This window comes from Malus domestica, chromosome 17 (genome assembly GCF_042453785.1).
Source record: "Malus domestica chromosome 17, GDT2T_hap1".
NCBI lineage: Eukaryota > Viridiplantae > Streptophyta > Magnoliopsida > Rosales > Rosaceae > Malus > Malus domestica.
The window spans coordinates 33,759,278-33,897,613 of record NC_091677.1 but is presented as its reverse complement, the minus strand read 5'-3'; the positions used below and the strand labels follow the sequence as shown (position 1 = coordinate 33,897,613).

The following is a 138,336-nucleotide window of genomic DNA, read 5'->3' as shown; positions in this document are numbered from 1 at the left end:
GTACCGCTTAAAGCGAAGCTGGTCGTTGGGGATATTGTTGATGAGATTGATATGATCGTAGAGAAAGAAGGTGCGCCTGAGATATGGGAGTGACTATTGGGTTGTGGGCTTCTTTCCGGAGGGTCCGGATGAGGTTTGGTAAGGCTCCGGCTGCTCTTGCTCTCAACCCCATTTTTTATTTCACTCTGTCTCTCTCTCTCTCTCCTTCTCTACATGTCTTTCTGTGTTGCTATGCTGCAAAATAACTCAGTTCATACCTTATTGCAATTATACAAAGAGAAGAAACAAGTGTGGAAGTCTTTGAAATGCTCCAACATTCAAACTACATTAGCTGGATTGTATGCATCGTTCACTGCTTTTCATTTCTACAGTCTCCGTTTCTTTCAAATAAGTTTATTTAAGTGACCTTCTGTAGAGTTCACTTCACATCCTAATTCGAGATCGAACTGTCCATTTTTAAGTCTTATTTCAAAGGTCATTCAAATCTGAAACCATTTGACCGTTGGATTAAATGGTAGTTGTATTAATGTTTTTTGAAAAATCTTATTCATCTATTTACTTCACTATAATTGAATGTCTTAATGGTTATAAGTTTACTTTTTTACAAGAATGATCTATGAATAATATACTAAAATATAGACGGCTTTGATTGTTGAAAAATGTTATAGTTACTTACATTTTGTAATTGCCTTTACCTTGTAAATTTATATTCAAAGCACGAAGGCGACGATTATTCATATATCAAATGTAGTCTTGAATCACCATATAATATTCTGACAACCAAGTTCAAACACCTTGTAGGCCTCATTTCGTGTTTAGGACTAGTATTGAATTGAAATGGATAACCTAACAGATACCCGTGACAAAAACTTACCCTATTCCAATTTCCAAACCCCAAAATGTGCAAGCAATAAGCAAACTCTTGGAATATCTTTAGAATGATCAACAAAATTTTACAACTATAAAGAGTGCAAACCTCAGTCATCGACTTCCCTTTCAATATCTCTTTGTAGCTCCTCCTTGTACTCCTCGAAATTCCCAAGGTAAGGGGTCACCGTGCCATTCTTAACATTCCAAATTTCACTCCTCTCTTCGTTTTCACACACGCGCGATATCAGCCTTGAATCATGACTCACCAGTACAACTCCACCTGTGAATTCATCAAGTGCATCGGCCAGTGCGTCAATACTCTGCATATCCAAATGATTCGTCGGTTCATCCAACAGCAAAATGTGGGGCCTTGACATGGATATGGATGTGAACACAACCCGGGCTTTCTGCCCTCCAGATAATTTTGCAATGGGAGTGAGATGGTTGTGGCTGGGGAGTCCATATTTTCCAAGCTTTGCACGAACAGCCTCTTGCTTGCTAAGGTCTGGGTGAAGCCGGAGAAGGTACTCAACTGGGGTCTCACTCATTGTCAGGATGTCCACAAAGTGCTGTGAATACCTACCGATCCTCAACTTCTGACTCCTCCGTACTTCACCCTCAGAAGGAACCAAATCACCTGCAAGAAGGTTGAGCAGAGTAGACTTTCCAGCTCCGTTAGGTCCAACTATGGCAACACGGGTCCCCATATCAATACTGACATCAACACCTGACAGCCTGAAATCCTCCCGATTTGGATAACTGAAGCTGACTTCGACAAGTTGCAGAAGTGGAGGAGTAAGCTCTGTAGGTTCAGGAAAGTGGAACTCCACGCTGTAAACTCTCCACTTCTGAGGAGCCTCAGCTGGTGCATCATCTCCATCAACTTTTCCCTTGGCCTTGTTCTTTGATGCTTCCTTAGCTGCTGCAGACTTTGCTTTATCCTTGACTTTCTCCTGTTGAACCCGATTTCCACTCCTTTTGGCAGCTTTCAGCTGCTTGTCATAAATTTCAAACTTTTTGTTCACCTCTTGCCGATGTTGCTCATAACCAGTTTCAAAATCATCAAAATTTCCTCGGTAGATGTGAAGCTTCAGATCATGCAGATGAATAATCTCACAGCAAACTGTGTTAAGGAAATCTCGATCATGCGAGACAACGACAAAAGTTTTTTTCCAGCGGCACAAGTATTCCTCCAACCAGAGAACAGCCCTCAAGTCGAGATGGTTGGTGGGTTCATCAAGCAACAAAAGAGTTGGCTGAACAAAAAGTGCCCTTGCCAATGAAATTCTCATCCTCCACCCACCACTGAAGGACTTAGTTGGACGGCCTTGCATATCCTGTGTGAACCCCAACCCAGCAAGAATTTTTGCAGCCTGAGCTTCAGCTGAATCTGATCCCATCAACTGCAATTTCTCATACAATTCAGAGAGCTTCTCTCCTGCATCATCATCAAAACCGTCCTTTCCATCAGCGGAAGCTGAATTCTGCAAATCTGCAACCTCTTTTCGGATTTTGACAAGTTCTTCATTTGCTGAAACAACTATTTCAATAGCAGTTTTGTCATCACCAACTACCTCCTGCTCAACCAAAAGCACATCAATATTTTTTGGTACTGGAATCTTCCTCCAAGCAAGAAGCTTCAGGAGAGTAGACTTGCCCATTCCATTGGGCCCAACCAAACCATATCTCTTCCCGTGTGTTATTTTCACTGATGCATTCCTTAGAAGTTCCTTTCCCCGAGCAGACACAGAGAAATTTTCTACTGTTATATCCTTAACATTAGCATCACCATCTTCCCCATCAATTACCGATGCCCGGCTTCCAATTACAACACTGAAAGCATCATGGTCGTCTTTAAGGGCCTGGTTCTGAATCACATTAATTTCTAGAATGGCTTCGTGGTTTAGTTTCATGATATCCTTCGTTTCTCTGCTTTCTCAAAACCCTGTATAAAGAGGAAATGAATAGCATACACTTCACAGTTCACACCAAGAGGAAATGATAGAAAGGTTATAATGGTTGTAAATGGATTAAAACAAGAAGCCAATGAAGCAATCAGAACTACAATATATGAATATATGAATATACATATAGCTTGCAGGTTCAGCTACATGCTCCTGTATTTTCAAGATGATATGCATCTTGGACGGAACAAAAGGAAATGTTTTGACTATAAATTGCAAATGAAGGCAAGTAACTACACTACACAATACAGAGGAAAACTTGATTGGTAAAATACCAAATCAAAATTATCTATTAGCAGTACAAATAGAAAACGAAAGAAAAAAGGATCCAGTTCAGTAACAGGAAAATGGGTAATTTCCAAAAGAGCCAAATTCACCTTAGCAACCAAGCAAAACTCCCTTTTAATCCTAAAGAAAACACAGTGTTTCACCAAAGCAAACCCTTTTCCATGGATGTCAGCCTGGTTCTGCCTATCGAATTTTTGAAAAAGTTCTTTCTTGATTTTAAAAAATAAATCCTATATACATGGCGTCCTTTTACAAGTTATACTGCAACCTTGTAAAGTGCATGGTAATGGTGAAGCAGGCGATGATAGACAAATAAAGCCATCAAATGGATGTAATTATTTACAAGGAAGTTGGATAATTGATTACAAAATCACATGTATCAAGCAAAACCCTAATTTATAATATGCAAAAAAAAATTCAAGAAGTTGCATTACCTTAAGATTGGAGTGGCGAAGTGAGCACTTAGCAGCTAGTGGTGGAGGACGATGGTGAGAGAAAGAAAACCAGTGGAGGACGTCGACGACGCGACTGGGAGTTTGGTGGTGGAGGACGCGACCGGAAGGGGATAACGATGGTATAGAAATTTACGGCTTAATTAAATTAATGTATTGTATAATTTGGTATATTAGTACGTAGATTCCTTGTTCTGCAAGGTAACAAAATACGACACAAAGAGATATCCTTCTTAACAAAGGACTCTAAACCGTCTCTGAAAGAGATGATGTCAAACTTTGAACATAAAATTTATATTTTGACAGCTTATGTGGTACTTTGACATTTTTAAAGTTTTGTTCTTCAACCGATATGTCAAATTAAATTATTATGTTATTATTTTATAAAATAAATTATTAAACTAATTAAAATTTAATAAATGACATTTAAAGTTTAATCAGTAATCTGTTTACTTTCCTTGATTGAAAAGAAGAAGAAAAGTAGGATAATTGCATCGATCAACTCAACATTAATTATAATAAATTATTAAATTAATTAAAAATTAATAAAATACATTTAATAATTAATAAAAACATTTGAAGCTGCTGTCAAATTTTGACAGCAACCTCTTTTGCTGCCAATTCATATCATCACCACATAGGATTTGGCACTTCAGTTGAAGAATATTAGTATGGTCTTTTTTTACTGTTATAACTGATGTGTACATTTTTGCATCTTCTTTGGATATGCTTTAATATTTGCACAATACTTACATTCCTATTTCCCTAAAAATTACTCACGCCAATACACTGACGACTTGGTGAGTGGTGACTGGTGAGAGACCGTTAGAGAGAGCTTGGGGTGGTGGAAGGAGAGGACGACCCGACTGGTTTTTAGGGTTTCGTTCGGCCTGTTATGTGATCTCATTGGTGTGATTGCCTTGGTCACAAAGAAAAGGATTAAATTGTAATGAAGGGTTCAATTGTAAGGGAATTTGGGGGGTTTAATTGTAATAGCATTAAATATTGGGTCATTTTAATAGGCTTTTGTCATATATTAAACAATTGCTCAATTGCTCTCTCTCTATCTCTACAACCGCCATTGTTGCAGGTCAAGGTTGAGCCGACGGTTGGGGCTAACACGGAGAAGAGAGACAAGAGGAGACTGAGAAGAGTGAGAGTGTTCGATGCACTCGAGAATGTGGGAGAGAAAAAGAGTGATCAGGTGTGGTAGAGTCCATGTATGTACTCGGCTACCACCAATTAAAGCCAGCCACGTGGTTTGTCGAATTTTAATAAATAAAAAGTTCGTTTCGGTTCGGTACCATATTTGGAAGTTGGAACCGATATCCAACCGTTTGTTTCACTCCAGTTTGGTTCTCTGTCTCGTACCGTTCTCCACCTATTAGAAATCGAACCAACCAATTTTTTCTGGTTCGGTCCAAGTTCATGGGGTCCATTTTTATTTTTATTTTCAGGAGCAAGGTTTACTATCATCAGCGGAAATATTTTTAAAGGTCAACACATTTCTGTTTCGTAAAAGGCCAAATATTTTGTACGTTCAAAACAAATGCAAGTGCCACTACAATTGCACTAATTCTTCCTAACAATAGAGATTCCAATCCTCGTAATTCAATTGAACTAAAATTCATAACGAACATATAAAACAACTTTAAATTCTTAGTTTAACAAAGAAGTTCAATTCCCACCTATCTTTCTGATTGATGCCGTCAGCATTGAGTTCTCTAATTTTCCCAATTAAGCTTTATGTACTAACTAATGTACATGTGATGTGTTGTGTTGTGTTGAGAATTATGTTGTTTTTTTGTGATGAAGGCCTAGTGCTATAGAATAATGGAGTTGGAGGTTCTGATCCTGAAGTGTAATTTCAAGGAAAGGGGACGGAAAAACACCGAGAGACGTATCCACTGGAACGAGAGAGGTGGGGGGCTTTATGAAATACATATGTTACAACCAGCACTGAATCACAAAGTCACAGAGAAACAGAAACCATGAACACAATTTCTCACAACCTTGTAACCACGGGACTTTATGAAATTACAAAGCAATCCAATCCAGCCAAAATGGTAACAATTTATTCTACTCTGAAAATTGTGCATGTAGATTCTAAGAAAAGACTTGAACTACTTGGATCTAACGGAAAACATGGTACAAAACCGAGCGTAGTAACGTTTTAGGATTCATATAGCCGACCTCACTTAGTGAAATAAAACTTTGTTGTTGTTGATGAAAACTATGCATATGCTAAAAAAACATTTTTACCAGTAAAAGGCTACTACATCTATATGAACAAACTTCTTTCGTTCGCGTTATATAGTCTCGGAATCAAACACTAGCAATCCATCAATTGGAAAACAATTTCCCATATTTTCCAGAAAATTGATCAATTATAAAGTCTTAAAACAACTAAAAACAAGTTAGAAACAAATTAATTAAATAATTATTCGATGTGAACTATGAAATTACACCATATCTGTCCTTAGAAAATTGCAATTTCCGGGAAAACCATCTCCTTAGAATCAAACAGAGATAAAATTACAATTTCTGATAGCAAACTCTCCCCTGATATAGTCAAACTCCTCTCAAATTCTATATTATCCTCACCGTCCCATTTACTTAAATTCATTGAGGAAACTTACTCTGTCTGTTAATTTCGAACATTCATGGAGCCAAGTGACTTGTACATTGCCGAAGAAATGTTTAGTCCATTTTTACCACATAAAAACGAAATAAAACCAATAATATTCTTGTATGACGATATGACAAATTTATTTTTACTGCAACTATATGTCGATTGATACTTTTAATTTCTTGTTTCAAATTTTATTTTGTATAACTATAAGCTAGGAAGGTTTGATAATAAAAAAAAAATTGGTGTAGGGTCTCAAAAGAAAATGATTGTGATTAGATCCTTCTAATCACAAGTTTAGCTGATGTTTGCTGATGTTGTTATTTACTAAATAAATAATTATGTTCTTTTTATACAAAACTTCATCTTAATCCTTAAAAAAGATGAGTTTTAGACTATAATCATGTCTAAAATTTAAAATCTAATTTTAGTCCCTAATACAGTTAACCATCTCATTTATTAATTATATTTTGATGTTGTATTTCTTTTTCTTTTTTTTCCTATTTTTACATTTAATTTTCATTTCATTTCATTCATCATAATATATTTTGATGTCTACATGTAAGTAAACTAATTTTTTTTTTGTATAATATGTTCCGATATAATTTGTATAATCTTTCATTTAGGTATGTTAATTCATTTGATATATTTAGGTATATCCATCGATACAAATATATAAGTACTTTAATTAAATATAATACATTTCGGTACATACACTATGATACGCAAATTTCAGTTCATTAATTCAATATAGTACATTCGGTACATATATTTCGGTATTGATATTTAGGTACATTAATTCAATATAATACATTTCGATACATACATTTAAGTTTATTATAATATATCTCGGTACAATCATTGTTGTACACTTATGTATTTACATATTTGTCACATCGCGGCCTGGACCCCCACCACATCCAGGGCTCGACTCCACCGTAGCACGACATTGTCCACTTTGGGCCCCGACCACCCCCTCACAGTTTTGTTTATGGGAACTCATACCAGAACTTCTCAGTGAGTCACCCATCCTGGGATTGCTCTCGCGCGAACTTGCTTAACTTCAGAGTTCCTACAAAACCCGAAGCCAGTGAGCTTCCAAAAGGCCTCGTGCTAGGTAGAGAGAATATACATATAAGGCTTATAAGATCTACTCCCCTGGAAGATGTGAGATGTTACAATCTACTGTACTTTACTTATGCTCTGATGTCATGTGTGAAATTGGTCCATACCCGCTCACCGCGCACTCGTGTACTTAGACACTTTTAGGATTAAATTTATTCACATTTTACATATCATCACACTTTATGGCTTCGTCACCTTCCAGATGTCGCCCAGTACAGCTCGATTTGTAGTCCTAATGGACATTCCGAGTCGGGATGTGTCATATTTGCGTGTCGCTTTTTTTATTTATAAATATTTTCTCATTTATATTCATTTATAATTGAAAGAATTAATATGTGTATATATTTTTTTGAATAAGAATACGGGCATATTAATAAAATTAAAATTTTAACAAAGATATAATATAAATTTTAATAAAAGTACACTTTAAAAGATTAAATTAGGAAAGATATCCTTTGGATCCCTTCCACCAAATTCACCAATCCGGGTCCTTGAAATTTGATCAAATGGCTAAAAACAGGGATCCTCTTTAAAAGTTATAATAACTTTAGCCGTTGGATCAAATTTTAAGGGTCCGAATTGGTAGATTTGGTGGAAGGAATCCGAAGAGGATCCCTTTCCATTAAATTAAATATGTAATCTAGCACCATATATTTTTTTTTATTTTTAAAATTCTAATATATTGCAAGGACTAATTTCAAAAACCCCTGTTTTTATCTTCTTATCTTATTTTACTAGTTAAATTCGTGTGAAGTCTGGTGGAACGAGGTAAGAAGGTTGACTTTGATCATTATGATCTCCTTTCCATTGCCATTTTCCTTTACCTTCCGTTCTTAAGATGTCTTTATCTCTCAACGAAGGCTTCCTAAATCTTCATTAACAAAAACTCTCCCATTTATATACATCTCTCTCTATATAAAATGGCCACCAGTACCCATAAAACCACAGCCTAAAATCTCAGCACAATGCCTACCAACCCAATCAATGGACGACCCAACAAATCTCGCTCCCAAAGCCTCAAACTTTACCCTTCCAACCACAGCGTTCCACCCCCCAAAGGCGCAGTCTTCCGCCCCCAGCTCCTCATTTCCCTCTCTTTTATCTCCTTCTGCAAAAATCTAATCTTGTTACCGCCTTTTTGGGCCGCCACTCCACCCGAGTCGTGGAAGTGTAGTGAGCTGCATGTGCAAAACTTAGGCACGGAGGGGCAAACTTATTAAAAAAAAAGGGTGAAAATACCTTTCGTTCAATCTACTGTCTGGTGACCAGGATCCTGGTCTGCTGAACTGGTCTTGGATCAATCTGGAGTGGGAGTTGGGGCGGCATAGTGGGTCAGACGCGCGGGCGCTAAGCGGGGTCGGCTTGGTCCGCCTAGCCTCGAGCTGGAGTTCGGCACGGGTTAGCGAGTTGGGCCTCCTGCCCGTGGGCTCGATGTGCTACGATGAGGTTGTTGTGGCAAAGTGGATTGCTAGCGCTTAGGCTTCGGTTTAAGCTGCTGCAGTGGCCCTTTGTTGGCTGCTGGGCTCCTTAGGTCGGCCATGCGGTGACTACTAGGCAATGGCCACTGTGATGGTGGTGCTCTGCGGCGGTGGGGCTCCTCTTGCCGTCGCGTTGAGCCTTGAGCACTGTTGACGAGGAGCTACGTCTTGGTCTCCGTTTTTCGGTCCATATCCTTGAACGTAGGGCGTTCCGGTTGTCGTGGTTTCAAAAATGTTTACCATTGTATCCACTCCAAGGACTAATTAAGGATTTTTTCTAGGAAAATTTTCAATGACTAGGAGTGTATGAGAAATTCAAGTAACATAAAATTCCAAAAAGTAATTGCCTGAGGCTTCTTCAAGTATTTGAATCAACCTCTCAATGAAAGCACCAATTTGTATGGTAGCAAAAATCTGCCATCTTGAATCTTGACGAATGTGTATCTACAAAATAATTAACACTTTTGTTCAAAAACCAAAGCCTCACGCGATCACAAGGTTTGAGAGGGGTTTAGCTAATGGATCTCCAATGCCTAAGTCAGTATCTCTGGAAAAAAAGTGAGTGTTTTGGGCTTGTATGCGTAGCAAAAGCTTACCAAAAATTTGGTGGTGATGAGGTATTTTATAGGGAGGAATGGCTAGCCATATGGTTAGGGTTTTGCTCTACACATAGTGCTATTGGTCAAGATGTGTCATCTGTTGGATGAATGAGGAAATAATATTTTCAAGATATCAATAAGGAGATATATCTTGGGATGATGATGGAAGCATCAATGATTGATTGTGATAAGGATTCCTTACTTGATGGAGATTTAGTAATTAATCCAATAGTTAGTGTCTTTGACTTTTCCACGCCACGAGCAGAAGAGCTTTGAGCAATCGTAGTCAACTACTTGGACCTCCAGGAATGATGAGCTGTGCGTGAAAATATTTATGTGCCCTACCCATTTAATGAGGGCGTTCTTGTTTTTTCCTAAGAAAAAGTTCATGTGTCGTCTCTATGATTTTTTGAATTATTTTTGCTCCATAAATAGTGTTTTTTTTAATCATTGAAAAGAGTGTTTTTTTTAATCATTGTAATTGGTAGAAAAAAAAAAGTGAAGATAGAATGGTCCTTGAGAAAGCAGAAGAAGAAATATACAAGATCAATGGTGTTCTTATTGCACATTATGAGGGCAAAGATTTAGATGGCTGGGTTTTGCAAGGGTTTGAGAGACGACAGAATGAGAGGAAGATATGTTAGATTTACCAAGACGCTCGCGTATGCATATTTGATCGTATTTGAAGTTTTTTTGAATGTCAAATGAAAAAGAACAAATTTATCTCTCAGTTAAGTTATAAAACATGTGTCAATAGCAAAGAGAACAATGGAGACCCAAAAAATGGAACAGCAAACCCGTAGCTCTCAATATGTAATCTCTAAAGTTTATGTAGTCTTCCTGGTAATTCATTGTTTCTCTTTGTTTGCTTAATAAAGTTTATATTCCATTTGTTGCGTACTCTGATGTGCAACACCAACACCCCATCGTTTCTTATCTGTATGAAATTTGCATATTAATTTGTTTTGGGTCTTAAACTAATGAGTCGCTCAAAAGACTAAATCAAGTTCCCATTTCCACGTCTTCCCCACCCACTCCTACCCCAAAGACCAGGGAGTGCATGGAGGTCCCCCACCCCCCTTCTACTCTAAAGACCAGGGAGTGCGTGGAGGTCATCTTCTGTTGTCTACTTGCAGAACTTGATGTTTCAATAATTAAGTCAAATAAGTCCACCGTAACCATTAAGTCAGTTTGTTTGAACATTTACTCACAGAAAACTGGTCCACATTATTGTTAATTTGTTATATATAGAAATAAAATACAAAAACATAATAGAGGAAGCTTCCACATTCTACGTCGCACAGCTTTGTACTAAGTTATGGAAGGTTGGAAAAGCTAGAACAGAACGCCAAGTTTCTCACCAATGTGCATACCCAATTAACGTTGGGTTGCTTGTATTTATAATACATTAGAGATTACATTTAGGGTTTGAAAACCCCATTTACAAGGAATATTTGAAATTCAAATATACACAGATAAGAGAGTTACGCAGCTACAAAACATATGAAAAAGTCATAAGCTTAACCAACTGTTTGAAGATAAGAATTAGAAGACAACTCAAACACTTGAAATGGTGTTGACTGTAACTGAGTGAGGATTTAGGGAGTATTCAATTGAGAATTTGAAACTTTAATGGATTTATAAATCCATGAATTTTTATGGAGTTTAATTGATTTGTAGAGATTCCATATAAAATTTTGATTCAATTCCCTCGAAATCGCATGGAGAGAAGTAAGATTTGTGGATACTTAAAATACATTACGAAATCTCTCCAATTCCCTCTAATTCCTCAACTTTCTCAAATTCTTTAAAATCAATTTCTAATTTAATACACATGAAATGTTATACACTTCTTTAAAATTACTAATTGAATACACCCATATTTGAAATTTTAATAAACTATCTTACAATTCTAATTGAATACTTGAATTTTAGAAAATTATTTAAAATTCTAATTAAATACCTTTAAATTCATTAAAAAAATTAAAATCTCTCAAAATTCCAATTGAATGCCCTCTTTGTCTAACAAGCTTATCAGTTGTGCTGCTGGAACTTGTCATTTTGACCATCCATTCAATTCCTGAAATTGGAGGAATTGGACTCCCTCGGCCTCCATGGGTGAGGTATTTGGATTCCGGGATGGTGAAGGAATCGGGAATGCATTTCTTCTTTCCTATTACGCCCTCTTCTCAAGAGACTTCGCAGATGCTTCGACAGACGCTTCGACACCGCCGGCTCATCCTCGTGTGACGTTGGTTTGACGATCGGGACCTCGAAGTTCGGGGCCAAATGGCTGCAATAATTGCTCAGCTCGATGCCTCTTCCACCTCCTACCGGTGTACTTATGATGTGTTCTTGAGTTACAGAGGCGAAGATACACGTAAGGGGTTTACTGATCACCTCTACAGGGAGCTGGAGCTGGCAGGAATTCACACCTTTAGAGATGATGATGGGATCGACAGAGGAGCAAACATAGCATCAGAGCTACAGAAAGCGATACAAGAATCACGAGCATCCATAATTGTCTTCTCCAAGGACTACGCTTCCTCAAGATGGTGCTTGGATGAGCTGGTGAAGATCATGAAACGTAGAAAAACTGATTGCAGACACATGGTTATGCCAGTTTTCTATGATGTGGATCCATCCCATGTTAGGAAACAGACTGGAACTTTTGCACAAGCATTTGCTAGACATGAAGAACGCTTCAAGGAGGAGATGGACAAGGTGATGGAGTGGAGAAGAGCTCTTAGAGATGTAGCAGATGTGGGAGGAATGGTTTTAGGAGATATGTAAGTTCATTCCCAAAAACTTTATATTCTCGACATGAACATTTCATTAAAACTTAAATGAATACCTAACGAAAACGCAGCAGAAAACAGCTACAAACATGAAAACAATATTCTAGGTGAAGTTTCATACATGCAGTTAATGTTGGACTTTGCTGTTTTCTTTGTTTATGTAATTGATTTAGCAGAACATTTTTATGAGAACTAGAAAGTTCATTTGTTCAATATTTATATGTCCACTCAATTTGCATTGGCACCACAGGATTTTCATTCATTCATTACAATTTGTAGGTATGAGTCACAGTTTATCCAAAATATTGTCGAAGAGATTGGAAATAAACTGGATCATTGTGCAACAGAAATGATTGCTCCCTATGTGGTTGGAATAGATAAGCGTGTGCAGGGCATAAACATGTGGCTGAAAGATCGATCAAATGACGTGAGTGTAGCTGTGATCTATGGGATGGGTGGAATTGGCAAGACCACCATTGCCAAAGCTGCTTATAACCAGAACTTCCACAGATTTCAAGGTTGCAGCTATCTTGCAGATGTTAGAGCAACTTCAGAACAGCCTAATGGTTTGGCTTTTTTGCAAAGAAAACTTCTTTCGGATATCCAAAAGGGGAAAAAGAAGAAAGTATACAGTATGGGTGAACGAATGAGCAAGATCAAGCATGCTGTGTGTTGCAAAACTGTTCTTATTGTTCTTGATGATGTGGACCAATCTGACCAATTCAATGCAATTCTTGGAAGGCGAGAATGGTTTCACCCAGGAAGTAAAATAATCGTTACAACTAGACATGAAAGTTTGTTGAATGATCATGAAGTTTATGCAATGTTTAAGGTTAGAGGATTGGGTGAGTATGAATCACTTGAGCTTTTTAGTTGGCATGCCTTCAAACAAGTGCGTCCTGTCAAAGATTACATCAAGCTAACAAGATCCGTAGTACAGCACTGTCAAGGGCTACCATTAGCACTTCAAGTTTTGGGATCTTCTCTTGTTGGAAGAAGTGTAGAAGTATGGGAAAGTGCGCTGCAGAAGTTAAACGTCATTCCTAATGAAAAAATTCAAAAAATACTTAGAATAAGCTTTGATTCTCTACAAGATGATCATGACAGAAGTTTATTCCTTCATATAGTCTCTTTCTTCGTGGGAAAGAAGATAGATTATACAATTACAGTACTGGACAATTTACACTTCTACACAAGGATTGGAATTCAAAATCTAGTTGATAGATGTCTAGTAGACATAGATGAAGACAACAAGTTGGTCATGCATCAATTACTTATAGACATGGGAAGGGGAATTATTCGTGAAGAGTCGCCCGAGGACCCTGGGAAACGTAGTATAGTGCTACAGAATGATGCCTCTGATATTTTGAGAAAATTAACTGTAAGAAATATGGTCTTATTAATGTTTTTATGTTTGTACTATTGTGATGTGCATGTGTACTAGTTACTAACCCAATGTTCGGATCTGGTAGCAGGGAACAAAAACCATTAAGGGCCTCATGCTCAATCTTCCTGGCAAGACAATGTTTAATACAAGTAACAAAAAGAGATACCATGTCGACGATTACCATGAAAAAGTCTCAAGGCGACGGCTTGGTTTCTTCTCTTGGAAATCTATTACCTTTCTGCCAACAAATTCTGCTTCTGAATCAAATGAGGTAGACTTCAAAACAGAGGCATTTACAAGGATGCACAATCTTGAACTTCTGTTGCTCAATAATGTAATCATCAGTGGAGGCTACAAAGATTTTCCAAAAAATTTAAAATGGATATCTTGGCGAGTATTCCCTTTAAAATCAATACCAGCAGATTTATATTTGGAAAATCTAGTGGGTCTTGACTTGCGGAATAGCAGGCTACATCATCTTTGGCAAGGACCCAGGGTATGATACAGATCTCTCTCTCTCTCAAACAAATCCATGCATACACAAATTTAGGGATCTTTATGATCACGTACTTACCCAAACTAAGTACCATCTGTTTGAAACAGGTTATTCCAAGACTGAAATTCCTTAATGTCAGTCATTCACATGGTCTTGTGAGAACCCCCAACTTTTCGGGAGTCCCTAACATTGAGAAATTAGTTCTTAAAGATTGCACAAATTTGGTTTTGGTTGATGAATCCATTGCAGACCTAGAGAAACTCATTGTCTTGAATCTAAAAGACTGCAAAAATCTCCCAAAGCTTCCAACAAGACTTAGCATGATGACATCTCTACAGGAACTGATTCTTTCTGGTTGCTCAAAGCTTGTGTTTCGCCCCAATGCTGCAGCTGGTGTTTGGAAGAAACTCAATATATCAACAGCTAAGCTATCGCAATCAATGTGGTTGTGGAGACTGTGGATATTACTCAGGAAACATCTTGTTACTGCCCGCAGTTTGTCAGCGGCAAATTGGCCAAATGGCTTAGTAAGCTTAAGTCTAGCTGACTGCAATCTTCCGGAGATTCCCAGTGGTCTTAGTATCCTATCTTCATTGAAGCATTTGAATCTAAGTAGAAACCCAATTTTGAGCCTACCAGAAAACTTGAATGATCTTATTACGCTTCAAACTCTTGTAATTGAAGGTTGCACAATGGTCCGAACTCTTCCAGAACTCCCACCAAGTTTAAGAAAATTGCATGCAAGTTATTGTACATCATTGGAAAAAATAACAAATTTACCAAACATGTTCAGATCATTGGATTCAAGTTTTTGGAAGTGCAAGAATTTAGTTGAAGTTCAAAGCTTGTTCAATATAAAACCATTGAGAAGGGTTGACATTGAAATGATCAGAGATATGGGCCTGTTCAATTTGGAATCCGTAGGAACAACTGAAGTTGAGATGACCAATTACTTGACACGTACAAGAAGGAAGGGTCCTATACAGGTTCTCTCTCTCTCTCTCTCTCTCTCTCTGATGCACGCACTGTTAGTAGTTTCTCTTTAATGATTATGATTTCTGTGATTTCCATCAAACAGGGATTGTATGAATGTGGCATATTTAGCGCTTTCCTTCACGGAAACAAGATTCCAGATAGGTTCCCTTACAGAAGCCTGGGTAACTCCACTTTGTCTATTATTGTACCTTCACATCTTAATCTCAAGGTCCGAGGCTTGAATGCTTGTGTTGTATATTCGCGATGTCCTTTTTGGTTTAGCAGTTCAAACTTCCTTAAAGTCAGTAATGAGACCAAGGGTCTTAAATGGACATATTGCCCAGTCAGAGCAGGTCTCCCGAGAAAGAACCATGATATGTTATGGCTAAGCCATTGGTTGTTTGGAAACGATGAACTGGAGGGCGGGGATGAAGTACGTTTTTCCATGAATGAAGAATATAGTTTCTGGACGAAGGAATTCGGTATCCAGCTTGTGTATGAGCAGGAAAATGAGGGGAAGGGTGTTCAATCAAAAAGTGAAGATATGACATTCCAACCAAATACAACTCTTTCTAGCCCGGTTTTTGTTGCTGGAAATGTATCTGCGTCAGCATCAAAGTATCAGTTGTGGACGGGCAAATTCTTTCTTTGCAATCATCGGAGTCGTATTCATCAACTTCATTTTAGGAGTCAGGAGAGACCAGATTATCTTGGTTTTTCATACTTATTTAAGGAAGATGTTCCTGCTAAGACGATGGTTCCATCTACTCCAATGAATGTTACACCGATTCCTTTTACGTGGACATAGAGGATTAGCCTCCATCCAACACCATTTCATGGTCTTTGGTACAAAAAAAACTCAGCTCTTGTGAGTCTGATTTCTGTTATATGTTCTTTATATCATTATATGTATGTCTTACACTAAAGTATCTGATTTATTACTCTTTTCCGTTGTGGAGGTAAATAAATATATACAAGTTTACGTTGTGCGAGAAACAGGAACTACTTCCCAATAACATTCCTAATTGCACTAGAACAAGCTACTGCTATCTATTTGAATCTAATTGGTAACACAATTCTGTGCGTACAAGAAAACATAAAGGCTGGAGACTATTTTGTTAGATCACTGCACGATGATTACTACCATGTGCAGATCCTTGGAATCACTTATTTGGAGTAGCGATCGGTTGGTTGAAGTTGAAAGCTTGTTGGATAAAAGCAAAACCCTTGAGAAGCGTTGACATAGAAATAAAAAATAAAAATAAAAAAAAGTATGTCCATGTTGCATCTGCAAAGGCTGCACTGATGTCGAAGTGATCAACCACTTAACAAGGAGTACAAGCAGAAAGGATTTCGTTCTATGGAAGTCTCTCTCACCGTCCAAGTCCGCTCTTTTCCTCTCATGCATAGTTGTTCTATATGATTTCTATAAGAGTATTGTTACACTTACCATCCACTTGTACCATCATTCTAATACTTTATTTGTTACACTGACTATCTGTTTATACGTATTCTGCGTTGATTAGCGCTTATGGGCGAAGTGGGTATTGTGAGGAGGCTACAAGAGTTCTTGAGTCAATGAAAGATTCGGGCTTGAAGCCGAATTTGGTTACTTAGAACGCGGTGATTGATGCGCATGGGAAAGGGGAGTGGGGTTTAAGAGGGTAGTGGAGATTTTCAATGAGATGCTGACAAATGGGGTACAGCCCGATCGAATTACTTATAATTCACTCCTTGCGGTTGGTAGTCGTGGGGGACTCTGGGAGGCAGCTCAAAATCTGTGTAGTGAGATGGTGGATAGAGGGATTGATCAGGATATTTATACGTCCAATACACTTCTAGATGCGATTTGTAAAGGTGGGCAGATGGATTTGGCATATCAGATGATGTCGGAAATGCCTTCGAAGAACATTTTGGCTAATGTGGTTACTTTTAGTACTATTATTGATGAATATGTCATATGCTAAGGCTGGTAGGTTAGAAAAGGCACTCAGTTTATTTAATGAAATGAAGTTTTTGGCCATCGGTGGACAGAGTTCTATATAACACATTGCTTTCACTTTATGGGAAGCTTGGTAGGTTTGAGGACGCTTTGAATGTTTGCAAGGAGATGGAGAGTGTTGGGATTGCAAAGGTTGTTGTGTCATATAACGCACTTCTTGGTGGGTTAAGAATGGTCAATGAGATGAAAGAAGAACGTGTATCACCAAACATATTAACGTATTCAACATTGATCGATGTGTTTTCAAAAGGTGGTTTGTATGCAGAGGCAATGAAGGTGTTTAAAGAGTTTAAGCACGCAGGGCTGAAGGCTGAAGGCTGAAGTTGTGCTTTATAGTGAACTTATCAATGCTTTGTGCAAAAATGGACTTGTGGTCTGCTCTTTCATTGCTTGATGAGATGACAAAGGAAGACATTTGACCTAACATTGTCACTTATAATTCAATAATTGATGCCTTTGGTCTGTCAGCAACAACAGAATGTGTAGTAGATGCTGCTCCGGAGGCATTGTGCTACAGACCGGATCTTCATCTTCAGTGGAGGGACGGTCTTTGAGATTCATGTGGGAGATAGGGAAGACAACAGATTTATGAAGATGTTTGGGCAACTTTCAGCTGAGAAAGCAGGTTATGCAATAAAAGATAGGAAGGTTAGACAAGAAATCTTGTGCATTTTGGGAGTCTTTCAGAAGATGCACGAGCTAGACATCAAACCGAATGTTGTCACATTTTCTGCCATTTTAAATGCGTGCAGGTACATCTCTTTATCTTTCGTACATGTTGCATTGGGGACTTATTTGCTTGAAGATCTGTTAAAGTCAGTTTTGAACTGTGCATTACTAGCTATTTATATTTATTTGTAGTTTCAGTTTCAGTTTCATAGATGTTTCAGTTTCAGTTTCAGTTTCTTATTGCGTATGGCTTACATACTGCATCATCCTTTGGTCACGCTTCTTAAAAGTTTGCTTTCATATTTCTCCGCGGAACAGTTGAGCTACGTGGGTTGTTATGCATATGAGGAACATGAGTGAACGTGGAACAGAATAAATACGGTTATGATACTGTTAAGAATTATATGCAGCATAGGGTTCTTAAATATATGCACAAAAATAGGCATAGTCTCAAACACAACAGTCATAGGTGCCTATTTTAAGGACTGTTTACTCATAGTAAGTTGTTAGTCCAAGAAGAAACAAATTAAGCAAAGGAAACCCTACCTACTTAACTTCATTTCAACTAGTGGAAGGTGAAAGACAACCACCTTTCACTGGAATGTCATTGAGGTTATCATGCTACAAATGCTTTGTTGGTTTGGTTAGGACATCTAATGTTAAATATGATGTGAATTCTTTAATCTCTGTTTCTTTCTCCTAACCTTATGCTTATCTATGGAAACGTAGTCCAATAGCCTCCCAGAATTTATGGTTAATCTCTGTTTCAAATTTCAATGGCCTTAAATGCAGCAGTTGTAATTCATTTGAAGATGCTTCAATGTTATTGGAGCAACTCCGGTTGTTTGGTAACCAAGTTTATGGGGTTGTCCACGGACTTCTTATGGACTTCTTACGGACTTCTTATGCCACCTTTTCAGGCGGACGTGTTTTTCCCTTACCCTAAACAATTTGATGTCCAAATTTCTTTTTCCACGTTGAAGAGTTTCATTTTGTCTCTGTGTATTTAAACTGAAACAAGGGGCGCAACTGATTGTGCATGAAGGGAAACGCCAAAACGTATGGGAGAGTGTGTGGTCTGATTCATGCTTAGATTTGCATTTAACGTCTTCTGGGGTTGCCCAGGCAATGGTCCATGTATGGTTGCTCAATATACGCGCTATAGTGTTTAAAGGCCAACAATTACCGAACCTGTTAAGGTTTGCGTTTTTTCTCATCAAACAAGTCACTGTTTGCATAATTTTTGTTCGGAATTTTGTGTTTATTTATCGATCCCTGCAGCATTCTAACAGGATGGGGGAAGCACAGCAAAGTAGTAGCTGACAGTACCCTAAGACGAGCTATTGAGGCGCTTCTTACTAGCATTGGTGCACCCTTTCACGTTGCCAAGTGTAACTTGGGTAGTTTTATATCAACGAGCTCTGTGGCTGCCGCCTGGTTAAAAGAATCTGGCACACTGGAGGTGCTCGTTCTTCACGATGACAGGACTTACACAAAAGGTGCACGTTTGGACCAAATCTCCAATTTTCGAGCGCTAGCCTTGTAGTTCGTAACATATGGAAATTTTTTGTATCCTTGTAAACATGTTGTAAAATGTAATATATATATATATATGTATGTATCATAAGTTCTAGCATAGCGTTTTAGACGGCGGTCTCTCTCATCGGCTATTTGGGACAAGGTTGAAGCTCCCTTTTTTCAATCCGAATTCGAACTTTGCGTGGTTTTTTGGCTTAACATTTGTTAACAACATTTTAATTAGTTCTAATGCAAGTTGGTGTTAGTTTCACTTCGTGGAAATTAAAGAATTGTTTGATTAACTGGAAAGGGAAAAGGAATTCAAGTCTTGGAAAAATAGGAAGATCATGAGATTTTCTTTTTCTTTTCCTTTTTTCTTTTAAAGAAGGGTGGGAGTTGGAAGTTTCTTAGGAGTTAGGTGCAACGGTGAATGCTAAAATGCTCTTGTTAAAATTTGGGAGAGCAACTTACATGGAGATTTACCGTCACGTAACGTCTCAATTCAATAATACAATGTCGTGTGAAAAGACTCACACGTAACATTTTATGCAGATCCTAAAACAGGGAACGGTTTGATTACTTTGTAATGAATATAAGACTAAATTAATGGATAAAAAGGTGGTGTTGTAGTTGCGGTATTAAATCAGTCACACACTGCTATGCTTTTAACTTTTTTCTTTTTAATGCTTTTTTGTAAACATGCTTAAGAAGCTAGAAACATTATGGCTTCACTAAGAAGATGTTCATGATGACGAGGTATTACATACCCACAAGCTCAAAGACTGGTAGAAACTCTAAAAATAAAAGATTGTCTCAAGCAATTATAAAGAAATATTTTAGTCCATCTTAAATTTTTATTTGTGACATTGCATATTTTTATACTTATTGACAATTTATTACCATATGAAGTCGACTTTCTTTAATATAGAACCTAGAAAAGTTATAACGTATTACAATGTGAAATTTATTACTATATATAATTGACCCAAATTGGGACCGAAACATTTATTTATTTTTCATAACCATAAGAAGATTATTCCTATACAGAGTATTACTCTAGAGAGGTTTTACCGTAGCGAAAAATAGAAGAGAAAAGTAGGGGCTTAGTATTATGGGTAACTTTCGTTTTGTACAAGTGTTCGTGGTTTTAACTTGGGAATCAAGCAAGATGCTCGAAAGCGTGATTAAGTTATACACGATGGAGGTCCCATACAATTATAAACTCGATTGTGTTCTTAAAATCAAAACGCTTGGAACTTCAAGACGAACGAAAACTTCGATAACGTCAACAAAACGTACTACGGTTACGGTTCTAATCGTGATTTGAAAACAATTAACATACATAATCTGTTGTTAAGATATGTAGGTTCATAACATACACACACATACCTGTTAAGAAATGTGAGACCCTTCAGGCTCCCCAACTCAATCCTACCCTTATCAATCATCCTGTATGTCACTAATTTTCGGAAAGTACCAAGATTTAATCATCTTAAATTTGAAGGCCAAAAATCTAGGTCATGAAGGACCTAAACCATGGTGGAAATACAAAATTTGTATCACAAAACCGTACCTGGCTACATGGCGCGAGGATAAATAAACCGAGTGCCTCTAATTTTCTAAAGCTTTTTTCCTAGGCTAAGATCATCTTCAACCTCCAAACAGCAAGGGCATATCCGATTCAATATTAGATATTACCCGAGGTGCATTTCTCTTAGGCACAAACAGATATTCAGTAAGTCTTCTTTCTCAAAACAGGCTTTCGTACTTCCTTCTTTGCAGTTGTCGTGAATCCAGGCGTTGGTATTCCCACCGTGGATTGGTATAAGTCCTTCAACCTTCAAGGCGAGGCATAATAAAAGTAGACAACAATTACAGCATGTTCATGAGCACAAAAAGGTCCAGAACCAGTAAGCAGCAGGTGCAGTTGGAGGAAAATAATATAACAAATACCTTGGAATAGTGGCAAACAGAGCAATCACTGAGACGCCGACTATAAGAGGAAAAACTGGTGCCGGAGTCAACTCCTGTAGGTCATGGAAGTGGATGAGGAAAAACAAAATGAATATTTCGTTAGCTTGACTATAAACTCGATTCATAGCCTCACATGCAGAAATTGAACAATTCTAAACAAGAGTAAGCACCGAAAGAGGAGATGTGCCGTTTCAGAAATTAACATGAATTAGAAGCATCTATGTGTATAATGGTCGAAGAAAATAAGAATTGGGGTATATAACTTTAAACCATTGCACGTTCACAAGATTGTCACAAAGCAATTGGACAGTGAAGTTGAACAAACAAACCTGTTTCTGCTGATTCTCTTCAAATGCATATCTGAGTGGGCCAACATGTATGCGTGTATTCTGCTCTAAATCAACCTCGATAACCTCGGATTTAAACTTATGACTGCTTGACGGTAGGCTATAACGAAGCTGCAGAAGGTGCTTACCCTTGGGTAAGTCCTTCACCTGGAAAAAGTTGGAAAGCGGAAGAGGGAAGACGGACTCAGTTATAGATAGATCACTAGATTTGATTTCCACTAGTAGATGTGGATGCAGTTCCTTTATTCTCTTTCCTTCAACATGGCAACTTAAAATAGTTGTGTCTGGTTGTTCAAAAACCAGAAAATCTAATCCTTTGATATCCTCGTGCCCAACCTACAAAATTACCAAAACGCTGAATAAATAAATAATTAAATATATACACATGGGAAGCAAAATTATCCAAGACTTTGTTGCAGTCTTCAATTTTTTTTTTCAGTTTCTAATACTAGACTGATCTTTCCACTCCAAGGAAGTTCGTTCTATTTGATAAAAACTTGCTAGTTGCTAACCGTGATAGGAACATATTCTGGTGATGCGCGCTCAATTTTAGCGCTACCCAAACCATCCCTTTTCACTACTTTGATTACATAGATTGCGTCAGGAAGAAGTCCTCTCAAACGATAACTTCCGGATGAATCAGTCACTGTTTCCTCATAATAGCCTTTTGATTCTGATCTGGCCTCAACCAACACACCTTCTTTTGGTTGGCCAGACAATAGAGTAACGACACCCATAGCACTGGAAAGAGTATAAACCAACTTAGCATCTCACAGAAAGAAACATATATTAATTTCAAATCTGTATGTTTCTACATGGTTACACGGATAAAAATTCTAGAGTACCATTATAAGTACAAATGGAACAGGTTTGGTTTTAAAGATTTCAAAACTTGGACCATGCATGCACAAAAAAAATATGCTGATGTACATAATATGGATTAAAGTCATTTTGGAAAAGAAAAAGAAAACTGATTAAAAGTTAAAATCACAGCAGCATAAACTCATTAGATGATTACCAAAAGCGAACAACAATGACTAAAAAGGGAAGGAAGCAAAATCAATCGGTCGAAGTTGTACTGCATAAGAATTGCATCAAGTTTCAAATCAATTTGATCAAATCTTGGCAAAGGAGAAATCCATGGATAAAATTGCTACAATCTAGAAATATTTTAATCCACAGATCCAACAAATTCCTAGTTCCAATATTTAAGTTCCAAATTGTAAAAAACATGTGGTTCAAAATTCTAAATATGAAAGAGAGAATGGTTTGTCGATGTTAATATGTGCAAGGGCAATAATAATTTTTTTTTTTTTTACATGATCGCATTGTTACAAAATATTTATGCAAACTAAATATAAGAGAAGACTAATGGAAAACCTGTAAGCCACTCGAGTAGCCAGGAAAATAGCTTCTTTAGACTCCCCAGAACCAAGATCTATTGCCAGTGCCGGAGGAGAAAAGGCAAACTCCTACAACATGTCAAGAACAAAAAAAAAAAGTTGCTTTTTAGGTGGAGTAATTAATTGTAGCCTTAGCTTTGGCATACAGATAAACCATTTAATCAAGGAGTTGTTAGGGGCCTGTCCGTAGTTCTTTGTATTATGATCAATCTTGGCAGACCTAGGATTTTATTTTTATGGGGACAAACTTACACTATAAGGGCTCATTTAATGTCTAGGAATGGGTTGGCTTGGATAATCCACTAGATTCAATGAATGTTGAATAGAAGTATGGATGTCAACTTGCATATTTTTGTCCAAGTGATCACAAAAGATGGAGGGTAGTCATGAAGAAAACTTGTCCCTCACAATCCTACCATTTTTGTGGGGATTAGGATGGATAAGTTTTCTTCATGATTTCTCCATTTTCTATCTTTACTTGGACACAATATGCAAGTTGGCATCCATATTTTCATTCAACAATCATTAAATTTAGTGAGTTGTCCAAGCCATGCCAATCCTAAATATCAAGCGAGTCCTAGCAGTACTAACATAATATGAGAAAAATAGAGTTAACTAGCGTGTAAATTATATAAACAAGACTCCAAATGTCAAAGGAAAAACAAGTTTACAAACCCATTGCATGTGGTACCCAAAAAACTGACTTTTGAAATAGAAATAATCAAGTGTTTTATTTCTCTTTTGAAAGCATCTTTCTTTTTTTAAAGTTATCTTTTATCTTTAAAAACAACGTAATTTTGTAAAGAGCCCAAAAAATTATGACACAAATACATAGGATGTATACAAGTCTTGCCAGCGTGTACTACAAAAACGTCATAGTCCTTAGAAATTATATGTCAGATATACATACATACACAATGTAGATGACTGTATTATATGTATTTATATATATAATACATATCCTACGGACTTTGCCTAAACTAGCTTTACAATCATTTCAATTCCAATGTTATTTTAGCAAGATACATGGTGGAACTCAGCTTTCTTACCATTTCTGAGCAAAGGTAAACAATGCAAGTGTTACTAGATTTGTGACCAACCACAAATATAAGATAAAAATAACATAAATGGTTTTTAGTAAAATGATTGATGATTGTTGAACAAGCCTTGTAACATCATAATGCATTCAAAATTATTTAACCTGTACATTCTGAAGATCCAAAACAAGGAGATTAAAGAAAGAGAGTGCAGAGTAGGAAGAAAAAGCGAATAATTAGCATGCATATCCAACAAGGATACCTTTAGCAGAGGACGGAGATAGAATGTCCCTGGAAATAAGTTGTTGAATAGGAATGCTCCACCAGCTCCAGATATTGAGTTGTTTCTGTAGCCATCATCACCACTCAAAGATAATAACACTGAAGGAATAGGCTCTTTAGCATCATCTTTAGAATGAATATTTACAGAAATTTGGCCAAGCTTCTGACAAGAAAAGGAATGAGGCCCAACTTGTTTTAAATGGTATCCAGGCTGCACAAAATGGATGGCATTAGGTTGATATCACGAATTGTAGTTTCATGTATTTCTTGTACTCAGCTCACAAGTGAAAATAATCTTAGTTCATTCCTCACTTATCATTAATATTACAGTTATAAAAGGTGTACAACCATTCGTTTATATTATCTATGTACTTTTAACTATCTTAAGCCATAACCAATTGCAGTGTACCAAGCCAGAAAGAGAGAATCTTTATGATGGAACAAAGATATCAACCTCTTCTTAGTTCTTCATTTAATTCATCCGTAATTGAGAAAAACAAAAAGATGTAAAAGTAAGCACAAATATGTCAAAAAGTTAAAAGGTTATTGAATCACAAGTTTATTAGGAAGGTTTATACTAACAATCTCAAGACACAAAGTGAAGGGCAAGGTCTCCAAGAATTGTACCATCTGAATTATATATCTCATAAATTGATGTACTAGATTTTCTTGGTCTCCTATGTAGCATGTTTTAATCCTTAAAAATTCCAAACTACCACCTAGAATCCAAAAAGTGCACAAAGTGCAAACACCAAATATCAAGTCATGAATATTCAAATACATCACCTTCAAGACAGTTAAAGAAATAAAGTACACCATGCCGGACACTTTATTGAAGAGAGTAAATTAAGGTTTTAGTAGATGTCCAAACCTTTGAAGCCTCGACACGGTATGTTATTTCATCATATAAAGGTCCCCCAACAAAAGAGCCATCCATTCCCGTAGTAGTTTCAAGTACTAGTTCACCATCCTTAAGTTGAGCAATCTGGCTATCCCCAGAGGCAAGAATCTTAATATGAACTTCAGAAAGAGGGGGAGAGACTGATCCCTTAATATATAAACCCAATCTACCAGAGAATGGAGGGATTGAAGCTTGACAGCCATCATTTGTAATTAAGACCTGAAGAAGAATTTTTTTTTTAGAATAATCTTTGATAGAAAATAATAGACTTCCATTTCTTTAGTTGGAAAATCCAAAACCAATCCATACATGATGTTGTCTAGGATAAAACAAGATCTTCCTCGTCTCATCAGTTCTGCACAACATCGCAGCTCAAGTCAGAAGCAAAAGATGGTGAGGTAATAGCAAACCAGTCAAAACAAATGCAGTACTAAACCAAGTTTTCTTTGCAAGAAAGAGGAAGTAAATCTTTAAAAGGATAGAGTAACAATTCAGTGCATAAGAAACCAACAAGAAGAGGATATACAAAGCTCAATATGTAGAAGACACATCTAAACATTTGAGATGTGCAAGAGCCATGACTGCTTAGTTATAAAGAGAAACAATTAACTATGAACCTTGGATCCCGAGGAACAAAGGTAAGTCTTTCTCCACGATTGGCCCATGCAGAATATTCATACACTACGGCACTTTGATCATTTCCCCTGGAAGACAGCCAAGCTGTGGTCTCATCTATAATACTACCCCCGGCATTCAGAATATCCACAATGAAATTCTCAGGTACCTCGCTGACACCCTCAAATGAGCTTGTTGAAACATTGATTTGTCCTTTAACAAGATGCTTTTCTCCTTTCAGATAAATAGGCTGCAAAAATATATAAAAGATGTGATGGGAAAAAGATTTTACGGCAGCAAGGTCACAAGAAATGAAAAACAAAAAACAAAAAAAAAGGAAGATAACACTGTACCAATGGGTTTGAAGTATCAATCTCAACTGATGAGCTCCCGAAGAAAATGCACGAGTTGACAAAATAAAGTTCATGCACTCCAGGGTATTCTATACATATATTCTGGGAACCTTTCTGCAATTCATAAAGAGGAGTAAAAAAATGAATTTCAGATGCCCGTGCATATGTGTCTTAAGTTTAGATCACCGGGGCTTATCATATAACAAAACAAACCTTAATTTTCAAATTAATGGAAGAACCATCTGGCTGAGTCATATAAGCATCTACATTGTGGGTGGAAATGACATTGACCCAGTAGCCTTTTTGAACAAATTCAATTCCTTTTACATCATCCACACCAACATCCACATCAATGGAACTTTTCTCCCAGCACCAATTATCTTCAACAGCTGTGGGTTCTTCTGAATGATGTTTGACCTAACGTAACAACATACATTCAAAGAAAACAAGCATATTAATGGCAATAATACCAAATGAATGCTAATTCTGACATGCACACTTTTTTTTAACGTTTCATAACAACGTTCTGCAGTGCATAATAGTCAAAATAATGTAATGGAAAAAGACGAAGAACTGTACCTCAAATCTGTATTTCCCTGGGATAACACTTTCGAAGTGAAATTCACTACTCTCATTGGTCAAACTAACCGTCCTCCTCTCTTCATTACGTTTACCAGCTAAACCAACCAGGGTAACAGAAACAGATGCACCACACTTCTCCTTGCAGGTTACAGTTCCACGTACATTGACCAATGCCTTAATTAATAACAAAAAGAGAGAAATGTCAGAACATAAAAAAAGTATTAAGAAATTGCACATCTAACATAAGCAAGCACACGTAGAAACGTTCAGAATTTATATGTGGATAAGAAGCAATTTTGGTGGTCATTTCATTTGCGCTAATAATTACTAGCCAAATGAATAACTAGACCAACCAAATAAAGCTGAATTTTGATGAAAAGGTTCTCTATTCATGGTGAAACGCAGCTTTTAGTGCCTACCTATTAAGTATGAGCAAGCATTGAAGACTCAAAGATAAAAAAAAAGAAAAGAAAGTCATTATATTTTATGGAAAAACAATTATCCATATCATTTAAGAAGTCTTACCTGAGAAAACTTGACGTTCAATAATGGATTTTTGACAGCAACATCAATATAAGACGGCAAAAACATTAGACCAGAAGCACTCTCAGGCGTAGCTGCTAAAGCAGATAAACGATATTCACCAGGTGTAACCTGGGCATAAAAGACAAAGATGTAAATTCAATAGGTAAAGGGGTTAACTTTGGATCCACAAATGCATAAGCCAATGAATGCATGGCTGAAAACCCACCCAAAATAGGCAAACCAAAAAAAATATACAGCACAAAATCAACTTACTAAATTGATAACTGCTGCTTGCACAAAAAAACCTAAGATTGGTTCTCATAAGTTGTACTTCTATACCTTATCAACTAACCTTCTTTTACAAATGACTAAATTGGTTCAACAACACTTTTCTTTATAGGGAGTTCTAAAGCGGTTCAAGCAATTCTATGCTTAGAATTGGATTCTAAAACAGGAAAATGTCAGTTCATGGATCAAACAACTTTGCAACACTTCATATAAGAAGTAAGTTCACACTTGCAATATCAGACACGTATAAAATAAATATAAAGGAGCAGAGAGTAATTGATTCTGGCTTCAATCATTGAGAACTGGACCAGTATTCCCTTTCTCTTCCATAACCTCAACCGTCTCAATATCAGACAAGACAGTACTTGTTTCTATACAGGCCCAGAAATAAAGAGCACATCCTTATTGCACATCAAGCTAACATACCTCAAAGCAGAAAATTCCACTTCCATCAGTCTGTTTCACTTGCGGTTTGACATTTTCAGGGCCATGAGTCAAAGCTACCTAAAATTTAAATATAGCAAGTATTAAGCCTGCATATAAGTATAACATAGAAAGAGGAACATAGGAAATGTGATATTTACCTTTGCCTTGTAACCAGCAGTAACCATATGAACCACACCACAGACATCATAGGAAACTGCTTTAATATCCATAATTGAAGCCATATTCGGTAATACCTGGATCAGCAAGCAAAGTAAGAACAAAATAACAAAGTGCAATTCATTATGATAAAAATCACCTAGTTAAACGCAGAATACTAACATTGTAGCTTCTAATAACACATAAGGATGGTAAACTTGTTATAGAATCAATGTACAAGTTTAGAAAGAGATTCCCATAAAATACTCTACCAAATAATCGTTCAAACTGCTGAACTTGTAATGCTCCTTTGTGGCTTCAATTGCATAGCGATTGGAAGTAACCTGCAACATTGAACAGCTAAGTAACCTAAATTCAATAGCAATAAAAATAACAATAGTATGTCATCTAGTTTGGATAAGGAGGTGTTCAAAGATAGAACCATCAAGGATGGACTTGTAAATCTTTTAAGGAGGTTGGATGCAACCCATCTGTTTCTATCCTGATCCTTTGTTTTGAAAGGATAAGATCAGTAGACCACCCAAGGTATGCATTCTATCCTAGACAATTGATCTTAGTAGGAGCATAACTAGCAATATGTTCAAAGAGGAAGACTTAATACGTGCCTTTCTTCCTGTTGGCGTATCATGTGTTTTACTGAAGCTGAACTATAGTTTGTTTCTGTCTGTGCAGAGGCTCAGGGAAAAATTGAATGGCCCACATCTCATATAATTGTTTAAGGAACAGCTAATGGTAAACACCAAGGCACTATTAGCCACTCCTTGAGCAATTGTACGAGGAAAAGAAGTGGAGAATGTTCATCTTTTTTCACTTGCCTAATTGCTCTTTCAATATGGCATACCATTCCTTTTTAATTTTTGAGAATGATTGTCCCTTAGGTGACACACAACCGAGCGCAATGGCGTTCTAGGATTCATATAGCCGGCCCCACTTAGTGGGAAAAGGCTTTGATGTTGTTGTTGTTGTTGTATTGTCCCTTAGGTGGAGGTAGAAAGGCCAAAATGTTGGGCATTTGATTTAAACTAAATGCCAGAAATTTGAACAAAAAAACAGCTATGCGCTTTTGGGCTTTTTCATTATTTCATTGTGTAACAAGAAAGCCAACAGGAAGGAAGAAAAGTAGATACATAATTATACCTGGTCAAGTTTGTAATACCCTTGTTTGTCAGTGATGGACCTTTCATGGCCATCAACTATAATTTTAACACCTTCAACGCCTTCATCATTTCCATCCACAACTCGGCCCCCAACAGAAAATCCAGTGACCTACGCAACAAGAATAAAAGATAAAGCTGTAAAATATATGCTAAAAATCACAACACAGCACAACATAAAAGTAACTAATGTCAGCATACACAAATAAATTAGATAACAATTTCAAAGGGATGGAGGAGCTTCCAATTGTCTATCTAATTGAAATCGGTGTGAATTACGTATTTGTATCATAACTTTATACAGCTATACATATTTGCAATATGACACTTTTACAATGATGAATGGGCAGCCAATCAATAGATTTAACCCAAACCACATGAGGCTAGATGACTTGTAAGAGTAATGTAAAGTTTAATCTTGTATACTTTGAAGGGGCCTGATTGGTCCGCAGAATGAGTTATTTGGGAATGGACTTCCATACATATTCCAAGAGGTTAGGAATGAAATGGTTCCAATCCTTTGTTTGAAAATTCTGGGAAATGGTAACAAGAAAATACATTTTATTTCCATTCCTATGTTTGGTTTGTGTAGTAAGAGGAATTAAAGTTTTTCCTATTTTCAAATAATACCCTTACAAAAGAAAAAGAAACACCAAAGAATATTTAAAGACAAAGTTGTAGTATGATTAGAATTCCCTCTTCATGGGAGTTTGAAACCCATGTGGTATGATTAGAACTCCCATGATTGAACTTGGCGAAAATGGGAACGGAATTCTATACCCATTCCAAGCTCATTAATAGAAAAATACCAAATGTCTGAATTTTGACCTCATAGGCCGCCATGCATCTTACCTGGAACATTCCAAGCTCAATAATAGAAAAACACCAAATGTCTAAATTTTGACCTCATAGGCCGCTATGCATCCTACCTGGAACTTCTGAGGAACTGTCACGTGTTGATGCTCAACAGTTACTGACATGACAGGAGGTGAAACATCAAACACTGTGTTTTCACCCTTGTAGTAAGGTATGAGCTCATATGTTCCTGCAAATGATTCAATGAGACTGAGCACTAAGTTCAATTTGAATAAGTTCAATTTGAAAGCAGTAATGTGTATGATGAGCATTTTCCAAGCAAGAGCGCTTCAAATCAGATGAATCTTGAAACTTCATTAACAGAATAAGGCAGCGCAATAACTAGGATTTCTGATGAAGGTAGCAAGACAGTGATTAGCAAAGAAAATCATATAAATATTAGTCTGAACATATATGTTCTGCTCTTTGTCTGCACCCACTACCCTTTCTTTTAACTTTTGGGGGGTAGGAGCTATCATTTTATCCACCCACAAGATTTTTCTAATAGGTTATCCAAGGAAAACTAAATTGTGGATTTCTACAAGAATTGCAAGCATCTATTCAGCTGACCTACACATTGATGTGTAAGATTGTTCACTTAGTTATAGAAGAAATGCTACATGCAGCTTCTATATAGTTTGTTGGCCACAAATTTGAAAATTATACAATCTTATATGATCTAACACGCACCGATCAGTTACACATCTCAATGGAATATTATAATATATATAGCATAAATAAGCAGAAGAGAACAAACAAAGCGGACACACATGGGGAAAAAGTGCAATGAAACTACCTAAAATAAAACAAATAAACAGAAAATATATATAATTACCACAAGGTACTGATTTAAAAATGAACATCCCATGAGCATCGGATACAGCATGGCAGAGTGCCTTCCTCATTCCAGAGGCAGTTCCAGAACCTTGGGGACAATCTACCTCTAAGACGTCATCTGAGTATAAATAAACGTGAACTCCCAGTATTGGATTTCCCTACCCCAAACAAGAAAGAAGGAAAAAAAATCAGTCTATGGTACAAGTAAATGAGCTAGAACTCCAATTTCACCTGACCACCACATTAGGAGGAACCAACATTAATTAGAAGAAAACATCTGTAAATAGATCAAGCTAACTCTTGTACTAATGGATAGATTTCTCAATTCATTAGATAGCAGATATGTAAGATAAGGACTTGTAGACAAAGCAAATTGTATGTTGAGCAATCATCTCTAAAGTAACATTTTTACCTGAGAAACAACAAATCCACGAACATCATACCCAGGGACAAAGAAAATGTCATCCACTACGTCATTTCCGAAACCCAAATTCACCTGCAAGAAGTATATTATTTCCACATGAGTGGCATATAAATTAATAAAGGCTTATCAGTGGAAATGTAATATAATCTTATGAAACTATGTAACTTTATAAAACAAAGTAACTAGATTTTATAAAACCAAGTAACTATTATAATCATAAAACCAAGTCACATGTTGTGATTTTATAAAACCAAGTAACTTAATATATGATCATATACTCTTATTTGCCAAGAAAGGCCTTGTGAATTCAATGGGAAAGAAATACAACACACGTCAAAAAGAAAAGTAAAACAATATGGCATAAGAAAGAATAAGAAATGAACCTTTGTTGAACCACTTATTTCAACTTTCAAGTCAGGGTGTGAAGCACGTAATTCATATTTTCCTGCACACAAGAAGGATATAGCAAAGTCATTCATTTGCTGAAACAATGGACTAAATGAGAGAGGTGAATACAAGGAAATCTTTCAGTAATAAAAAACGGTCCTAGAAACCTAATCACAATTAACAACCAATGCATGAAGAAAATTACAGTTTCACAAGGACACCAAATCATAACTGTCAAGTGTACAGGACATCGGAAAAATAATCAAATCACAATATCTGTTGACGAGTATGTCACATATCGGAAAACTTTACGAGTTGGGATATACACAAAGCCTCAAGTTTTGTACCTGGAATAATATTTTTGAACACGTAAACACCCCCTGCTGATGTTATAACAGAGGAAACAACATCACCAGTATCAGACAAAAGTTCAACTTCAATATTTGGAGGACCTCCATTTTGAACGGAGCAGCTCCATCCGCCAACGGCTCCCACTACTCTACCAGACAAGGAGAACCTACCCACATATACCACAAGGTAATTTATTCCAAAAGTCCGAAGCAAGGACAGAAATGCTTATAAGATCATGCAAACTCAAATAAGAGCAAAAGAACACACCCTGTAAACCGAAAGTTAATATCTTCACTGCCATTGCAGCCAGAGTCGTCAACAACAACAGGAACCTAGAAAAGACTACTGTTGTCAGATTTCAGGACAAGCGCAAATTTTGAGTCAACGTGTCACATATAGGAAATCAGGAATAGATAGAAATACAGAGAAAAGAAAAATTAATAAACCTTGTCTGGGTTCCATGACCATCCCTCTGGGCCATTGATTTTAATTACAAACGAACCCTGCATTTCAAAGAACAGCAATGAGAACCAATGAAGATATAATTAAAACGCGGAAGTTTCAGTCGAGTAAGCAACACCAAGTGTATGGCTCTTCGCGATCTCCTCCGATAATTGAACAGACAACACAACATCATCACTGAAGTATGAGAGCACGTGAAATGTAAAGATCCAGCGAAACCCGACACCGAAAAAGAATAAGAAATAATACCTTGTCATATACGGGAATGAAGTAGTAACCATTGGGAGCACATTGAGTGCTATCCTTCAACAACCCATCAACTGTCCGAAGCTCAACCTAAAATCCCACAATCAATTTGTTACTTGTTCGATATCCCGTATCCGGGTTTAGATCAGTGGCAAAAATGCAGTGAAATTTCAGGCAGTAATTCCAAATTTTTTTTTACCGTGATGTGAGAATAATCCAATTTAACACCGGTGGCCTTCCTGGTCTTGATCAGAGAAGAACTAGCCTGCAAGTTTACAGTGGCGATTACATACTCGATCAGGTAAAAGGGGTAAAACCCATTAACTCTAACAGTGAAAAAGATGAAGTCTTTTACCTCGACGAAGCCGCCGCAGCCGTGGATTGAATCGGCGAAAGTGGTAGAGAGGGAAGAGATTGCGAGGAAGAAGAAGAAGGCTGAGGCGTGGTCTTTGATGCCCATTTGGCCTCCCTCGTGTGTGTGTGTTTCGGGTTTGAGATATTGGCGAGGGCCGAGAAGAAGATGTGTTTCTCTGAAACAACGACGCAGATCTGGCTTCCCTAGTTTTTATGATCCATCACTTAAAACAAAAGAGAGAGAGCGCCGATGAATCAGTCCGAGTCCTGAGTGGAGTTTTCAGTCCAATGCCTTCTTTTACTTGGATACAGAAAGTGTTTAGTTTCAGCCGTTGAGATTGATCCAACGGTCAATTAAATTGCTCCAGGTATCAAATAGGCAGCCGCTTGATCGGGTACCTCTTTTCCCTCCTTTCTTTCTCCACTCTTCCGCTGCAAAATCTCTCCCTCTCCTCTCCCTCTCTCTCTCACCTGTTCTTCTTCTCCCAGTAGTCAGGTCGTCAGGTCTTCTGCTGCAAAATCTCTCTCTCTCCTCTCCCTCTCTCTCACCCGTTCTTCTTCTCCCAGTAGTCAGGTCGTCAGGTACTCTCTCTCTACTTGCAGATTGTAAAGTTTTATTCTTTATTTCTCAATATTTTCATTGAAATTAATTAACTTTACTTTTGCTGCTCGCTCTCGTTGGCTGATATATAATTTTGTGACGTCACCTGAAACACAAATCCGAAGCCATTCAGCTCCGATAATCTCGCAACCTCACAGAGTTTTCGGGTGAGTCTCCACTGCATCCTTGTTTTTATTTTTCTTATGTTTCTGTTTTTAAAATAATTGTTAGTATGAACTTGTGAGCATATCTGATGAGTTTGGATACACGAAACGCAACTGGTGATTGATGTGAGGAGTTTCTTATGTTAAATTCCCTCAGTGGCAGTGCCAAGTAATTGATTTTGTTGCTCACATTGCATTCAGAATTTCTATCTTATAGTTTTCTTTGTTTCAATCTTTATATATTTATCGGATACTGCAGTTGCTCATTTAGCTTTGTGTCTTTACATATTGGTTTTTGAAAGTTAAGTTGAAGTTGTTGTATCATTGATGTTAGTTAGATTGAATTTCGTATCTCATGTCTTCTATTGTTTCCAACTTTATATTTAATTGGAATCGGAACCACAGTTGCGATTGCTAAGCTTTGAAGAATCTTACAAATTGTTTTTGGACATTTCAGAGTAATAGACTAGTACTGCGAATAGAGACCGATGATGTCCGAAGAGTGAAGAGGCGATTATAATTTTGTGTGGCGGACTGGTATAATATCGTTCTTCATCTGAGGGGTTTAATTGTGTCTAATGGCTACCGATGGTTTCAGACGGCAACAGGTTTCATCAGCTCCGCCTCGAAAAATCAATGTCCAAAAGTTTGCAGAATCACGGGGTTCAGAGCTTGAGACACTCCATTCAATTGTATCTAACAGATTGAACAATGATTTCCGGTCTCGGAGAAGCAAGAGAAGAAGAACCACTGCTTACGACAATCAAGCCGCCAAAAAAAGATGTAGAAAGAAGCGAAAACTTGATCAGAGTAATGCTTTGACATTGCCTCCAGGGAAATATGACAAGAAGAATGTTCCTCGTCGCATTCGTCGGAGAGCTGAGCTTAAAATGAACCTTGAAAAGGGTTTCTGCACATCAGGGGATGGTACAAAGAGGCTTAGAACACATGTTTGGCATGCGAAGCGGTTCACAATGACAAAGCTTTGGGGTTACTACCTTCCCTTGGGTTTGCAGGGCAGGTAAAACGCATTATTAATTTACCAGTACTATTCCTTACTTTCCGCTTATTATTTGTTCTATTTCTTGATAAATAACTAATTCGCTTGTATATCTATTTTATCAAAAAAAAAAAAAAAACAATAAAATGTAGAGGAAGGGGTTCCAGAGCTGTCTTGAAGTGGTTCAGGGATGGAGTGCTTGTTCATGATGCAAGCTATCATGTAGCTATCCAATTGGAGGGGCCGGAGGCAGGCATTTACTTTCTATCTTATGAATTTATTCCTATGAAATTGTATACCTTTTAATTTATTTTTCTTCAAAAGGAAAACTGTTGCAATATGTTATTTTCTGCTACTAAATTATGATGTTACACCCTACTTCATATGCATCCAGGATTCGTTACTATCAGTGTTAGGCATGGTAATGGTGTCTCCTCCGTCAACTCGTTCTGAAACTGTTTCCCATTCTGTTATTTCTGGTGTCATATATGATAATGCTATGGTAAGTTGTCCTATTGCACTTTTCTTTGTGAATGTGGATGACTTGAGGTATTGACTTGATGACCCATTTTTCGCAGCTTCATCATTTGGGAGCACCTCTTTCAAAACCAATTGCTCCTGTGAACTGTATGTGGCGGCCTTCTGGCCAACCAAATAGAGATAATAATGCAGCTGACTGTGAAGGCGATGAATTTAATGGGCTAGAGGGTACAAAGCACTCTTCTACTGATCGCCAGCTTTGGGTGTGGATACATGCTTCTGCTCTCACTGAAGCTTATGACACTATGAAATTAGCTTGCCAAAAAGAGGTACCCATTCTTTCTTTTTGTTCACACATACATCAATAGCTAGTGTATAGAGGCTTAATCTCATCTGACTTCACGTCGGAAGGAAGGAAATGATGATTTATAGATCTTAAGATAGAATGCAACAGTCCTGGTTTGGTATTTAATTCTTTGAGTGAATGATGATTTAGGGGAATACTGAAACTCGTCTACTTCTATGCTTTGTACTTGATTCTCTGATAAGCCAACATTTTTTTCAAATGCTACTCTCAAGTGGTTTTTGTGCTGTGCTGATGTGTCAAAGTTCGCCTCTAGTCTAGACTTGGTAGATGTCAGAATAAAGAACTCATTACTGTTAGATGATACTACATGTTCTCGGTAGATTATTTACTGTTATTCATATAATGCTTTATTATCTTAGATGGAGGGCAGGGGCATCGTGATTAATTGTTCCTCACTTGAGGGTCAACTTGCAAAATTAGAATTAGTGGGATCAAAAGCATTTCAACTCCTTCAAAGGACATTAATCCCTGCTACCAGGTGAGTTACGGAGAGGATTTCATTGACTTAACCAAGTAATTAGGTTAAAGATGGCTAATTTTGTTGTCTGGCTGAATAGGACTAGAGATACTTCTTGGAAGTTGATGAGACATTCAGCTGCCGAGGCAGATGTGGATTCCCGATCTACAATTCATCTTAAAAACGAGGAGGAAATTCCTTCTCATGCAATTTTGTCCCTTAATGTCAAGGATCCTCGCACATTAACAGAGAAGGGAAACACTGCAGATGCTGAAGATTTAGGTTCAGCTAGTATACTAGGTGATGTACTAGGAACTGAAGACAACGAGCATATTATCTGTGGACAATTTTCAGACAAACCTGCAGGTAGTGGCAAGATCAGAGCAAACAATTTGTGGGATGTTAGCAGTGGAGTAAGCCCTCCAGTGGAAGAGGCTGTTCTTTGCAATGAAAGACATGACCAGAAGAGGAATTTCTTCTGCCTCGATGATTCAAGTTCAGGGGCACTAAATACTTCCTCCACGTCACAGGGCTCATGGTCTTGCCCGATTATGCTTTTGAAGAATAGTAACGGAAGAGGCTTGCATGTTGGGTAAACTCCTTTTTTTCCTGGTTTATTCTTCTATTAAGGGTTATGTGGATTAAGTTAATTGCTGCATATTTGATGTTCTTGTATTAATGCTTATATGTGGGTTCAGTGGACACCATTTCTTCTGAGATGTATGTTCGTACTGTTTATAAAATGTTAATATATTTTGTTTCTCATAAGATATATTATAGAGTTCTCTGTCTTTTTTACCCCACTGACTCTTCGTGCAATAATTGTTAACGTGATCTTCGAAATTCTGAATTTCATGAACAGCAGAATGTGACAATCTGTTCTTTTCTGACTCGCCTTAAAATTGCATCACAAACTTTATCATCTGTTCAATTGACTTTCATATTTGTAAAGTTACCTTAGAAGTCTATCTCTTATTGCCTTACAGATGGTCTGTTATACTCCCCTTAAGCTGGGTCAAGGCATTTTGGATTTCTCTTGTCTCTAAGGGGGCTCATGCATTGGGTTTGAGAGAGAAGCGCTGGATTTCAAGTGAAGTAAGCATTCAAACTTATTAGGTATAATATTTAATATAAGGTTATGGAACGTTGCATCTAAGTCCCTTTTATTTTCTAGGTGGGGTTGCCATATTTTCCTTCAGATTTTCCTGATTGCAATGCATATTTATGCCTCAAGGAAACCGAAGCTGCTGCCTCTAATCTTAAAGATGAACTGCGTCCTCCAGCCATAAGACCTTTGAAGGTTCCCATTTTATCCCCATGGAATAGTATCCGAGTTGCTTTAAAAGAAGAATCTGTTGCAGTTGGAGATGCTGAAAGTTTTTGGCAACAACATGGTGTCAGAAGCGATTCATCATCTAATTCAGAGTGTGGAAACTCTGATGCTACATTAGCTGGCTGTCATGGAGATTCATTTGATGGTTTTGTAGCACGGACGAAATTTTCACTGACAAATTTCTTGAATGAAATTCAAGGCTGTCATTTGCGTATGTATCCTTATGTGGCTGATAAGGAGACAAGTTTTACGAAGTCTATGAGGGGTGAAATAAAGCTTGAACCGGGCCAAGATCAGCTTGCTAGATTTAAGTACAATCGTAAATTATGTTATGTTAGAGTATTGCTCCATGCTTACAAGGAAGGTTTTCTTGAAGAGGGAGCAGTAATTTGTGCGCCTCGACTGACGGACATCTCACTGTGGACCAGGTAGTCATATTTTCTTTGGACTTAATTATGATTTGAAATTAAGTCGACTTTTATTTACTAGTAGACTTGTTGTCGTAATGATTAATGATTTTATTTAATGTGTCTGCTCTAATGTGCCTGGACCAGGATGAAGGCTTGTTTGAGAGATAATGTGATCTATTTACATTACGCCTCATTATTCAGAACTTGCTTTGCTGAAATTTTTATGAAATTTAATGTAACCATTGAAAATATTAATCTTGGGAGTGACTTGAAAGTTTGTGGTTATTTTTTAAAGACGTTTGTACGTATTTCAGAGCAATTTTCGTGATGCAGATCAATAACTTTGAAAAATAAGCTTCATGTGTGTCTTGCAGGTCAGATAGTTTCGATGGAGGACTTCAGATGCCTCAGTCTGCTGTGGCATCATACTTCGCAGAGCAATCTTATGGTAAGTGGGAAGTCCAAATACCAGAGGACGCTGTTCTTAGAGAAACTCATCGTTCGCCAATAGGCTTCGTCACCACTGGTTTTGTTAGAGGGAGGTTAGTTCACAGCATCCTGCCACTTTACAACCACCATCTTTTCTTTCTATTTGCTATGCATTCATAATTTGCCGCATGCTAAGTTGCATTTTATTTTATGTGCAGCAAGAAGCCAGTAGCAGAAGCTTTTTGCGAGGCAGTTGTACTCGCTCGTCTCAGAGAGGAACAATGGGATTCGGTGCCAGCTAAGCAAAGACGAAAGGAAATATATGTTCTAGTCAGGAATTTGAGATCTTCAGCTTATAGACTTGCTCTTGCCACCATTGTTCTGGAGCATCAGGAAGAAGATGTCGAATTCTTGTGAGCAGCCGCAGAATATGTGGTTGGCTTGCGTAGCACAACAAAACAATGTTGTTCTAAATTTACTTTTTACTAAACCAAATAGTTATAGGAAGCTTCATGTTTTTCGTGTCTCGGCAACATCACAGTCATTAGTCACATAATACATATAACCTTTCATCTTTACAAACACTTAACCTTAGTTTGCGGTTTCTTGATTTCAAAGTAGCGGTAGTTGGCGATATTCTTGTGATCGTTGCCATAAACAGAAAAATCTATGCCTGCATACTTACGTGTTGATACAATACCGATTGCATCAATCTGAAAATACTGAAAGCTCGAAAGATCCAACGCTAAAGATTCCCTTTATACAAGTTCAAGAACCGAAAAATGTGTTGGAAGTTCTAGGGGGCTGCTCTAAGCAATCAATTCACTCGGAAACCTTTTCAAGTAAATTCTCAAGCTCAAGCTCGGGGCTGATTTCAATATGCTCTTCCTTTAATCTCTGACGCATCGCAGGATCCGATTTTCCAGCAGCTATGTAAGTCTTAAGCAACAAACAATACTCATTGCAACTGAGACAACCTAGACGCTTCAGAATCTTGCAAAATTTCTCAGCACCATCAACATCTTTCTCGTCCTCAAAATACTTGAGAAATGCAATTCTGGTATCTGGGGATGGATGCCATTCGCCATCCTTGCTTTCTGAAACAGCAGCTCCCAAATGGCTATCAGCCAAATCCACCTTACGGGTGTTCAAGGCGTGAACCATGAGCATTTCCCGAGCCCCGAGGAAAGACCCTTTACCTTTAGTCTTCTTACAGGCATTTGACAAGATCAATTCTGCTTCTTCGTGCATGCCCTGACTGAGGTACCCGCGTATAGCAACATTTGCCAAACTCATATCATATTTGGAGCAAATGGACTCCCATCCCATTCCTCAAACATTTCTTTCAATCCCTCAATGTCATTTAGCTTACAAAGGGCCTGAAGCATTACAAGATAGCTTTCATTGTTTTTTGTGGGGAAAGATTTCCTGAGTGTTTTCCATACCTTTTTGACTCCACTTAGATTAGAAGTGCAGGCATAGAGGCTAATTAAAAAATAGTAATGCTTACGCCGCTTCAGGGGTTTCACCAGTTTCTCTACCGTCTTAAGGACTTCATCTGCCTTGTCAAAAAGCTCCGCCTTTACATAGATATCAGCCAGGTTACTATAGGCTGACCAACTGCCTTTTTTTCCGTCTTGTGTTTTCATTTCGTCCAGGACTCTTCCTAGTGCTTCAAAATCTTCTAAGGCGGCGTAGCTCTGCATCCATGTTTTATAAGTACGTTTGTCCAGAGGGATGTTTCTCTTCTTCATTTCTTGCACTAAAGGATCCACTTTCTCTGAGTTCTGCTTTCTCATATGCAGAGACATGAGACTGTTAAAGATAAAAGTAGACGAAGCACATCCCAACTCATCCATCGTCGCAAAAAGCGCCAGTGCCTTTTCTTCCATCAGTTCCTTGCAGTACCAGCGCATAAGTGCACTGTAAGTGAATAGGTCCTTTGAAGATTCCGGTAGGCCACTGACATAATCCTCAGCAGCTTCTATCCCTTTGACTTTGGCTGTAATATCCACGCGTATTGCATAGTCTGATTTCGAGTACTCCATTTTCCTAAAATCCATCCATTCCATTATCTGCACAAGCAACCGAATCAACAACAGAACATATTACTACTTACTTTCTTGAAATCTATGAACCATTAAGCAATGCAATACAAATATTAGATCAAATTGAACTCGAAGCACCAAAGCCCCGTTTGATATAACTTGTATAAAAAATAGAAACAATTATGTAGAAATGTCAAACTGTGACTTGTTTATAAAGAGGGAATACTATACAAATTGAGGATATTTTGATGTCGATGCTAACATTGTCACCTGTAATTATTAGTCACGTGTTGTACTATGGGTGATTCGCATAGTTGATATGTGCATTGCGATTCGCCCACTTAGATGTAAGGAGCCATGTGTGTTTGTTAATTGGGTACCATGTGTGTTTGTTAATTGGGTAGATGATGCCCATAAGTGAGTGTTATGTATGTGCTTAGTGCTCAATTGGCAGGTAAGAATATTGAGATCCTTGTTTCCACCGTTGCTGCTAGACCTTTATAGGTTGCTGATAGCACCTTTACAAGGTGGAAAAGTAGCTGCCATGGCCCATCATGGTTGCAAGGGTAACTGCAATTACTTGTCAATGGCTCATGGGTCCTTACACAGTAAATTCTGTCGACTTACCAGACGGGGACCTCATGGACTGGAGTAGTGGGGTGAGCGAGTTCAGTTCGCCGTTCTTCGTTTACATTTTTATTTTTAAGGTCAGGTTCATGGTCGCGATAAACATAATGAATGGGAGGGTTCACCATTGATGCAGGTGTTTGTACAGAAATGCAAGTACTTAGAAGAAAGCAAATGCATCGGTATATGTCTGAATACTTGTAAGCTTCCCACTCAGGTTAGTAACTCTTTTGAGTAATACTCGACCGTCGGAATAGACATTAATGAAAGATTAGACAGTGCAAGGGAATAACATAAAGAACACGCACAAGGTTTTTGTTTGAAACTTTGGATAATCTTCATTGATCTCAGTATCTTCTATTTATACAGTCTTACAGAGGGTTTTACAGGCTTTGACAATTTGCATAAGGAAAGATTCTACAAATCAATATTTACATGAAATCAGGGATCTTAATAAGGCAAATGAGTATGATCACGAAATAATCTATTGGACAGATGATTTCGTGGCCTGATGAGCATGATTGTCTCCATCTTGTCTATCACACCCCCGCAAGCTGACAGGGCGAAAGAGCACTGGAAGCTTGGACAAAAGATAGCGAAAGCGAGTAACAGACAGACCTTTGGTGAAGATGTCAGCAATCTGATCATGTGTCGAAAGATAAAGAACTTGTAGCTCGTTACGAACAACCTTTTCACGAACATAGTGATAATCTACCTCAACATGACGAGTGCGGGCATGAAATACAGGATTGGAGGCTAAAGATATTGCGCTAATGTTATCACAAAGGACTTTTGGACAGTACAGGGGAAGTCGAAGATCATGAAAAAGTTTACGAAACCAGGAGATCGCAGCGGCAGTGTAGGCAAGTTGGCGGTACTTCGCTTCAGTACTAGAACGAGAAACACCACCCTGTTTCTTAGAACTCCAAGAGACAAGGTTAGAACCAATATAAATGCAATATCCACCAGTGGATCGTCGATCATCAGGATCACCGGCATAGTCGGCATCAAAATAGGCAGTGAGAAGAATGGAGCTAGGTTTGTATGTAAGACCGTGAGAAGGAGTACCAACTAGATAGCGTAGGATACGTTTGACAGCTAACCAATGGTGAGAGGTAGGTTGATGCATAAATTGGCAGACTTGATTGACTGCAAACGCAATGTCAGGACGGGTGAGAGTGAGATATTGGAAAGCACCGACAACACTTCTGTATTCCATGGGATCTGGAAGAGGGTCGCCATCTTGAAGGCTGAGTCTTTGACCGCTGACAGCGGGGGTATGAACAGGTTTAGCTGCTGCCATTTTCGTACGTGATAGAAGATCCTGCACATATTTATGTTGAGAAAGAGATAAGCCATATGAGGTTCGAACAATCTCCATGCCAAGAAAATAATGAGCGGGGCCTAAGTCCTTCATAGAGAATCGACGGCCTAAGTCGGCAATCAACTGCGTAATGTGAGACATGTCATTTCCTATGATCAAAATATCATCGACATAGATAAGCAAATAAATGCGTATGGATCCAAGAAGATAAATGAAAAGAGATGTGTCGGCCTGGGAAGGAGTGAAACCCAAATCCTCCAAGTGAGAAGAGAAACATTGAAACCATGCCCGAGGGGCTTGTTTAAGACCATAGAGAGACCGCTGAAGTTTACAAACATGATCAGGGAATTGAGAATCCACGAAACCACTGGGCTGGCGCATATAGACGTCTTCAGATAAAAAACCATGGAGAAATGCATTGTGAACATCAAGCTGACGAACAGGCCATCGAAACTGAACAGAAAGAGCAAGGATGAGACGAATGGTGGAATGGTTGACCACGGGGCTAAAAGTTTCGCCGTAGTCGAGTCCAGGTTGTTGATGGAACCCATTTGCAACAAGGCGGGCTTTGAATCGTTGGATGGAGCCATCAGAGTTCCTCTTGATACGGAAGACCCATTTATTTGGCAAAATGTTCATGGAACTAGTACGGGGAACAAGAACCCAAGTGCCAGCTCGTTGAAGAGCATTGAATTCATCTGCCATTGCTTGACGCCACTCAGGAAATGTATTGGCTTGGCTGAAACAAGTAGGCTCAAAGAGAACATTAGGAGATACAGAAGCATTCGCATAATGAGCATATTTGGAATGTGACTTAAGACCAGCAGATTTACTCCGAGTCACCATAGAATGAGCATTCATTTCTCTTACCGAAGACGTGGCGGGGACATGTGGGTGTGTTGAAGAAGTTGGCAAAATAGGTGCAGAGGCTGGAGGGCGAGAATGTTTACGGTGATAAACGTGTAAGGGGGCAGGTGTAGGTTGTTGCGGGACGGTAGGCGATGAGGGAACAAAAGGTGCAGGTTGAGCGGTAGTGGATGAGGTGGGCATCGAGGCGGGGGGAATAGGGAGGGGTGGGGTAGGATGTATGATGTTGGATTGCACGGGTTGGATGGTGGGAAGGTGCACCGCTTGGGAAGAGATTGGCATCTGGGGAATGGGTTGAGTAAGGAGTGACGTGGGCTGGGATGTGGGTGTGGGGAGGGGTCCAATAATTTCAAGCGCGGGATCCGGGGACGAAGATGTCTTGTTGGAGGCAAGAGTAGAGGATAGCTCAGAAAATGGAAAATTTAACTCATCAAAAAGAACATGGCATGACAAAAAAATTCGGTTGGTGGAAATATCTAAACATCTATACCCTTGATAATTCAAAGAGTACCCTAAGAACACACATTTGGTAGAACGATAACGTAGCTTATTATTATTATAGGGACGCAAGTATGGAAAACATGCACAACCAAATGTTTTTAAAAAGGTATAATCGGGTTCTTTGCCAAACAGTTTGTGAAAAGGAGTATCATAATCTAAAACTTTGGAAGGAAGACGGTTTATTAAGTATACCGCAGTGTGCATTGCCTCGGCCCAATAAGCAGGAGGCATCGACGCTTGGGCCATCAATGTGAGCCCAGTGTCGACAATGTGGCGATGCTTACGCTCCGCCAAACCATTTTGCTCGGGATGGTGAGGACAAGAAAGACGATGATGAATCCCGTGTTGAGTAAAAAAAATTTTAAATTGAGTACTAGTATATTCACCCCCCCCATCCGATTGAAACATTTTAATTTTAGTAGAAAATTGATTTTCAACCATAGTCTTAAACGAAACAAAGATGGAGTAAACTTCAGATTTTATGCGCATTGGAAAAATCCAAAAATAACGAGAATAATTGTCAACAAATAAAACATAATATTTATAACCACTAATGGATAAATTTGAAGCATTCCACACATCAGAATGAATGAGTTCAAGAGGATAAGATGTAACAGACAAGGATGGAGAAAAAGGAAGTTTAATACTTTTGCCCAAAGGGCATGAATGACAAAAAAAATTATTCATAGAGATTTTGTCAGAAGAAGGCAATTTATTTCTAGAAAATAAAAATTGAAAAACTTGAGACGAGGGATGACCAAGACGAGAATGCCAAATATTGCCACCAACACGAACACCTAGCATTGCTACACGACCATGAAAAGGTTTGGATGAGGAGTGAATTGGAAAAACACCATCCCTACTCTTGCCCCAAAAAAGGATCTTCGCCGTCACCGAATCCTGGACAAAGAAATAATCAGGAAATAAGGTAATGAAGCAACCATTATCTTTCATAAATTGATATGCAGAGACAATGGAAGTTGAAGCATTAGGACAGTGGAGGACATCTTGCAGTTTAAAAGTGAGGTTATTTGATGATAAGGTTGAGTTACCGATGTGGCTAATAGGCAAACCTGTTCCACCAAGCACACCGCCAACAGAATCATTGCCACGATATTCTCGAGTAAGAGTGAGTTTTCCCAAGTCATTGGTGATGTGAGAATTAGCACCGGAATCTAGAAGCCAAGGTTTGTCGGATTGAGGAGCTTGAGCCACCATAGCCGTGAGACGCTTAGATGGAATACGCCCTTCATACGCCAGATTCATACGGTTGAAACAATCAATGGCAAGATGCCCAAGACCACCACAAATTTGACACTTGATGCGGGACTCACCAAAGGGGGAAGAAGATGAGGCATTATGCTGATTTGGGGATAGGCCTAAAAGGCCTGCAGCTTGCTGACCACGATGAGAATTTCCAGAGGCATTAGGAGTGCCTCGATAGAAGCCACCATTTCGTTCACCACGGTTAGAATGCCAAGAGGCATTAGAGGTGCCTCGATAGGATCCACCCTCGCGAGTGGAGCGGCCATCGTTGCAACCAGAGAATGACCAACCACCCCCGCGAGAGGAATCGCGATTGTGGGAAGCCGCCATAGCGTGAACAAAGTGATCAACAGCAGGAGTTGGATTGGCGAGGCGAAGCTCGGCAGAGAGGAGAAGGGCTTCCAAATCAACATAAGACACTGGAGTTTCACGAGCTTGGGCAGCAGCAACGGTGTTTTCGAACTTGGGTCCAACATTAGACATGATCACAGAAACAAGGTCAGTATCAGTGATGGGCGAACCAGCGAGCGCCAGACTGTCAGCAAGAGAGTTGATGCGATCCAGGTAGTCAACAATGGAAGAATTGCCACGCTTGGTTTGGAAGAAGGCGGTACGAAGTTGAATGATGCGACACTGACTGTGGGAAGCATAACGGTGCTGCAAAGCAGCCCAGACATCACGAGCAGATTGGTGGCGAGCAGTGGCAGAAAGAGCCTGGAGACCAAGAGACCCATTGATCCAAGAAAGGACCAACTGATCTTTCTGAATCCAATCCTCATAATCAGGATTGACAGTGGTGGTAAGTTGGCCAGCAGCATCCTTGAGAAAAGGGGGAGGATATTCTGAAGAACCATCAATAAAATGCATCAGACGACGACTTTTGATAACCGGTACAATTTGAGCAAGCCAGAAAGGGTAGTTGGTGGTATCAAGTTTGATAGTGATGACATGGGAAACATTGGGGAAGATGGAAGGTTCAGCGGAAGAGGGAGTCTTGATAGTGGCAGCCATTAGGAGACAGGAGAGAAGAGAAAAAAAATTGGACGATTAGTCAAGGGCTCTGTGATACCATGAAAGATTAGACAGTGCAAGGGAATAACATAAAGAACACGCACAAGGTTTTTGTTTGAAACTTTGGATAATCTTCATTGATCTCAGTATCTTCTATTTATACAGTCTTACAGAGGGTTTTACAGGCTTTGACAATTTGCATAAGGAAAGATTCTACAAATCAATATTTACATGAAATCAGGGATCTTAATAAGGCAAATGAGTATGATCACGAAATCATCTATTGGATTCGTGGCCTGATGAGCATGATTGTCTCCATCTTGTCTATCAATTAACAACCTATTCATGACCGTTTCTACAAAAAATTCATGTTCATAGAAACTGTTTTGAGTAACATGAATGTAAGCCAATTGATTCGTACATGTTTACTAATCTATAATCAGATTGAGGAGAATTGAATTGAGGAGGAAACAGAATTAGGTTCATGTTAAAGTTGTTTACTAAACTAAACTGGAATCGGATACAAATGATACTGGTTCCGTATATATCGTTTACTAGTTCACTGGAATCGGAATTAAAACTAGCTTGATTACTAAATTGTCCTTGTTCAAAATATTATTTTTATGCTATAATTATTAAAATTTAAGTTTATCTATATAAAATTAAATTTATCTTTACAAACTTTATCTTTTCTCCCTCCCATCCTCTCATCCCCATCTTTTCTTCACCGACTTCCAAAGCACTCCCATAAAAGCAGATGCTTTAAACAGAGAAGGGCCTAGACCTAGTCCGAAGAGGGAAGAAGAGAAGTGAGAGTGAGGGGAACAAGTGAATCGAGAAGCATCGCGGTTCGATTTGCGAAGAGGGTGTTGGTGCAGCGATGGCGCTAGCATTCAACAAGTACGGGCGGCCCTTCATAATACTGAGGGATCAAGAGCAGAAGTCTCGATTCACATATTAACATATCCTTCCACTGCCACCCATATTCACATGTCCTCCCACCTCCCCTGCCACCTCCCAATTTGGGTGGATTTGCAGAAGACGAATTGAGAGGGCAATTTAGGAACAAAAGTCTGATTCCTGGAGGACACAAATTCAAGGAATTCAATTACCATCTGTTACTAGAGAATCTGACTTCGGGAAATTCCTGAGTGTGATTCCGGAATTCATATGGGTCCCACACGATTTTTGATTCCTCTCACGTTAGTAAACACCGGTGTAATCCGTAATCGGAATTCAATTCCGTTTTTTTTATTCTCATTACCCTTACATAAACGCGCCCAAGCTACTTTTGTAACCTCTCTAAAAGCGTTTTTCTTTATATTTTTATGTTATCTGGTAGTGCTTTTGTTTTGGCTATCCGGAACAAGACGAAAATAATAATAACTCCATAAAAACTGTTTGCTGCAGGCTTTCTTCAAAAGATTACATGGGCGTTGCTTTAGTGATGGAGCCAAACTTTAGTCGATCATAGCTGTCAGGTAAAACCCCAAGACCTCTACAGCTCTACTCATTTCCACATATTGATTGTCCTACAATTGACTCTCTCAATTAAACTCGAATACGGCAGTTTAAATTCGGGGTTCTCCCTCCGCTTCCTGAAACTGATGCCACTCCTCAAGCAACCATGTCTGGAGATCTGCCCTAACGCCTTTCGACCGAGAGAAATGGCCAAAAAACATTAACGTAGAGAAATGTCCAAAGGCATGAAAGACTGCAGCATTGGTTTGCTACTGGAGATATCGTAATACTAGATATACGGACTGAATTATAAACTTTGGGCACACATCGATTACCGTTTGATCTGCAACAGCATGAAAAAGAAAAGGAGGCTTGACTAATTTTACACGGAGTTTAATCCAAGACATTTTATTTGAAATCAAGATTTTGGCAAACAAAAGAAGCAGAGGATAGCAAATCAATATACAAGGGATAGATAATGAGCACATAGTGTGTTTTTTCACTTTTTGGTTCCTTGTTGGCTCCAAAAAACCAGAATTCGCTGGTAATTTCAGGATCTTCGATCACTCAAATCCCGACGGACATGGCTTCCAAGAAGAGTAACTATAACCCTCTCTCCGGCGATGGTGCTAGCCCCGGAAAGATCTTCATCGGTGGTTTAGCCAAAGACACCACTTTGAATACCTTCGTTCAGTACTTTGAGAAGTATGGGGAGATAATTGACTCTGTGATCATGAAAGACCGCGAAACTGGTCGACCTAGGGGGTTCGGGTTCATCACCTATGAGGATCCTGCTGTTGTTGACCAATTAATTGAAGAGACTCATGTGATCAACGGAAAGCAGGTTGAGATAAAGAGAACCATTCCAAAAGGTGCTGGTCAGGGAAATGATTTCAAAACAAAGAAAATTTTTGTTGGCGGGATTCCACCGACCTTTACTGAAGATGAGTTCAAAAGCTTCTTTTCACAATTTGGTAAGGTGGTGGAGCATGAGATCATACGTGATCATGTCACTAAGCGCCCTCGAGGATTTGGATTTGTTGTATTTGACAGCAATCATGATGTTGATAATGCTCTCGCAAATGGAAATAGGATTGATATGGCAGGTACACAGGTTGAGATCAAGAAGGCTGAACCAAAGAAGGCCTCAAACCCAGCACGTGTTCCTGCATTTGGTACTGACTCTAGGGCACACCCTTACAATGATAGATTCAGTGCATTTGGCGACCCCATGAGTAGTTTTGGTCCTGGTGGTTATGGCCCTCCTCCTTATAGGTCACTTGGACGTTTTGGCAGTAGGTTTGGTGATTATGGTGGATATCCAGATAGTACTGATTTTGGAGGTGGTTTTAGAGGTGCCTTTTCTGGTTATCGTGGGGGGTCATCATTCGGCTATCCTAGTCGCTTTGGTTCCTACGGTGAAGGGCTTGGTGGGGGATATGATGGTAGTGGGTTAGGTGCATATGGGCATGAAGTTAGGGGCTATGGTGGTTACGATGGTTCAGGCTCTGGTGATGGCTATGATTCAGGTCCTGCTGCTACTTATGGTGGGCCTCGAGGCATGTATGGTAGTAGGGCAGGTTATGGTGGGAGTAGTCGTTACCATCCCTACGGAAGGTAGAATTATGCTTAAGCTTTCCAATAGGTGTTGCATGCAGGTTACTGCAAGAGGCTCTAAGCTAGGAGATCAAATCAACCATTAGTTTGTTCGATGGTTTACTCTATTGCACGGACAACCAAAGTTAGATCATCACTAATTTAGAGACTTCTGTCGTTTATCAGTTAGGCATCTTATTGTCGTCGTATGTTGGGATTTAGAAACTTACTGTTATGTTGTAACATATTTTTGGTAGAATCAGCCTAGACTAGAGTTATCTGCCTATTATCTTTCGTTGCATTGGTTTCTCTATAGTGTGCACAGTGTGAAATATTCAAATTAGTTTTAACTCTTTTGTTAAAAAAAAAAAAAAAAAAAAAAAAATCAATATACAAGAAGTAAAAGGCGGAGGCATACATGGTATTATACAGAGAAAAACCGGACCACGAAAACCGAAAAAAACCGGATAAATACTGAACTGAAACCGAAAAAATTGGACCGATTAAAAACCAAACCAAACTATATAAATTGATTATTTTTTATTTGTTTACATTAGGTACTTATTTTTCAAGCCCAATTTTACGTCCACTATTAGCCTAATTTCAATCCAAGGTTAGGTAGACCCAACTTTAGGTCCAAACATGTTGAAGGTTTTTTTCATTTTCTCTCCAATCTCTCCAATGGGACAAATCCATAGTCTAAGGAGAAAAAATGTGAGGTAATGCAATGTCGATACTTGACATCTTAAGAATGGTCATAAACATACACAAGAGTACAACCATCCCAAAATCAATGCCTCATCAAAATCTTGTCACCCAATGAAAAAATGCTGAAAAAAGAGTACATTAGGACCTAGTTGGTTTTCATGTTTCTAGGCCCAACTTGAGGAAACTTCGAGTTCGAGGGTTTTGTAATCCGATTTCCAAATTCTTATTAATTTCACACACCACATTCATAATTTGAATACAGTCGAATCATAAAGAATAGGTTTTAGGGTTACTCGGTCGGCGTGAAAAAATTCTGGTCTTGAATGAACTTCTTGAAATCCAGATTTCGATCTTCAATGATTTGTATTTCGTTCAACATAAACACGAGGAGAAATTGAATAAATTAACAACTAGATCAATTCAATAAAAAGTAACAGTTTAATCGAAATAAGGATGATATGAAACTAATAATCCCCTTTAATTGAAGATGGTGAAACTCCAGGATAATTCTACTTTAGAACTCCAAGCGCAACTTATCAAAAGCTATTCATACTCATAACGTGTTGTAAAACTAACTATGTTACAACATTTTATTAAATGTGAACGTACACACTTATGTATATAAACATGTATTTTACCGTATGATTGACAAGTGAATACAAAGTAATTTTTTAAATACATATATAAGTGTATTTGTTTGGACCCAAATTTACACCATCGGCCCATGTAATCAAGGCCGTTGAGAAAACGTAGTTCTCAACCGTCGGATGGAAAAGTGGAGATAATTTTTATTGTTAAAGGATAATATTATGATTTTTATCATGATATTTATCGTTTAAAAAATTATCTTGATATTTTCTTGTACAAGATGAGGTGCAAATTATATCTTCAAAGTGAGCAGTACAGTTCAATTTAATTTGGGGTTCTTGGGATTTAAACGTGTGGTAGATTAGAGCATTGGAGTATTTTATTGTTATTATCCATTTAAAAGTGGGTGATAAATGGTGGATAAATGTTGTTGAGCACGTAGCTCGGAATCGATCAAGATGGTTTGTTGAGATGCATGCATGATGCATGGATGGGATGAAATTATGAGATAAAATGAATTTAATATTCATTTAAAGGAAGCCTAGGAACGTAGGTCTTTTTGGTGATGTGATGATAAGGTAGGCTAGGTTTTTAATGCTTATTTCTTGGGTTGGTTCCGTAAAGATGGATGGAGGAAAGCAAGTGGTGAAGCCACGTCACCAAAGATCAAATCCTTTAAAGATCAAGGGAATTTGAAATAAGAGTCAGGCCGTGCCAAGCAAGTACATCAGGTTCTATAAATACAGAGGCAGTGCATCATTCAAAAGCCCCACAAAAATCAATACAAAATTGCCCTGCACAAACTCTCACAACTTGAGATCTTTTTCTTTTCCTTTTTCGCTGACACATCTTCCGTTGGCATCAACAGCACTGTGGAAGCAACCGGTGATATCTTAAGTCGGCATAGATAGCTCTGTCACCGTAGAGTCGGTCGGTCTCGCAGTATCTTCCGTTGGCATCAACAGCACTGCGGCGAGAACGGTCGATTGCCTATCCAAGTCTCGGTCGAGAAGGGTTTTCGAATCCTTGTTGGTCGAGGTCATCTCATTAGCCTTCTCGGCGAGGTGAGGTGTTACAGTTATTACATTCGGCACATTGTAAGCCGAATTCGGTTCGTGAACTTTGTAAGAAATAGCAGCCTTGTCTTCAGGCTCGAAAACCCAAGAGGCCGAGACGCGTTCCTTTCTCGGCCGCAATCGCAAGACGCAGAAGTCAGTAGCGCGACCCAACGCAGCATCATCAAATTTACTCCTCGGCCGAGCCTCGGCCGACGAGTTGGCACGCCCCGCAATCACCGAAGGACGTAGTTAGCTTAGAATATATTCGGCCTGCGCGCCACGTAGGCTTTGTAATTTCTAGGGTCAACAAATTGGCACGCCCAGTGGGACCCAGTGCTAAAACTACGAAGTTCATATGATATATCAAGATGTCAATCCGGCTCCATTTAGCCGATTGCACGAGCTCCTTGAGCAATTGAAAAGAAACAATGAGGAGAATAGAAAACGCCTTGAGGAAGATAAAAGATCATGGGAAACGGTAAAAATTCTTCGTGGCGAAAGAGCCAGGCAAAAATCATTCGCCTACATGTTGAGAATAGAAGCTCCTGTTATCCTACAAAAGCAATGGGTAAACGAAGATAGGGCTCGGTTTAATGCATGGCTAGATGACGACCGTTTTCCTTACGTTTCTGATTACAGTTCAATTCCATTTGAAAAATGGTTAGGTCCAAAGGCCGGGGGGCAATTTTTTGCTCCGGCCACAATCAAAATTCGGCCTCTGAACATAGTCGAGACGGCCGAAGAAGAGTTTAGGCCACCTATTTTTTCGGTTGAGACTGAAAGTGTGGTAGGCCTAGAAGAAAATGTTCAAGTTTCTGAGCAAAAAATTGACTTGGAAAATGATTCGTCAGAGGAGTGTTCCAATGACGAACAAAACCAATACATGGTTTTAGACGCCGAAACTACACTAATTGATATGATTATTGGTGATAAGAAATCCCGTTCGGCTAAGTTATTTGAATTAAAAGCCGAAATTATGCCTGGGGGGCATAATAATTGTTCAACACATTCGGCGGCCGAGAATGAAAAATATTTCACCAAGTCAAAAATATTTTGGAAAAATTCTTTACTCGGCCTAGAGCGAAATCAATTTGAAAATTTTGATGCAAAAAGATCGCGGCTTGGAATAAAGCATCGTTGGCCTCCTCCTGAATATGGTTCGGCCACTTTTATTTCCATTTAGAAAAAAAAAATATTTTCTTAATCGTCTGGCTACGTAAGCCAATGCATCAGAAAATAAGGGGGGCAATGATCCAAATATATATATTAGTTGGTCGAAGAAGCAATCCAGGCTTATATATATTAGTTGGCCGAGATAGCTGAGAGAAAAAAAATTTCGGCTTTAGCCTCGGCCTCGGCTACTTTACAAAAGCCTCGGCCTCGGCCCCATTACAAAGCAAAGACTTGGCCGAAACAGATATACATATATATATAAGCAGCTTTTGGCCGAATTAATGGGGTTTTGGGTATCATGGACGACAGAGCATGCAGGCCTCAATGGATGTATGGGTGCAGATCAATTCATGCCATGCGGTCGACTAATATATATATATATATATATATATATATATATATATATATAACCATACATACCGAGCTCGGCGGGGTGTATTGTTGCCGAGTAAGGTCTGTTCTCTCGGCCTAGTTTTCTCGGTGGCCCAACCAAGTCATCCACCAATCATGAGATGGTCGAAGTGGTCTATTAAGGTGTTTGAAGTATATGCGTGGCAGCTGTATATCCATGCAATCACATAGTGGGGGAATCTAGAAAAAAAGAAGAAATAGGCATGCTTTTTCAACATTATATATGCATGGCTTAGTGGGAAGTCTTATCAAAGATGCATGGTGGCAGAACACTCAGTTGAGTTTCGATGTGTATATATATATATATGGTAGACTTGCTTTAGGATGCCACTACCGAGAAGTGAATAGAGCATTCATGATTGATGGCAGGCCGAGCTACCCGGAATCGGGGTTTTCTCGGCCAAATTTCTCTCGGCCCTTAAAGCAAGTTTTGAGTATTGCGACCGATTAGTGTGGGGTCGAAGTGATTGCAAGGTTTTATCTAAAGTTACTGAGCCTCGTAGAGAATTGTGGAAGCCGGGGAGACGACAGCATTGGTAGGACAGAGGTATTATTGCTGAGGAAACAAAATTTCTTTTTCGACGGTACGACGAGGTTTACTGGCTACAAAATAATTAATTTCCTTAACCATTCAGCTTACGAGCCGAAGTTCAAGGAAACTGGGGGGCAATGTTTGGACCCAAATTTACACCATCGGCCCATGTAATCAAGGCCGTTGAGAAAACGTAGTTCTCAACCGTCGGATGGAAAAGTGGAGATAATTTTTATTGTTAAAGGATAATATTATGATTTTTATCATGATATTTATCGTTTAAAAAATTATCTTGATATTTTCTTGTACAAGATGAGGTGCAAATTATATCTTCAAAGTGAGCAGTACAGTTCAATTTAATTTGGGGTTCTTGGGATTTAAACGTGTGGTAGATTAGAGCATTGGAGTATTTTATTGTTATTATCCATTTAAAAGTGGGTGATAAATGGTGGATAAATGTTGTTGAGCACGTAGCTCGGAATCGATCAAGATGGTTTGTTGAGATGCATGCATGATGCATGGATGGGATGAAATTATGAGATAAAATGAATTTAATATTCATTTAAAGGAAGCCTAGGAACGTAGGTCTTTTTGGTGATGTGATGATAAGGTAGGCTAGGTTTTTAATGCTTATTTCTTGGGTTGGTTCCGTAAAGATGGATGGAGGAAAGCAAGTGGTGAAGCCACGTCACCAAAGATCAAATCCTTTAAAGATCAAGGGAATTTGAAATAAGAGTCAGGCCGTGCCAAGCAAGTACATCAGGTTCTATAAATACAGAGGCAGTGCATCATTCAAAAGCCCCACAAAAATCAATACAAAATTGCCCTGCACAAACTCTCACAACTTGAGATCTTTTTCTTTTCCTTTTTCGCTGACACATCTTCCGTTGGCATCAACAGCACTGTGGAAGCAACCGGTGATATCTTAAGTCGGCATAGATAGCTCTGTCACCGTAGAGTCGGTCGGTCTCGCAGTATCTTCCGTTGGCATCAACAGCACTGCGGCGAGAACGGTCGATTGCCTATCCAAGTCTCGGTCGAGAAGGGTTTTCGAATCCTTGTTGGTCGAGGTCATCTCATTAGCCTTCTCGGCGAGGTGAGGTGTTACAGTTATTACATTCGGCACATTGTAAGCCGAATTCGGTTCGTGAACTTTGTAAGAAATAGCAGCCTTGTCTTCAGGCTCGAAAACCCAAGAGGCCGAGACGCGTTCCTTTCTCGGCCGCAATCGCAAGACGCAGAAGTCAGTAGCGCGACCCAACGCAGCATCATCAAATTTACTCCTCGGCCGACGAGTTGGCACGCCCCGCAATCACCGAAGGACGTAGTTAGCTTAGAATATATTCGGCCTGCGCGCCACGTAGGCTTTGTAATTTCTAGGGTCAACAGTATTATACGTGTATTATGAGCAAATTTAGTAGAAAAGAAAAGGTGTAACGTAGAATAGTTGGCCTGTTTTGCAAATACTGCAAAGTTGGATAAAATAACAAGTAGAAAAAGAAAAATGAAAAACATACGACGAAAGGTTTTATGGGGGGTTCAGTCCTCTTCCCTCCCTCTCCGTTTACAGCCTCCGCAGACAGCACAACCTGCTTCTCCCTGTTGCCCTTAACTTACCAGGTAACCCTAACCCTACCTTCTACCCCTAATACATAAATATACACGTACATATACATTAGCTCAGTTTGTGTCTCTGGAGCTAGCGACTTCACTTATCTGAAAACTCAAAGAAGTTCATTTTTTTCCTGGAATTTGTGTTTTCCTACTGTTAATTTCTGATAATTTATGAAAACAGAAGAAATAGATTAAATTGTTCGCTAAAGTTTTGAAATTGTTGGGAAGGGAATGTATTGCATGAATTAAATTGTTTCTGCTTTTTTTGTTTGTTTGTTTGTTTGTTTTCTTGTTATCAGATATGAAGTTTTTTACTTTCTTTGGTACCGCTTAGAGTAAAAAGGACCTATGTTACTGTTATTATTGTGCAACTTTACGAAGCCAGCTGCAAAATCCGCCATTCTTGTTCATGTTTTTTTTTCGGAATTTTAACGAAAGCTCCTGGTATTGTTCACTTTAACGAAAAACCATATTTTTACACTAAAAGTCAATCCTTGTACTATTCACTTTACCCTTTATTTTGTCCTTATCGTTAAAACTCAAAGTTTTCAAGCCATTTTCATTAGTTTTCCTTTTTTTTTTTAAGGAAAACTAATGAAAATGGCAAAGTGAATAGTACCAGTATTGACTTTTTAGTGTAAAAATGTGGTTTTTCATTAAAGTAAATAGTACCGGGAGCTTTTCGTTAAAGTTCTTTTTTTTTTATTGGAAAAACCTTTTGTTCAACTAATAGATAAGGGTTGGGTGTTATTATTGGGAATTTGTTTAAAATTCAAACTAGGACAGTGTTTTGGTTGAATTTAGAGCTGTTAAGTTCGGGTTTTTGTTGCAATTTGATATGAAAACGACGACAATAAGCACTTAAGCACATGTTCAAGTTGGGAAGGAACTCGAGTTGTGCATAGGATTTGAACAGAAAATTAGTAGTAGTTTGACCATGTCGTCTTACTTCAGTTTAGCTGAATTCAGAAGACAAGGCCTTAGTAGTAGTTTATTATAAAGTAGGACTATCGAGGTTAACGTCTGGAATTTGGTCGAGTGTTCTGTTAAAATGACTATTGTATTATTGTTTTTATTAAATTTGTCGTTTCCGTTTCATTCATTGTAGATAGCTAGATGGGATGAGATTATGTCCCTTCCTGTGCAGAGTCCGCCTGCACTGGAGTTTTCTTCTTCTGATCTTGTGTGGTCAAAGGTAGAAGGTTGGCGGGACAAGAAAGATAGAGTTGCTCTAATTCCGTTCCGTAGAGTTGACGATTTTCTGAGGGGTGAATCCTCTAATAAAGAATGTCCAACAAGATTTTATGTTGAAGCGAGGCAACGATGGCAGCCAAAGACGCCTTACAAACCAAAGGTTGATGGTATTCTTGAGTATATTCTGTAAGTTCCAGTTTTTGCCCTTGTCCATTTTAGCCAGCATTCCTGTATCCTATCAGCTTAAACTATCTTTTTTCAAATGTGTAGATATTGGTGCTGCTCCTTTGGTCCTGATGACCATAGGAAGGGTGGGCTTGTACGACCCAGCAGGATTAATGTCTCAAAGAAGAAAATGATGGTGGACCGAACACGAAGAGAGGTTGTACCTGCCACTTTATTGTGAAACAATTAATTGCTGAACCCTCAGTGGCGCTTATCATACATAGGGCTGGTTTGGTATTGATGTGCTTTGAAAAAAAGCTGCTGTGAGAATAAGCGGCTGTGAAATAAAGCCAGTAGAGTGTTTGGTAAACTTTTTTGTGAAAGTGCTTTTGGAAAAAAAAGCAGGATGATAGTGTGTCTTTTCATTAAAGGAGCACTGTAGCTCCGTGTGCTTTGAAAAAACTGGCTTTTTTTCAAAGCAGCAAATAGCAGCTTCAGCTTTTCCTTTGATTTTCAGCTTATTCTCACAGCAGCTTCCAAAATAAGCCCTTTTTTTTCAGTTTACCAAACACAAAAATGACCCTCAGCTTTTTTTCACAGTGGCTTTTTTTAAAATCACATCAATCCCAAACGGGGCCATAATCAGGACAAGCATGTAGATAGGAAAGGAGCGCCATGCCATGGTCCACAAGATAAGATGGCTACTGGAACAGGAGCTATGTTTGCCCCTTGTATCTTTGAGGATCTGCTTCTTTGTGTGCAATCTTTGTTCTATGTGAGGGTCTCTGTGGAGACTATAATGCAGAGACATAATGAATCTGTAGAGAAACAGGGTGGTCCATCTAATTGTGATGACCTTTTAACCCATAGGTTTGTTCGGAGGCAGGAGAGGGTCATTCGATGTTCTATTTATGAATTGGATGCTGATAATGCGATTAGCATTAGCATGTGGGTAGAAAACATCAGTCATGTTTTCTTCTATGAGGATTTCTCTGATGTGGACCCTTTCACTTCGGGCATTCAGACAGAGTGGCAGTTGCAACAGATGATTTGCTTCGGTAATCGCAGCCTTATAGCTTCTGATTCAAGGTTCGGAACAACCAATTTAAAGTCCGTTTAGTTTGTTTAACCTCTTATTATTAACTACAATTCTTAATAATAATGAGAAACTAAACATGTTCATGTTGCAACATTATTAGTATTCCGTTCATAGTCTCCTTGTATTTAATGAAGACAACAAGACCATTCCGGTGGCATGGATAGTGGCTCCAAAGTTTGGAAGTTCAAATGCCCATAAATGGATGAGAGCTCTTTACAATAGAGTTCAAACGAAAAACCCTGTTTGGTAGTTAGCTGGTTTCATAGTGGATGATCCTCTAGCTGATGTGCTCACCATCAGGTTGGTTGCTCAGTCCTCGTCCAACCTTCATACTGACAATTTTATTCACTAATGTTCTTTTTCGTTATACTCAGGGATGTATTTCAGTGTTCAGTGTTGATAAGCTTTTGGCGGGTTCGTCATGCATGGCATAAAAACTTGGTAAAGAAATGTGTGGACAATGAGATGCGAGCTACAATGTCAAGAAGGCTTCATCAGGCAATGGATAACATCTGTCAACAACGAGGAACCTAGCGTTTGTTTGAGGACTTCATAGAAAATATTCTTGATGAATCAGATTTTATGGATTACTTTAAGGCAACTCCTAGAATTGGTTAGTCACTATCATCTTTAGTAGAGGTATATATTGCCTTATGATATGAAGTAACAAGTATGTCTTTTAATTGGTTCTTATCTTTACAAATCTGCTTGTATGCCTATGTATGTATCTCTTAAGACCTGTGTGTGGGATACATAAAGGTCTACATATACATGCATACATCATGCTAATGAGTTATATGTATACAACAACGATAAGAAAGCCTTATCGCACTAAGTGTGGTTGTTTGCATGAATCCTAGAACTCATTGTGCTCAGTTTTGTGCCAAGTCTTCATATGCCGATATGCGAATGCTTAGCATGTAATAATATTTCTTTGTATAGATGGGAATATTTTATGTTTGTTTATACCATATTTAGGGCCTCGTATATTTGGGCCTTGGGCCTTGTATTTGGGCCTCACACTAAAGCCCATACTTTGTAAAAGAGGAGGAGCCCTTTATTCTATAAAAGGGGACTCCTCCCCTCATTCTAAGGGAGGCAAAAGAGCCAAGCCTAAGAAGGCTAAGAGAAGCTCTCATTACATTCAGGAGAGACCTCACACCACCGAGGCTCTCCTCTCCCTTCTCTTCTTTCTCTGGGGGACTTCCCCCAAACACTTGTATCCATACACTTACAGAGAAACAGAATCAACTACAGTGTGGACGTAGCCCAAACATTGGGGTGAACCACGATAAAATCCTTGTGTTCTTTGTGTTCTTCGTGTTCTTGAGCGTTTGTGCAGATTCACGGTCGGATTTACGTTGTTCCAAGACCGCCCTGGTTTTGTGCATCAACATTTGGCGCCGTCTGTGGGAATCGACACAAAAAACTATGTCGGTTCTCTTTCATTTTTTCACCTCCACCGTGAATCTGCAAAATCTTCAAGAACCCAAAACCTTACTCCTAGCAAAGTGTGCCATGATTGTTGTTCCTTGGAGCGAAATATTAACAATACGGAAAGGGTATAGTGGTCCAGTGCAGAAGACGAGACGCAGGCTTAGACTCGGACTCAGCCTCGGGATGACGATACCGCCATCGCTGACCTTGACACCGACGGTGGCTTCTCTTCTCTTGAGCGAATGTTATAGTGGGCCATAGGCCACTCCGATCACAATGGGCCATTGGTCACTCTGATCCCGTCCAATTGAAAGAGAAGACGCGAGATGTCGAGCGATTGTCTCCTGCCGACCTAAACGACCGCCGGCTAGAGATAAAGCAGCTCATGGACGAGCTGAAGAAGCCTTCGAACGCGCAGCTGATGCAGATTGCGATTGACGACTTGAGTAACTTCTCGCTGTCGTTGGAAGATCAGCACCGTGCTCTGGAGGAATTGGTGCTCCAGCAGATCCATTGAGCCTCTGGTTTCAGACTCTGCATCTGCCTCTACCTCTCAAACTCTTTCTTATTTCTCTCTCTCTCTACAAAACCCAGAAAGCAGAAAAATCACAAAAACCCAGAAAGATCCAAATCTCTGTCTCCTCCCTTCACTCTCTCTCTTTCTCTCTCTCTCTCTCTCTAATTCACAATTAATCTCTCTGCACCTACTACTTCCTAGATCTGAAAACTAGAGATGGAGAAAAACAAACAGCCTTATCAAATTGGTAACTTGTCAGAGAGGTTCTGAAAAGCTTCATTACAAAAGATTGAAAGAGAAAGAGCAAATGAAAAAAGAAAAGAAGGAAGAGAATAGAAGAATCGACTCCAACAATGGCTTCTTCTCCTCAGATTGTGAAGAAACCATTGTCTCTTCCCCAGTTATTGACCCGATTCAACAAACCCAGTAGCTGCCACCAGCACCATCCATGCCACCTACCCCCGTCAGATTTAAAGCAGCAAGCCGGCCCGAGCGGAGGAGAACCGGGTCCCAGCAGCAGCGACCCGAGCATGGCATGGCAGTTCCCACTTGCGGCTCAGCCGGAGATCATGAGAGCAGCAAGAGAGACGCTCTCCGCTCCCTGCTGCTGTCGACTCCCCCAAGGTCTAGATGGCTGCTCCTTGTTCCTCTCTGCCCAGCGAGAGTCCCATCCATGAGCCCAGATAGCAACGTTCACACTCGTCTCGGCCGATAGCAACGGAAAGGCAGCAGCAAAGTGGTGACATTTGGATACCGTGAGCCCACCGCAGTTCTCTCTCTACTTCTCTTGGACTCTCCTTGAACGCACACTGCAGCCCTTCCTTCCTCCCTTCCCGTGTCGGAAATCACCTACACAGCTTTTAAAGGAAGAGAAAACAAATGTGCTGATAAAGCTCAAAACGGGCCTCCACCTGGGCCAGTGGTTTTTCTAAGGCAAGCTATGGCCTCATCCGCCTCCGTGAAGAAAATAGTAGACGACCTTGCCGAATCCCGTATGCACCATGATCAACACACAGTGAGTGAGCTTCACAAACCTCAGAAGATGGTGAACAAACCATGGAAGATCATCATCACCGCCAATAATGGTATGCATGTGTCATCCTCACCGCCAACAATGGTATTGCTTCGTACAGCCGGTTTGCCAATGCTATGGGTTTTATGAGGACTGAAGCCTTGTCAGGCTGCACCCAGATTCTCAATAAATAGCAGGAGCTCGACAAGTAGATTCAAATCCATGGTTACCCAAGGTCAAGTCGTCACCAACAAAACAGCGATGGCCTGGGAACCCGATAAGCCTTTAGTGATCGAAGACGTACAGGTGGCTCCGCCGCAGGCTGGAGAGGTCCGGGTCAAGTTTCTGTGCAATTTTTTGATGGATTATATATTGCGGGAGCAGTACAGGGATCCTTGGAATGAGGTCAGAATTGGGAAACTACTTGAAGACCTTGATGCTTTAGCTAGAGCCATTACTGTAAAGCACTGTTGTGACGATGATGGCACAACAAGGCCACGATGATGCTTTGTCACTCCCATTGAGAAGATGCCCACTGCATAACACTTTCAGATCCCCAGCAGCAGATGACAGCACAAAAAGCAAAAGAGCAAAGTAGTGGGAAACAAAGTGAAAGAAAAAAAGCAAAAGGAAAAGATGCTTTTACAAACGGTATCTTCTTGCTTTTACAAACATGAGCTGTCTACTTTCCAAAGCGGAAAGGAACAGCGTCACCAAGTGGAAGCCAAATCTCTGGCAACGCAAAGACAGAAACAGAGAGAATGTTGTAGAAAAACACAAGCAACAACAAGGACCCGTACTGCAAAAGCAAGGAATAAACACCTCATCAGAGTGATGTGGTTTACTTTCCTTATTTTTGAATGATGTAATCTATTTTTCGCATCTTTCGAAAACATTTGTATAAACCCCATCAGAGGGTAGTAATACTAAAAAAAAAAAAAAAAAAAAAAAAGGGCTGGCATGTGGTGGAGAGCGAAGGCCCATAAGCCATTTAAGCCACCAACCAGATGATGAAATGTACAACCCGTACTCTAATTTGGCAACTAGCCATTTATGCCACCAACCAGGTGATGAAATGTACAACCCGTACTTTCCTTCATGCCACCAACCAGGTGATCAAAAGTACGTCCAGTACTTCTAAAAAAATTATTCGGCAACCCGCCGCTATTACCACCAACTAAGTGATGAAATGTACAACCCGTACTCTAATATCATTTGGCAACTAGCCATTCATGCCACCAACCAGATGATGAGATGTACAACCCGTGCTCTATTTGACAACTAGCCATTCATGCCACCAACCAGGTGATGAGATGTACAACTCGTACGCTAATTTGGCAACTAGCCATTCATGCCACCAACCAGGTGATGAAATGTACAACCCGTACTCTCCTTCATGCCACCAACCAGGTGATCAAAAGTACACCTAGTACTCCAAATTATACATGAGCATTACTCATGTCATTCATACATAAACATTCATGAGCATCACTCATATCAATCATATATAAACATTCATGAGCATCACTCATGTCAACATTCATGAGCATCACTCATAACAACATCCATGAGCATCACTCATGTCAATCAACATAAACATTCATGAGCATCACTCATGTCAATCAGCTTCAAAAGCTTCATTTACAGAGCTCTAGCTTTAAAGCTTCACTTGCAAAGCTTCACCTACAAAGCTTCAGTGCAGGGTATACAAATACCGCCTCCGAACAACCGCCACTTCGGCCCATACATGGATTCAATTTGAAGTCTCGAGCCAACAGACTCTCTTGACTGAAGACTTGGGGGACTACTGTTTATACCATATTTAGGGCCTCGTATATTTGGGCCTTGGGCCTTGTATTTGGGCCTCACACTAAAGCCCATACTTTGTAAAAGAGGAGGAGCCCCTTATTCTATAAAAGGGGACTCCTCCCCTCATTCTAAGGGAGGCAAAGGAGCCAAGCCTAAGAAAGCTAAGAGAAGCTCTCATTACATTCAGGAGAGACCTTACACCACCGAGGCTCTCCTCTCCCTTCTCTTCTTTCTCTGGGGGACTTCCCCCAAACACTTGTATCCATACACTTACAGAGAAACAGAATCAACTACAGTGTGGACGTAGCCCAAACATTGGGGTGAACCACGATAAAATCCTTGTGTTGTTTGTGTTCTTCGTGTTCTTGAGCGTTTGTGCAGATTCACGGTCGGATTTACGTTGTTCCAAGACCGCCCTGGTTTTGTGCATCAACAATGTTAATAATTGGGCTGCCAAATTTAAGGCAATCTTTATGTGGCAGAAGATCGGTGTATTGCGTGGGATGAAGATCAAACTTGGTCTTGCAGATAGTGTCGTTTTTCGCTTTCATTCACTCCCTTCTCTTTAAATAGGAACCTTTTTGGTTATGCTTTATGTGAAATCTCGTTCCCAAATTTTACGTATTTCGTATTTACACAAATTTATTTTGTTTCCGTTAATTTTAGAATTAGTTATTTAGTTACAAAATTTGAATTTGTAATTAATAATTTTAATATGTTGACCTTTCGGGGTTATATTTAGTATTTTCGAATAGAGCTCGGTCCTACGGATGCTCAGGCAAAAACCGTTTGTTAAACGGAGTTCAAACGAAGGGTTTACATAACTTTAAAGTTGAAGGGTAGTTGGTAATAATATTCTGGAACATTTAGAGGATTTTAAAATTTTCTTGTGGTGGGGTTCTGGGGACGCACTCTCTCACCTCTTCCCGACTCTCCCACTCATTTGGGGAACTCTCCAGAACTCTCTCAATTGATCCTTCACTTCCCTTCCTCATACAACACAGAGAAGGCCGACAAGGAGTCGAAGCCGCGTTGGCCGGCAAACCCAAATCACCAAACTATCATCACCATAATTCCCATCTCGTCATGAACTCCTCCCTTGTCCCTGTTTTTTGAAAAATGAAATTGAGATAACGAGTCCCTGTTTTTGAAAAATGAAATTGAGATAACGAATCGAGAAGCTCCAACGAGGCCCGACTTTTCCAACGAGTGTCTACCATTTTCCGGCAAAGCGTGTGTTTTGGTTGAGGAATGGAGAACATGATGGCCAGACGTTGCAAATAGGAGCAACATCTTTGTCTGGTCAATTGACTCTTGTGCAACGAGATACAAAATGGGTGAACTGGAACAATGATTGAGGTTGTGCTTGCAAACAATGGAACAACGAGTTAACTTGCAAGATGGTGAGCCTCATTCTCCTTTCATCTCCTCATCTTTGTAATATGTCTTATTCTTTCTTTATTAATGTATAGAAACAAGAAAAGGTACATACTTTTATTTTATTGAATTGTTTGTAGTCTTTGGCTAAAAGGGAAGAATTAGGCATGATATAGGCACGCTAACACATTGAAATAGAAGTTAAATATGATTCCTTGATAGTTTGGAAGTGCCTGAAATTGTAAATTTGATTGGACGAGTATGGGTTCTAAATTACATGAAACTTAATCATTTTGCAGAGAGAAACTTTGTTTCATGTAGCCTATTTTGGCTCTTGATTCCCATGTCCTTGTGAGTTCCTTTTGATCTAATATTATGTGTTTTGAAAATAAACATGTCTATGATCAAAGCCCATCTGATTTCACTTAATTGCGTTGAGTTTTGATAGATCAAAATCATTTCCAAAGTTGAGTCACAGGGCTGCCAGGCAGCAGCAAGTTCTGTATTTCCAGTTTTGGAACTCCACTTTATAGTTGAAATAACTTACAATTCAGAGTTCCGTTCTCTACCAATATTATATGATTTCAAAGTACACAAAACAAGCCTCCAAAAACCATTTAAGTTTGTACCATTTGGTTCAGGTTTAAGCGTTCAAAGTGAGCTTAAACTTGGTTGATCGAAGCAGTTTTTATGCAACTTTTGTGGAGAAAATGAGTGCAATTTCTACATTATTCAATTCTTCTCTGAGTTTTTCCTTTGAAGTACTTTTGCTTTGTACTAGTATCGTTATTTGAAGTATATATTGTACTAAAATAATGTCTATGTTACATGTTAAACAAAGGGATATATAATATTACTTTGGCTGCTAGTTGATTTATTTCAAATGGAAGAAAGGATCAAGGAATAAACTACTTCACTTGTGATCAACCTGTAGTTTGCATATATGGGTAAGCATCCCAAATTTCTTTATTCTTCTAATGACTAATTATACGTTGTTATATACATAATTAATATGGTTTATGGTTCAGAAAAGTAGAACGCATGAATTAGAGTGCAACCCGATGGCTCCATCTATTTTGGTTCATTGCTTTTATATGTACAACATGATAGGTGATTAGTATAATAGGTATTTACGGTAAGGATTTTATACCTCTTGGTTTTCATGTATGGAGGTCGATATACAAAAGGATGTATAAGGCATCTGGTTATCATTTAATTAATTTCAAAGGATTGTGACACGCTCCGATCCCGATATTCTCCGAATACCAGGATAGGCATGTGCTGGCCGACACCCGAGGGTGACGAAAGCCATTTATCGAGTGCAAATGCTGAAAACAAGGGATGGATAAGACTTATAAATGTAAAAGAATAATGAATATGCATTTAAGGAACATGTTCAAAGCACACATCTAATCTAGAACACTAAAAGAATTAATATAAAAATTGAATGAACAAGGGAGTGGGTCCTACACCAAGGGGATTCGAAGATGTCGATGTTGAAGTGCCTGGACGTCGGGATTGTATGCCTCGATTCTAAGTCCTGAAGGGGGCACAAAACAAATATGAGTGGACCAAGTTGATATATATATATATAATAAAACAGTTATCAACGTACTAACTCCCAAGTTTTATGAAAACACATATATAGTGATAAACATAGGTTTTTCGAAACCTAGCATGCCGTGTAATGTCTCAAATCATAACTTGTATATATAATAATCACTAGTGAATGTCCAATATAACCCCAGGCCCTATGCTGACTCCTCGTCTCTGAGAAGACAGTCAGAGGAAAACACACTACAAGCCCCATGCTGGCTTCCCGTCCCTGTGCTAAATAGTCAGAGGAAACACACTCCAGGCCCTATGCCAAAATCAAACCGTCGCCCGGGAAGGACCGGAATCTATCCCTACGTCCCGTAGCGGAATAAGGACCACTAGGTAAGTACATAACCATTGAACACATATATATTGAAAAGCAACTTCATAGTATAAAGTCATCCATCATCTATACTATAAAGAGGTGTTCGAAACATGTTCTAAACAGTGTTCTAAAAATCGGCCTAGGCGGCGCCTAGGCGCTGGGCGGTGGCCGGCCGCGGGGATTAACTCAAAATCGGGACAGGGATTAGGCGGCCGCTGAGACGGCCTGGGCGGTCCTTGGGCGGCCTAGGCGGGCGACTGAATGGCCTAGGCGGTCCAAGAATTTCAGTTCTGTAAGATCAGCTGCATTCAAGCATTTCTGGGTTTCTTCAGGTTCTTGGTTTGGTGAAGAGGAGAAGATGAACACGAAGATGATGACTTTCTCTCTCTTTTTTTTTCATACCACGTGACCACTTTACATACTTGTCTTATTTAATTTTTTTTTCCTTAGTTTCTCTCCAATCACAATTGGACAGCTAACATCAAATGGCTTGCTTTTTGTAAATAGTCTCATAGGCTGTCAGTCACTTAGTTATCTTTCTCATAAAAAGTGATGGGCTGTCAGCCGATAATGTCATGGCAGAGTCCTATCTTTATGAGTCCTAGTGTGCCCTTTCCACATCTAGATATTTGACACTATTATTTCGCTTTAAATTCAACATATTAATCTCTAAAAAAATATTTTGTAAATCATTATGAACCATCCATATTGATATCATAATTTTCTCTTCATTATGAATCACCCAACCCACTACGTGGGATTTTTACTTTTATTTATTTTAAAATTAGATATAATCATTCAAAATATCTTAGATTATATGGTATATATGCTTAATGTGTTTTTAAATTTTGGACTTGTTTGATTTTTTTTTGTATTTTATCATTCTTTTATTATCTTATCAATGAATTTCATAAAAGTATAATTTTTTATAAGTGTCAATATGCACTTATTTAGAAGATAAACAAGAAATTTACCTAAATCCGCCTAGGCCGCCTAGGCGCTAGCCCACCGCCCGACTAGCGCCTAGCGTTTTTTAGAACCTTGGTTCTAAATATCATATCGTCATCCATCATATATTGTATAAGAACACGGGTTATAGGAAAAGTAGTAGTAATTCAAACTAGCCTCAGTAAGCATGTTATCTCAAAGGGTTCATAAAACATACTTGTGATATCATGCTTTTCATGTCCTGGAGGCGGGGTATGTTAGATGTAAGAGTATTTGATGACGTCATGTATCGATCCTGGACGTAGGTTGGGATTGGGGCGTGACACTTTTTCTTGAATAACTCATACCAGAAAAATGTCTTTTGACTTAGGGATGTGGATCTCTGTACTACAAAATCATCCTCTTGCTAACCAGGAAACCTCTGTGGCAATGGAGTTCTACCACAACCAACTAAAGCTTAGGTTATTGAACAAGAAGAAACCTAGCGTGTACAAATGAGCTGATTGGTTGGTTGATAAGTTGGGTACAAAAGTGCATTCCTACTTCTGGCTTGATGAATATTCTGAGAATGATGATTTGGCACGATATTGGAAAGATGAGTGGGCGAGTGGTTTAACATCTTGGCGTAAAGTTTTGAAGATTCCTGACTGCAATATTGTCATAGAAGGTGACGTGCAAAAGTTATTGACGAGTTCGACCAAGACAGGGCTTATGTTGTTTGGAACCCTGATTCGCAGTTCGGTATTTGCAACTGTCGTTGGGCAGAAATGGGCAACCTGTGTGCACATATACTCAAAGTTATTAATATCTGCCGGAAAAGGTCGTCTACACCATCTATCAGCCTGTTGCAGTACCACAAGGCCTTGATTGATATGTTGTATTGCCCGCCTCATGATTCTTTGATTCGTGATCATGCTGTTTCTTTAGCAGTCTTTGTACAGAAGCAATTAAGTGGACTAGTTAATTTGGAAAGCAATGGTACCACAATGGATGTGGCATCTTTAGCCAATCGAGATCAAGAATTAGGAAATGAGGATCCAATAAATGAGGATGTATTATCTCCAAATGCGAGTAACTGTGGGGATCGAGACGTAGTTATTGAGAGTTTCTATTTTTCTTTTGAGTGAGAGAAGCTTTAATTTGGGTTCACAATTGTTCCTTTTGTAGATTTTCGAAATAGGACTGAACTTCCAAAAGGCACTTAAGGCTCTGGAATTTTTTGTTTGTTATGCTTTTGTTATATTAGGTTCTAAATTGCGCAAACCATTTCTTTAATTAGAGAAAATTAAGCACAATCCTGCTTATATACATATTGTTATTTTAATTTTTAAGAAACAATTTTGTTAGTCTTTTCTAAGAGAAATGATAATAAGAAACTGCAATTTACTTTTGGGTTTCATTCTTTACTGATTTCTGAGTTTATGCCTGAGTCATAATCTATTCTAATTGCAAGCTAAGCAAAAGGAGGAAAGGTTTAGAGAGTTATGTGTACATTGTGTTTTCATCAATACTTTCTCAGAATGTGTCTTCATTGTTGGTTTCTGTTTGGCTCTAGAGAAACTGTACGAAAACGAGTAGAAATTTTTTTTCGAATCTTTTAACAGCCATTTGTTTCCCATATATAATTGTGCAATATTGAAAACCCACAAACGTGAAATGGGTTTTAGGTTGTTTATTGAAAGGGAGCTTTAATAAAAAGGGCTTGAACTAAGTTTATTTTAACCAAAAACCATCATAGAACAAAGTAAAACCCACCAAACCAACAGACAGCTCGACCACCAGCCAGTCACTTATGGGCTCTCCTTTGGCCCTCATCCTCCTCCTCCTCCTCCTCCTCTTCATTTCGTTGAGTACTACAACTTTCCTTTTTGAATCACCATATTTCGTTGAGTATTGAGGAAGTTATATCGATTTGAATCTTACCTAGTTTCCGGCGACCTCCAAGGCTTTCGAGGCATTTTCCGGCCAAACCATGGTGAGTTAGCCATCGTGCAAGGTACCATTCTCTTCGTCTCTTCGAGAACTACGATTTTCGTTTTTGAATCACTCGATTTCGTTAAGTATTGAAGAAGTTATATCATTTTGAATCTTACCCAGTTTCCGGCGACCTCCGAGGCTTTAGAGATGTTTTCCGGCCAAACCATGGTGAGTTAGCCATTGTGCGAGGTACCATTCTCTTCGTCTCTTCGAGAACTACGATTTTCGTTTTTAAATCACTCGAGTTCGTTGAGTATTGACAAAGTTATGAGCGTTTAAAGTTTGTCCAATTTTCCAGCCGAAATCTGGCCTTCCCTTCCGTTTAGCTTTGGCGAGCAGCAACCACACCAAACCCTTTGGCCCGTGCACAAACAAACACTGTATCTGGAAAGAAAAGAACCAAAATCCAGAAATAGTGACTTTCTAGAAACAGTGACTTAGATTCCAGAAACAGTATTACTTAAAATCCAGAAACAGTTTATTTTTACATTCCAGAAACAGTGACTTAAATTCTATAAACAGTAATTTAAATTTCATAAACAGTGACTTAAATTCCAGAAATAGTGATTTAAATTCCATAAACAGTGACTTAAATTCCAGAAACATTAACTTAAATTTCATAAACATTGACTTAAATTCCAGAAACAGTGTTACTTAAAATCCAGAAACAGTTTATTTTTACATTCCAGAAACAGTACTACAACTTTCCCTTTTGAATCACCCTATTTCGTTGAGTATTGAAGAAGTTATATCCATTTGAATCTTACCCAGTTTCCGACGATCTTTGAGGCTTTTGAGACGTTTTCCGGCTAAACCACGGCGAGTTAGCCATCGTACAAGATACCATTCTCTTCGTCTCTTCGAGAACTATGATTTTCGTTTTTGAATCACTCAATTTCGTTGAGTATTGACAAAGTTATATCATTTTGAATCTTACCCAGTTTCCGGCGACCTTCGAAGCTTTCAAGGTGTTTTATGGCCAAACCATGGCAAGTTAGCCATCGTGCGAGGTACCATTCTCTTCGTCTCTTCGAGAACTACCATTTTCGTTTTTGAATCACTCGATTTTGTTGAATATTGACAAAGTTATGAGCGTTTAAAATTTGTCCAACTTTCCGGCCGAAATCCGGCCTTCCCTTCCGTTTAGCTTATAACATGGCTTTTTTATTAAAACTAAAACTTTTCAAGCCCTTTTCATTAATTTTCTTTTATTGAAATGGGTATTTTGTTTTATTTTTCTCAGCCTAAAAATTGAAATAAATATGATCTTTTCACTATTGCTTCTTCTTCCAAGTTTTTTTTCTTCACATAATATAAAATAGAAATAAATATTTTGCTTCCCTTTTTCTAATATTTTGCAGCAAAAAAAAGCATTATTTTGTTGGTGCTGCTTATTTAGTGAAGCGACGGTTTCGTATTGTGAATTGTCTTTGTGTGTTTATCACTTTATTCTTTATGGTTTTCAGTTTCCTAAATGAAGTTTGACATGTATGGAATTTGACAATTTATAACTATAGGCTTCATTCTCGCCCTGGACACCTATTTTGTTTCTTATTGTTGATAGAGTAGTATATAAATTTGCACTATATATCTATATATATATATTAATTATTTTTTCTTTTTTTTTAGAACTTCTACATGTGTTAAACAATTTTCAATCCCAAAGCAACGCGTGGGCACCTTTGCTAGTATTTACTAAAAGAGTAACTTTTAGGTTAATTCCCATGATTCCTAGCAGACTCAAAACACTGTTTTGTTCTTCCGTTTTTGCCCTCTCTTATTTTTTGTTATTTCATGTGTGCCTATGTTATCCACATTGATGGTGGATATCTCTCGAACTCTCACATTCCCGCGTGCTTATTTCGATTTCCTCTGGGATTGCCGACTGCAAAAGGAGCTCAATCTCCTCCTCACCGACTCTCCACCTCTTCTTTCATGCACCACTCTGAATCGAATCACTAGCTCTATCTCTCTCTCTCTCTCCAACACATCCCATTCTGATTCCCCCCAATCCCATTCCTGATGGCAACCAAGCCCAAAATCCTCTTCATCGGCAGCACCGGAAAGTTTATCGTCGAGGCCAGCGCCAAGGCCGGCCACCCCACCTACTTTCTGATCCGAGAAACTATCTCTCCAACCCGGCAAAGTCCAAAGTCCTCGAGAACTTCAAGGATTTGGGCTGAAATATTTGGTTTTTCCTCATTCTCTATTTTCGTTAAATTTCTCGGTTTTTTTTGTATGATTTTATCTGGAATTTAGTAATTTTTGTGTAGGTTTTGTACAACCTCTTTCTCTATTTTCGTTAAATTTCTGGAATTTTTTGTATAATTTTATGAAGCGTTTAATTTTTTTTTTATTAATTAAATTACAAATAAGTATCAATGGCCTTCGTTTGGTACCAATCAATCAAGTGAGAGATGTGTTGTCTGAATGTTTGATTTTGCTTGAATCAGTCTCTTCAAGTAGGAGAAAGAGAAGGATCCGAATGGGAGCAAGGCACGACATGGAACAAGCAAGCTCATGAGAATGTTAACGTTCAAGGGACTCGGGGGAGGGTGACTGATCATCTGAAAAAACTGAGGTATATGGTTTTTCTCTTCGAATTCCATAAACATGCATGTATTTACATCTAATATTATCGATACAAGGAATCAAATAATTAAAATTTGACCTAGAAAAATATTAGTTAAGTAAGCCGGCTCGCAAGTGTGTGCAGTGCACATATAATATGTTCAATTTCTTGAAAACAGTCTTTATTTCGCAGATTAAACTGAGAAATTTGAAAATCCTTGTTCAAGATTTTGCTTGAAATCGTGGTTTGGGATTAAATAGCAGGGTCAGATCCAGTACTCCGAGAAGTACTTTGATGATATCTACGAGTACAGGTATGCTGCTTTCTGTTTCGTTTTCTTTCGATTTTTCTTCATTTTTTATGAACTTTTTGTTTGTTTTCAATGTTGGTACAGGCATGTGGCTAAACTGCTCCCAAAAAATGGGCTTCTCTGCTAGGTAATTTATTCTCTCTAAGGTAATTTATTAGGGTTTTCACTTTCTTTGATTGTAATATGTCCTTTTGAGAAATGCTTTGAGATTTGTTTGTGTTATTTTGGGTTTTGTGTAATCTTGGAATCTTTCCTTTTTCTTTAGTGAGATTTGGGCTTCTCGGTTTCGTTTACAGTTCTTTTGAGTGTCCATGAATTTTCAACGTTGGGTTTCTGTGGATTTTGTTATTTGAAGAGGGAAACTATGGATTGGTTTGTTACTTGGTACATACGTTTATATGCATCAAATTATAAACATTCCCTCCTACTCAAATGTTCAAATGTATTCATTTATGTATGTTTGCACATTCACTTTCATAGACGTGTGTTAACTGCCATATATACAATACAACCATTTAGATTTGGTTAAATGAATAATGTACATATACAAATCGGTCATTTCACACATATAGATTGATAGTTAGATTGAATCAAAATTTCGTGAATCGGTCATACAATTTATGTGATTTCTATGCGGGAATGCTGGTGGATGCCTTATTTAATTTCCAAGAAATTGAAGCTGAGAATATGGTATTTTCCTTTTGCTATGGAGAATAGTGGATTCTGTGGTGCAGTAAATATGAGGCCCAATAAAAGTGTTTTTTTACTTCTCTCTTATATTCATCTGTTTTCAATATCGGATTGGATTTGCATTAAGGGTTTTGTTAATCTGATATTATTGATAAAATACTATAAAACCCACATGAACTTAAGCACTTTTAGGGGTTTGTTCTGCTTTGGGTTCACTTAATATTCATACATGTTTATGTTTTTATTTTTTAAGTGTATGTTTTTAAGTTTTTTTCTTGTTCTGTGTAAGAATGTGTCCAACATGGTTTCTTTTTCACACATCCTTTCAATAATTTAGATTGATTTCACCCCTAATCCATTGACAGTTACTTTGTATACATTAGGGATGGGTCTTCTTCTTCAGCTTAGTGGGCACCGTACCTTTAGCAGAGCGTCTAGGTAATGCGGCTGAGGAAGTGCTAGCTTTTTGTTTTTAGCATTAAGTTCCCTTAACTTTGCTAAGGCTAATTCTTAAGTTTTTCATTGTTCTCTTAACTTTATGTTTTTTATTTTTGTAAATACCATTTAGTAATTTACTATAATCTGATTGCTTTATCATTTGACACTCAATAATTTCTCCAGGGCATCGCATGTTCAACTTAACATCACAAGTAAATTGCATTGGTTCTTTCCATTGAATTTGTGCTTTGGCCTTGCTTAACTGAAGTCCTTCTCGAGAGACTTGGAGCACCAGATTGTCCTGTAAGTAGTACTTCAATTCTTTCTTCTTTTTGCAGAAATAATGCATTTAAGCACTTGAACTGTTAATTGATCCATTTGCATGTTGCAGTACTTTATGAATACTCAAAGATGCAAATTTGTATGAGGTGCAAGTTTAATCATCCAAAGGACAAAGTGAGTATACCATAGTACTGCAACTTTCCATAAAGTGGTTCCAGTGATATAGTTTCGTATATAATACTCATACACTCTCTTTTACTAATTTTTGTTACACAATCAATCACTCACATGTCATACTATTCATAGAGCGGTGCAAAGAATTCAAAGAGCTTCATTCTTGCTCTACTTCGAATCGAAACCAAATCCTGCGTATCCAAATTTTGTCACCCTTTCATTCCCCCCTCCTCCACCTCTTCATCCTTGCTCTACCGCGAATCGAAACCAAAAAGTTGCTCATCCAAATCAATTTCGGTTCACTCAAATCCTTAGAACCCTAAAACCCAAATTTCTCCAGATCATTCCAAAATTCAACGGCAAACACAAAACCCAGATCCCTAAACTCACTCGATAACGTGTCAAAGGTTCGGCATCCGGTTCTCTCACGTGGCTCCCGTTGGATCCAGTGTGCTTTTGCTGCTGCCAATCTACAGGTAAAGCTTAAATTTATATACAATTTTTTTTTCTTGATTGGAATTTGGGCTTTTTGTTCCTCCTTAATTCCAAAGTTATGTAATATATGCAACTTCGATCGAAAACCATGTTTTTTATTGCTCATTAAAATGGCTTTTTGGATTCCGTAACCAAACCTCCTTGCTCCTCTTTCAACTCTAGAACCTTCAGAATATATGTGGGTTCTGCTTTGAATTTGATAAACCTGTGTGTGTTCGTGAGCTGATACAGTTTTTGGGTACTAAGTCAAAATTTGGTTGGATAGGAACCCATAAACAAGTACGAGGAAGTGTGTGAATCATCACTCAGCAAGGGTGATTGGCGATAGAAATTGGGTTATTCCATTCATTACTGGCTTTATCATATTCATTACCCTCTTTTTCTTAAAAGGGTTTTGGCTTTGGAAGGAGATGGAGATCGGTGAGAATGATCGGAGTTCGTCGCTGTGTGGATGATCCCCGCATTTCAAAACACACTTCGTCCCCGAATTCCAATTCATTGTTCCCCATAATCCAATGGCTTAGCCATAACATATCTTCGTCCATCACTTTCCATCCAACCTTATGCCACAGGCGGCATTTCCACTTAAGGCCCTTTGTCTCATTCGTGACTTCAAGCGAATGGACATCATGGCCACGTGCAACCTCAAGGCTCCGATCCGACTGCCGTGCATATAATATACAAGCATTTAAACCTACGATCTTGAGATTTAGATGTGAAGGAACAATAATACAGAACACAGTGTTACCCATGCTCCTGTAATTGAACCGATCTGGAATCTTGCTCCCATGAACAAATATGCATCAGCAACATCAATTAAACTGGGTTATTTTGGCTAAAAAGGCCAACCCCAGCGACAATTTTGGCTAAAGGTCTTAAAACCTAGGAGACTATCCAATAACAGCTCCATTAAGAGTGTCACCGAGATAGAATTCAGCCGCGCATATGAAAGTTGAAATAACTTTCTTATCGCAGCTATGGATGCATTGAACCCCCGTATCTACACCCACCGGAACACGGGGTCTTGTGGTGTCAAGGAAACTACGGGTCCACTCCCAAGGAGATCTTTCACGTTGGATCGTTGTATCTTCACTACTTGATGGCACATCCTCCTTATCCTTATTTTGCTGCTCGTACACAAACTGGACTCCAATCTCCTTTGCGAGGAAACCATATTGCTCTTTGATTTCAAAACACACCTTTTCCCCGCATTCCAATTCATTGTTCCCCATGATCCAATGGCTAAGCCATAACGCATCTTCATTGATCACTTTCCATTCAACCTGATCAAACAAACGGCATTTCCACTTAACGCCCTTTGTCTCATTTCTAAGTTCAAGCCAATGGAAATGACGGCCACGTGCAACCTCACGGCTCCTATCCGACTGCCGTGCATATAATATACATGCGTTTAAACCTACGATCTTGAGATTAAGATGTGGAGGAACAATAATAGAGAACACAGTGTTACCCATGCTCCTGTAATTGAACCGATCTGGAATCTTGCTCCCATGAATAAATATGCTATACATGCCGCATTCATAAGTTCCCTGCAGTTTCATGGTGATGTTGTCATTACAATCTAATCGTTTACGCCATAGAGATCTTATTCACCATATAATACGCACTGGTACATGAGAGAGAGAGAGAGAGAGAGAGAGAGAGAGAGAGAGAGAACCTGGATGTGCCTTCTCCTGCCAAAACTCTCACAATAGTTCCTTTGGACCTCAATGCCACCTTTGGGTTGCAAATCGAATAGATCTGAAGGATCTGAGGCCAATGCTAGTGTATCCATCAAGCTTTCAACATCAACAAGTTTCCCACGATACCATAGATGTAGGTCCAATAATATGTCAGAAAGGAAGTCATCCCGTAACAAGGCCAAGGTCATTAAATTTGTTATTCTTTTCAATGATGTGCAACCTCTACCATTCAATTGTATCAAACCATGTGGGAGCTCTGGAAGCATTGTGAGGTTTCTGCAACCAGATACTTTAAGAGCCTGGAGCTTAACAAGATTGTTCATGCTTTCTGGTAGGCTTGTAATCGGATTCTCATCCAGAGACAAGTACTCTAACGAGGACAGCGTAGTTAGGGCACTTGGAATCTCTGATATATTGCAGCAAGCCAGACTTAAACTAGTCAAAGAATGTGGTAAACTTGCCAATGAGAAACTGCTTAATTCAGTATTTTTTCTTGGCGACACCCTCGACCAGACTGAATACCATGATTGAGCTGATACCAGATTGAGTTTGTTCAATTCAAGCTTTGAGCAACCGGAAAGAATAAGAACCTGAATAGATCTCAATATTGGAAGCTTCATGAGATTTTTGCAGCCTTTTAGATTCAAAACAAGAAGTTTTTCTAGGTGTCCGATGGACTCATGAACCTCAACCAAATTTATGCAATGTTTAAGAATCAACCTCTCAAGGTTATAGAGTCCTGAGAAGTCGGGGATTGTCCTAAGGCCATGCGAATAACTGAAATTAAGAATCTTCAGCCTTGGAATAACCTGTTTCAATAATAATACAAGTTAATTAGCTTCTAAGAAGATATAATGGCCCCTATTCATTTTTGTGTGTGAGAGAGAGAGAGAGAGAGAGAGAGAGAGAGAGAGAGTTACATACCCTGGTCCCATTCCAAACATGTTGTAGGCTACTATTTCGCATGTCTAGAACAACCAGGTTTTCCAAACAAAAATTTTTTGGTATTGATTTTAAGTGGAATCCTCGCCAAGATAAACATACTAAATTTTTTGAAAATTCTTCATAGCTTCCCCTGATGTTGACATTGTTGAGAATGAGAATTTCAAGATTGTGCATCCTTCTAAACGCCTCAGATTTGAAATCTATCTCATTTGATGCAGAAGCTGAGTTTGTGGAGGAAAAGCTAATTGGCTTCCAAGAGAAGAAACCAAGCCCACGTCGTCTTGAACAATTTCCATCATAATCTTCAACATGGCATCGTTTGTTATCACTTCCAACAAATGTTCTTTTGCTAGCAAGGTTGAGCATGAGGCCCTTAATATTTTCCGTGCCCTGCAAAAAAATCAGAGCATTTGGGTAAGTATATAACTAGTACTACACATGCAAATCATAACTAAAAACATACGCATGAAAAACATAGTTCTTACACTTAATTTTCTCAAAATATTAGAGGCATCATTCTGCAACACTCTACTACGTTTTCCAGGGTCATGAGGTGATTCTTCGCGAATAATTGTCATTGCCATGTTTCTCACCAACTGATGCATGGCCAACTTCGACCCTTGAATTTTCACTAGGCATCTGTCAACTAGATTTTCAATCCCAATCCTTGTGCAAAACTCTAAGTTGTCCAGTATTGTAATTGTATAATCCATCGTCTTTCCTGTGAAGAAGCTGGCTATGTGAAGGAATAAATTTTTGTCATGATCATCCGGTAAAGAATCAAAACTTATCCTCAGAACTTTTTGAATTTTGTCATTGGGGATCACGTCTAACTTCTGCAATGCACTTTGCCATACTTCTTCACTTTTTCCAGATAGAGAAGATCCCACAACTTGAAGAGCTAATGGAAGCCCTCCACAGTGCCGCACCACATGTCTTGAAAGCTCCATGTAACCTTCTACTGGATGGGATTGTCTGAAGGCATGCCAACTGAAAAGCTCAAGTGATTCATACTCATCCAGTTCTCGAACCATAAACTTTTCACAAACTTCATGAGCATTTAACAAATGTTCATGTCGAGTTGTTATGATAATTTTACTTCCTTGATGAAGCCATTCTCGCATTCCAAGAATTGCATTGAGTTGATCCCGGCTGTTCACATCATCGAGAACAATAAGAACTTTTTTGTAGCCTACAGCTCGTTTGATCCTGCTTATTCCTTCAGCCACATTGTATACTTTCTTTGTGTTCCCCTTTTGGATATCTGAAAGAAGTTTTCTTTGCAAGCAAGCAAAACCATTAGGTTGTTCTGAAGATTCTCGAATATCTGCAAGAAAGCTGCTACCTTCAAATCTATCAAAGTTTTGATTATAAGCAGCTTTCGCAATGGTGCTCTTGCCAATTCCACCCATCCCACAGATGACAGCTAAACCAACATCATTTGATCCATCTTGTAACCACATGTTTAGGCGTCTCACACGATTATCCATTCCAACTGCAAAGGGAGCGACGTCTAAAGCTGCGTGACCCACTTTATTTCTAATCTCTTCAACAATATCTTCGATGAACTGCCCCTCATACCTGTAATTCATTTGAATCGAAATATACGACGCAGAAATAAGCGTGAGAACATATAAACCAAAATCGATAGTAACATATAAACCAAAATCGCAGTATATATTATAGCATATAAACCAAAATTGAACAACTTCAAGCTTCACTGCCATATCTGCAATTTTACTTAATTTAAAACACTTTCAATAAGCTCAAGAACATATTGAGAAAAGAAATTACCGATCTCCTAAAACCATGCCTCCCAAAGATGCAACATCTCCAAGAGCTCTTCTCCACAGCTCCACCTTGTCCATCTCCGTACTGAATCGCTCCTCATGTCTGGCAAATGCTTCAGCAAAAGAACCACTCTGCTTCCTGACATCGGATGGATCCACATCATAGAAAACTGGCAGAACCAAATGTCTACGATCAGTATTTCTACGTTCGACGATCTTCAGAAGTTCGTTCAAACACCACCTTGAGGAAGCGTAGTCCTTGGAGAAGACAATTATGGATACTTGTGACTCCTGTATCGCCTTCTCTAACTCCGACTCAATATTCTCCCCTCTCTTGATTTCATCATCGTCTCTAAACGTGTGGATTCCTGCTAGCTCCAAGGCTCTATAGAGGTGATCAGTAAACCCCTTGCGCGTGTCCTTGCCTCTGAAACTCAAGAAGGCGGAACACCGGTAAGAGGACGAAGAAGAATCTCGGGAACTTTTAGCAGCCATTGAGAGAAAACTCCAGATCTTAAGAACGGACTTTGTGTAAGGGGCTCAAGGTAAAGAAAAATGGCTATGGAAAGGAGCTCATGGTGATCAAAGTCATCTCTTGTCCCGCCAGACTTCACACGAATTCGACACGTAACATAGGATGAGGAGATAAAAACAACATGGTTATTTATTTAAGAGATAATAACATTTAAAAACAAAAATTATAATTATCAATTGACGTATAGGTGTAATTAATAATCGATGCATGGTCCGTAAATATTTGTTATACTAGTCTGTTTCTTTTTCTCTTCCATCTTCATTTGGACAAAATAAACAATCTGTATTTTTATTCACTGAATTTTGTGATTTTTTCAAGCTAAGTGATAAGTTCATATTTATATATATTTTACATCAATTTCATTTGTCTTTTATTAGTTAGTTCCTTATATTTTTGAGCTATTACTTTGTTTTTGCGTATTATAGGATTTGTCTAGCAAAGAAAATAAAAATAGAACAAGTGAAATTTTATGTAATAAATTCGTCTCTGTGTAGATCAGCTTTTAAATTAAATTAAAAAAAAAGATAATGATGAGTCATGATGATGTTTGAAACATCATCATGATTCATAATGATGTTTGTAGAAGAAAAGGGGGGGTTACATAAGAAAAGAAAGAAAACAAAACAAAGAAAGGAAAAGAAGAAAAGGACAGAAAGAAGAAAAGAAGAAAGAAGAAAAAAATATAAAGAAGAGAGGAAACGGACAGAGCAGAGGAGAAGAACAAAAACGAAAGAAGAGGAAAGAGGGAGAGACGGATAGAAGAAGAGGAAGTGCAGAGAGCAGAAGGGAAAAGAAGAGCAGAAGGAAAATATTGATGTTTTGGTTTCAACTTTGTTGTTTCTTTCTTATTCATTCTGCTGCAACGGCAGCATTGTTTATATGCATTTTACATACACGCATGCAATAAAGAAAAGCAATACAGGTGTTGTGCTTGCTGTCATGATGCAGCAACTAGAGAAAAAATAAGCAGCATTCCTTTCTCCCATACAGCATTGTCTATCTGTCAAGGAATATACAACATTCCTTTTCACGAGCAATATTCCCTCTCTCCATACTGTCATATTTCCTCTCTCCCATACTGTCCTAGTTGTCAATATCATATTCCCTCTCTCCCATACTGTCCTAGCTGTCAATACTCCCCCTCAAGCGGGATTAAGGGGGTTGATTGATCCAAGCTTGAACAATAACCGTTGAAACTGTGTAAAATCAAGAGCTTTCGTGAAAAGGTCCGCAAGTTGATCATGACTTCTAGTGTACACAGTTTCGATGACTTTGGATTGAACTTGAGTGCGGATGTAGTGGCAGTCAACTTCAATGTGTTTAGTCCGTTCATGGAATACAGGATTGGATGCAATATGCATGGCAGCCTGGTTGTCACAGAATAAGGACATGGGTTCCTTACTGGTGAAGCCAAGATCAAGAAGGAGACTCTTCAACCAGATGAGTTCAGAAGCTGTTGCTACCATGGCCCGATATTCAGCTTCAGCACTGGACCGTGCAACCACTGTTTGTTTTTTACTTTTCCAGGTGACAAGGTTTCCACCTACAAAGGTACAAAAACCTGTGGTGGATTTTCGATCAAGGGAATTACCAGCCCAATCCGCATCGGTATAGGCCAGAATGTGATTAGACTCATTTTTCTGCATGAGTATGCCTCTGCCGATCGAGCCCTTGAGGTATCGAAGTATTCTCTTGACAATTTCCCAATGAACCAATGTAGGAGAATGCATAAACTGACTGATAAGGCTTACGGAGTAAGCAATATCAGGCCGTGTGATAGTGAGGTAAATGAGTTTCCCAACCATGCGTTGATACACATTAGGATTTGAAAGAAGGGTACCTGGAGCATCCAGTTGAAGTTTGCTAGCAAGTGGGGTGCGGGCAGGTTTGCAGTTGACCATATGTGCTTCATCAAGAAGGTCAAGAACATACTTCCTTTGATTTAAGAATAAACCCTTGGATGAGGTAGCCATCTCAATACCCAGAAAATATTTCAAGGATCCCAAATCTTTAATGGCAAACTGTTGGTGAAGCGACCTTTTAAGAGCCTCGAGTTCATCCATGTTGTCCCCCGTGATGATAAGGTCGTCAACATATATAAGAACTACAAGCTTCCCTTGGACACCACTTCGAACAAAGAGAGATGAGTCATCATGACTCCTTTTGAACCCTGCCACTTCAAGAACAGAGCTTAGTTTGGCATACCAAGCTCGAGGAGACTGTTTAAGTCCATATATAGCTTTATGAAGCTTGCAGACTTTGGTAGGTTCTTTTTCTTGAGGGTGTCCTGGAGGTAGCTTCATGTACACCTCTTCTTGAAGCTCACCGTGAAGAAATGCGTTTTTAACATCCATTTGAAACAAGGGCCAGTCGTGGTTGACTGCTACTGATAACAACACCCTCACTGTGTTCATTTTGGCAACGGGAGCAAAGGTCTCCTTGTAGTCAATGCCGTAAGTTTGAGTGAAACCCCGTGCAACCAACCGGGCCTTGTGTCTTTCAATGGTACCATTAGAATTGAATTTGGTCTTGTAAATCCATCTACTCCCTACGGCTTTCTTCCCTTTGGGAAGATCTACTACACTCCAGGTTTGATTTTCGTTCAGTGCTTTGAGCTTATCATGCATGGCATCTCTCCACACAGGTATACATACTGCTTCTTGAAAGTTTTTAGGCTCAACATTGTTTGCCAACTGACTTAGGAATGATGCATGAGATGCTGACAGTTTGTGATAAGTGAGAGCTTCAGAAATGGGATGCCTTGCACTGTAAGTGATGTACTCTTGTAGCCGTCGATGAGGGTTGCGATCGCGAGTTGGATTCCTTTTTTGTGTTGCTACAATTGGTTGTGTGGCAACAACTGGTGCTGGGGCACGAGGTATATCTTCACTGACCATCTCATCAACTGGAGGATCACTGGGGGGGTGTCTGTATGGATTTCAGCGAGAGTTGGTAGTGGAAAAATATCCATTAGACTCTCCCCCTGAGAACTATTTGGGGAGTGATTGTTGAAGAAATGAACGTGTTCATCAAACCGTACATCCCTAGAGACAACCAGCTTCCCAGTGTGTGGGTTATAACATTTGTATCCCTTTTGAGAACTCGAGTACCCCATAAACACACACTTGATAACTCGAGGTTCGAGTTTATCACGATGATTTGCTTGAACGTGAACATAACACGTGCACCCAAAAATCCTGAAATGAGTTAAATCAGCAGTTCTTCCCTTCATAACTTCAAAAGGTGATTTGGAATTCAGGACACGAGTGGGAAGTCTGTTAATGATATAGGCTGCAGTAAGGAGTGCTTGGGACCAGAATCTCTTGGGAACTTGCATCTGAAACATAAGAGACCTAGTTTTCTCCAATAAATCCTTATTCTTGCGTTCGGCCACACCATTTTGTTGTGGTGTACCTACACAACTAGTTTGATGCAAGATACCATGACTGCTTAAGTAGTTTGACAGATTATTGGAGGTATACTCGGTGCCATTATCTGACCGTAAGGTACATATTTTTGAGGAGAAGTGGTTGGTTATTAGCTTATGAAAGTCTTGAAAAGCTGTAAAAAAAATTCACTTTTAGACTTTAAGAGATATAACCAAGTAACCCTAGAGTAGTCATCTATGAATGTAACAAAATACTTGTACCTATCAAATGACTCAACACGGGAAGGTCCCCAAATATCTGAGTGTACAACTTCAAGGGGTTTACTAGTTCTAGATTTAGAGGGTACAAAAGGTAGCCTAGTGGCTTTTGACATTTGACAGATCTCACACTCATGTGTGTTGGTACAATAATTTGGAAATAATTTAGACATTACTGGTTCGGAGGGATGAGCTAGGCGTTGGTGCCAAAGTTGATGCTTCTGGACATGGCTTAGGTTGACAATGGGTTCCTTAACTTGATTGAACTCCTTTGAGAGGTAGTACAGACCATTTAAGAAAAAACCCTCACCAATCTTCTTCTGAGTGACTCGATCCTGAAATACAACTGTGTGAGGAGAAAAAATAGCAAGACAGTTCAAAGTATGTGTGATTTTTCCTATGGACAGAAGTTGAAATGGAAATGAGGGTACATATAGTGCCGTAGACTCTACATCACTCCCCATCAATTTAATTTTTCCTTTTCCTAGAACTGGTTCCCCTTTCCCATTCGCTACAGACACATGAGTATGATTAGGTAATTTTTGAAACTCATGTAGACAAGCTTGTTTGTTGGTTATATGGTCAGTGGCACCTGAGTCTATAATCTAAAAATCGTGTGTGAGATATACATTGAGAGCCGTGGAAAGTGCACAAATGATACCTGGGATATTGCCGAATTTAGTGGTGTTTGAATTTGCCAAAAAACCAGCAAATTTTCCAAGCATTTCTGTGGGATTTTCCGTGGTGACATTGTTACCCTCAGCGATATCACTCTTCTTTTGGAGAAAGGCGGCAAACTCATTGATCAGGGAGATAGGGTTTGAGGTGAAGTTTGACATCTCATTAGATGGACAACTCAGAGATTGGAAGGCTTTAGGCGCAAACCCTTTCCCATCCCTAATCATTTTTCCTTCCTTGTTAAACTTAGGTTTTAACTCAGGATGTAAAATCCAGCATTTTTCCCGTACGTGCCCCTTGGTGTTGCAGTATGTGCATTTCCAGTCAGCTTTCCTTCCATTAAAAGGCCTTTCACTAGTGAAGTTGTGGTTACTAGTGAAAACCCTAGCTTTTGGGCTAGACCGGGGCTCAACATGCATTACTTTCCTTCGAGTTTCTTCTCTTTGGACTGCATGACACACGTTGACGAAAGATGGTAGCTTAGGATTCATTAGTAAGTGGCTACGCAAGTCTTCATACTCAACTCCCAAACTTGCCAATAGTTGGAACACTTTATCTTCATCAGCCCTTTTCAAGAGTACAGCGGATTCAGTGGTGTGTGGACGGTATAGATCAAGTTCATTCCACATAGATTTCATGCTTCCAAGATGCTGAATGAAAGTTTGATCACCTTGCTTAAGCCCAGCGAGGCTTTTCTTCAGTTCAAACACACGAGCAGCATTGTGTTGACTGCCGTACATTTCCTTGATCGATTCCCATAAGATGTGTGAAGAATCTGAGTAGCTGAAGATCCCGGACAACTTGGGCTCCATCGAGTTAAGTATCCAGGACATAACAAGCTGGTCATTTGAGTGTCATGCATCAAAGGTAGCTGAGGAAGACTCTTGAGGCTTGATGGTTCCATTTACGTACCCTAGTTTCGATCTTCCTCCTAGGGCAAGAGATATAGCTCGTGACCACGGCAAGTAGTTGAACTCATTCAACAACACAGAGCACAGTCGTGGGTTGCTCTCCCCGTGTATCATGTTGGCTGGTGTTAGAGTTGAGGGACTTGTAGCCTCATAACTAAATGAGATATCTTCTGCCATCACAACAAATGATGAACAGAGGAAGAAGAACAAGCTAGAAGGATAATCAACAGAGGCAGGACCCTATGGTTCCTGCTCTGATACCATATTGATGTTTTGGTTTCAACTTTGTTGTTTCTTTCTTATTCATTCTGCTGCAACGGCAGCATTGTTTATATGCATTTTACATACACGCATGCAATAAAGAAAAGCAATACAGGTGTTGTGCTTGCTGTCATGATGCAGCAACTAGAGAAAAAATAAGCAGCATTCCTTTCTCCCATACAGCATTGTCTATCTGTCAAGGAATATACAACATTCCTTTTCACGAGCAATATTCCCTCTCTCCATACTGTCATATTTCCTCTCTCCCATACTGTCCTAGCTGTCAATATTATCTCTCCCATACTGTCCTAGCTGTCAATAGAAAAAGAGAGCTTAAGCTGCACTGCAAGCTTGGCAAGGGAAAGAGGAAACCTCTGCACTCTTCTATTTCGGTTCTATTGTCTCAAACTCATGTTTAACTTTTGGTTTAATTTGAAAATAATGATGTGTAACTAATTTTTAGTAGTTAGGGGCTGTTTTGAAGCCCCGAATATGATTGTAAGTTTGTTGTGATATTTTGTTTGAATGACTTTTATGAAAGGATGAAAATTGTTTCACTACTTATGTCATTGATAAATTCTTTATGTGTTTCTATGGATGCATACATAGTGAGCATATCTAGGATTTTAATGCTATGAATATATGTGTGCCTGCCCTTGTTGAATGAGGACCTACATATGTTCTAGAGTAGCACTTGTTAATTGTGGTTAACATGTGAAACGATTTCTAGGATAAGTAAGACAACACCAGTACTTACGATGCCTTGTGATGACTCAAACTCTTTTTATTCTTAATGATTTCTACTTGTTAAATCTATGAATACGCCATTCTAGATTGCATGCTAGGGACTAAGTTAAGTTGAAAACGCCATTCTCTTAACATACTACGTAAGAAAGAGTAATAGATTGAGTTCTAACATTGAGCCAACTTGAGCATCTTCATCCAGAAATAAAAGGAATTTTAATGAAACATAACATGCTTGCATGATTATTTGGTGGTGGATAGCATTTCCCCTAACTCGTTTTCTTAATTTGTGAATTAAAATTTCTTGGTATTATTTAAAATTTGTGTTGTTCTGTTTTGTGCGATTTAATTTAAATAGCTAATCAAATCCAAAAATCCCAAAAATTTGTGTGAACATAGCTCGGTGTGTCTAGTTTATATGTACAAAATTTCGTTGCATTTGGATGAGTATAAGTCAGTTTAATAATTATTTTCAGTGGCTGGTCAATGGAGATAGCCACCCCGTTTTTGTGACATTTTAAGTAGTTGGCTAAAACAATCTTCTGCGGAAAAGACCCTTATTTTCATATGCTACAATCGACAAATTTAGTGATAATAAGGAAAATCAATAGGATTATTGTGTGCTACTTTGTGGTGCGTTATAATTCCTATCACTAAGCCAATCAAATCAATCCAATCCTTGACATCGAACAAAGCCATATTGTATTATATTAACAGTACCAATTGTTTTTTTTTTTTTTTGAACAAATGATATTATGTATACCAAGGGAGAGAGGAAGAGAAGTGGAACAGTACCAATTGTTGAATTATGAAGTAATTCGAAGTGATCAATAAAAATAACATATGGAGCAGAGATGTGAAACACCACATTTTTTAACACAACTTTTGACACTTTTTTGTGAGGCCCGCTTTATAATGTATTTAATGATTTAAACCGACTATCTTTTAGGCCATCTACTATTTGTGCAGCAAGTTACAAACTCTTATATTTCTTTTAACTTAAAACACAGCGACAAAGAAAGTGACCAAGTTCAACAATAATACAGGCATATCAGGCCTTAATCTACAAAAGATACAAAACTCGTCATTCACGATGTGAGAGTGGTGGAGTTCAACTGGACGGTCAACAGTCCCAACCGGAGCGCCGCCGCCTTTCTCTAGGTTTGTCTCTAGAACTGCAAAAGACACAAATGAAACTGATCAGCACCAATCAAATACGTAAAGACATTGAAAATTCTAACCGAGCATCAATTTTATTAACCTTTCGGAGGCCTTCTGACTTGTATTTGCTCCGGTGTTCCGAGCAGCAGTTTTATTTACCACTGATGTAGGAGGACCAGGAGTAATTGTACTGGCTGTCTGAGTTCTATATACATCCCCACCGATTGAACCATCGGATACAAATCCTCGTAATGCCGGTCTGTTGGGCACACTAGAGTTGTTACCTGAACCTTGACTTGGAGAGTTAGATGAAGCGGCAACAAATTTAGTCTTGAACTGAGACATCATTCCTGTCCTCTGAGGAGTTTCTGCGGCAGATCGACTAGGAACAGTATTCGATGAAGAACTATTGGACTCCGTATTATATCCAATACCCAGACCAAAATCCACCTCACGCACACCTCGACCACCGCCGCCCCTTCCTCTACCTTTCTTTCCACCTGCAGAATCCATAAATATCATCATTTGAAATTACAGAAAAAGGCTAATTTAATATGAAACTGCAAAAGAATCTTAAGAAAATTGAAATTTTAGTATGATTAAAGTTTATACCTCCTTTTCTTGAATCGCGTTTTGACCTGAATCTACCATCCTGATAATAAACAAGGTAAATCCCATTAAAATAGAGAATGTAAGATCTGAAATCTGACATCTCATGCTAACATCTAAAGCTATCAAACAAGAAACATAGTAAGGGAAAGCAACAAAAGTTCCACAGACGAGGTGCACCCAAAATAACTATAAAGATGTACATCCATGTAGGAGATGGAAACCAGTGTATTTATGAGGGACGTGAAATACAAAGCTACAAGCAGCAAGCAAGAATTAAAAGTCGCAAGACTGAAGAAATGATGCATGAGTGGCTCTCATAGTGTAAAACTTCTAAAACTAATGCAGGTGCAGCCACCTATCATGATAAGCTGTGCATTTATGTATATGAGATATATTGGCACAAGGGAAAATAAGTGACAATTTACTAAGGGTCCATGTGGTAATTAAGATTTAGTACTTAAAATGCAATTTTTCTCTTTGTTCTTTAATGCAAATTGGTTGGCCTCAACCGATGTATTGGTAGCCCAGAATGCAAGCAAGAACTTAATAATACATAAAAAGCTAATAAGTCCCCAGACTGAGCTTCATCTTCAATTCATCTCTATGCTTCAATACACAAGCCAACATACACCCCCAAAAACCCCTTTTCTATGCAAAGCATGGTACGAAGTAAAGATGGGACTACTAAAGACTGTCTAATTACTCTCTCTCTAAACTAAGCACTTTTCCTGAAATTGACTATCTTGACATTATGAAGTCAACGATCTCAAAATCGCTGTAATTCCAAGGACAAACTGAAGCTTTCCAAAATAAGGCCTTGAAGACCAAATGGTCATCAAATCCATCTCTCTCGAAAGCCCACTCTAAATCAGAAGCAACCTATGCACCTATATAGTAGAGTGAAAGTAACGTAGTTTATTTGTGAGACAAACACCTGTAGGTGTAATTGTCCAGAATCTAGATTGCATTAAAAGAGCACGTTTTACCAGAGAACATATTAATAACTTGTATTCGCCTTAAATGCATTATAGGATTACAAACTATGGTTATAACCACCATCTCTAAAACAAAAAGGCAGGTAGTTGGATGCATGTATAAACTCGCTATATAAACCACAAAAAAAATTGTTAATAGTACTGCAAAATTACCTTCATCGCAAGGTCCATGAGCTCCGTGGAGACAATCTGACCAGCAGCAACCAAGCTATTAACCAACTCACCAGCAAAACGTGCCTCTTTCTGTGCAATAAGAGCGTACGCAGTGCCATCCTTATCACCAGCCCGACCTGTTCTACCAATTCGATGGACGTGCATGTCCATGTCCTTTGCAATATCAAAGTTCACAACTGACTTAATTGACTTGATGTCAAGACCACGAGCAGCAACATCAGTTGCAACAAGAACATGGTAAATGCCAGATTTAAATTTTTGCAAAATATCCATCCGAGATGCCTGGTCCTTGTCACCATGCAGAGCTGTGACTTTAAAACCTTTCTGAGCAAGCTGTGACTCGATCTCATCCACTGCAACTTTTTTTGAAGCAAATACTAAAACATCACCCTCATCAATCATTCCAGGTAACTTCTCAAGAAGCCAGGGCAGCTTTTCATCATCAGAAGGAATTACATGAACAACCTGAGTGATATCCTCATTGGCCATTCCCACCTCACCCACTGTAACTCTTATAGGATCTGAGAGAATCTCCCTAGCCAATTTTTCAACTTTACGGGGCATTGTCGCATAAAAGAGCAATGTCTGTCGGTCTGGCCGAATCTGACCAACAATAGATCTAATTTGAGGCTCAAACCCTAGGTCAAACATCCGATCAGCCTCATCAAGTACTAGGTAAGTTGCCCTTTGCATTGTCAGTGCCTTCATTTTAAGCATGTCTATCAATCTCCCAGGAGTAGCAACAACTATGTCACATCCTGCCTTAAGTTCTTTGAACTGATCAAGCTTAGACATTCCACCATATACAGCAGAGACACGTATCCCATGTGATTTCGCAAATTTTTTGGACTCTAAGTATATTTGGTGCGCCAGCTCTCTAGTAGGAGCGCATATCACTCCAATGGGACCTTCTTCTTTTTGAAGTTCTGGCTGATCCATAATGTGGACAATCATTGGAAGGACAAAAGCGGCAGTCTTTCCAGAACCAGTTTTCGCAATACCAATTATATCTCTCCCGGAAAGAACTATGGGTAGAGCTGCGCATTGTATTGGTGTCGGCTTTTGGTAGTCTTGTTTTTTTATGGCAGCCATGAGTTGTGAAGAAAATCCACAATCTTCAAATGTCTTAACTGGCCTCGGTACATCAAAACCCGACGTACGGATGGCCAAGCTCTTCTTGTACTAAAAAACATCATCTTCACCCATCCCTAAACAAGGAAAACAAAACACCAGTTAACTCTAGCCTTCCATTTCAAATGTCTCCTTGAGAACTTCTGCCGGTCTAGATTCTCTCTCACTCAAATTTAGGAGGTCTATTCAATCGAGAATTTGAGAGACTTTCATAGATTTATAAATCTATGGATTTTTATGAAGTTTAATTGATTTGTAGAGATTCCACATAAAATTTTGATTCAATTCCCTCGAAATCTCATGGGAAGATGTGAGATTTGTGGATGCTTAAAATACACTATAAAATCTCTCCAATTCCCTCTAATTCCTCATCTTTCTCAAATTCTTTTAAATCAATTTCTAATTGAATACACCTGAAATGTTATAAACTTCTTTAAAATCCTAATTGAATACATCCGAATTTCTAAGGATTTTAATAAACTATCTTAAAATTCTAATTGAATACATCTTGAATTTCAAATAATTATTTAAAATCTTGATTGAATACCCCTAAATCCATTAAAAGAATTAAAACCCTTTCAAAATTCCAATTGAATAGACCCTTTGAATACTTTGCTACGCATTTCGACTAAATTCACAAGAATGAAAAATGTGAATGAAAAAGAAAAAAAATTCTCAGTTCGGTTGGAATTTACCTGAAATCGACTCTTTCTCCTCGTAAAAATCCTTATTAAACGGCTCGTAGTCGATTGAACTGTGATCGAGAGCTGGAATCGGCTCGATCTTCCTCTTGTCCAGAACAATGGGATTATCATCTGAATCGTACTCCAACAACCCGGCATCGACGGCCTTGGCGGCCGCATATACCTCCTCATCGGAGTCATATCCGGCGTGTAAAGCATACGATGCCAGCGTGAGCACCAAGTCCTTTTTAGCCCTCAGAAAACTCTCCATATGATCCTCCTCCTCATCGTCCTTTTTATTTATGTGTGTTTATGTTGAATTTTTGGGTTATTTTTGTGGATATTATATGATTGAATGAGAAATTGTGGTTTTTCAATTTTTTGGTTTTGTAGGATTTAGCTAATAGGCAATCAGCTGCGAGGTAGAAGGAGAGGAAGCTGCAGACGCTTCAGACCAAGGCAATCACCCTCTCAGCACAGGTCGCTCAGTTTTCGATAACTTGGCTGGGAATTTTTGGGATACCCATTTGAAAAATTTAGTTGTTTTTGTTTTTGGTTATGTTTATTTGTCAACGTAATGATTTTGGTTTCATGGTTATGAATTCATCAGTATGACCATGGTGGTTCAAAAGTTAGAGAGCTTGAAGGGCAATTGGAATTAGAGTCATAAGACATAGTAAGTTTTTGTTTTTTCTTTATTTCTGCTGCGTAGTTTTAGAATTTCTCATTTTTTTTATACACCGAATTCCTTTTGAAAAGAGTAGGCTGGTTATATACAAGTTTTCCATAGGAATTACAGAGCTTAGGTAGTATTGATGTGGGTATTTTGGCCTTATGTTATAGGAGTGAAGAAACCAGCTGAAACAGCTGAAGAGATCCAGAAGCATTTTGTTTGTAGGTGGGTTTGATATTCAATGTGGCTGAGCTTGGTTAAGTTGTCTACATTATTAAATGTTTTAATATGTGTATCAGGCTGCAGGGCACATGAGAGTTCAAAGAGAGCTTTCAAGTGTTACTTAGAAGGTAAAGTAGAATATGCATTCCTTCCTTCTTTTGCTTCCGTGCCAACAGGTATGGATTTCCCTTACAAATGTTTTAATTTGAAAAATTTTCTTTTCAGAACTCTGCAAATAACTTCAGTGAATGATATGTGCAAACGATCGCAAGAATACATTGCAAGCTTGCAACATTACAGTAGTAAATTGCACAATGACTTCTTAACAGTTGATGAAGAATTTGTGCATGGAGGAGCACAAAGTTAATATGGTGGAGAACCTGAGCATGTTAAGGGGAATTGTTGCTAATTACATAAGGAATTTCTCTTATTATGTATCTATGAATCTTACTTCCGTGTTTTCCTGAGCAGGGCAAGCTTGCAACAATACAATAGTAAACTGCACAATGGCTTCTTAAAAGTTGAGAAAGAATTTAAATGCGTGGAGAAAGAAAAAGTTAAAATGGTGGAGAACTTGAGCACGTTAAGGGGTCAACTTTCAGTCTCCAGAGTGAGCTTCTCATTTGAAATTGTTTCTAATTGCATAAGGAATTTCTCTTATTATGCATACTTCTGTGTTCTGCTGAGTAGACATCTACCGAAACTTCTATATACTTGAAAAAGTTCATGTCGTATATACTTGAAAAAGTTCATGTCGTGTTCTATAGTCCTGACCTTTGTTTCTTCAGTGCATTTTGAATGGGTTAGGTGTGGGCCAAATAGTATGAAATTTAAAGTTGGTTTCCCTTTCATGTGTTCTCTTTCAGATTTTTGTTCCTAAAAATGAATTGCTTCAAAACTTTTATTGGCAAAGTCATTTGAACTTTTTCAGGTTCGCCACTCACTTTTTTGCCAAATAGTATGAAATTTAAAGTTGGTTTCCCTTTCATGTGTTCTCTTTCAGATTTTTGTTCCTAAAAATGAATTGCTTCAAAACTTTTATTGGCAAAGTCATTTGAACTTTTTCAGGTTCGCCACTCACTTTTTTGTTTCAGAATTTGAACTTTTATTGGCAAAGTTCACTAGAATGTCCAGAAAAGTCAAAATTCAAGCTTTTAATCAAAGATAGAAATGGAGCTACACTAAACAAAAGATAGGTAAAATTGACCGCTACTTTCTTTCCATTTAAATATAAATCAATTGATTAAGTTTGTGTTTAAAATGAAGTTTCAATTGTTTTCAAATTCTAACAATGATCTCCTACGCGTTAAGATAATCTATTTAGAGTTTTGATCCACTTTTGATTATGCACAATTTCAATTTTTTTTCCATATAGAGTTTCTATATGCACAATCTCAATTGTTTTCAAGCCTTTTGATTATGCACAATCTCACACAAAACCGAGCGCAATGGCGTTCTAGGATTCATATAGCCGACCCCACTTAGTGGGAAAAGGCTTTGTTGTTGTTGTTGTTGTTGTTGTTGTATAGAGTTTCTATTTTTCTTTTGAGTGAGAGAAAAAGCTTTAATTTGGGTTCACAATTGTTCTCTTTGTAGATTTTCGAAATAGGACTAAGCTTCCAAAAGGCACTGCAGGCTCTGATTGCTTACCTTGTCTGTCACCTCTTTCAGCAGATCCCCTAGCCCGGCGACTTGGGGGACTCCTACTACATGGTTTGTATCGCGCTTGACCAAGCCTGAAACTACAAGTAAGCTTCAAGTGAAATTGATACATTACCTTGTGCATCTCCACCAGTTACAGATACCACCCCTGGATGGAGGAAGAGTACTTCCAGAGAATGCCACATCTACCTATGAGACAGATAAGGCAAGTCAAGACGATACCACACTCCGGTACTTAGAAGTTTCGTGGTTACGAGATCTTTCTCCCACAATATTTCCTAATGTCATTTGTACTAAATCATTCACTTGTACTCACTAAAGGAGAGCTTGAACCTATGTACTTGTGTAAACCCTTCACAATTAATGAGAACTCCTCTATTCCGTGGACGTAGCCAATCTGGGTGAACCACGTACATCTTGTGTTTGCTTTCCTATCTCTATCCATTTATATACTTATTCACACTAATGACCGGAGCAATCTAGCGAAGATCACAAAAAGTGACCGTTTTCGCTACCTAGGATCTATCTTGCAAGAGAACGGAGAATTAGATGGAGATCTCAACCATAGAATACAAGCTGGATGGATGAAGTGTAAGAGTGCATCCGGCGTGTTGTGTGACCGTCGTAGGCCACTGAAGCTCAAGGGAAAATTTTATAGGACGACAATAAGGCCAGCGATGTTGTATGGCACAGAATGTTGGGCGGTGAAGCATCAACACGTACACAAAATGGGTGTAGCGGAGATGAGGATGCTTCGTGGGATGTATGGGCACACGAGAAAGGATAAGATTGGGAATGAGGATATCCGAGGTAAAGTAGGAGTAGCGAAAATTGAAGGAAATATGAGAGAAAATCGGTTCCGATGGTTTGGACATGTGCAAAGAAGGCCTACTGACGCTCCGGTTCGAAAATGTGACTACGGGGCAGAGGTTCAGGGCCGAAGGGGTAGAGGAAGACCTAGGAAAACTTTGGAAGAGACCCTAAGAAAAGACTTGAGTACTTGGATCTAACGGAGGACATGACACAAAACCGAGCGCAATGGCGTTCTAGGATTCATATAGCCGACCCCACTTAGTGGGAAAAGGCTTTGTTGTTGTTGTTGTATGCTTTTGTTATATTAGGTTCTAAATTGCGCAAACCATTTCTTTAATTAGAGAAAATTAAGCACAATCCTGCTTATATACATATTGTTATTTTAAATTTTTAAGAAACAATTTTGTTAGTCTTTTCTAAGAGAAATGATAATAAGAAACTGCAATTTACTTTTGGGTTTCATTCTTTACCGATTTCTGAGTTTATGCCTAAGTCATAATCTATTCCAATTGCAGGCTAAGCAAAAGGAGGAAAGGTTTAAGGAGGTATGTGTACACTGTGTTTTCATCAATACTTTCTCATAATGTGTCTTCATTGTTGGTTTCTATTTGGCTCTAGAAAAACTGTACGAAAACGAGTAGAAATTTTTTTAGGAATCTTTTAACAGCCATTTGTTTCCCATATATAATTGTGCAATATCGAAACCCACAAACGTGAAATGGGTTTTAGGTTGTTTATTGAAATGGGTATTTTGTTTTATTTTTCTCTGCCTAAAAAATTGAAATAAATATGATCTTTTCACTATTGCTTCTTCTTCCAAGTTTTTTTCCGCATAATATAAAATAGAAATAAATATTTTGTTTCCCTTTTTCTAATCTTTTGCAGCAAAAAAAGCATTATTTTGTTGGTACTGCTTATTTAGTGAAGCAACGGTTTCCTATTGTGAATTGGCTCTATATGTTTATCACTTTATTCTTTATAGTTTTTCAGTTTCTTAAATGAAGTTTGACATGTATGAAATTTGACAATTTATGACCATAGGCTTCATTCCGTCCCAGGACACTTATTTTGTTCCTTATTGTTGATAGAGTAGTAAATAAATTTGCAAATGTATGTAAACTGTATTATTTACTGTATATATATATATATATATATATATATATATATATTTTAGAACTTCTACATGTGTTATACAATTTTCAACCCCGCAGCAACGCTTGGGCGCCTTTGCTAGTATATACTAAAAAAGTAACTTTCAGGTTAATTCCCATGGTGTCCTAGCGGACTCAAAACACTGTTACTTCTACAGTGTTTTTCCTTTTTTGCCCTCTCTTATTTTTTGTTATTTCATATGTGCCTGTGTTTTATCCACTTATTGATGGTGGATGTCTCTCGAACTCTCCATTCCCGCGTGCTTTCATTTCGATTTCCTCTGGGATTGCCGACTGCAGAAGGAGCTCAATCTCCTCCTCACCGACTCTCCACCTCTTCTTTCATGCACCACTTTGAATCTCTCTCTCTCTCTCTCTCTCTCTCTCTCCAACACATCCCATTCTGATTCCCCCCAATCCCATTCCTGATGGTAACCAAGCCCAAAATCCTCTTCATCGGCAGCACCGGAAAGTTTATCGTCGAGGCCAGCGCCAAGGCCGGCCACGCCACCTACTTTCTGATCCGAGAAACTATCTCTCCAACCCGGCAAAGTCCAAAGTCCTCGAGAACTTCAAGGATCTGGGCTGAAATATTTGGTTTTTCCTCTTTCTCTATCTTCGTTAAATTTCTGGATTTTTTTTGTATGATTTTATCTGGAATTTAGTAATTTTTGTGTAGGTTTTGTACAACCTCTTTCTCTATTTTCGTAAATTTCTGGAATTTTTTGTATAATTTTATGAAGCGTTTAATTTTTTTTATTAATTAAATTACAAATAAGTATCAATGGCCTTCGTTTGGTACCAATCAATCAAGTGAGAGATGTGTTGTCTGAATGTTTGATTTTGCTTGAATCAGTCTCTCCAACTAGGAGAAAGAGAAGGATCCGAATGGGAGTAAGGCACGACATGGAACAAGCAAGCTCATGAGAATTTTAACGTTCAAGGGACTAGGGGGGAGGGTGACTGATCATCTGAAAAAACTGAGGTATATGGTTTTTCTCATTGAATTCCATAAACATGCATGTATTTACATCTAATATTATCGATACAAGGAATCAAATAATTAAAATTTGACCTAGAAAAATATTAGTTAAGTAAGCCGGTTCGCAAGTGTGTGCAGTGCACATATAATATGTTTAATTTCTTGAAAACAGTCTTTATTTCGCAGATTAAGCTGAGAAATTTGAAAACCCCTGTTCGAGATTTTGCTTGAAATCGTGGTTTGGGATTAAATAGCAGGGTCAGATCCGGTACTTCGAGAAGTACTTTGATGATATCTACGAGTACAGGTATGCTCCTTTCTGCTTCGTTTTCTTTCGATTCTTCTTCATTTTTTATGAACTTTTTGTTTGTTTTCAATGTTGGTACATGCATGTGGCTAAACTGCTCCCAAAAAATGGGCTTCTCTGCTAGGTAATTTATTCTCTAAGCTAATTTATTAGAGTTTTCACTTTCTTTGATTGTAATATGTCCTTTTGAGAAATGCTTTGAGATTTGTTTGTGTTATTTTGGGTTTTGTGTAATCTTGGAATCTTTCCTTTTTCTTCAGTGAGATTTGGGCATTTCGGTTTCGTTTACAGTTCTTTTGAGTGTCCTTGAATTTTCAATGCTGGGTTTCTGTGGATTTTGTTATTTGAAGAGGGAAACTATGGATTGGTTTGTTACTTGGTACATATGTTTATATGCATCAAATTTTATACATTCCCTCCTACTCAAATGTTCAAATGTGTTCAGTTATGTATGTTTGTGCATTCACTTTCGTATACGTGTGTTAACTGCCATATATACAATACAGCCATTTAGATTTGGTTAAATGAATAATGTATGTATACGAATCAGTCATTTCACACTTATAGATTGATAGTTAGATTGAATTGAAATTTCGTGAATCGGTCATACACTTTATGTGATTTCTATGCGGGAATGCTGGTGAATGCCTTATTTAATTTCCAAGAAATTGAAGCTGAGAATACGGTATTTTCCTTTTGCTATGGAGAATAGTGGATTCTGTGCCGCAGTAAATATGAGGCCCAATAAAAGTGTTTTTTTCCCTCTCTTATATTCATCTGTTTTCAATATCGGATTGGATTTGCATCAAGGGTTTTGTTGATCTGATATTATTGATAAAATACTAGAAAACCCACCTGAACTGAAGCACTTTTAGGGGTTTGTTCTGCTTTTGGTTCACTTAATATTCATACCTGTTTTTTACTTTTTAAGTGTATGTTTTTAAGTTTTTTTCTTGTTCTGTGTAAGAATGTGTCCAACATGGTTTCTTTTTTGCACATCCTTTCAATAATTTAGATTGACTTCACCCCTAATCCATTGACAATTACTTTGTATATGTTAGGGATGGGTCTTCTTCTTCAGCTTAGTGGGCACCGTACCTTTAGCAGAGCGTCTAGGTAATGCGACTGAGTAAGTGCTAGCTTTTTGTTTTTACCATTAAGTTCTCTTAACTTTGCTAAGGCTAATTCTTAAGTTTTTCATTGTTCTCTTAACTTGATGTTTTTTATTTTTGTAAATATCATTTAGTAATTTACTATAATCTGATTGCTTTATCATTTGATGCTCAATAATTTCTCCAAGGCATCGGATGTTCAACTTAACATCACAAGTAAATTGCATTGGTTCTTTCCATTGAATTTGTGCTTTGGCGTTGCTCAACTGAAGTCCTTCCCGAGAGACCTGGAGCACCAGATTGTCCTGTAAGTAGCACTTCAATTGTTTATTCTTTTTGCAGAAATAATGCATTTAAGCACTTGAACTGTTAATTGATCATTTTCCATTTGCATGTTGCAGTACTTTATGAAGACTCAAAGATGCAAATTTGTACGATGTGCAAGTTCAATCATCCGAAGGACAAAGTGAGTATACCATAGTGAGTATACCATAGTACTACAACTTCTCACAAAGTGGTTCCAATGATATAGTTTCATATATAACTCTTACTCTCTTTTACTAATTTTTGTTACACAATCAATCACTCACAGGTCATACTATTCATAGAGTGGTTCAAAGAATTCCAAGAGCTTTATTCTTGCTCTACTTCGAATCGAAACCGAATACTGCCTATCCAAATTTTCTCACCCCTTCATTCCTTCCTCCTCCACCTCTTCATCCTTGCTCCACCGCGAATCGAAACCAAAAGTTGCTCATCCAAATCAATTTCGGTTCACTCAAACCCTTAGAACCATAAAACCCAAATTTCTCCGGATCGTTCCAAAATTCAACGGCAAGCACAAAACCCAGATCCCTAAACTCACTTGATAACGTGTCAAAGGCTGGGCATCCAGTTCTCTCACGTGGCTCCCGTTGGATCCAGTATGCTTTTGCTGCTGCCAATCTACAGGTAAAGCTTAAATTTACATACAATTTTTTTTATTTTTCTTGATTGGAATTGGGCTTTTTGTTCCTCCTTAATCCCAAAGTTCTGTAATATATGCAACTTCGATCGAAAGACATGTTTTTTATTGCTGAAAATTGTTAACCCCAGTTTAGGTATTCATTTGCTCATTAAAATGGCGTTTTGGATTCCGTAACCGAACCTCCTTGCTCCTCTTTTAACTCTAGAATCTTCAGAATATGTGGGTTCTGCTTTGAATTTGATCTGTTCGTGAGCTGATACAGTTTTTGGGTACTAAGTCAAAATTTTGTTGGATAGGTACCCATAAACAAGTATGAGGAAGTGTGTGAATCATCACTCAGCAAGGGTGATTGGCGATAGAAATTGGGTTATTCCATCACGGAAAAGAAGTAATGGTGATGCCAAATTTTCAGTTTGTAGATCTGTTTCACACAGTCCAGATGGCATCAGAAAGAAGCACCTTTCGTGCCCACGAGAAGGGAATCGAAGCCACTATAATTTGCAGCAATCTGAAATTTATTGCGAAATTCGGAGACTTAGCCAATGCAGAGAAAAGGTTTAAACTTGTTCTTCCAAAAGAGTTCGGATCGAGGCTGAACCTCAACGAGGAAGAAACGCCAAAGAAAATCGGTGCTTCTAATCTTCTATCCCTAGATGACGATTCGGATCAGGACGAAGAGATGGAGGAGTTAATGGGTCACAATCCTCTTTGTGTAACATCTGCCGCACAGAGGATGGAACCGGTCAGCGGCAATATTTCCTCAAGAAACTTTTTTCCAACTCTGGATTTCGATTACCTTGCTGAGGAAGATGATTGGTCTCAGGGTTCTGAATCAGAAGTTGAGCTCGGGGATTCGCCCCAAGATGAGAAGGCTAATTTCGATCCAATTGACAGTGGTGAAGGTATACTGCAGAATCTATTCTCCGATGGAGACAAGGAAATGATTTCGGCAACTGAAGAGGAGGGTACCCTACGGGATTACAGACAAGATCTTGAGGTAGTCGAACAAAATCAAACCAAGGAAAATGACGACAACAACAACGTGCTTAAATATAGCAGAAGGAAAAGGTCCGGCCGAGTCTCTGACAAATGGGAGGCTACTGGACGATCTAGCGAATTTTTGTCAAACATGAAGATTTCGCTGATGCCACTAAAAAAATCCTTATTCCTTGGTAAAAGCTCAGGGGTGCGGGTGGGAAGAGGAGAGAAAAGGAAGAGCAAAAGGGGTTTGATAAATTTAAATGAAGATAATTAGCTGGAATATTAGAGGTTTGGGTAGCAGAAGGAAAAGGGTGCTTTTGAAGGACTACTTCCGCCGAGCACGGGCTGATATCATCATTTTACAAGAAACAAAAACGGCCACAATTGATAGAAAGCTAGTGGCAAGTGTGTGGGGAAGCAGATTTAAAGAATGGGTTTTCGCCCCTGCTCAAGGAAGTTCTGGGGGCATTGTTGTAATGTGGAACACTAAACATATCTCAGTTGTCGAGTCTCTAGTAGGAGTGTTCTCAGTTTCCATCAAAATTAGAGAGTTGAATGGTTTGGAATGGTGGCTCTCAGGGGTCTATGGCCCTTGCAAATATAGGGAGAGACAAGATTTCTGGGAAGAACTAGCTGGCCTTTATGGTCTTTGCAGTCCAAGATGGTGTGTGGGGGGAGATTTTAATGTGGTGAGGTTCGAAAACGAGAAGTCTAATGGGGGAAGGTCCACTGCAAGTATGAGGATTTTTAACCAGTTTATCCAGGACTCCGAACTCATTGACCCAGATCTGCTCAACGCTCAGTTCACTTGGTCTAATTTTCGAGAAGAAACAGTTTGCTGAAGATTAGACAGATTCTTATTCTCTGGTGGTTGGGAGGAGTCGTTTCCACATGCAAGGCAAAAGGCTCTGGCAAGGGTAACCTCTGATCATTGCCCAATCGAATTAGATACCAACAAGGTGACGTGGGGGCCAGGCCCTTTTAGGTTCGAGAATTCTTGGCTACATCATCCGGATTTTAGAAACAATCTCAAAGAGTGGTGGTTTTCTGCGATAGTCGAAGGTTGGGAGGGATACAAATTTTCCAGTAAGTTAAAAATTATTAAAAAGAAGTTGCAATCTTGGAGCAAGGAGGTCTTCGGAGACATTGAGAGAAATCTTAAGGAAGCCCATGCCAAATTAGAGGAAATTGACTTTAAAGAAGGAAGGGAAGGTCTAGACTCGGATTCAAAAAGAAAGAGGGAAGAGACCCGATTCCTAGTGGAAGATCTGGCTTGGAAGGAAGAAGTAAAGTGGAGGCAGAGAAGCAAAGTGGATTGGGCCAAAGACGGGGATGGCAACACTAGATTTTTCCATAAGGTAGCAAGTGGGAGAAGGAAGAGAAATTTTATAGAGAGATTGGAAGTGGAAGATGGTAGAATGGTAGAAGGGGTAGAGGAGATTGAAAATGAAATCATTCATTTTTTCAAGTCTCTGTACAGTAGCAACGAAGAGGAGTGCTGGGGGCTGGATGGTATTAATTGGGGTCCAATTAATGCCACCGAGGCAGCTTGGCTTGAACGGCCGTTCGAGGAAGCCGAAGTTAAAAAAGCCGTTTTCGATGGTGGGAATGATAAGTCCCCTGGCCCAGATGGCTTCTCTTTGCAAATGTTCCAAAGTTGTTGGGATATTTTGAAGGCGGATATCATGAAGGTGTTGGAAGAATTCTTCGAAAATGGGATTATAAACACAGTAACAAATGAAACTTATATATGCCTAATCCCGAAAAAGGCAGATTCTGTGCACTTGAGGGACTATAGGCCTATAAGCTTAGTTACCAGTCTTTACAAGGTAGTGGCGAAAGTCCTTGCTACAAGACTAAAGAATGTCATGGGCAGTACAATTTCCCCATCTCAAGGAGCTTTTGTTAAAGACAGACAAATTCTGGACGCTGTCCTCGTAGCAAACGAGGTGGTCGAAGAGGTGAGGCAGAAGAAGGAGGAGGGTTTGGTTCTTAAGATTGATTTCGAAAAAGCTTATGACCACGTCGATTGGAGATTCTTGGAAGAAGTATTACTGAGAAAGGGATTCGGGTTTAGATGGAGAAAATGGGTGCTTGGTTGCATATGCACGGCTACTTTCTCAGTTCTGATCAATGGGAGACCTAGGGGAAAATTCAAAGCTTCAAGAGGACTGAGACAAGGTGACCCTCTGTCTCCGTTCTTGTTCACCCTAGTTGTAGACGTGCTGAGCAGATTAATTGAGAAGGCTCAAGATAATCATTTGATCAAAGGGCTGCGTGTTGGGCAAGATAACGTGGAGATCTCTCATCTTCAATCTGCGGATGACACAATTTTTTTCTTGGAAGGGCATGAGGAGGCTTGGAACAATTTATTACATTTGCTGCAAATTTTTGGCAAGGTTTCAGGTTTGAAGATTAACAAAGCAAAGTGTTCCTTGGTGGGAATTAATTCTAATGGCGAGAAAATTACAAGGCTAGCAAGTTCTTGGGGCTGTGAGGTGGGCAGTTGGCCAATGAAATACCTGGGTCTTCCCCTCGGAGGCAAGCCAAAATCTATTAAGTTCTGGGACCCGGTGGTAGAGAAGGTGGAATTGAGACTTCAGGGTTGGAATAAAGCTTTTTTATCTAGAGGCGGAAGATTAACATTGATCCAAGCTGTCCTAGGATCCTTGCCCATATACTACATGTCCCTGTTCAAAGCCCCACGAGGGGTCATTGGGAGATTGGAAAAGCTAATGAAAGGGTTCCTTTGGGAAGGGGTTGAGGAAGGAAAGAAGTTTCACTTGGTCAAGTGGGAGAAAGTGTGTAAAAGCAAGGAGGAAGGTGGCCTTGGTCTGGGAAATTTGAGAAATCGGAATGCCGCCTTATTAGCCAAGTGGCTGTGGAGATTCCCGCGCGAATCAAACTCTCTTTGGCATAGGGTGATAAAGAGCAAGTACGGTCTGGTGGCAAATGGTTGGGATGCTAATTGTCCGAGTCGAGGCTCGAGCAGGCGTCCCTGGACAGACATCTCAGCTGGTTACCCTTCATTTCTTCACTCATGCATCTTCGAGGTTGGTAACGGAGAGAGGCTGAGATTCTGGGAGGACGGTTGGTTGGAGGGCGGACCGTTGAAGGAGCAATTCCCTAGATTATTTTCTTTAGCAAGGACAAAAAACCAAAGTATTTCCAATTTGGTGGTTTCTTCTTTACAGCCGGTCAGTTGGAATTTCGATTTTAGGAGAAACCTAAGAGAGTCGGAGATTGAAGATGTGGCTGGTTTAGTGCAGAAGGTGGAGTCCGTACGGCTGTGTCATTCTAGAGAAGACAGGAGAAGATGGAATTTAGAAGGTTCTGGCCAGTTCACTTGCAAATCCTATAACTCTTTCCTTTGCAACAATGAAGTTGTGCAACAATTTCCCCCTTTCGTTCAGATTTGGAAAGCAAAAGTGCCTCCAAAAGTCAAAATCCTTGTGTGGCTATTGGCGCTCGGGAAGGTTAATACTTGTGAACAAGTCCAAAGACGAATGCCTTTTGCATGTTTCTCCCCCCAATGGTGCGCTTTGTGCAAATCCGGGGAGGAAAGCGTCAACCATGTTTTCCTCCACTGTCCGTATAGCATTCAAATTTGGTGGAATTTGCTCAAGGAAGCTGGAGCAAGTTGGGTCACTCCAAAGGGCTGTTTTGAGCTCCTAAGCACTAAGTTCGAAGGCCTAGGGAAAGGGAGGAAAGCCAAAACTTTGTGGGGATCTCTGTTGTTGGCCCTCTTCTGGAACATTTGGTTGGAGCGTAATAAAAGAGTCTTTGAGGATTACAAGGGAGTGGGGGTTGAGGAGCTTTGGGATAGAGTAAAACACTGGGCAGCCCTTTGGGCTTCGGTTTCAGTGGAGTTTAGAGATTACAATTTCTCTTCTATTTTTAGGGATTTGTTAGCTGCCGTTATTTGATTTGGTCTAGCTTTTCCTCTGTTCATTTAGTTTTAGTTAGGGGCCCTTGCTAGTTTTCTTCTAGCTCCAGGTGGATTTCTTTTCCACGTGGTTTACTGTTTCTCTTTTGTAATTCTTTCGTTTTATAAAATTCTTTCGTTTCTTTTCAAAAAAAAAAATTCATTACTGGCTTTATCATATTCATTACCCTCTTTTTCTTAAAAGGGTTTTGGCTTTGGAAGGAGATGGAGATCGGTGACAATGATCGGAGTTCGTCGCTGTGTGGATGATCCCAGTGTAGCGCTGGTTTTCAACTCTAGTGTTTTGTAGGGTTTTGGGGGCGTGAATTTTGGGGGATTTCGTTTGGATTTCTAGGTAAGCAATTGTCACCTCTATTCAACTTAAATTTAGTTCCCTTTTTTTGTTTCTCAAATTTGTTTGATGGAAAGATTGTTTTATCCTTTACTGAACAGGTGTTAGGATTAATAGTTTTGAATTTATTTTTTATTTTATTTTGAAGCCCTGAATTTTGCAAGGACTGTCTACCCTGTATGTACACCAAATGCTCCTGACATTTCAAATAAGGTAACTTCCCAAACACTGATGTTTCGCTTTTTTACTGGTATATGTAGTCCATTGAGTTCTGTAACTTTACTAATATTCGTTTACTATGCAAGTTAAATTGTTATTTTTCGGTTTTTCAATAATTTTGTTTTTCTACTCTACATCCTGGATTAAGAGGTTGCCATGTCAAGGAGTTCGAGTTTTGCTTAATAGATAACAATTGTTTTTAATCTTAGTCTGTAATCTGTATGGTCTTGATCATGTCTTTTATTTTGGTGGCAGTTAGGTGTCACTAGATGGTCCACTAAAGCAGCTAAGGGTATTGAAATCAGTTATGGTTGATTGGTGGTGTGGAATTGTAGAGGGATATGGTAGACATGAGTATAATTGGAATGGATACAAGAGGCTCTTTCAAATGGTACAGGCCTGTTTTATATAAATACGTTTTTTGACTTGCAGAAGCTTTTTTCTCTCAGTGGGCATATAAACACCACCTGTGGTTAATTGTTTTGCAATCTTTGTGGTCATTTTTATTCTTTCCATGGTTCCTGTAATGCTTGGCAAAGTTATGAAATTTAGTCTCTGAATTCACAGTATAGAGATTATATAATCATTTGGGCATGGTTTCTCTCTAGGATAAAGCTTGTCTGGCTATATATATGGAATTGGGTTTGTGTAATTAATGTCAAATAATTGAGTCCAACATAGTTATAAGCTTTCATCTTTCTTCCTTCGTTTTTCAAAAGAGGTTAATTTTATACTCATTTTTTAAGAATTATGCATAGTAGTTGTTAAATAATTGTGGCATTTAATAGTCCTTGCTTCTGTAATTGTGAGATGATTATTGTGTATTTGCTTTATTTAATTATAATGTAGGGGTGATGGAAAATTTAATTTATGCAGGTGTTTTCATTTTTTCTTCCTAGCCATCAATTTGGTTTTGCACATGATGCCAAAAAGAACTAGGAATAGCAAAAGAAATCAGATTGTACAAGATCATACTTCTAAAAGTCCCTGCAGCGGAGCGCGGGCATTTTTGCTAGTTCATACTCTTATCCAGGCAAGAACTTGTTTAATATGAAATTTTATTAAATTCTTGAAAACAATTTTTTAGGAGGAAACAGAAAATAGATAGAAACGAAAGCGTAACAACCAATACACATTTGAATCTAGTGATTTGGGCATCACCAACATCAATTAAACTGGGTTATTTTGGCTAAAAAGGCGACAATTTTGGCTAAAGTCCGAAAACCTACGACCCACTGCCTCAGAGCCTCTCGGAAGATGGATCCTGTCACTGTCAATGTTACAGAAATAGTATTCAGCCGCGCACGTGACAGTTGAAATTACTTTCTTATCGCAGCTATGGATGCATTGAACCCCCGTCTCTACACCCCCCGGAACACGGGATCTTGTGGTTTCAAGGAAACTTTGGCTCCACTCCCAAGTAGATCTTTCACGTTGGATCGTTGTATCTTCACCACTTGATGGGACATCCTCCTTATCCTTATTTTGCTGCTCGTACACAAACTGGACTCCAATCTCCTTTGTGAGCAAACCATAGTCCTCTTTGATTGCAAGACACACTCTTTCCCCGCATTCCAACTCATTGTTCCCCCATGATCCAACGGCTAAGCCATAACATATCTTCGTTCATCACTTTCCATTCAACCTCATCCCACAAGTGGCAGTTCCACTTAAGGCCCTTTGTCTCATTCCTAAGTTCTAGCGAATGGTCATCATGGTCACGTGCAACCTCAAGGCAATCCGACTGCTGTGCATATAATATACATGCGTTTAAACCTACGATCTTGAGAGGGGAGTGTATTCAATTAGGATTTTGAGAGTCTCCAGGAATTTAAATCTATGGAATCTGAGAGAGTTTGAGAGGAAAAAAAAATGAATTCCCAGAGATTTTGAGTGAATTAATTATAACTTCCAGAGAATTCACATGAATTATGAGAGAATTCTTTACATGGGGTTAGAGAATTTTAGAGAATTTGATCAACATTTTCCTTCCCTTTACAAGCCAAAATCAGTTTCATCCTACTAATACCAAATCCCAATACCAAGTTCACATGCAATGTTTTCAAGTAGCTATCAAAGTGAATTAAACATTGGCATCCAAAATCTTGAAAGTTAAGGCTTACAAAATACTAACTATCAAAGTTTTTCAAACACAAATTGCATACTCCAATCCGTAAAAACAATTAATTATATTTGTCATCTTTGAATGCTCTCACTCATAGCATCTGTCCACATATTTGTAGCTATGCTAGCTCTCCATGCATTAGCAATCTGTCGCCGTTGCTCTTGAGTTTGATTACCTAGTTCATCATCATTTTCAAATTCATCATCTTCTTGTTTGATTGGAAATTCATCAGAACGACACTCTTTGCGAAGAAAGTTGTGCAATCCTGCACAAGCTAACACTAACTCTGCTTGTGTTTTCATTGGAAATGGAGGTGCAGACTTAAAAACTATGAATCGAGATTTAAATACACCAAATATCCTCTCCACTATGTTTCTCAAGGAAGCATGTCGAAGATTGAACAACTCATTTGCATTTACGGGGTCACGATCGTTACCAGCAAAATCTTGGAGATGATATCGAACACCTCAAAACAGAGCTAAAATTTGACGACGATTTGCAAATCCACAATCCACTAGAAAAAATTTACCTAAAAATAAAACACATAAAGTTATTATTTATGGTACGTCCTAGTGTAAATAAATGAATGAATACGAACCTTCTGGAACTTTAAGTCTGTTCTTCCTTGATACAACATCATGTAACAGTTTGGAGTCATGAGCTGAACCCTCCCATCAACTAAGAATATATATGAATTCCAAATCAAAGTTACAAGCAGCTAATACAGTTTGGAGTCATAAATTCGTTCCAGTCATACATTTACATATCAAGGTGAGTTCTAAATATTAGGACGATAGTTCAGAAGAATATTGGACATAAATGCCTCACCTCTGAAATCACTTCCTTGCAACTCCAAATGAACTCCCTATAATAAGATAATAAACGTAATTAGTTTGTGTATATGATCACATGGATTCTTTATTCACAGCTAATTCGTATAAGTGAGCAAAAAACATTTTAAAAGAATAGAGAAAGCAGAAACTCAACAACTTTTGGAGTGACAAATTATTTGTATAGACAACGTTTTCAGAGGTGAGGGACCCAAATTCCATCTTCATATTCAAGTTCTGCACCCATTTTGGAGGGGGAAATCCATTGGTTTTGATTTGATTTATGATACCGTAAAGAATGCCAAGAAGTACGAGCCCTATTACAGGCTGATCAGGAATAGACTAGATACAAAGGTTGAAAAATCAAGGAAACAACTTCACCCTACCATGTTTCGACTAAAAAAAAAAACTTTGAGGCATGAAATAAATTTTTTATTAAGATGAAAAGAAAAAGAATGAGGTTGCAAGAATGTTGCAGTTGAAAAGAAAAGGATCAGTGCTCCACTGATTACGGGATGGAAAAGGAAAACAACCTATACAAACTTGAGAATTCCAAACCCTAACCCAATCTATACTGTATTCCAAAGTAATCAAAGCAGAAACTCAACAACTTTTGGATCCAAACGGTAAAATCAATACTTGTATCTTCACAATATATATATAAAAATTTCACAAAGTTTGATGGTCAGAAAAACCCTAACCCTAACAAGAAAAACCTTAACTCCAAAGTAACCAGAAAAACCCTAACCCTAGAACAACACTATCAAAACAAGAAAATCATGAAGCTTGAAGGGGAGAAAAAAAGATAGCATGTACAAGGTGAGAAATTTTTTACCTTGGAGCCCATGTTTCTGGGGAGGAGAAGACGCTCTCTGGAGGAGAGAGCAGCACGCTCAACATGTCTCAAAGTTTCTAGGGTTGAGGTGAGATTTGCCAAGCTCTTTGGTATACATATCACCTTGAAATCCTCCAAAATCCACCAAATCACAAATCCGTTCAAATCCAATTCCTTTCTCAATATACCTAAACTTTTAGAGACTTTCAAAAAGTTATGATTGAATACACCTGAATTTATAGGGAATTGTAAGAAGTCTTTAAGAATCTCAATTGAATACACCAAGACTTTTATAAAGTCTTTTAAATTCCCAATTGAATACACCTGGAATCATTAATTCCTAGAGACTCTCTCAAAATCCTAATTGAATACACCCCCCTTAGATGTGAAGGAACAATAATAGAGAACACAGTGTTACCCATGCTCCTGTAATTGAACCGATCTGGAATCTTGCTCCCATGAACAAATATGCTCAATATGCAGCAGTGAAAAGTTCCCTGCAGTTTCATGGTGGTGTTGTCATTACAATCTAATCGTTTACGCCATAGAGATCTTATTCACCATATTATAAGCATTTGTACATGAGAGAGAGAGAGAGAGAGAGAGAGAGAGAGAGAGAACCTTGACGCCCAAACTCTCACAATAGTTCCCTTGGACCTCAATGCCACCTTTGGGTTCCAAATCGAATAGATCTGAGAGATATAAGTCCAATGCTAGTGTATCCAACAAGCTTCTAAAATCAACAAGTTTCCCACAATACCATAGCCTTGGGTCCATTACTATGCAAGAAAACCGGTAATCTAAGCCCGGTGACATGCCCAACTTCGGTTAATTTGTTATTCTTTTCAATGATGTGCAACCACGATCACACAATTGTTTCAACTACGCGGGAGCTCTGGAAGCATTGTGAGGTTTTTGCAACCAGATACTTTAAGAGTCTGGAGCTTAACAAGATTGTTCATGCTTTCTGGTAGGCTTGTAATCAGATTACCATCAAGATCCAAGTACTCTAATGAGGACAGCATAGTTAGGGCACTTGGAATCTCTGATATATTGCAGCAAGCCAGTGTTAAACTTGTCAAAGAACGTGGGAGCTCTGGAAGTATTGTGAGGTTTCTGCAACCAGATACTTTAAGAGTCTGGAGCTTAACAAGATTGTTCATGCTTTCTGGTAGGCTTGTAATCGGATTGTAACTCAGATCCAACTTCTCCAACGAGGACAGCATAGTTAGGGCACTTGGAATCTCTGATATATTGCAGCAAGCCAGTGTTAAACTTGTCAAAGAATGTGGGAGCTCTGGAAGTATTGTGAGGTTTCTGCAACCAGATACTTTAAGAGTTTGGAGCTTAACAAGATTGTTCATGCTTTCTGGTAGGCTTGTAATCGGATTGCAACTCAGATCCAACTTCTCCAACGAGGACAGCATAGTTAGGGCACTTGGAATCTCTGATATATTGCAGCAAGCTAGTGTTAAACTTGTCAAAGAACATGGGAGCTCTGGAAGTATTGTGAGGTTTCTGCAACCAGATACTTTAAGAGTCTGGAGCTTAACAAGATTGTTCATGCTTTCTGGTAGGCTTGTAATCGGATTACCATCAAGATCCAAGTACTCCAACGAGGACAGCATAGTTAGGGCACTTGGAATCTCTGATATATTGCAGCAAGCCAGTGTTAAACATGTCAAAGAACGTGGGAGCTCTGGAAGTATTGTGAGGTTTCTGCAACCAGATACTTTAAGAGTCTGGAGCTTAACAAGATTGTTCATGCTTTCTGGTAGGCTTGTAATCGGATTACCATCAAGATCCAAGTACTCCAACGAGGACAGCATAGTTAGGGCACTTGGAATCTCTGATATATTGCAGCAAGCCAGTGTTAAACATGTCAAAGAACTTGGGAGCTCTGGAAGTATTGTGAGGTTTCTGCAACCAGATACTTTAAGAGTCTGGAGCTTAACAAGATTGTTCATGCTTTCTGGTAGGCTTGTAATCGGATTACAATCAAGATCCAAGTACTCTAATGAGGGCTGCATAGTTAGGGCACTTGGAATCTCTGATATATTGCAGCAAGCCAGTGTTAAACATGTCAAAGAACGTGGGAGCTCTGGAAGTATTGTGAGGTTTCTGCAACCAGATACTTTAAGAGTCTGGAGCTTAACAAGATTGTTCATGCTTTCTGGTAGGCTTGTAATCCGATTACCATCAAGATCCAAGTACTCTAATGAGGACTGCATAGTTAGGGCACTTGGAATCTCTGATATATTGCAGCAAGCCAGTGTTAAACCTGTCAAAGAACGTGGGAGCTCTGGAAGTATTGTGAGGTTTCTGCAACCAGATACTTTAAGAGTCTGGAGCTTAACAAGATTGTTCATGCTTTCTGGTAGGCTTGTAATCGGATTACCATCAAGATCCAAGTACTCTAATGAGGACTGCATAGTTAGGGCACTTGGAATCTCTGATATATTGCAGCAAGCCAGTGTTAAACCTGTCAAAGAACGTGGGAGCTCTGGAAGTATTGTGAGGTTTCTGCAACCAGATACTTTAAGAGTTTGGAGCTTAACAACATTGTTCATGCTTTCTGGTAGGCTTGTAATCGGATTACCATCAAGATCCAAGTACTCTAATGAGGACAGCATAGTTAGGGCACTAGGAATCTCTGATATATTGCAGCAAGCCAGTGTTAAACATGTCAAAGAACGTGGGAGCTCTGGAAGTATTGTGAGGTTTCTGCAACCAGATACTTTAAGAGTCTGGAGCTTAACAACATTGTTCATGCTTTCTGGTAGGCTTGTAATCGGATTACCATCAAGATCCAAGTACTCTAATAAGGACAGCATAGTTAGGGCACTTGGAATCTCTGATATATTGCAGCAAGCCAGTGTTAAACTTGTCAAAGAACGTGGGAGCTCTGGAAGCATTGTGAGGTTTCTGCAACCAGATACTTTAAGACTCTGGAGCTTAACAAGATTGTTCATGCTTTCTGGTAGGCTTGTAATCGGATTATCATCCAGCTTCAAGTACTCTAACGAGGACAGCATAGTTAGGGCACTTGGAATCTCTGATATATTGCAGCAATCCAGACTTAAACTTATCAAAGAACGTGGTAAACTTGCCAATGAGAAACTGCTTAATTCAGTATGTTTTCTTGGCGACACCCACGACCAGACTGAATACCATGATTTAGCTGATACCAGATTGAGTTTCTTCATTTCAAGCTTTGAGCAACCAGAAAGAATAAGATCCTGAATAGATCTCAATACTGGAAGCTTCATGAGATTTTTGCAGCCTTCTAGATTCAAAACAGCAAGTTTTTCTAGGTTTCCGATGGACTCATGAACCTCAACCAAATTTATGCAATGTTTAAGAATCAACCTCTCAAGGTTATAGAGTCCTGAGAAATCGGGGACTGTCCTAAGGCCATGCGAATGACTGAAATTAAGAATCTTCAGCCTCGGAATAACCTGTTTCAATAATAATACAAATTAATTAGCTTCTAAGAAGATATAATGGCCCCTATTAATTTTTGTGTGTGTGTGAGAGAGAGAGAGAGAGAGAGATAATTACATACCCTGGTCTCATTCCAAACATGTTGTAGGCTACTATTTCGCATGTCTAGAACAACCAGGTTTTCCAAACAAAAATTTTCGGGTATTGATTTTAAGTGGAATCCTCGCCAAGATAAACATACTAATTTTTTTGAAAATTCTTCGTAGCTTCCCCTGACGTTGACGTTGTTGAGCATGAGAATTTCAAGATTGTGCATCCTTCTAAAAGCCTCAGATTTGAAATCTATCTCATTTGATGCAGAAGCTGAGTTTGTGGAGGAAAAACTAACTGGCTTCCAAGAGAAGAAACCAAGCCGACGTCGTCTTGAACAGTTTCCATCATAATCTTCAGCATGGCATCGTTTGTTATCACTTCCAACAAATGTTCTTTTGCTAGCAAGGTTGAGCATGAGGCCCTTAATATTTTCTGTGCCCTGCAAAAAAATCAGAGCATTGGGTAAGTATATAACCAGTACTGCACATGCAAATCATAACTAAAAATACATACGCATGAAAAACACATTTCTTACACTTAATTTTCTCAAAATATTAGAGGCATCGTTCTGCAACACTCTACTACGTTTTCCAGGGTCATGAGGTGATTCTTTGCGAATAATTGCCATTGCCATGTTTCTCAACAATTGATGCATGACCAACTTCGTCCCTTGAATTGTCACTAGACATCTATCAACTAGATTTTCAATCCCAACCCTTGTGCAAAACTCTAAGTTGTCCAGTATTGTAATTATATAATCCATCGTCTTTCCTGTGAAGAAGCTAGCTATATGAAGGAATAAATTTTGGTCATGATCTTCGTGTAAAGAATCAAAACTTATCCTCAGAACTTTTTGAATTTTGTCATTAGGGATCACGTCTAACTTCTGCAATGCACTTTGCCATACTTCTACACTTTTTCCAGATAAAGAAGATCCCAGAACTTGAATAGCTAATGGAAGCCCTCCACAATGCTGCACCACATGTCTTGAAAGCTCCATGTAACCTTCTACCGGATGGGATTGTCCGAAGGCATGCCAACTGAAAAGCTCAAGTGATTCATCTTCATCCAGTTCTCGAACCATAAACTTTTCACAAACTTCATGAGCATTTAACAAATGTTCATGTCGAGTTGTTATGATAATTTTACTTCCTGGATGAAGCCATTCTCGCATTCCAAGAATTGCATTGAGTTGATCCCGGCTGTTCACATCATCGAGAACAATAAGAACTCTTTTATAGCCTACGGCTCGTTTGATCCTGCTTATTCCTTCAGCCACATTGTATACTTTCTTTGCGTTCCCCTTTTGGATATCTAAAAGAAGTTTTCTTTGCAAGCGAGCAAAACCATTAGGTTGTTCTGAAGATTCTCGTATATCTGCAAGAAAGCTGCTACCTTGAAATCTATCAAAGTTTTGGTTATAAGCAGCTTTCACAATGGTGCTCTTGCCAATTCCACCCATACCACAGATGACAGCTACACCAACATCATTTGATCCATCTTGTAACCACATATTTAGGTCTTGCACACGATTATCTATTCCAACTGCAAAGGGAGCAACGTCTAAAGCTGCGGGATCCAGTTTATTACTAATCTCTTCAACAACATCTTGGATGAACTGCCCCTCATACCTGTAATTCATTTGAAACAAAATATACGAAGTAGAAATAAGTTATTTTCTTTTACATAATATGTCATGTACGGAAATGATTGCTCCTCGTACAAATTGCAGTATAGATAGGAACACTGAACACATAAACCAAAATCGAACAATTTCAAGCTTCACCACCATCTACAATTTTACTTAATTTAAAAGACACTTTCAATTAGCGTGAGAAGATAATGAGAATAGAAATTACCGATCTCCTAAAACCATGCCTCCCAAAGATGCAACATCTCCAAGAGCTCTTCTCCACTGCTCCACCTTGTCCATCTCGGTACTGAATCGCTCCTCATGTCTGGCAAATGCTTTAGCAAAAGTACCACTCTGCTTCCTGACATCGGATGGATCCACATCATAGAAAACTGGCAGAACCACATGTCTATGATCAGTATTTCTACGTTCCACGATCTTCAGAAGTTCGTTCAAACACCACCTTGAGGAAGCGTAGTCCTTGGAGAAGACAATTATCGATACTTGTGACTCCTGTATCGCCTTGTCTAACTCCGACTCAATATTCTCCCCTCTCTTGATTTCATCATCGTCTCTAAACGTGTGGATTCCTGCTAGCTCCAAGGCTCTATAGAGGTGATCAGTAAAGCCCCTGCGCGTGTCCTGGCCTCTGAAACTCAAGAAGGCATGATAGGAACACCGGTAAGAGGAGGAAGAGGAATCTCGGAAAGCATCCATCTAGAGAAACCCTCTGCTTCTTGGTTCTCGCAATGAATGAAAGCAGGGCAAGCATATGCAAGGCCAAGGACAATTATATGCAGTTTCTGAGAGGGACAAGACATAATATGATATATGAAGAGGAAGGTTCCCATTAGCCACCAGGCACTCCACACTTATTGACGACGAAGTTTCCTCGTAAGTGAATGGGATGTTGAGGATAATATAGAATTTGAGAGGACTTTGACTATCAATTTTTGTGGAGAATCCCCCACTAGCAGTTCTTTGATGAAACTAGGACAAAAAAAAGTTACACGAGGTGTACATAAACCTTTATATATATATATATATATATATATAGGATGAAACATTCAAAATACCATAAATTTTATATAGGATGAAACATTCAAAATACCATAAATTATCCATGAAAACTTCAAAATTTACAATTAAATTGTCTATATCTATAAAGTGGGAGACTTTATATTGTGAAGCATTCTAAATGTAAATACCATAAATTGCCCTTGAAAACTTCAAAATTTACAATTAAAATTAAGTAAATAACATTTTACATCCTAAGTGTGAGTGTAATTGTAACCTCATACAACATCTTTAGAGCATTTTAATCTCATACACAAACTTGTATTTTTTAGCAATTTCATACCTCCATTAATCAAACCGTTAATTTGACAATATTTGGTTTTTTTGGTCAAAAGTTAATTTGACTTTCGGGTTTAGGGTATTTTTGGGGGCATGTGGCTTTACGTGAAGGAGTCAAATTATAAAGAAGGTTGGTTGGTCTAGGGGACTAGTTCCAAATTATAAAAAAAAAGTGACCAAATTGAATGATCTTGCGGTTGAAGCCAATTTCAAAGTATGGAACAAAAAGTACAAGCATGCATAATTAGGAACCCAACTAAAGCTAAATAAGTAAACTTACCAAGATCAACAATAATACAGGCAAATCAGGACTTGATCTATAACAAAAACAAAACCTGTCATTCATGATGTGAGAGTGGTGTAGTTCAACTGTACAATTAACAGTCCCAACCAGAGAGTTTCAGTCGAGTAAGCAATACCAAGTGTATGGCTCTTCGTAGCACTGGCATTTTAAATCCGACCCGTTAACCCAACCCGATCTGACCCGTTAAAATGAGTATGTGGATGAGTGTTTATCGGGTCGGGTAGTTAACGGGGTCAACCCATTAAGCACCCGTTAAATAACGGGTTATTTTGGATGAACCTGCGAAACCCATTAACCACCCGTTAACACTCGTTATTGAGGGCTTTTGTGTAATTTCAATAGTAATAATGAAACCCTCACTCTCTCGCATTGCACTATTGCAGTAGTGTGCACGTCATCTCTGAGAACTTCCCCCTCACCTTCTTCCTCAGAAATTACCACTCTCTCCGACGTCTTCTTCAACTCGACGGAATACTGCAGTACTGCACTATTAAAAGCAAAGCTCTCTCTCTCTTCCCCCTGCAACCCACTTTCATTGAATTTTTGAAGAGTTCACGTCATCAAGTACTTTATGGCAGTGCGTCTAGCCGCACATTAAAAATGCTGATTTCTTCTCTCTGTAGCTAATTTTGAAACTTTTGATTCTTGATCTCTGACATGGGGGCTGTGAAAAGTGTTCTAAATACAAGCCTCGCAGGGCTCATCATTGTCGGGTCTGCCGAAGTTGTGTTTTACTTATACAATTTTCTCATCCATGTTAAGATTAGGAGATGCATATAATTGATAGAAAGTCGAATTCTACTATATAAAACGGGATTGTAATTGATTTGGATAAAATGTTAACAAGTTGGGTTCGGATGATCAGTCAATTTAACGGGTTGGGTTTAAATGACCCATTAAATTAACAGATCGGATTCAACCCGACTCAAATCCAATAAATCCGACCGTTTACCGGTCTAGCTCTTCGCCATCTCCTCCGATAATTTAACAGACAACACAACATCATCACTGAAGCATGAGAGCACGTGAAATGCAAAGATCCAGCGAAATCTGACACCGAAAAAGAATAAGAAATAATACCTTGTCATAAACGGGAATGAAGTAGTAACTCTTGAGTGCTATCCTTCAAGAACCCATCAACTGTCCGAAGCTCAACCTAAAATCCCAAAATCAATTTGCTACTTATTCGATATCTCATATCTGGGTTTAGATTAGTGACGAAAATGCAGTAAACTTCAGGCAGTAATTTCAAAAATTGTTTTACCGTGATGTGAGAATAATCCAATTTAGCATCGGTCGACTTCCTGGCCTTGATCAGAGAAGAACTAGCATGCAAGTTTACAATGGCGATTACATACTTGATCAGGTAAAGGGGTAAAACCCATTAACTCTAACATTGAAAAAGATGAAGTCTTTACCTCGACGAAGACGTGGATTGAATCAGCGAAAGTGGTAGAGGTTGCGAGGGCCGTTTGGTAGAGGTATGGGTTTGTTGTGAGATTGCGAGGAAGAAGGCTGAGGCCCATTTGGCCTCCCTCGTGTGTGTTTCGGAGTTGAGAGGGCCGAGAAGATGTGTTTCTCTGAAAACAACGACGATCTGGCTTCCTTAGTTTATATGATCCATCACTTAAAACAACAGAGTGAGAGTGAGCGCGCTGATGAATCAATCCGAGTCCTGAATGGAGTTTTCAGTCCGATGCCTTGTTTTTCTTGGATACAGAAAGTGTTTAGTTTCAGCCGTTGAGATTGATCCAACGGTAATCAATTAAATTGCTCCAGGTATCAAGTAGGCTGCCACTTGCTCGGTACCCCTTTTCCCTCCTTTCTTTCTCCACTCTTCAGCTGCAAAATCTCTCTCCTCTCCCTCTCACATATTCTTCTTCTCTCAGTCCTCAGGTACTCTCTCTCTATCTCTGCTTGCAGATTCCCATGGTAAAGTTTTATTCTTTATTTTCATTCAAATTAGTTAATTTTACTAATTTTGTGACGTCTACCACTAGATAACCAGAAGCTGAAACGCAAATCCAAAGCCATTCAGTTCCGATAATCCCGCAATCTCACTTAGTTTTCGAGTGAATCTGCACTGCACTGCATCCTTGTTCTTATTTTGATTTTGTTTTTAAAATAATTGTTAGTATGAATTTGTGAGCATATCTGGTGAGTTTTGATACACGCAATGCAACTGGTGGTTGATGTGAGGAGTTTCTTTTGTTAAATTCCTACAGTGGCAGTGCCAGTGCCAAGTAATTGATTTTGTTGGTCACATTGCATTCAGAATTTCTTATCTTAATGTTTTCTTTGTTTCAATCTTTATATATTTATTGGATACCGCAGTAGTTGCTCATTTAGCTTTGTGTCATTACATATTGGTTTTCGAAAGTTAAGTTGAAGTTGTTGTATCATTGATGTTATCATGTTAGTTAGACTGTGAATTTCGTATCTGATGTTTTCTATTGTTTCGAACTTTATATTTATTTGGAATTGGAACCACAGTTGCGATTGCTAAGCTTTGAAGAATCTCAAAAATTGTTTTTGGACATTTCACAGTACTAGTACTGCGAATAGAATCCGATTCCAACAGCTTCAATAGAATCCGATTCTGAGTCCTCCTCAATTCAATTCCTCTATTTTGATTACGTTACGTAAATGCGCCATAAAAAGTAATTGGAATTGGAACCAGTTGCGATTGCTACGCTTTGAAGAATCTTACAATTTGTTTTTGGACATTTCAGAGTAATAGAGTAGTACTGCGAATAGAGACCAATGATGTCCGAAGAGTGAAGAGGCGATTATAATTTTGTGTGGCAGACTGGTATAATATCGTTCTTCATCTGAGGGGTTTAATTTTGTCTAATGGCTACCGATGGTTTCAGACGGCAACAGGTTTCATCAGCTCCGCCTCGAAAAATCAATGTCCAAAAGTTTGCAGAATCACGGGGTTCAGAGCTTGAGACACTCCATTCAATTGTATCTAACAGATTGAACAATGATTTCCGGTCTCGGAGAAGCAAGAGAAGAAGAACCACTGCTTACGACAATCAAGCCGCCAAAAAAAGATTTAGAAAATAGAGAAAACTTGATCAGAGTAATGCTTTGACATTGCCTCCAGAGAAAGATGACAAGAATGTTCCTCATCGCATTCGTAGGAGAGCTGAGCTTAAAATGAACCTTGAAAAGGGTTTCTGCACATCAGGGGATGGTACAAAGAGGCTTAGAACACATGTTTGGCATGCGAAGCGGTTCGCAATGACAGAGCTTTGGGGTTACTACCTTCCCTTGGGTTTGCAGGGCAGGTAAAACGCATATTAATTTAGCAGTGTTATTCTTTACTTTTCGCTTATTATTTCTTCTATTTCTCAATAAATAACTAATTCGCTTGTATATCTATTTTATCAAAAAAAAAAAAAACAATAAAATGTAGAGGAAGGGGGTCCAGAGCTGTCTTGAAGTGGTTCAGGGATGGAGTGCTTGTTCATGATGCAAGCTATCATGTAGCTATCCAATTGGAGGGGCCGGAGGCAGGCATTTACTTTCTATCTTATGAATTTATTCCTATGAAATTGTATACCTTTTAATTTATTTTTCTTCAAAAGGAAAAGTGTTGCAATATGTTATTTTCTGCTACTAAATTATGATGTTACACCCTACTTCATATGCATCCAGGATTCGTTACTATCAGTGTTAGGCATGGTAATGGTGTCTCCTCAGTCAACTCGTTCTGAAAATGTTTCCCGTTCTGTTATTTCTGGCGTCATATATGATAATGCTATGGTAAGTTATCCTATTGCACTTTTCTTTGTGAATGTGGATGACTTGAGGTATTGACTTGATGACCCATTTTTTGCAGCTTCATCATTTGGGAGCACCTCTTTCAAAACCAATTGCTCCTGTGAACTGTATGTGGCGGCCTTCTGGCCAACCAAATAGAGATAATAATGCAGCTGACTGTGAAGGCGATGAATTTAAAGGACTAGAGAGTACAAACCACTCTTCTACTGATCGCCAGCTTTGGGTGTGGATACATGCTTCTGCTCTCACTGAAGCTTATGACACTTTGAAATTAGCTTGCCAAAAAGAGGTACCCATTCCTTCTTTTTGTTCACACATACATCAATAGCAAGTGTATAGAGGCTTAATCTCATCTGACTTCACGTCAGAAGGAAGGAAATAATGATTTATGGATCTTAAGATAGAATGCAACAGCCCTGGTTTGGTATTGAATTCTTTGAGTGAATGATGATTTAGGGCAATACTGAAACTCGTCTACTTCTATGCTTTGTACTTGATTCTCTGATAAGCCAACATTTTTTTTCAAATGCTATCTCAAGTGGTTTTTGTGCTGTGCTTAGGTGTCAAAGTTTGCCTCTAGTCTAGACTTGGTAGATGTCAGAATAGAGAACTCATACTGTTAGATGATACTACATGTTCTCGGTAGATTATTTACTGTTATTCATATAATGCTTTATTATCTTAGATGGAGGGCAGGGACATCGTGATTAATTGTTTCTCACTTGAGGGTCAACTTGCAAAATTAGAATTAGTGGGATCAAAAGCATTTCAACTCCTTCAAAGGACATTAATCCCTTCTACCAGGTGAGTTACGGAGAGGATTTCAGTGACATAACCAAGTAATGAGGTTAAAGATGGCTAATTTTGTTGTCTGGCTGAATAGGACTAGAGATAATTCTTGGAAGTTGATGAGACATTCAGCTGCCAAGGCGGATGAGGATTCCCAATCTACAATTCATCTTAAAAATGAGGAGGAAATTCCTTCTCATGCAATTTTGTCCCTTAATGTCAAGGATCCTTGCACATTAACAGAGAAGGGAAACACTGCAGATGCTCAAGATTTAGGTTCAGCTAGTATACTAGGTGATGTACTAGGAGCTGAAGACAAAAAGCATGTTATCTTTGGACGATTTTCAGATGAACCTGCAGGTAATGGCAAGATCAGAGCAAACAATTTGTAGGATGTTAGCAGTGGAGTAAGCCCTCCAGTGGAAGAGGCTGTTCTTTGCAAGGAAAAACATGACCAGAATAGGAATTTGTTCAGCCTCGATGATTGAAGTTCAGGGGAACTAAATACTTCCTCCACGTCACAGGGCTCATGATCTTGCCCGATTATGCTTTTGAAGATAGTAACGGAAGAGGCTTGCATGTTGGGTAAACTCCTTTTTTTCCTGGTTTATTCTTCCATTTAGTGTTATGTGGATTAAGCTAATTGCTGCATATTTTATGTACTTGTATTAATGCTTATATGTGGGTTCAGTGGGCACCATTTCTCCTGAGTTGTATGTTCGTACTGTTTATAAACTGTTAATATATTTTGTTTCTCATAAGATATATATTATGGAGTTCTATGTCTTTTTATCGGAAACATGAAAGTCATGGCATAAATGTTCCTGCTGACTCTTTGTGCAATAATTGATAACGTGATCTTCGAAGTTCTGGATTTCATGAAAGTAGAATGTGACAATCTGTTTTTTTCTGACTCGCCTTAAAATTCCATCAATGCATCAAACTTTATCATCTGTTCAATTGAGTATGATATATTTTTAAAGTTACCTTAGAAGTCTATCTCTTATTGCCTTACAGATGGTCTGTTATACTCCCCTTAAGCTGGGTCAAGGCATTTTGGATTTCTCTTGTCTCTAAGGGGGCTCATGCAATGGGGTTGAGAGAGAAGCGCTGGATTTCGTGTGAAGTAAGCATTGAAACTTATTACGTGTAAATTATAATATTTAATATCAGGTTATCGAATGTTGCATCTAAGTCCCTTTTATTTTCTAGATGGGGTTGCCATATATTCCTTCAGATTTTCCTGATTGCGATGCATATTTATGCCTCAAGGAGACCGAAGCTGCTGCCTCTAATCTTAAAGAGGAACTTCATCCTCCAGCCATAAGACCTTTGAGGGTTCCCATTTTATCCCCATGGAATAGTATCCAAGTTGCTTTAAACGAAGAATCAAATGCAGTTGGAGATGCTGAAAGTTTTAGGCAGCAACATGGCATCAGAAGCTATTCATCACTAATTCAGACTCTGGAAATTCTGATACTACATTAGCCGGCTGTCATGGAAATTCATTTGATGGTTTTATCGCACAGACGAGTTTTTTGCTGACAAATTTCTTGAGTGAAATTCAAGGCTGTCATTTACGTCTGTTTCCATATGTCGCTGATAAGGAGAGAAGTTTCACGAAGTTTATGAGGGTCGAAATCAAGCTTGGTCCGGGCCAAGATCAGTTTACTAGATTTAAGTACAATCATAAACTATGTTTTGTTGGAGTATTACTCCATGCTTACAAGGAAGGTTTTCTTGAAGAGGGAGCTCCTCGACTGACGGACATATCACTGTGGACTAGGTAGTCATTTTTTCTTTGATATCCTATAAGCTTATGATTTATATGCTATCCTATAAGCTTATGATTGTATTACAACGGTGGTGCTTGAAATTTTCTCGTCTTTTATATACTAGTAGAGGAGATAATGTGACCTATTTACATTACGTCTCTTATTCAGAACTTGCATTGATGAAAATTTTCTGAGATTTAATGTAACCGTTGAAAATTTTAATCGTGGGAGTGACTTGAAGTTTTGCAGCTATTTTTGAAAGACTTTATACGTATTTCAGAGCACCATTCATGCTGCAGACCAATAATTTTGAAAAATAAGCTTCATGTGTGTGTCTTGCAGGTCAGAGAGTTTCGATGGAGGACTTCAAATGCCTCAATCTGCTGTGGCTTCGTACTTCACAGAGCAATCTTCTGGTAAGTGGGAACTCCAAATGCCAGAGGACCCTGTTCTTAGAGAAACTTATCGTTCGCCAATGGGCTTCGTCACCACTGGTTTTGTTAGAGGGATGTTAGTTCACAGCCTCTTGCCACTTTACAACGACCATCTTTTCTTTCTATTTTGCTATGCGTTCATCATTTTCCATGTGCTAAATTGCATTTTATTTTATATGCAGCAAGAAGCCAGTAGCAGAAGCTTTTTGCGAGGCAGTTGTACTCGCTCGTCTCAGAGAGGAACAATGGGATTTGGTGCCAGCTAAGCGAAGACGAAAGGAAATATATGTTCTAGTCAGGAATTTGAGATCTTCAGCTTATAGACTTGCTCTTGCCACCATTGTTCTGGAGCATCAGGAAGAAGATGTCGAATCCTTGTGAGCACCCGCAGAGTATGTGGTTGGCATGCGTAACACCACGAAACAATGTTCGAAATTTACTTTTCACTAAACCAAATAGTTCCAGGAAGCTTCATGTTTTTCGTGTCTCGGCAACATCAGTCATTAGTCACATAATACATATAACCTTTCATCTTTACCAACACTTAACCTTAGTTTGCGGTTTTTTGATTTCGAAGTAGCGGTAGTTGGCGATGGTCGTGTGATCGTTGCCACTAATCTATGTGGTAAACTAAACATAGATTTGTGTAAAGAAGACCATGAACCTGTTCCCCAATTCTCTGAAGAAAATGACTTACCTGCACAATGCCCGTTACTATGAACAAAAAAAAAAAAAAAAAAAAATCTAATCAACCAAGTTTCATTAAGTTCTACCATTACTCTTATCTCCCCCGAAGCTTACCAAATGCGTGTCACACAACCACGCAGCGCAGCACGGGCATTTTTGCTAGTTCATACTCTTATCTAGGCAAGAACTTGTTTGGTATGGAATTTTATTAAATTCTTGAAAACAATTTTTTAGGAGGAAACAGAAAATAGATAGAAACGAAAGCTTAACAACCAATACACATCTGAATCTAGTGATTTGGGCATCACCAACATCAATTAAACTGGGTTATTTTGGCTAAAAGTCCGAAAGCCTACGACCCACTGCGGTAGAGCCTCTCGATCCTGTCACTGTTACAGAAATAGTATTCAGCCGCACACATGACAGTTGAAATTACTTTCTTATCGCAGCTATGGATGCATTGAATCCCCGTCTCTACACCCCCCGGAACACGGGGTCTTGTGGTTTCAAGGAAACTTTGGGTCTACTCCCAAGGAGATCTTTCTCGTTGGATCGTTGTATCTTCACTACTTGATGGCACATCCTCCCTATCCTTATTTTGCCGCTTGTACACAAACTGGACTCCAATCTCCTTTGTGAGGAAACCATTGTCCTCTTTGATTGCAAGACACACTCTTTCCCCGCATTCCAACTCATTGTTCCCCATGATCCAACGGCATTCTTAAGTTCCATTCAACCTCATTCCGCATTCTTAAGTTCCACTTACGGCCCTTTGTCTCATTCCTAAGTTCAAGCGAACGGTGATCATGGCCACGTGCAACCTCAAGGCTCCGATCCGACTGCTGTGCATATAATATACATGCGTTTAAACCTACGATCTTGAGATTAAGATGTGAAGGAACAATAATAGAGAACACAGTGTTACCCATGCTCCTGTAATTGAACCGATCTGGAATCTTGCTCCCCTGAACAAATATGCTCAATATGCAGCAGTCAAAAGTTCCCTGCAGTTCCATGGTGATGTTGTCATTACAATCTAATCGTTTACGCCATAGAGATCTTATTCACCATATTATAAGCACCTGTACATAAGAGAGAGAGAGAGAGAGAGAGAGAGAACCTTGACGCCCAAACTCTCACAATAGTTCCCTTGGACCTCAATGCCACCTTTGGGTTCCAAATCGAATAGATCTGAGAGATATGAGACCAATGCTAGTGTATCCAACAAGCTTCTAAAATCAACAAGTTTCCCACAATACCATAGCCTTGGGTCCATTACTATGCAAGAAAACCAGTAATCTAAGTCCGGTGACATGGCCAACTTCGGTTAATTTGTTATTCTTTTCAATGATGCGCAACCTCTATCATGCAATTGTTCCAAACTACGTGGGAGCTCTGGAAGCATTGTGAGGTTTCTGCAACCAGTTACATCAAGAGTCTGGAGGTTAACAAGATTGTTCATGCTTTCTGGTAGGCTTGTAATCGGATTACCATCAAGATCCAAGTACTTTAATGAGGACAGCATAGTTAGGGCACTTGGAATCTCTGATATATTGCAGCAAGCCAGATTTAAACTTGTCAAAGAACGTGGGAGCTCTGGAAGCATTGTGAGGTTTCTGCAACCAGATACTCTAAGAGTCTGGAGCTTAACAAGATTGTTCATGCTTTCTGGTAGGCTTGTAATCGGACTACCATGCAGATTCAAGTACTTTAACGCGGACAGCATAGTTAGGGAACTTGGAATCTCTGATATATTGCAGCGAACCAGCGTTAAACTCGTCAAAGAACGTGGGAGCTCTGGAAGTGTTGTGAGGTTTCTGCATTCAGATCCTTTAAGAGTCCGGAGCTTAACAAGATAGTTCATGCTTTCTGGTAGGCTTGTAATCGGATTACCATCCAGATTCAAGTACTCTAACGAGGACAGCATAGTTAGGGCACTTGGAATCTCTGATATATTGCAGCAATCCAGACTTAAACTTGTCAGAGAACGTGGTAAACTTGCCAATGAGAAACTGCTTAATTTAGTATTTTTTCTTGGCGACACCCACGACCAGACTGAATACCATGATTTAGATGATACCAGATTGAGTTTCTTCATTTCAAGCTTTGAGCAACCAGAAAGAATAAGATCCTGAATAGATCTCAATATTGGAAGCTTCATGAGATTTTTGCAGCCTTTTAGATTCAAAACAAGAAGTTTTTCTAGGTGTCCGATGGACTCATGAACCTCAACCAAATTTAAGCAATGTTTAAGAATCAACCTCTCAAGGTTATAGAGTCCTGAGAAGTCGGGGATTGTCCTAAGGCCATGCGAATGACTGAAATTAAGAATCTTCAGCCTCGGAATAACCTGTGTCAATAATAATACAAATGAATTAGCTTCTAAGACGATATAATGGCCCCTATTAATTTGTGTGTGTTTGTGAGAGAGAGAGAGAGAGAGTTACATACCCTGGTCCCATTCCAAACATGTTGTAGGCTACTATTTCGCATGTCTAGAACAACCAGGTTTTCCAAACAAAAATTTTCTGGTATTGATTTTAAGTGGAATCCCCGCCAAGATAAACATACTAAATTTTTTGAAAATTCTTCGTAGCTTCCCCTGATGTTGACGTTGTTGAGAATGAGAATTTCAAGATTCTGCATCCTTCTAAATGCCTCAGATTTGAAATCTATCTCATTTGATGCAGAAGCTGAGTTTGTGGAGGAAAAGCTAATTGGCTTCCAAGAGAAGAAACCAAGCCGACGTCGTCTTGAACAATTTCCATCATAATCTTCAACATGGCATCGTTTTTTATCACTTCGAACAAACGTTCTTTTGCTAGCAAGGTTGAGCATGAGGCCCTTAATATTTTCCGTACCCTGCTAACAAATCAGAGAATTGGGTAAGTATATTACTAGTACTGCACATACAAATCATAACGAAAAATACATACATATGAAAAACATAGTTCTTACACTTAATTTTCTCAAAATATTAGAGGCATCTTTCTGCAACACTCTACTACGTTTTCCAGGGTCATCAGGTGATTCTTCACGAATAATTTCCATTGCCATTTTTCTCACCAATTGATGCATGACCAACCTGTTCCATTGAATTTTCACTAGGCATCTGTCAACTAGATTTTCAATCCCAATCCTTGTGTAAAACTCTAAGCTGTCCAATATTCTACTTGTATAATCCATCCTCTTTCCTGTGAAGAAACTGGCTATGTGAAGGAATAAATTTTTGTCATGATCATCTTGTAAAGAATCAAAACTTATCCTCAGAACTTTTTGAATTTTGTCATTAGGGATCACGTCTAACTTCTGCAATGCACTTTGCCACACTTCTACACATTTTCCGGATAGAGAAGATCCCAGAACTTGAAGAGCTAATGGAAGCCCTCCACAGTGCTGGACCACATGTCTTGAAAGCTTCATGTAACCTTCTTCTGGATGGGATTGTCTGAAGGCATGCCAACAGAAAAGCTCTAGTGATTCATCCTCATCCAGTCCTTGAACCATAAACTTTTCAAAAACTTTATGAGCATTTAACAAATGCTCATGTCTAGTTGTTATGATAATTTTACTTCCTGGATGAAGCCACTCTCGCATTCCAAGAATTGCATTGAGTTGATCCCGGTTGCTCACATCATCAAGAACAATAAGAACTTTTTTATTGCCAACGGCTTGTTTGATCCTGATTGTTCCTTCATCCATATTGTATACTTTCTTTGCTTTCCCCTTTTGGATATCTGAAAGAAGTTTTCTTTGCAAGCAAGCAAAACCATTGGGTTGTTCTGCAGATTCTCGTATATCTGCAAGAAAGCTGCTACCTTGAAATCTATCAAAGTTGCGGTTATACGCGGCTTTCGCGATGGTGCTCTTGCCAATTCCACCCATCCCACAGATGACAGCTACACCAACATCATTGGATCCATCTTGTAGCCACATGTTTAGGTCTTGCACACGATTATCCATTCCAACTGCAAAGGGAGCGACGTCTAAAGCTGCGTGACCCACTTTATTTCTAATCTCTTCAACAATTTCTTGGATGAACTGCCCCTCATACCTGTAATTCATTTGAATCAAAATACATGAAGCAGAAATAAGTTATTTTCTTTTACATGAAGTTGTAGTAAATGATATGTCGTACGGAGATGATTGCTCATCGTACAAATTGCTGTATACATAGGAACATATCTACAATTTTACTTAATTTAAAACACTTTCAATAAGCTCAAGAATATATTGAGAATAGAAATTACCGATCTCCTAAAACCATTCCTCCCAAAGATGCAACATCTCCAAGAGCTCTTCTCCACTGCTCCACCTTGTCCATCTCCGTACTGAATCGTTCCTCATGTCTGGCAAATGCTTCAGCAAAAGGACCACTCTGCTTCCTGACATCGGATGGATCCACCTCATAGAAAACTGGCAGAACCACATGTCTATGATCAGTATTTCTACGTTCCACGATCTTCAGAAGTTCGTTCAAACACCACCTTGAGGAAGCGTAGTCCTTGGAGAAGACAATTATCGATACTTGTGACTCCTGTATCGCCTTCTCTAACTCCGACTCAATATTCTCCCCTCTCTTGATTTCATCATCGTCTCTAAACGTGTGGATTCCTGCTATCTCCAAAGCTCTATAGAGGTGATCAGTAAAGCCCCTGCGCGTGTCCTGGCCCCTGAAACTCAGGAAGGCATGATAGGAACACCGGTAAGAGGACGAAGAAGAATCTCGGGAACTTTTAGCAGCCATTGAGAGAGAACTCGAGATCTTAAGAACGGACTTTGTGTAAGGGGATGAAGGTAAAGAAAAATGGTTATGGAAAGGAGATCAATTGATCAAAGTCAACCTCCTTATCTCTCTCTTGTCCCACCAGACTTCACACGAATTCGACACGTACAATACGATGAGGAGACTAAAACAACATAATTATTTTATTTAAGAGATAATAGCATTTAAAACCAAAAATTAGAAGTATCAATTGACGAATAGTTGTAATTAAAAACCTATGCATGCTCCGTAAATATTTGATTTGTTATACTAGTCTTATTCTTTTTCTCTTCCATCTTCACTTGAACAAAATATGCAATCCATATTTTCATTCAACATTCACTGAATCTAGTGAATTCTCCAGACTAAGCCAATCTAATCTAATCAAAACCAATCAAATCATTGACATCAAACGAGGCCTTATTGTATTATATACCAATCGTTGAGTTATGATGTTATTCAGAATGATTAATATAAATAACATACGGAGCACATGTGAAACACCACATTTTTTTTACATGGCACAACTTTTTGTAGAATCTACTTCATAATGTATTTTAATGATCTGAACAGTCTATCTTTTAAATCATCCGCTATTTGTGCAACAAGTCGATCTGAGTTTACAAAATCTTCTGTTTCTTTTTAACTTATAAACAGAGCGACAAAGAAAGTGAGAAAGATCAACAATAATACAGGCATATCAGGACTTGACCTACAACAAAGGTAAAACTTGTCATTCATGATGCGAAAGTGGTGTAGTTCAACTGTACGGTTAACAGTCCCAACCGGAGCGCCTCCGCCTTTCTCTGGGTTTATCTCTAGAACTGCAATCGACACAAATGAAACTGCTCAACACCAATCAAATATGTAAAGACATCAAAAATTCTAACCAAGCATCATTTTAATTAACCTTTCGGAGGGTTTCTGACTTGAATTTTCTCCAGTGTTCGGAGTAGCAGTTTTATTTACCATTGATGTTGGAGCAGGAGTAGGAGTAATTGTACTGGTTGCCTGAGTTATATATACATCACCACCTATTGAACCACCGGATACAAATCCTCGTAATGCCGGTCTGTTGGGCACACTAAAGTTGTTAGCTAAACCTTGACTTGGAGAGTTAGATGAAGCGGCAACAAATTTAGTCTTGAACTGAGACATCATTCCTGTCCTCTGAGGAGTTACTGCAGCAGATCGACTAGGAATAGTATTCGATGAAGAACTATTGGACTCCGTATTATATCCAATACCCAGACCAAAATCCACCCCACGCACACCTCGACCACCGCCGCCCCTCCCTCTACCTTTCTTTCCACCTGCAAAATCCATATAATATCATCATTTGAATTATAGAAAAAGGCTAATTTAATATGAAATTGCAAAAGAATCTTAAGAAAATTGAAATTTTAATATGATTAAAGTTTATACCTCCTTTTCTTGAATCGCGTTTTGACCTAAATCTACCATCCTGATAATAAACAAGGTAAATCCCATTAAAATAGAGAATGTAAGATCTGAAATCTAACGTCTCACGCTAACATCTAAAGCTATCAAACAAGAAACATAGTTAGGGAAAGCAACAAAAGTTCCACAGACGAGGTGCACCCAAAATAACTGCACATCCATGTAGGAGATGGAAACCAGTGTAATGATGGATATAAAATATAAAGCTACAAGCAGCAAGGCAAGAATTAAAAGTCACAAGACTGAATAAATGATGCATGAGTGGCTCTCATAGTGTAAAACTTCTAAAACTAATGCAGGTGCAGCCACCTATCATGATAAGTTGTGCATTTATGTCTATGAGATATATTGGCACAAGGAAAAATAAGTGACAATTTACTAAGGGTCCATGTGGTAATTAAGATTTAGTACTTAAAATGCGATTTTTCTCTTAGTTCTTAAATGTTGGTTGGCCTCAACCGATGTATTGGTATAATGCAAGCAAGTACTTAATAATACACAAAAGTTAATAAGTCCCCAGAGGGCCCAGACTGAGCTTTATCTTCAATTCATCCCTATGCTTCAATCCACAGCCCCACAAGCCAACATACACCCCCAACAACCCCTTCTCTATGCAGAGCATGGTATGAAGTAAAGATGGGACTACTAAATACTGTCTAATTACTCTCTCTCTAAACTAAGCACGTTTCCTGAAATTTACTATCTTGACGTTATGAAGTCAACGATCTCAAGATCCCTGTAATTGCAAGGACATACTGAAGCTTTCCAAAATAAGGCCTTGAAAACCAAATGGTCATCAAATCCATCTCTCTCGAAAGCGCACTCTAAATCAGAAGCAACCTATGCACCTATATAGTAGAGTGTAGTTAATTTGTGAGACAAAAACCAGTAGGTGTAATTGTCCAGAATCCAGATTGCATTAAAAGAGCACGTTTTACCAGAGAACATATTAATAACTTGTATTCGCTTAAATGCATTATAGGATTACAAACTATGGTTATAACCACCATCTCTAAAACAAAAAGGCAGGTAGTTGGATGCATGTATAAACTCGCTATATAAACCACAAAAAAAAAAAATTGTTAATAGTACTGCAAAATTACCTTCATCGCAAGGTCCATGAGCTCCGTGGAGACAATCTGACCAGCAACAACCAAGCTATTAACCAACTCACCAGCAAAACGTGCCTCTTTCTGTGTAATAAGAGTGTATGCAATGCCATCCTTATCACCAGCCCGACCTGTTCTACCAATTCGATGGACGTGCATGTCCATGTCTTTTGCAATATCAAAGTTCACAATCGACTTAATTGACTTGATGTCAAGACCACGAGCAGCAACATCAGTTGCAACAAGAACATGGTAAATGCCAGATTTAAATTTTTGCAAAATATCCATCCGAGATGCCTGGTCCTTGTCACCATGCAGAGCTGTGACTTTAAAACCTTTCTGAGCAAGCTGTGACTCGATCTCATCCACTGCAGCCTTTTTTTGAAACAAATACTAAAACATCACCCTCATCAATCATTCGAGGTAACTTCTCAATAAGCCAGGGCAGCTTCTCATCATCAGAAGGAATTACATGAACAACCTGAGTGATATCCTCATTGGCCATTCCCACCTCACCCACTGTAACTCTTATAGGATCTGAGAGAATCTCCCTAGCCAATTTTTCAACTTTACGGGGCATTGTTGCAGAAAAGAGCAATGTCTGTTGGTCTGGCCGAATCTGACCAACAATAGATCTAATTTGAGGCTCAAACCCAAGGTCAAACATCCGATCAGCCTCATCAAGTACTAGGTAAGTTGCCCTAAGCATTGTCAGTGCCTTCATTTTAAGCATGTCGATTAATTTCCCAGGAGTAGCAACAACTATTTCACATCCTACCTTAAGTTCTTTGAACTGATCAAGCTTAGACATTCCACCATATACAGCAGAGACACGTATCCCATGTGATTTCACAAATTTTTTGGACTCTTAAGTATATTTGGTGCACCAGCTCTCTAGTAGAAGCACATATCGCTCCAATTGGACCTTTTTCTTTTTGAAGGTCTGGCTGATCCATAATGTGGACAATCATTGGAATGACAAAAGTGGCAGTCTTTCCAGAACCAGTTTTCGCAATACCAATTATATCTCTCCCGGAAAGAACTATGGGTAGAGCTGCGCATTGTATTGGTGTCGGCTTTTGGTAGTCTTGTTTTTTTATGGCAGCCATGAGTTGTGAAGAAAATCCACAATCTTCAAATGTCTTAACTGGCCTCGGTATATCAAAACCCGACGTACGGATGGCCAAGCTCTTCTTGTACTAAAAAACATCCTCCTCACTTATCCCTAAACAAGGAAACCAAAACACCAGTTAACTCTAGTCTTCCATTGTCTTCTTGAGAACTTCTGCCGGTCAATATTCTCTCTCACTCAAATTTATATACTTTGCTACGCATTTCGACTAAATTCATAAAAAAAAAATTAAATGTGAATGGAAAACAAAAAAGAAAGGAACAAAATTCTCAATTCGGTTGGAATTTACCTGAAATCGACTATTTCTCCTCGTAAAAATCCTTATTAAACGGCTCGTAGTCGATTGAACTATGATCGAGAGCTGGAATCGGTTCGATCTTCCTCTTGTCCAGAACAATGGGATTATCATCTGAATCGTACTCCAACAACCCGGCATCGACGGCCTTGGCGGTCGCATATACCTCCTCATCGGAGTCATATCCGGCGTGTAAAGCACCCGATGCCAGTGTGAGCACCACATCCTTTTTAGCCCTAAAAAACCTATCCATATGATCCTCCTCCTCATCATCCCTGTACTTCTCGGCCTTCACTTTCAGCTCGGCGGCCTAGCTGACGTCACCTCCGCATGAATCCCCTCTATGAAATCATCCAGAGGATCGACTTCCTCATCACTGCTGCCAGCGTTGCCGTGGTTGTTGTCGTCACTCCCGGGGTCCTTGGAACCATCGTTGTCGTCGTAATCGATGTTGTCGAGGTCGGTGTCTTCGTAGTTGTCGTGGCTGTTTCCGCCGTGCGACGATGGAGGGACGGAGGGATGTAGAGCCGCTGAGGGGCTTGCTGGGGCCGCCTCATGATTCTTTGATTTTGATCATGCTGTTTCTTTAGCAGTCTCTGTATAGAAACAATTAGAGGGTGCTTGTTTCCCTTCTTTAGCTCTCACTGGACTGGCTTAAGTTAAAAGTTAGTGCAATCTGTGTTTGTTCACCGGCGGGACTAAGTTAAATGAGACAAAGAAGGACTCGCCTCGACTAAATCCCTCACTTGGAGGTCTTAGCAAGCCCCCAAAAACAACGGAATTGCTAGTCCCGTCTCCCTCGTATGCGAGCAGCGTCCTACAAACCTACATGAGCAGCATCAACCCCCTTTCTCCAATGACCAAACCAGAAACGGTTGTCGCCGATCTCCATCGTCCTGCAAACCCAGTGCCCTTTTGGCATCTAGGTCGGTGATTTGGGATTTTTTGCCATCTGGGTCAACCCGAACGACGAAAAAGAAGAAGGAGAGAAAGAATATTTCTTGCCTCTTTCGTTTCAATGGCACATACTGAAACAGCAACCTCCTCCTGAGATTTCTCACAATCTGAAGTCTCGACTTTCGCAGCGGACGACATTGTTTTACTGTGATGATGAACTAGCGGAGAGTGTTGAAGTCCGTGCAGGCCTTGGCGGCCCACAGCCTCCTCTTCTCCTTTACGCTACTGCTCGTCCTCAAGCTATACGGCGTAGCCGCCTCCTACTATTGGTGATATGTTTACTCTCCCTCCCCTTTCTCTTTTTTTTTTCTTTCCTTAGTTTTTCAGCTCTAACTTTTGTTTAATCTGAATGGAATTGTCAAATTTTAGGGTGGGAAAGTTTGGGAATTTTGTTGGATTGATGAGGCAGGTGATGGGTTTTGTTTGGTCTGATGGAAAATTGGTTTGCATGTGAACTGTGTATATTTGTGATCGAGAAGAAAAGGAAAAACGAGTTGGACAGGAAAGGAAAATGGAAGAGATGGAGAAAAATGAGAAGAGATAGTTTGACCAAAGAAAATGGAGAAACAGATAGAGTTCTTTGTTTTTGGAAAAAAAAAAGGAAAATTAATTTTTATCCTGCTTCTTAGTCTGATACTGCACCAAATGCTTTAATCTAGTTTAGTTTAGTCTAAATCAGATCAGCTTAGTTCTTGAAATTAGTCCAGTTTGAGACATTTCGGTGCAACAAACGCATCCTTAAGTGGACCAGCTAATTTGGAAAGTAACGATACCACAATGGATGTGCATCTTTTACCAATCGAGATCAAGAATTAGGAAATGAGGAAGTATTATCTTCAAATGTGAATAACTGTGGGAATGGAGATGTAGCTGCTGAGAGAACCAAGGGTAAAGTGGCTACTGAACCAAATAATGTGGTAGCACATGAAATGATGTATATAATGACATTTATGGAATGAGACTTACAAAATAGGTAAATGATTTTGGATTAAATTGAATTTTTGTAAGAATAATCTATGAAATGAGACTTACAAATTGGAATCCGATCCCCAAAAACTGAGCCCCCTGAGCAATGAATTTGGACCGTTGAAATTTAATCCAATGGCTACAATTATTATAACTTTTAGAGGGGCCCTGTTTGTAGTAGTTTGATCAAATTTCAACGGTCCTAATTCTTTGCTCAGGAGGCTTAGTTTTTAGGGATCTGCAGGGGATCCGGTTCTATACAAAATAGACAATTCAGATCATTAAAGTTCGATGTGGAGTGAACCCACACCTAATCCCCATTTTTTTGAAAAAATGGGGATCTTTTTGCATAAATGGCCTGATACTATACATATCGATATAGCTCAATCTGTGACTCTGAAGCTAGTGACTTCACTTATCTGAAAGGGAGATAATATTCACACATCCTAAATTACTTCTCTCACATCCTTTTAATTTTTTAATCTTTTTCTATCAAGTGTTAGTAGTGTGTAGAAAATAAAAAATAAAATAAAAATGTGTGTGAGAAGTAATTTTAGGTGTGTGAATATAATTTCTCTATTTGAAAACCCAAAGAATTTCACTTTTTTTCCCTTTAATTTGTGTTTTTCGACTGTTAATTTCTGAGAATTTATGAAAATAGACGAAATCAGTTTAATTGTTTACTAAAGTTTTGAACTTCTCTTGTTGGGAAGGAAATGTATTGCAAGAATTATATTGTTTCTTCTTTTTTGTTTGTTTGTTTTCTTGTTATCAGATATGAAGTTTTTGACTTTCTTTTGTATTGCGTAGAGTAAAAAGGACCTCTGTTACTGTTATTAACATGTGACTTTACGAAGCCAGTTGCAAAGAAAATCCACCTGCATTGGAGTTTTCTTCTTCTGATCTTGTGTGGTCAAAGGTGGAAGGTTGGCGGGACAAGAAAGATGAAGTTGCTATAATTTCGTTTCCTAGAGTTGACGATTTTCTAAGGGGTGAATGCTCTAATAAAGAATGTCCAACAAGATTTCATGTTGAAGCGAGGCGACGGCGGCAGCCATAGACGCCTAACAAACCAAAGGTTGATGGTATACTTGGTATTCTTCAGTGGCGCTTATCATATATAATCAGGATAAGCATGTAGATAGGAAAGGAGCGCCATGCCATGGTCCACAAGATAAGATGGCTGCTGGAACACGTGCTATATTTGCCCCTTGTATCTCTGAAGATCTGCTTCTTCATGTGCAATCTTTGTTATATGCAGGGGTCTTTGTGAAGACTATAATGCAGAGACACAATGAATCTGTAGAGAAACAGGGTGGTCCATCTAATCGTGATGACCTTTTAACCCATAGGTATGTTCGGAGGCAGGGTCATTCGACGCTCTATATATGAATTGGATGCTGATGATGCGGTTAGCATTAGCATGTGGCTAGAAAACCATCAGAGTCATGTTTTCTTCTATTAGGATTTCTCTGATGTGGACCCTTTCACTTTGGGCATTCAAACAGAGTGGCAGTTGCAACAGATGATTTGCTTCAACAATCACAACCTTATAGCTTTCTGATTCAAGGTTCGAAACAACCAAATTGAAGGTCCGTTTAGTTTGTTTAACCTTTTATTATAACTACAATTGTTAATAATAATGAGAAACCGAATATGTTCATGTTGCAACATTATTACTATCCCGGTGGCGTGGATAGTGGCTCCAAAGTTTGGAAGTTCCAATGCCCATAAATGGATGAGAGCTCTTTACAATAGAGTTCAAACGAAAAATCCTATTTGGAAGTTGGGTGGTTTCATAGTGGATGATCCTCTAGCTGATGTGCTCACCATCCGGTTGGTTGCTCAGTCCTCGCCCAAACTTGATACTGACAGTTTTATGTCGTTATACTCAAGGATGTATTTCAGTGTTCAGTGTTGATAAGCTTTTGGCGGGTTCCTCATGCATGGCATAAAAACTTAGTAAAGAAATGTGTGGACAATAAGATGCGAACTACAATGTCAAGAAGGCTTCGTTAGGCAGTGGATAACATCTGTCAACAACGAGGAGCCGAGCGTTTGTCTGAGGACTTCATAGAAGATTTTCTTGATGAATAAGATTTTATGGATTACTATCATCTTTAGTAGAGGTATATTTTGCCTTATGATACGAAGTAATAAGTGTGTCGTTTAATTCCTTCACCCCCTTCTCTTTAAACAGGATCCTTATTCTTGAATAACTCGTACAAGAAAAATGTCTTTTGACTCAGGGATGTGGGTATCTGCACTACAAACTCTTCCTCTTGCTAGCCAGGAAACCTCTGCGGCAATGGAGTTCTAGCACAGCCACTAAAGCTTAGGTTATTGAACGAGAAGAAACCTAGAGTGTACAAACGAGTTGATTGGTTGGTTGATAAGCTGGGTACAAAAGTACATTCCTTCTTCTGGCTTGATGAATATTCTGAGAAGGATGATTTTGCACAATATTGGAAAGATGAGTGGGCGAGTGGTTTAACATCTTGGCGTAAAGCTTTGAAGATTCTTAACTGCAATATTGTCATAGACGGTACATGTGCAAAAGTTATTGACGAGTTTGGTATTTGCAACTGCCATTGGGCAGAAATGGGCAACCTATGTGAACATATACTCAAAGTTATTAATATCTACCAGACAGTACCACAAGGCCTTGATCGATATGCTACACTACCCGTCTCATGATTCTTTGATTCGTGATCAAGGCCTTGTGCAGAAGCAATTAACCGCAGCGCTGAGGTGATCGACGAGCTAGTTGTCAGTGGCATCATTATGTACTCGTGCTTAGGGAAGCATTTTAGTGGAGACTTCTGAGGCCTTCTGACAAGTATGAATAATGGTAAGGTTTTGGCTTGCATAAAATCTAACGGCTCGGTTGGAATTCTACTTAAAAATTACTTTAGTCTAAAGAAGGGATTCCAATTGCACTATTCAAATAAATCAAATAAACAGTGTTTTGGGATGAATTTCAATTTATTTACAAATTTGCCACATGCTCTCTCTGCCGCTGATCTTGTTGCGCACGCGTTGATGATCGCGGGAAGGGAATAACAATGGTAAAGCAGGCCTTTTCCGTTTCCTTCTCAAACCCTCCTTGCCTTGTACGTCTCACAGACCCACGATACAGACGGTCTCGCCTCCGTCCTATCCTCCTCTTGCCGCCGTCTCCCTTCTCTCGCCTCCGTCGTCTTACTCCTTTTTTCTCTATCTCTGGAATCCTATCGTCATCTTCCTCGCATGCAAGGCTCTGGCATTTTCAATTGAAACCAAAACGTGTTTCAGGCGAAGACGAAGAACCCCATCGAAGTCTCAGTGTACTCCGGCTCTAAGCTCATTCTTAGCCACATCTCCGACTCATTTGGGTCACCTTCAAGAGGAAGTCCGACGGGCAGGTCCTCTTCAATTCGAGCTCCGAATCCAAAGACCCATATGGCGAACTGGTGTTTAAGGACCAGTACCTCGAGATATCCACCCGACCGCCGAAAGACGCCTCCCTGTACGGCCTCGGAGAGAACACTCAGCCACACGGGATCAAGCTCTACCCGAACGATCCATACACCCTCGTCACTACTGAAGTCTCGGCGATCAATCTCAACACTGATTTGTACGGGTCCCACCCGGGTTTACATGGATCTTCAGAATGTGGGCAACGAGGCTTACGCGCACTCTTTTCTGCTGCTCAACAGTAATGGCATGGATGTGTTCTACAGAGGGACTTCTCTCACCTACAAGGTCATTGGGGGTGTTTTCGACTTTTACTTCATTGCCAGGCCGACGCCGTTGGGCGTTGTCGACCAGGACACGGCGTTCATCGGCAGACCGGCTCGGATGCCCTATTGGTCTCTTGGTATGTTCTGCTTCCTACCCTCTGCTTTGCCTTCATTAACTTACTCAGTTATTCATACTTCTAGCTTTGGATTAAAAGCATTGGATGTGTATATTTTTTCTGGTGCTTCTTTCCCTCCAAGTTTGCAATTTTTTTTTAATGTTAATTGTTTGGTTGGTTTGTTGGGATCTTTTCATATTATTCTGATATGCGTTGTTGATTTTGCTTTTCTTGCATTTTAGTTTGATTAATTTTGTGAATCAATGAGTAATTTCCATCAGGACTATAAGAACAAAGAGTAATTTAATTCTCAGTACCCAGATTCCGATTAGTTGCTTCTAATTTGTCACCCAAAATGTTAGGTGTTTTGTGTTCGACATATGAAGTGATAAATGTCTGTGGATACCCAAAAAGAAGATGAATTTAGAAGAATAGAATCTTTAGGACCAACTGATGAAAAGGATCAGAGAAAAGGTTGTCGAATACACTCTTGGTCATGCATCTGTGATGTTGTAAGAGCTCTAATACTATCGTTGTAACATGGAGAAGGGAACAGTCCATAGATATCAAAGTTGTCCTAGAAGTGCTGTTATAGCACTGGAGGGCTGTGGTGCATTTTTGTTTTGTCTGAGTGTACATTGTTATTATTGTTATTGTTGTTTTTGGTGTTGTGGGTGGAACCGTGGAAGCGAGGGGGTGGTGTCTTACAGTGTGATTCTGTCAGTCGTATTTCTTTATGTTTGTTTGATTTTGGTTTCTGGTTTAAAATGTCTATGTTTAAGGTGAAAAATGGTACGTAATCAAATCTAATCCGCAATTTTTTTGTATGATTGTTTTTGGGATTAATTTGTAGTTTTTTGTGGATACAGTTTGGAGATGAACAAATGATCACCAAGAAGACGTGATAAAGGATGGAGGGAATGAAGTATTGTTTGATGACCAAATCACGAAGCAGAGAACAACAAGGAGTGGTTCTGATTCTCATGCCCTGCCACGTGCTCAAACACATCAGAGTAATTGAGATCTAATTATACAATATTTATGATTTAGGGCTTGCATTCATTAGAATGGAAACGCATTCTAAATTAGGAATATCATAACGTTGTCTTGCGAAAATTCCAAATGGAAAGCAGCCATACCTTCATTAGAAGGGAAACTGAAAGTATATAAATTATGAAGTGCAGAACTTCAAAAATGAGGTGCAAAAATTTTGTGTATGCTAAAGATAGCATACTGCATAAACCTCAGTTTTAAATATGACAACATGATAATGCATTTCAGTGCATATAAATGTAGTTCCACAAATTAGGCTCCATCTGAATGCAATTGGTTTCTCTGCTAGATTGCCATATATGAAGTATGATGTTTTATTTACCGCATCTAATGGTCTTACTTATGGATTGTAGGAAGAAGTTATTAAGTTAAATGAACAATTTAGCCATTTGAAAAGTTTGGTAAGCTTTTATGCCTTGGTTTATTTCAAGCTTGAGCTTCTTTGTTGGACATTAATCACTATATTTTCATTCATTTATTTGGGATGTGGTGGCACTGTTGATGCCATTGCTATCAATCCCAGGATTTTTCATTTATAACACTTAGATTTAAAGGAAAACTAACAAAAAGTCCAAAAAAACTTCTCTTTTAACGAAAAACCCTTTATGAAGGTATAGTGAATAGTACCAGTTAAAGGTAAAAAAGTGGTTTTTCGTTAAAAATGAACAGTACCGGGAGTGTTTTGTCAAAACTCCCTTATTTTAATCTATTAGTTTATAAAGTTTCTATGTAAAAAAGTGTTTGTGATTTCGGACAGCCAGTGGGGGAACCGTCTTTACCAAATAAAAGAATCCAGTTTTGTATTTTCAACGTCTTAATCCTTTTCCTTTGTTAACTCTTCGTTTTGATTTTTTACCAAACTATATATTGCATCTTTATCTTGGGTAGATTTTTAAATACAATATTGGTGACACAATACCATCTACAAATGAATGGTTTCCTATAGCATGCATATCCATATATTGCCACTTCATTGGTTCTTAGGTACTAGACCAGGAAGGATTAATAAGGATTCAATTCGTCCTAGAATTGGATTGTGTTTTCCATTTCATTGCATTTGAATATTAAGCTTTGTCCATAATTCGCTAAAAAACATTGTCTATTATGTTTGTGTACGGATGGTTGAATTGAAGGCTTTATTCGAAGATCTCCTACAATCTCAACAATTGCAGTTGGAGGAAACTACCGAATAAAATGGTAGTCAATGATGTTCTTTGTTATTCTATTTTTATATAAACAATACAAATTCTTTATTTCTCATATTCTGTAAATTTTTTAGTATAATGAAATGTAACTAATTTGTTCAACATACTAATACAACAACAACAACAACAACAACAAAACATTTTCCCACTAAGTGGGGTCGGCTATATGAATCCTAGAACGCCATTGCGCTCGGTTTTGTGTCATGTCCTCCGTTAGATCCAAGTACTCAAGTCTTTTCTTAGGGTCTCTTCCAAAGTTTTCCTAGGTCTTCCTCTACCCCTTCGGCCCTGAACCTCTGTCCCGTAGTCACATTTTCGAACCGGAGCGTCAGTAGGCCTTCTTTGCACATGTCCAAACCACCGGAACCGATTTTCTCTCATATTTCCTTCAATTTCGACTACTCCTACTTTACCTCGGATATCCTTATTCCCAATCTTATCCTTTCTCGTGTG

General features: G+C 38.9%; 14 protein-coding genes, 3 long non-coding RNA genes and 4 pseudogenes across 34 annotated transcripts in view; 11 read left to right on the top strand and 10 right to left on the bottom strand.

The window, feature by feature from the left end:
- The window catches only part of LOC103432317 (ABC transporter F family member 4-like), a 5,024-nt gene extending 1,301 nt beyond the window's left edge, over positions 1-3,723 (bottom strand). The window contains exons 1-3 of one of the 2 annotated variants that reach the window (XR_011578297.1): positions 3,557-3,723; positions 977-2,815; positions 5-234 (exon numbers count right to left, since the gene is read on the bottom strand). Coding sequence is in view for 1 of the 2 variants with exons in the window: in XM_017331466.3 (XP_017186955.3) it covers positions 978-2,783 (1,806 nt within the window). In the remaining variant the exon portion in view is untranslated. Of the gene's footprint in view, positions 1-4; positions 235-739; positions 2,816-3,556 lie in introns of those variants that run through there. The other variant, XM_017331466.3, reaches the window with a different exon arrangement.
- A 7,714-nt stretch (positions 3,724-11,437) lies between these two features.
- LOC103406035 (disease resistance protein RPV1-like) lies at positions 11,438-16,057 on the top strand. Of its 2 annotated transcripts, none has more exons than XM_008345057.4 (5): positions 11,438-12,194; positions 12,483-13,584; positions 13,679-14,086; positions 14,194-15,072; positions 15,165-16,057. In XM_008345057.4, the coding sequence occupies exons 1-5, from the start codon at positions 11,695-11,697 to the stop codon at positions 15,867-15,869; spliced, it is 3,594 nt and encodes a 1,197-aa protein (XP_008343279.2). In that variant the 5' UTR covers positions 11,438-11,694; the 3' UTR covers positions 15,870-16,057. The 2 variants fall into 2 exon arrangements, with proteins under 2 accessions (XP_008343279.2, XP_070673132.1); XM_070817031.1 differs by having other exon boundaries at positions 11,451-12,194; positions 13,676-14,086.
- Positions 16,058-16,555: 498 nt separating this feature from the next.
- On the top strand, positions 16,556-18,906 carry LOC103406034 (pentatricopeptide repeat-containing protein GUN1, chloroplastic-like; annotated as a pseudogene).
- Positions 18,907-20,554: 1,648 nt separating this feature from the next.
- On the bottom strand, positions 20,555-33,370 carry LOC103405922 (uncharacterized). The gene is made up of 27 exons (XM_008344947.4): positions 33,232-33,370; positions 33,076-33,141; positions 32,880-32,966; positions 32,615-32,671; positions 32,436-32,500; positions 32,165-32,334; positions 31,814-31,875; positions 31,419-31,502; positions 31,005-31,164; positions 30,244-30,359; positions 29,298-29,426; positions 28,412-28,483; positions 28,142-28,237; positions 27,984-28,061; positions 27,270-27,398; positions 26,742-26,918; positions 26,376-26,579; positions 26,163-26,276; positions 25,812-26,059; positions 25,504-25,549; positions 25,165-25,413; positions 24,274-24,504; positions 22,952-23,043; positions 22,084-22,312; positions 21,554-21,907; positions 21,204-21,277; positions 20,555-21,088 (listed from the first exon to the last, which is right to left on the bottom strand). Exons 1-27 carry the CDS (start codon positions 33,334-33,336, stop codon positions 20,983-20,985), a joined length of 3,600 nt encoding a protein of 1,199 aa, XP_008343169.2. The 5' UTR covers positions 33,337-33,370; the 3' UTR covers positions 20,555-20,982.
- Positions 33,364-39,055, top strand: LOC103405923 (ribonucleases P/MRP protein subunit POP1). 4 transcript variants are annotated; one of them, XM_017324177.3, is made up of 12 exons: positions 33,639-33,812; positions 33,957-33,998; positions 34,453-35,016; positions 35,148-35,244; positions 35,390-35,497; positions 35,574-35,804; positions 36,202-36,320; positions 36,400-36,891; positions 37,286-37,394; positions 37,534-38,060; positions 38,417-38,584; positions 38,690-39,055. In XM_017324177.3, the coding sequence occupies exons 3-12, from the start codon at positions 34,574-34,576 to the stop codon at positions 38,886-38,888; spliced, it is 2,493 nt and encodes an 830-aa protein (XP_017179666.2). In that variant the 5' UTR covers positions 33,639-33,812; positions 33,957-33,998; positions 34,453-34,573; the 3' UTR covers positions 38,889-39,055. The 4 variants fall into 4 exon arrangements, with proteins under 4 accessions (XP_070673131.1, XP_017179666.2, XP_008343170.2 ...); XM_008344948.4 differs by having other exon boundaries at positions 37,474-38,060; XM_070817030.1 differs by lacking the exon at positions 33,957-33,998 and having other exon boundaries at positions 33,364-33,734; positions 34,415-35,016; positions 37,474-38,060.
- A 708-nt stretch (positions 39,056-39,763) lies between these two features.
- On the bottom strand, positions 39,764-40,519 carry LOC103406032 (pentatricopeptide repeat-containing protein At1g02370, mitochondrial-like). Its single transcript, XM_017324179.3, has one exon. The coding sequence runs from the start codon at positions 40,517-40,519 to the stop codon at positions 39,764-39,766; it is 756 nt and encodes a 251-aa protein (XP_017179668.3).
- A 7,531-nt stretch (positions 40,520-48,050) lies between these two features.
- LOC103405920 (heterogeneous nuclear ribonucleoprotein 1-like) lies at positions 48,051-49,473 on the top strand. The gene has a single exon (XM_008344945.4). It carries the CDS (start codon positions 48,160-48,162, stop codon positions 49,195-49,197), a length of 1,038 nt encoding a protein of 345 aa, XP_008343167.1. The 5' UTR covers positions 48,051-48,159; the 3' UTR covers positions 49,198-49,473.
- Positions 49,474-55,161: 5,688 nt separating this feature from the next.
- LOC103405921 (uncharacterized) lies at positions 55,162-73,530 on the top strand. Of its 6 annotated transcripts, none has more exons than XM_070817028.1 (8): positions 57,431-57,704; positions 57,815-58,014; positions 58,089-58,327; positions 71,166-71,293; positions 71,545-71,597; positions 71,679-71,721; positions 72,906-73,025; positions 73,114-73,530. In XM_070817028.1, exons 3-7 carry the CDS (start codon positions 58,283-58,285, stop codon positions 72,982-72,984), a joined length of 348 nt encoding a protein of 115 aa, XP_070673129.1. In that variant the 5' UTR covers positions 57,431-57,704; positions 57,815-58,014; positions 58,089-58,282; the 3' UTR covers positions 72,985-73,025; positions 73,114-73,530. The 6 variants fall into 6 exon arrangements, 1 of the variants encoding a protein (XP_070673129.1); XR_003770629.2 differs by lacking the exons at positions 57,431-57,704; positions 57,815-58,014; positions 58,089-58,327 and adding exons at positions 70,604-70,903; positions 72,668-72,722 and having other exon boundaries at positions 71,477-71,597; positions 73,114-73,178; positions 73,311-73,530; XR_011577974.1 differs by lacking the exons at positions 57,431-57,704; positions 57,815-58,014; positions 58,089-58,327 and adding exons at positions 70,604-70,903; positions 72,668-72,722 and having other exon boundaries at positions 71,477-71,597; positions 71,679-71,740; positions 73,114-73,178; positions 73,311-73,530.
- LOC139193494 (uncharacterized) lies at positions 57,313-58,248 on the top strand. Its single transcript, XM_070816524.1, has 2 exons — positions 57,313-57,704; positions 58,089-58,248. The coding sequence occupies exons 1-2, from the start codon at positions 57,313-57,315 to the stop codon at positions 58,246-58,248; spliced, it is 552 nt and encodes a 183-aa protein (XP_070672625.1).
- A 461-nt stretch (positions 73,531-73,991) lies between the features above and the next one.
- On the bottom strand, positions 73,992-78,913 carry LOC103406030 (disease resistance protein RPV1-like). Its single transcript, XM_008345054.4, has 5 exons — positions 78,116-78,913; positions 76,807-77,902; positions 76,301-76,711; positions 75,352-76,185; positions 73,992-75,223 (listed from the first exon to the last, which is right to left on the bottom strand). Exons 1-5 carry the CDS (start codon positions 78,604-78,606, stop codon positions 74,564-74,566), a joined length of 3,492 nt encoding a protein of 1,163 aa, XP_008343276.2. The 5' UTR covers positions 78,607-78,913; the 3' UTR covers positions 73,992-74,563.
- Positions 78,914-85,911: 6,998 nt separating this feature from the next.
- Positions 85,912-89,027, bottom strand: LOC103417502 (DEAD-box ATP-dependent RNA helicase 24-like). Its single transcript, XM_070817026.1, has 4 exons — positions 87,808-89,027; positions 86,660-86,699; positions 86,148-86,547; positions 85,912-86,061 (listed from the first exon to the last, which is right to left on the bottom strand). The coding sequence occupies exons 1-4, from the start codon at positions 88,918-88,920 to the stop codon at positions 86,010-86,012; spliced, it is 1,605 nt and encodes a 534-aa protein (XP_070673127.1). The 5' UTR covers positions 88,921-89,027; the 3' UTR covers positions 85,912-86,009.
- Positions 89,028-89,648: 621 nt separating this feature from the next.
- LOC139193620 (uncharacterized) lies at positions 89,649-90,991 on the top strand. Its single transcript, XR_011577977.1, has 6 exons — positions 89,649-89,872; positions 90,036-90,122; positions 90,253-90,318; positions 90,486-90,540; positions 90,615-90,665; positions 90,763-90,991. It is a non-coding gene; the product is annotated as an uncharacterized lncRNA (long non-coding RNA).
- A 14-nt stretch (positions 90,992-91,005) lies between these two features.
- Positions 91,006-92,468, top strand: LOC139193622 (uncharacterized). Its single transcript, XR_011577979.1, has 3 exons — positions 91,006-91,147; positions 92,209-92,250; positions 92,333-92,468. It is a non-coding gene; the product is annotated as an uncharacterized lncRNA (long non-coding RNA).
- Positions 92,469-105,541: 13,073 nt separating this feature from the next.
- On the bottom strand, positions 105,542-107,575 carry LOC103426225 (uncharacterized). Its single transcript, XM_070816522.1, has 6 exons — positions 107,420-107,575; positions 107,217-107,295; positions 106,799-107,028; positions 105,962-105,998; positions 105,732-105,811; positions 105,542-105,662 (listed from the first exon to the last, which is right to left on the bottom strand). Exons 1-6 carry the CDS (start codon positions 107,573-107,575, stop codon positions 105,648-105,650), a joined length of 597 nt encoding a protein of 198 aa, XP_070672623.1. The 3' UTR covers positions 105,542-105,647.
- On the bottom strand, positions 107,541-112,823 carry LOC103426260 (disease resistance protein RPV1-like). Its single transcript, XM_029096891.2, has 4 exons — positions 112,195-112,823; positions 110,871-111,966; positions 110,364-110,774; positions 107,541-110,256 (listed from the first exon to the last, which is right to left on the bottom strand). Exons 1-4 carry the CDS (start codon positions 112,683-112,685, stop codon positions 107,677-107,679), a joined length of 4,578 nt encoding a protein of 1,525 aa, XP_028952724.2. The 5' UTR covers positions 112,686-112,823; the 3' UTR covers positions 107,541-107,676.
- A 1,821-nt stretch (positions 112,824-114,644) lies between these two features.
- On the bottom strand, positions 114,645-115,186 carry LOC139193621 (uncharacterized). Its single transcript, XR_011577978.1, has 3 exons — positions 115,047-115,186; positions 114,893-114,953; positions 114,645-114,784 (listed from the first exon to the last, which is right to left on the bottom strand). It is a non-coding gene; the product is annotated as an uncharacterized lncRNA (long non-coding RNA).
- A 341-nt stretch (positions 115,187-115,527) lies between these two features.
- On the top strand, positions 115,528-120,952 carry LOC103426261 (ribonucleases P/MRP protein subunit POP1-like; annotated as a pseudogene).
- Positions 119,025-120,796, top strand: LOC139187648 (ribonucleases P/MRP protein subunit POP1-like). Its single transcript, XM_070816521.1, has 6 exons — positions 119,025-119,107; positions 119,224-119,332; positions 119,419-119,620; positions 119,776-119,992; positions 120,324-120,491; positions 120,598-120,796. The coding sequence occupies exons 1-6, from the start codon at positions 119,025-119,027 to the stop codon at positions 120,794-120,796; spliced, it is 978 nt and encodes a 325-aa protein (XP_070672622.1).
- Positions 120,953-121,290: 338 nt separating the features above from the next.
- LOC103405917 (disease resistance protein RPV1-like) lies at positions 121,291-125,968 on the bottom strand. Of its 8 annotated transcripts, none has more exons than XR_011577969.1 (6): positions 125,353-125,940; positions 124,061-125,156; positions 123,554-123,967; positions 122,223-123,452; positions 122,028-122,106; positions 121,291-121,944 (listed from the first exon to the last, which is right to left on the bottom strand). XR_011577969.1 is itself a non-coding variant. In XM_029097138.2 (4 exons), the coding sequence occupies exons 1-4, from the start codon at positions 125,847-125,849 to the stop codon at positions 122,430-122,432; spliced, it is 3,030 nt and encodes a 1,009-aa protein (XP_028952971.2). In that variant the 5' UTR covers positions 125,850-125,940; the 3' UTR covers positions 121,291-122,429. The 8 variants fall into 8 exon arrangements, 2 of the variants coding, with proteins under 2 accessions (XP_028952971.2, XP_070673126.1); XR_011577968.1 differs by having other exon boundaries at positions 121,291-121,941; XR_011577972.1 differs by having other exon boundaries at positions 123,554-123,964; positions 125,353-125,937.
- Positions 125,969-126,523: 555 nt separating this feature from the next.
- Positions 126,524-130,959, bottom strand: LOC114822511 (DEAD-box ATP-dependent RNA helicase 24-like; annotated as a pseudogene).
- Positions 130,960-132,883: 1,924 nt separating this feature from the next.
- LOC114822519 (uncharacterized) lies at positions 132,884-134,632 on the top strand (annotated as a pseudogene).
- Positions 134,633-138,336: the final 3,704 nt, after the last annotated feature.

Excerpts from the sequence above, each read along its gene's own strand:
- LOC103406035 (XM_070817031.1), top strand. The coding sequence starts at position 11,695 with ATGGCTGCAATAATTGCTCAGCTCGATGCCTCTTCCACCTCCTACCGG. Across the intron at positions 14,087-14,193 it reads ATCTTTGGCAAGGACCCAGG|GTTATTCCAAGACTGAAATT; the intron begins GTATGATACAGA and ends TGTTTGAAACAG. Across the intron at positions 15,073-15,164 it reads GAAGGAAGGGTCCTATACAG|GGATTGTATGAATGTGGCAT; the intron begins GTTCTCTCTCTC and ends TCCATCAAACAG.
- LOC103405922 (XM_008344947.4), bottom strand. The coding sequence starts at position 33,336 with ATGGGCATCAAAGACCACGCCTCAGCCTTCTTCTTCTTCCTCGCAATC. Across the intron at positions 32,501-32,614 it reads GGTCATGGAACCCAGACAAG|GTTCCTGTTGTTGTTGACGA; the intron begins GTTTATTAATTT and ends AGTCTTTTCTAG. Across the intron at positions 26,919-27,269 it reads TGAACGTCAAGTTTTCTCAG|GCATTGGTCAATGTACGTGG; the intron begins GTAAGACTTCTT and ends TTATTAATTAAG.
- LOC103405923 (XM_070817030.1), top strand. The coding sequence starts at position 34,574 with ATGGCTACCGATGGTTTCAGACGGCAACAGGTTTCATCAGCTCCGCCT. Across the intron at positions 36,321-36,399 it reads ACATTAATCCCTGCTACCAG|GACTAGAGATACTTCTTGGA; the intron begins GTGAGTTACGGA and ends CTGGCTGAATAG. Across the intron at positions 38,585-38,689 it reads ACTGGTTTTGTTAGAGGGAG|CAAGAAGCCAGTAGCAGAAG; the intron begins GTTAGTTCACAG and ends TTTTATGTGCAG.
- LOC103406032 (XM_017324179.3), bottom strand. The coding sequence starts at position 40,519 with ATGGAGTACTCGAAATCAGACTATGCAATACGCGTGGATATTACAGCC.
- LOC103405920 (XM_008344945.4), top strand. The coding sequence starts at position 48,160 with ATGGCTTCCAAGAAGAGTAACTATAACCCTCTCTCCGGCGATGGTGCT.
- LOC139193494 (XM_070816524.1), top strand. The coding sequence starts at position 57,313 with ATGGCTACTGGAACAGGAGCTATGTTTGCCCCTTGTATCTTTGAGGAT. Across the intron at positions 57,705-58,088 it reads CTTATAGCTTCTGATTCAAG|GGATGTATTTCAGTGTTCAG; the intron begins GTTCGGAACAAC and ends CGTTATACTCAG.
- LOC103405921 (XM_070817028.1), top strand. The coding sequence starts at position 58,283 with ATGAATCAGATTTTATGGATTACTTTAAGGCAACTCCTAGAATTG. Across the intron at positions 71,598-71,678 it reads GATGATATCTACGAGTACAG|GCATGTGGCTAAACTGCTCC; the intron begins GTATGCTGCTTT and ends ATGTTGGTACAG. Across the intron at positions 71,722-72,905 it reads AAAATGGGCTTCTCTGCTAG|GGCATCGCATGTTCAACTTA; the intron begins GTAATTTATTCT and ends TAATTTCTCCAG.
- LOC103406030 (XM_008345054.4), bottom strand. The coding sequence starts at position 78,606 with ATGGCTGCTAAAAGTTCCCGAGATTCTTCTTCGTCCTCTTACCGGTGT. Across the intron at positions 76,712-76,806 it reads ATATTTTGAGAAAATTAAGT|GGCACGGAAAATATTAAGGG; the intron begins GTAAGAACTATG and ends ATTTTTTTGCAG. Across the intron at positions 76,186-76,300 it reads ATGTTTGGAATGGGACCAGG|GTTATTCCAAGGCTGAAGAT; the intron begins GTATGTAACTCT and ends TTATTGAAACAG.
- LOC103417502 (XM_070817026.1), bottom strand. The coding sequence starts at position 88,920 with ATGGCTGCCATAAAAAAACAAGACTACCAAAAGCCGACACCAATACAA. Across the intron at positions 86,548-86,659 it reads ACGCGATTCAAGAAAAGGAG|GTGGAAAGAAAGGTAGAGGA; the intron begins GTATAAACTTTA and ends TGGATTCTGCAG. Across the intron at positions 86,062-86,147 it reads AGTCAGAAGGCCTCCGAAAG|TTCTAGAGACAAACCTAGAG; the intron begins GTTAATAAAATT and ends TGTCTTTTGCAG.
- LOC103426225 (XM_070816522.1), bottom strand. The coding sequence starts at position 107,575 with ATGGACCCAAGGCTATGGTATTGTGGGAAACTTGTTGATTTTAGAAGC. Across the intron at positions 107,296-107,419 it reads GTGAGAGTTTGGGCGTCAAG|GGAACTTTTCACTGCTGCAT; the intron begins GTTCTCTCTCTC and ends ATGAAACTGCAG. Across the intron at positions 105,812-105,961 it reads GCAAGGAAGTGATTTCAGAG|TTGATGGGAGGGTTCAGCTC; the intron begins GTGAGGCATTTA and ends ATATATTCTTAG.
- LOC103426260 (XM_029096891.2), bottom strand. The coding sequence starts at position 112,685 with ATGGATGCTTTCCGAGATTCCTCTTCCTCCTCTTACCGGTGTTCCTAT. Across the intron at positions 110,775-110,870 it reads ATATTTTGAGAAAATTAAGT|GGCACAGAAAATATTAAGGG; the intron begins GTAAGAAATGTG and ends ATTTTTTTGCAG. Across the intron at positions 110,257-110,363 it reads ATGTTTGGAATGAGACCAGG|GTTATTCCGAGGCTGAAGAT; the intron begins GTATGTAATTAT and ends TTATTGAAACAG.
- LOC139187648 (XM_070816521.1), top strand. The coding sequence starts at position 119,025 with ATGTTCCTGCTGACTCTTTGTGCAATAATTGATAACGTGATCTTCGAA. Across the intron at positions 119,108-119,223 it reads AAAGTAGAATGTGACAATCT|ATGGTCTGTTATACTCCCCT; the intron begins GTTTTTTTCTGA and ends ATTGCCTTACAG. Across the intron at positions 119,621-119,775 it reads TGCAGTTGGAGATGCTGAAA|GCTGTCATTTACGTCTGTTT; the intron begins GTTTTAGGCAGC and ends GTGAAATTCAAG.
- LOC103405917 (XM_029097138.2), bottom strand. The coding sequence starts at position 125,849 with ATGGCTGCTAAAAGTTCCCGAGATTCTTCTTCGTCCTCTTACCGGTGT. Across the intron at positions 125,157-125,352 it reads GGAATGGTTTTAGGAGATCG|GTATGAGGGGCAGTTCATCC; the intron begins GTAATTTCTATT and ends AATGAATTACAG. Across the intron at positions 123,968-124,060 it reads ATATTTTGAGAAAATTAAGT|CAGGGTACGGAAAATATTAA; the intron begins GTAAGAACTATG and ends CTGATTTGTTAG.